The following is a 144,179-nucleotide window of genomic DNA, read 5'->3' on the forward strand; positions in this document are numbered from 1 at the left end:
CAGGCTCTCTGTGAGTGAGTTCCCTGGGCTTTCCCACACTCTCTCCATTCAGCGGCAGAAGTGTGTCTGCGGCAACATCCATTCATCACGGAGTCACTGCAGCAGTTAGCGGCTCCTCAATGCAACATTCCTGCCTCCTCCGGGCTGAAGGGACTCGTCCTGCAGGAATGCAGACGCGCCGAGGATTAATGGAAGACATGGAGACATTTTTCAACCACATCTCCATTCCTGACGCTCCAGTGGGAAGAATGGATGACAGTCCAGGGGAGTTATATATAGAATTAAATTATAGAATTATTTTATAGAATTATATATAGAATTATATATAGAATTATATTATAGAATTATTTTATAGAATTATATATAGAATTATTTTATAGAACTCTATATAGAATTAAATTATAAAATTATTTTATAGAATTATATATAGAATTAAATTATAGAATTATTTTATAGAATTAAATTATAGAGTCATATATACAATTATATTATAGAATTATTTTATAGAATTATTTTATAGAATTATATATATAATTAAATTATAGAATCATATATACAATTATATATAGAATTGAATTATAGAGTCATATATAGAATTATATATAGAATTAAATTATAGAGTCATATATAGAATTATATTATAGAATTATATATAGAATTATATTATAGATTTATGTATAGAATTAAATATAGAATTATATCATATTATTATATATATAATTAAATATAGAATTATATATAGAATTATATTATAGAATTATATATAGCATTATATTATAGAATTATATTATAGAATTATATATAGCATTATATTAAAGAATTATTTTATCAAATTATATATAATTAGGTCATTCTCAAAAGGTTGAAACTTATTTTCTTTACACATTTTTAAAGTACATTTCTATAAATATTTTTTATTTTGAATATGTTTTTAGTTTCTCAAATATATGCGTCATTGAGATGATTGTGAAAAGTTTAAATGAAACAAAAAAATACACTTAACTACATACATTTATTTATGATTTTAAGTATAAACTGAGTTTTAGATCTGAAAGAAAATCTATATATCAATATCAATATAAATATTCAACCAGTAAATATATATATATATATATATATAAATATATTTATTTATAATATATTTATAATTATGTTAATTATAATTCGTTCATTCATATTTGATTTTATCAACAGCTGAAAATGTGAACAAAATACCACAATATTTAACTTTGATATTTTGACTGGACATTTGTTTTACTTTGAGATTATTGTATTGTATAGTCTTGGTTGCTAAATGTTGTGTTGTTAACCAGTTAAATATATATATGAAGCCAATAAAGATGCTCAAAACACATTAATTGTGAAGAAAAACAAAACAAAAACAGACGTGAGCACAACAGTTCAGTTATTCATGTGTTGATATCTTATCTTTCAGAGTCTGATATTAATGTTGATGCCGTTCTCGTTACTGCGTGTGATGGGACGATGATTGTGTGTCAAAGTCATTGATCTGAGCTTGATCTCTCCAGGGTCACCACTTTCCCACATCCTCACACACTCCCTTCATGGCGGGGTGTGTTTAGGGGGAGTCGTCCACCTGCTCCCCTGAGATTTGACTATTGTCCCTGAAGGCAATAACCTCATTGAGCCGGTTACATCCTCTTTTGTGTGAGCCTGCGCTCTGATTGGTGGAGAGTGTGAGAACCTTCATCCAGAGCTGGACTCACACATTGACATGGAGATGTGGGACTATAAAAGGAGGATGAAGCCAGCAGAGATGAGCTTCTCTCTACAGAGACCTCTACAGCTCACACATCCAGACATGGCACCTACAAGCACTGCAGCAAGCAGCAGTTCTCAGGAGCACCTGACTCTGAGCCACAAGGTAAATAGAAGAATCTCTCACACTTGATCTTTCAGCAGAAACCATCCAAGATGGAGCTAATATGAGCCTCCAGAACAAGTGTATTCATGACTGTCTTGTTCTTCCTCCAGCTCAGAAAGCCTCTGGTGGAGAAGTTACGCAGAGAGAGAATCAACAGCAGCATCGAGCAGCTCAAGTCTCTCCTGGGTCCAGAGTTCCTCAAACAGCAGCCAGACTCCAAGCTGGAGAAAGCGGACATCCTGGAGATGACCGTCGGCTTCCTGCGCCGCCTGCGACCGCTCGTGGACTCCAAAGATCAGGGGTTCTCCAGGTGTGTCGCCGAGGCAGCCAACTTCCTGTCCAACAGAGAGAAGATGGAGTCGGAGCGACGGCTGCTGAAGCACTTCCAGCATCTTCAGGCGTCCGAGAAGAAGCTGTGTCAGACGGACTTCTCTCCTCTGAGCTCCACGAAGAAGAGTCCAGAGGTCAGCAGCGTGTGGAGGCCGTGGTAGAAGCTCAGGAACTGAACCGCTTCAAACCAGACTGTGTTGCTTTCGACCTTCTATGAAGGTTTGTGTCGCTGTGATGTTCACAGGATCTCGTGTCTCTGAAGAACGTTTGATCTTCTGCTGGTGAAGCGACGCGTTTCCTCGTAGGAAAACCAAGTTACTTCCATCATCTCCCTCCATGTTGGAGGAACATCTTGATGTGATGTTCACATGTGTGTGTGTCTGTGTTTGAACAGACTTGTGTTAACAAATGTGTTGCTTCTTATGACTCTGTGAGTCACGACACGGAATCTTCTGTGAAGAGAATTGTGTTTGAAAAACTCTTTCAAAAGTGAATGTATTTCTGCAAAAGCCAAGTGAGTCGCAATAAAACAATCAGAAAAACAACAATACAACTGGATCTTGGTTGGGTTTTTTTTTATCAACATGTTCTTTTTCTATCAAACTATTTGATAAATATAAATAATATATGTTAAAAAAACATTTGTTAAAAAGGTTTAAAGGTTTTAAATGTAAAATGTTACAAGAAAACAAAGACAAAAGTTATTTTATTCATCAAACATTCCTTCATTCATTTCTATTCCAGGAATTTTCCGGAAACAAACATTAAATTGATTGAATAATAATCAACAGACAGAACATTAGACTAAACATAAAGTACACACATTAAACAAAAATAACAAAAGCACAAGCTGAATAGATTATAAGAAATGTATTGAGCTTAAAAACATCAACATCATCATATATTATTATTTATATTTACTACATTATAATAACCGTCTACATGTGAAATAATTAAGTTAGTAAGTAATTTAAATTTAAAAATTGCTAGACCAGGGTCACAAAGCGCTTAAACAATAAAACAATAACCAATAAAATATATAATTTAAAGGTCAAGATAACACCAAGACAAACACAAGAGTCTCAGAGAATCAAGTAAAATCCTGCTTGAATAATAACGTCTTCAGATGTTTCTTGAAGGAGTCAGTAGATCATCAAACACAGAGATGGTTCCAAAGCTTAGGAGCAACAGTCTGGAAGGATTTCTCTCCTCTGGTCCTGAAGTTCAGGAACCATCAGTAGATTCTGGTCCACAGACCTCAGAGCCCGAGCTGGGGTGTAAGTCTGGATCAGATCACTGATGGAAGGTCTGACCATGAATAGATCTGAAAGTAAGAACCAGAATTTTAAAATGATCCTTAAAGAAACTGTCAGCCAGTGAAGAGTTTGAAGGAGAAATGTGAGTTCTTCTACTAGAGCGGCTCAGAATTCTGGCTTAGTTTTGTATCAACTGCAGGCGAGACACATCCTTCTTGTTATGACAACAAAATAAACTGTTACAATAGTCCAGACGAGAAGATAAAAATGCATGGAATATAAGATCCAGATCGTGTTGTGACAAAATTTTCCTAAGTTTTGAGATTTTTCTCAATTTAAACAGTTTTCTACAGTGTTGAACTAGAGACATGTCTTTATCAAATACAACACCCAGGTTTCTCATACATCATAGTAGTTGATTTGTATCCTGCAACTTTCATATAATGTTGTATAAGTTTGCACCATGTTGTACTTCATTATTAGTACTTGTATTATAGATAGAGGAATAATAATAATAATTATTATTATTATTATATCACTATTATCCTAGTATTGTTATTATAATAATAATAATAATAATAATAATAATAATAATAATAATAATAATTATTATTATTATTATTATTATTAATATGTCACTATTATTCTTGTATTGTTATTATTATTATAATACTACTACTAATAACAATCATACTAATTGTAATAATAATAATAATAATAATAATAATAATAATAATAATAATTATTATTATTATTATATCACTATTATCCTAGTATTGTTATTATAATAATAATAATAATAATAATAATAATTATTATTATTATTATATCACTATTATCCTAGTATTGTTATTATAATAATAATAATAATAATAATAATAATAATAATAATTATTATTATTATTATTATTAATATGTCACTATTATTCTTGTATTGTTATTATTATTATAATACTACTACTAATAACAATCATACTAATTGTAGTAATAATAATAATAATAATAATAATAATAATAATAATAATAATAATAACAATATAATTATAATAATAGTTCACTATTATTATTATAATACTACTACTACTACTACTAATCATAACATTATAATAATAGTAGTGATAATACAAAAAAATGATTCTAAAATGACAAATAATTGTAATAATTGCAGGAATAAAAAAGATGAAACACAAAATTAAGAATCTCAATAACATTTATTTTCTTTCTTTTCCAAAACCGTCCGACAACATCGTCCATGTCGTCGACAACACATTTCAAAATAAAAGCACATGCATACACAGCATACATTAAATAATATCAAATGGCCTCGCGAGAATCAAGGAACGTAACAAAAACGACAGTAAACCTTCAAATAAGGCAGTAGAAGGAGACGAAGTATATCGACCTGCACTTTCACAGGACGTGTGAGTTTGGCTTCAGATCGAAGCAGATTCAAAACTACTGACGTACGTCAGTCTAACAAGGCAACGCGGCGAGAGCAGAGAGCAGCACATCATGTTTAACACCGACCCAGTCAGTCTTTCATGTTCTTTTCACCTGAAAAGAAGTCAACAAGCACAAAATGCAAACAAAGCATTTCTTTAAATTCTCTTCACATCACAGATGCTTCGGCGTCAGAGGTCAAAGTTCGTCTCCTCAGCAGCACAGAGGGGCCACGTCGTCCTCGGCGTCGGGGAAGAGCCGCAGAATGTCTCTGGAGTACTTGGAGTAGCCGTTGTGCGTCATCAGGGCTTTCCTCAGCGTCAGGAAGGACTTGGTTCTGTCCAGCAGGTCCGCGACCGGGAGCCCGTTCTGCAGGTGATCCTCCACCAGACCCCGCAGCTTCTCCAGGCCCGAGGTGAGCTTCCTCTCCAGCATCTGGAGCTTGTGTCTGAGGAGCAGGAGCATCAGGATGAGATGTTGATCTCCAGCAGCGACGGACGGACGATAAAAGTTCAACTCACCGGAAGAGCTGCTCCTTCATGCTGTCCTGCAGCTCCAGGTCTGAGTAGAGAGACATGATGTTCTTCTGTGGGTTCTGGTGAAGGTTTGACTCAAAACACCTCGTCCTGGCTCCGTATTTATGGGGCCCCGGACCAGGAGCCGTCGTCCAATCAGGAGTCCCCGAGACCCAGACAATGGTGTGAATTTAATGGCTGTCACGAAGAACAGGTGGAAGGTTTCTCTGGGGTCAGCAGAGGTCAGTGGGAAAATGTTCCTCCACGAGTGGACACGACCCGGCGCCGCTGGTCGGACATTGAGATGGAAAATTATAGAAACAGCTTTTTTAAATAAGATATTTAAATTCAAGTTTTTTCTTTAAAGAAGATATTAAACGAAAGAACTATTTTGTATTTAAACCTTTATAAAATATACTAAACATACCTTTTTAAAATTCAATGTTTATTTCAGTTTTTAATTAAAGTATTTAATAAAATACATTTTAAACTTACATTTCTACCTTGTTTTAAAAATCTCTCCATTGATATATTTATGAATATAATAAATAATAATCGTTAATAAAATCATAATATAATTTAAATAAATATTAATTCATGTCAAAGTTTTTGTTGTCTTTATATATTCTAATGATAGTAAAAATTATTTCCATTTAATTTATTTTATTTTCTTTTTTCATTAATTATCATATAGTATTTTTTTTATTTTTTTTTTATTGTAACATTTTTTACTTTGTTTCATTTTATTTCATTTATATTATTTCATTATTTTATCCTGCAATGTCACCACAAACAAATGTGAGTATAACATTCACTTCTGTAATAAAATGCTATTATTCTGTAATAAACATTTTATTACAGAATTATTGTTTATCTTAATAGTCGTTTATAATATATATTTTGATGCGTTTGGATACATTTTAAAATAGAATGAATGAAATAAAAATAATAAATTAAATGAAACAAAACCAGTGTATAATAATAAGATTGTAATAATAATTAGTAATAATTAGAATTATATTAAAACAAATCTTAATTAATTAAAGTGTAGAATGATTACGTTGTTATTGTCAAAAGTACTGATGCAATGAAAGTAAAAGTATTATCAATAATCAGAGTTTTAATGTAGATAATGACACATTAAATGATATATACTTTATATAAATCTGCTCTTAAATGTGATCGACGTTCTCAGCCTCTCCGTGTGAATCCAGTGCGAGCAGATGGCGGCGGAGCAGGCGGACCTTCTGTCCGGGTCGGTCCTGAGAACCGTCCCCGGGCTCAGTGACACAGACACACTTCTATTGTGCGTCTGCATACACAAGTGTGGGAAGCTGTGTGTCGCTGTGGCTCCCAGCCTCGCAGCAGCAGTGGGGGCTTCAGAAGTGTGGGAGCCTGAGGGGAGGAGACCAGGGGCGAACCCGAGCCGCCACACGACAGACAGCAGTCAGAGATGGAGGGAGATAAGCTGTTTGGAATTAAACTGTAAGCTGACACTCAGATGAGAGTAGATGATAATTATTGTCACAGAAGTGAGTCTCACACACGAGAATATGTCAAATAATGAACTTTGTTTCAGATTCTGCAACATTAACATTACTTTGTCATTGATGCTTTTACTTAAAGAACAATTATGGCTCACCTGTATAGCTTTGCAATTGTTTAACGTAATATTTGAATTACAGTAAACAAAAAGTATATATAGTCATATGGTATATATGGTGTGTATATGTTGTATATATATGGTATATATTAGAGTAGATATGGTGTATATATGGTATATATTATGGTATATATATGGTGTATATATGTTGTATATATATATATATATATATATGTATATATATTATGGTATATATGGTGTTTATATATGGTATATAGGGTGTATATATGGCATATAGGGTATATATGATGTATATATGGTGTATATATAGGGTATATATTATGGTATATATATATGGTGTATATATAGGGTATATATTATGGTATATATATGGTGTATATATAGGGTATATATTGTGGTATATATATGGTGTATATACAGGGTATATATGGTGTATATATAGGGTATATATGGTGTATATATAGGGTATATATATGGTGTATATATAGGGTATATATTATGGTATATATATGGTGTATATATAGGGTATATATTATGGTATATATGGTGTATAGCATGACGCACCATCAAACCAAGGAGTATCATGTTCAGAACTTCAAAATAAAAGCTCTGATACAGTTTAACACCATTTAACACATTCTTGAAGGAAATACTAGTTGTTTTCTGTATTTATGAATTATCATTAAAATAAACGGCTCTTAAGAAAAGTTGGTGTCAAAAATAATCAAGTTTTATTCAATGTATTTCCCAAAAAAAGTGGTATATTTTACTTCTTTAAATAAAGTTGTTGAGGAACCCGAAGTCCACGTGAAAACAGCTCTAGGGCGACACATTCTCCAGGCTCAACATAAACCAATAATGAAAAAAAGGTTTTTAAAGAGAGAAATCAAAATAAAGTTAGTATTTTTTGGCAGGAAATAGACAATTTGGTTTGTTAACACACAAGGATGAAGAAACGATCAATTACTTCCTATGACTTTTATACAAGAAATGTTTATCATGTTTCAAAAATACATGCAAACAGTTTGTACGTGCTGCTGTGAGATAAACACATTTAAAATGTTTTTTACATGAAGACGAGAATTTCAATCAAGTGTTGTCACAAATATTGTGGATTCAAACAGACCTCAGGTCTGTTGAACTGACTCTGGATTTGCGTGTAAATGTTTTCTCACAGTTAAAAATGTTATTAAACATCTGTCATGGAGTAGCTTTTTATTTGGAGCTTTTTTATTTAATTAATTTGATCTGTTTTTTATTTTTTTTAATTTGATTTAGAATAAACATGTGCTGTAGAGAATCTGCCAATAATACATGCTAAAAAATAAATGATCTATATGAAAATTAACCTTGATGTTGCTCTGTTAGCTTGTTAGCTATGTTAGCATTTGTTGTTGCGAGCATGCTAACTTTCTGAAACTTCTGAGAATATATATGTAATTCAATAGAGGTATTGAATCATAAAACATCATGTTCATTTAGAACTATTTCTTTAAATTGTAAAATCACTTTTCTTTAGCTTGTTAGCTGTAGTAGCACTTGTGACTGTTACTGTACATGCTAACCATCTGAGAATTATCTCCAGTGGAGGAGACAGTGTTAGTTTAGTTGAAGTTTATAGTTGTTTTTAACTAAACAATTATTATTTAAAGCATATAAAGGCATGTGTTTCTTCAAAAATGTTGTCTGATTTACATTAATATCAGTGTTTTACTAAATGTTTATATATTTCTAATGAAAATAGAGTCGAGAGAAGAAAGATTGTGATTGAAATATTTATTTGTGGATCAAAGGAACCATGAGAAGATGGAACCATGAAGAAGAGCGATGATGCATCACAACAACAACTTGTAGATTTCTACAAGACACACTGTACTCAGAGAGAGTGAAGGTTCAGTCGTCTTTATCAAAGACAAACCACTGACAGTATTTGAGGATCAACTCACTGTCAACATCTTTACACATTTGATCCAAATGTAGAAAAGCTCAGAACATTGATCTTAAAACAGATCACATTGTTGTCTATAAAACACTCATTTTGTAAACAATCCATCATCAGTGTAGAACTGACACATGATTCAAATCTTTTGTCAACAAAAGAATAAGAAGTGATCTTAAAACAGATCATCATGAAGTGAAGTCCACGTCTAGAAAAAGACCATCAATACTTGTGATTAGTGTCAATCAAAGTTCAATATTTCACTGCATTTGATCACATCAGTGACATGTAGAGACTCACAAAGTGTGTCACTGACAAATAGTCACACTGTGATATTCAATCCACTCTTTAGAAATCCAAAAAAACATTGTGATCTTAAAACAGATCACGTTCACATCCATTGATGAAAAATCAATCACAACAGTCGTCAATTCAAAGCACACATTTGTGATCAGAGCGATCAACAACAAACTTCCAATACAGGAAGAACAAGGATCAATAATCACTGGAGAAGTGAGTTGAGATTCATGCAACATGCACGATGACATGTTTCCATCTTCACTGGAAGAGATCAGTGATGTCACTTCCTTCACAAACATCATCTTCATCCAAACAAGTTGAACAAGTGAACACAGAAGAACAAGTGAAGATTTCCCAGAGTTCAGTGCGTCATCTGTGAGCTCCAGTCTCTGTGTGCGTCTACCACGGCCTCCAGGGGGCGCTGTCGAGCGCACTCTTCTTCTCTGTGGTGACGCTGGTCTGGACTGTGGAGCTCAGAGGAGAGAAGTCCGTCTCTGTCAGCTTCTCCTCAGAGGAGGACTGAAGCTTGTGGAAGAGCTTCAGCAGTCGTCCTTGTTGTTGGCTCTTCTGCTGCAGCTGGCTCAGGAAGCAGACGCTCATCTCCAGGATGTCTGCTTTCTCCAGCTTGGAGTCTGGCTGCTGTTTGAGGAACTCTGGACCCAGGAGAGACTTGAGCTGCTCGATGCTGCAGTTGATTCTCTCTCTGCGTAACTTCTCCACCAGAGGCTTTCTGAGCTGGAGGAAGAACAAGACAGTCATGAATACACTTGTTCTGGAGGCTCATATTAGCTCCATCTTGGATGGTTTCTGCTGAAAGATCAAGTGTGAGAGATTCTTCTATTTACCTTGTGGCTCAGAGTCAGGTGCTCCTGAGAACTGCTGCTTGCTGCAGTGCTTGTAGGTGCCATGTCTGGATGTGTGAGCTGTAGAGGTCTCTGTAGAGAGAAGCTCATCTCTGCTGGCTTCATCCTCCTTTTATAGTCCCACATCTCCATGTCAATGTGTGAGTCCAGCTCTGGATGAAGGTTCTCACACTCTCCACCAATCAGAGAGCAGGCTCACACAAAAGAGGGCGTCACAGGCTCAATGAGGTTATTGCCTTCAGGGACAATAGTTAGATCTCAGGGCAGCAGATGTTCCACAAACACACGCCACTGATGAAGAAAGTGTGTGAGGATGTGGGAAAGTGTTGACCCTGTTGATCAGATCTGATGTTGGATCAATAACTTTGACCATCACTTGTCATTTTGTCTCATAATTCTTTGAATATAAAAGTTTGAGATGTTAGAGAAACAAATATTTACTGAAAAAACATAAAATAAACAGTAGAATTGTGACTGAAACTTTTAAAATATTTAACTTTAATTCATCTTAAAAGGTTTGAAAGCTAAAATAATAAAATATACAGGATTTAAAAATCAACAGATGTTGTAAAAGTGCAGAAACCGGAGAGTAAGACATGAGTCCAGGTGCAGCAGAGTTTTGTGTCTCAGTGAGTAGAAGCTCGATGTCACTTTCCCACACTGATGGTTCAGACATCTGCTCCATGAAGTGTGTCTATTCCCTGTTGGGAATTAAGTGATTAGTGGTCGACTGATCTCAGGACTTTGCCCAACTGGGGCAGGGAGGGTTGGCAACTCGAACAGCTATTTCAGAGAGGAGGAAGGCAACGGAGAAACGGTTTTGACTGTCATTTGCAGATGCAGGAAAATCTGCAAAAATAGCCAACGCCTCAAAGTCCACCAGGTCAAGATGAAGGGTCTGGAGATAGTTGTGATACCACAGTTCACAGAAATTGCATCTGATGAGACGCAGGAGGAGTTGGGGTCAAGAACAACCCCAGAGAGCCCAGGACCTCCATGAGGCACAACAAGCTCTCCCCAACCTCCCCCTGCCAAAGGTGTGCATTAAGTGGTCACAGGCCTGAAAGACCACATCATGGGAACAGTTTCACGAGGACCTTGACAGGTTACTTGAAGCTTCTGCTAAAGGCCTTGTGGATCAGAGGCTTCACACAATAACTATCATCGTTGGTCTGCCCCAGGAGAGGTTTGGTGCTGAGGAGAAGAAAGCTGGCAGGACACCTTGAAATGTGAACCAAAGAGCAGTTTAGATCCTTAGAACCGACAGGAGCTGAAGTCTCTCAAGGAGCAGTGCAAGGAGCAACTGCCCATCTTGACAGAGTAGAATTTCATCTTGAGGAAGCGACTGATGACTCTGCTTAGAGCAGAGTTGCACAGGAGGCAGTGGAAAGAAGGAACTAAGGAGCATGTTTCTTCTTTAACATTCAAAACACATATGGTGACCCCAACTGGCAGGCACAGAAGGGCCAACGTGACATCCTGGTAGACGCCCCCAAGTCTTCAAATCCAGGAAAGCACTGTTGAAGGACGTGGAGGAGATTGTAAAAAAGGCAAGATCCAGCTCTGACCCAGGACCAAGTGGCATCCCATACAAGGTCTGTAAGTTCTGTGAATTGCTACTGAAGCAACTCTGGAAGATCCAAAAAGTCATTTGGGGGAGAAAAGAGGTGCCTTAGCAGTGGAGATGTCTCTAAGGAGTCTTGATTCCTAAAGAGGATTTGACCAAATTAGGAAAATTTCCTTCCTGAGCACAGAAGGAAAGGTCTTCTTCTGTATCCTGGCAAGGCATCTGTCTGACTTCCTTGACGATAAAAACGGTGACCTCACAGTACTGTGGTTAGGCCTAGTCGGTTAGCTGAGCCAAAGTCTCAGGACACCGGCACCCACTCACGGCTCCGCCAACCACTGATCAGGGACTTTATGGATGACCTGAGAGTCACCACGGATTCGGTGCTAGGGTCGATATGGATTCTGGGAAGGCTGGAAAAGCTTATCCAGGGGCCTCGGATGAGGATCAAACCAACCAAGTCCAGAGCACTCGTGGTAAAGAAAGGCAAGGCCACGACAGGTTCCACATCAACATTAAGGGAAAGAAAATACCAACCACTACTGGAAAGCCAAATAAACGCTTGTGCATTCTTCGTTGATGCAGTCCACCTGCCATGACCTGGATAGCTGGTTAATAACAGTTGACACACCTGGCCTTCCAGACAAGTTTAAAGCATGTATACACCAACATAGTATTCTGACAAAGATGGTATGCCCGCTTCTGGATTATGATGTCCCCATGTCCATCGTAGAGACCTTGGAGAGGAAGGTCGGCAGCTGCCTCAGAAGATGGTTTTTGTTGCCCAGAAGCCTCAGCAGCATCACCCTCCATAGATACAGCACCAAATTAGTGTGTCCCCTGAAATCTTTGGAAGAAGAGTTCAAGGTCACATGGACATCAGACGTGCTGAGAAACTTAAGAGACCCATAGATGGCCTAGGCTAGAGTAGTAGGGGAAGACAGGGAGGAAGTGGAGCCTCAAGGTGTTCTATATGCAGAGTCGAGGCCGTGGAAAAAATATTTAGTAGGCGTGTTAGCTCATGGCAGGGCAGGCTTGGAGCTGGTTTCAACATGGCTGCACAGGGAGTGTAAGGGGAAGGGGAGGCAAGGCTGATTCAGGAGGCGGTGAATGCTGCTGGGAAGAGGAAAGAAGTGCAAGGCCGTCAGTCTGAAAGAACAAGGTCAAGTACTAGGTGGGAGCAGATGCTGGAGCGTGAAGTCAGATCTTTGGACAGACCTCTAGCAGGCACGATAACATCGCATCACCTTCCTGATTCGGGTAGTTTACGTCTTGCCTAGCCCGACCAATCCCTTCATCTTGGGTAAAGTTGTGACCCCAAAGCGACCACTCTGTGGTCAACAGTTCTATAATATTCACAAACATGTATTTAAAATATTTTATTATGATAATCAGAACTTTGTTTATGGAAAGAAACATTGTTTTTGTTCTGTTAGCCTGTTAGCATTTGTGACCGTTAGCATGCTAACTAGCTGAAATATGTTGGAATTTACTCGAAAAGAAGAAACAATGTTTTCTTATACAAATGGATGGAAAAGCTGTACGTTTTAAACCTCAGGCTGTTTAAATAACATGTTATTCTTGGATAATGTTTAAATGTTAATCATATTTGATTCTGTTTAGATATTTGTACTGAAAAAACACTCAAGACTAGACAGATTGTGATTGAAATATTTATTTGTGAATAAAAGGAACCATGAGAAGATGGAACCATGAAGAAGAGCGATGATGCATCACAACAACAACTTGTAGATTTCTACAAGACACACTGTACTCAGAGAGAGTGAAGGTTCAGTCGTCTTTATCAAAGACAAACCACTGACAGTATTTGAGGATCAACTCACTGTCAACATCTTTACACATTTGATCCAAATGTAGAAAAGCTCAGAACATTGATCTTAAAACAGATCACATTGTTGTCTATAAAACACTCATTTTGTAAACACAAACAATCCATCATCAGTGTAGAACTGACACATGATTCAAATCTTTTGTCAACAAAAGAATAAGAAGTGATCTTAAAACAGATCATCATGAAGTGAAGTCCACGTCTAGAAAAAGACCATCAATACTTGTGATTAGTGTCAATCAAAGTTCAATATTTCACTGCATTTGATCACATCAGTGACATGTAGAGACTCACAAAGTGTGTCACTGACAAATAGTCACACTGTGATATTCAATCCACTCTTTAGAAATCCAAAGAAACATTGTGATCTTAAAACAGATCACGTTCACATCCATTGATGAAAAATCAATCACAACAGTCGTCAATTCAAAGCACACATTTGTGATCAGAGCGATCAATAACAAACTTCCAATACAGGAAGAACAAGGATCAATAATCACTAGAGAAGTGAGTTGAGATTCATGCAACATGTACGATGACATGTTTCCATCTTCACTGGAAGAGATCAGTGATGTCACTTCCTTCACAAACATCATCTTCATCCAAACAAGTTGTTGTGAACACAGAAGAACAAGTGAAGAACATTTCCCAGAGTTCAGTGCGTCATCTCTGAGCTCCAGTCTCTGTGTGCGTCTACCACGGCCTCCAGGGGGCGCTGTCGAGCGCACTCTTCTTCTCTGTGGTGACGCTGGTCTGGACTGTGGAGCTCAGAGGAGAGAAGTCCGTCTCTGTCAGCTTCTCCTCAGAGGAGGACTGAAGCTTGTGGAAGAGCTTCAGCAGTCGTCCTTGTTGTTGGCTCTTCTGCTGCAGCTGGCTCAGGAAGCAGACGCTCATCTCCAGGATGTCTGCTTTCTCCAGCTTGGAGTCTGGCTGCTGTTTGAGGAACTCTGGACCCAGGAGAGACTTGAGCTGCTCGATGCTGCTGTTGATTCTCTCTCTGCGTAACTTCTCCACCAGAGGCTTTCTGAGCTGGAGGAAGAACAAGACAGTCATGAATACACTTGTTCTGGAGGCTCATATTAGCTCCATCTTGGATGGTTTCTGCTGAAAGATCAAGTGTGAGAGATTCTTCTATTTACCTTGTGGCTCAGAGTCAGGTGCTCCTGAGAACTGCTGCTTGCTGCAGTGCTTGTAGGTGCCATGTCTGGATGTGTGAGCTGTAGAGGTCTCTGTAGAGAGAAGCTCATCTCTGCTGGCTTCATCCTCCTTTTATAGTCCCACATCTCCATGTCAATGTGTGAGTCCAGCTCTGGATGAAGGTTCTCACACTCTCCACCAATCAGAGAGCAGGCTCACACAAAAGAGCTCTGATGCTTCAGGAGGTTATTGAGGGACAATAGTTAGATCTCAGGGGAGCAGATGTTCCACCAACACACGCCACTGATGGAGAGAGTGTGTGAGGATGTGGGAAAATGTTGACACACTTTCATCATTAAGAGAAGATTCATGAGCTCAACATGTGAAGAAGTTAAATGAGAAGATGCTGAAAGTAAGAATTAGGACAACATTTGTTTATTTGTTTATTACGTCAAACATGAAGCTCAAGAAAACATTGTTTGATTCGATCATCATTGAAAAATATAAAACTTTATAAAAATTTACTTTTGAATTCTTGAAACTTTCATTGAGGAACCAAAATTATATTTTAATGTTTTTAAATCAAACGATCACTAAGATCTTTATTTTGTGTTAAATTTCACTGAAACTTGTTAACAAATGATTTGAAGCATTTTATTCAGCGTGTTTCTTCAGGTCAAAGGTCAGGCTCTATTGTGTGTCTGGGCTGTGAGTGAGGGTTTAGTGGTTTCCCACACTCTGTCCTTTCACCTCCTCACACAAGTGTGTCTCAGTGTGTAGCTCACTACACACTAGTGTGTCGAGTACAAGTTACAACTTGAAAGATGAGTTAAATTTCTCTTCAGTCGAATGTTTTAATGTTTCTTCTCCTTTGAGTTCGAAACATTTGTTCCTTGGTTCATAGAAAATATTTAAAAGATGTATATTTACATTCATTAACATCATTCTTATATATTTTAAAACATTTTAAACAAAATATAAAACATTTAAAAATAAGTTTTGCTACAATTTAATGAAATTGTTCTTTTGTTTGAGTTTGTAAATTTGTTTTGTACTTCTGGGCCACCGTAGAAAACAATGTTTCTGGGTAATTAAAGATGAATTAATAATTAATTATATGTATTTATATTGAAGAATAAGGATCAATAATCATAAACAATTTAAACAGATATATTAACATATATGATTATTTGTATGATTTAATAGTAAATCAAAGCAACAATATTTAGGATTTAAGAGGAAAAATCATGTTAAAAAGTTTGAAAAGTTTCCCTCCAAATTCCTTTGCAACTTATGTCAAAGGTCAAGGTCAAGAATCTTTTGTGGTGACTCTGAGTGAAGCTCCTGCATCTGACATCATCGACATCTGGAGCGAACGTTGTTGTCATTGATGAATATTCAGGAGTTTTTCTTCACATTTCTACGTCGTCAAAGTTTGAGAAAATGATTTTTGTAACTTTTGTTTAGAGTTGAAGGAACATCAAGAAGCAGACGATGAATTGACCTGGTTAGAAGATACTAGTTATTTGGTAATTACACGTCATAGTGAAGCAACATCCTGGTTCTAGAGTGAGAAGCCAGTCGACCTCTGACCCCTGAAGGGAATCGACACACTTCACTGCTCGAACCTCTTCAGCGTCAACATTTCAAACCTCCTGAACCAGCCAATGGTGAGCTTTCCCTCCAGATGGTTGGTCTCCATGACGACCCACAGCAGCATCTGTCACTCAAGCCTCTTCACTGTGAGTCAGTGTGGGAAAGTGACATCGAGCTTCGACTCACACTGAGACACGCGCCCCCAAAATCGGACACACAATGGAGCCTGACCTTTGACCTGAAGACTTTAGAGCTTCACAAAAACTTTGCTGACCACGTCTGGACACGTTTTTATCTTCTGATCATATTAACTTTATTTCTTCACAAAACTACTTCATTTAACATGAAATATTTTTAATGAATTTTGCTTAATTATTTTGAATTTCTGCAAATAATTCAACGATCATTGATGAGTTTTTGTGGTCGAACAATGTCTGGTAATGATGATGTCATCAAAAGAAGACATTACAATATTTTATCTTAATGTTTTCAAAACATATGCAACTAAAACTATTTTTTATTGACTTTTGGTTGTAATTGAAAATGTTTGTCAATAAAGTTTCGACTTTAAAGTCCTGGTGTGTGTGATTGTTGTGACGTGTGTGATGAACGTGTGTCAAAGTCACTGATGTGATCATCAGGCAGCAGATCTACAGGGTCACCATGTTCCCACATCCTCACACACTCTCTTCATCTCCCCCAGTCCACCAGCTGTCCCCCTGAGACCTCACTATTGTCCCCGGAGCAATGAACATGTGACGCCCTCTTTTGTGTGAGCCTGCTCTCTGATTGGTGGAGAGTGTGAGAACCTTCATCCAGAGCTGGACTCACACATTGACATGGAGATGTGGGACTATAAAAGGAGGATGAAGCCAGCAGAGATGAGCTTCTCTCTACAGAGACCTCTACACAGCTCACACATCCAGACATGGCACCTACAAGCACTGCAGCAAGCAGCAGTTCTCAGGAGCACCTGACTCTGAGCCACAAGGTAAATAGAAGAATCTCTCACACTTGATCTTTCAGCAGAAACCATCCAAGATGGAGCTAATATGAGCCTCCAGAACAAGTGTATTCATGACTGTCTTGTTCTTCCTCCAGCTCAGAAAGCCTCTGGTGGAGAAGTTACGCAGAGAGAGAATCAACAGCAGCATCGAGCAGCTCAAGTCTCTCCTGGGTCCAGAGTTCCTCAAACAGCAGCCAGACTCCAAGCTGGAGAAAGCAGACATCCTGGAGATGAGCGTCTGCTTCCTGAGCCAGCTGCAGCAGAAGAGCCAACAACAAGGACGACTGCTGAAGCTCTTCCACAAGCTTCAGTCCTCCTCTGAGGAGAAGCTGACAGAGACGGACTTCTCTCCTCTGAGCTCCACAGTCCAGACCAGCGTCACCACAGAGAAGAAGAGTGCGCTCGACAGCGCCCCCTGGAGGCCGTGGTAGACGCACACAGAGACTGGAGCTCAGAGATGACGCACTGAACTCTGGGAAATGTTCTTCACTTGTTCTTCTGTGTTCACAACAACTTGTTTGGATGAAGATGATGTTTGTGAAGGAAGTGACATCACTGATCTCTTCCAGTGAAGATGGAAACATGTCATCGTGCATGTTGCATGAATCTCAACTCACTTCTCTAGTGATTATTGATCCTTGTTCTTCCTGTATTGGAAGTTTGTTATTGATCGCTCTGATCACAAATGTGTGCTTTGAATTGACGACTGTTGTGATTGATTTTTCATCAATGGATGTGAACGTGATCTGTTTTAAGATCACAATGTTTCTTTGGATTTCTAAAGAGTGGATTGAATATCACAGTGTGACTATTTGTCAGTGACACACTTTGTGAGTCTCTACATGTCACTGATGTGATCAAATGCAGTGAAATATTGAACTTTGATTGACACTAATCACAAGTATTGATGGTCTTTTTCTAGACGTGGACTTCACTTCATGATGATCTGTTTTAAGATCACTTCTTATTCTTTTGTTGACAAAAGATTTGAATCATGTGTCAGTTCTACACTGATGATGGATTGTTTGTGTTTACAAAATGAGTGTTTTATAGACAACAATGTGATCTGTTTTAAGATCAATGTTCTGAGCTTTTCTACATTTGGATCAAATGTGTAAAGATGTTGACAGTGAGTTGATCCTCAAATACTGTCAGTGGTTTGTCTTTGATAAAGACGACTGAACCTTCACTCTCTCTGAGTACAGTGTGTCTTGTAGAAATCTACAAGTTGTTGTTGTGATGCATCATCGCTCTTCTTCATGGTTCCATCTTCTCATGGTTCCTTTGATCCACAAATAAATATTTCAATCACAATCTTTCTTCTCTCGACTCTATTTTCAGTAGAAATATCGAAACAGAATCAAAAAATGATTAACATTTAAACATTATCCAAGAATAACATGTTATTTAAACAGCCTGAGGTTTAAAACTAACAGCTTTTCCATCCATTTGTGTAAGAAAACATTGTTTCTTCTTTTTGAGTAAATTCCAACATATTTCAGCCAGTTAGCATGCTAACGGTCACAAACGCTAACAGGCTAACAGAACAAAAACAACGTGTCCTTCCATAAACAAAGTTCTGATTATCATAATAAAATATTTTAAATACATGTTTGTGAATAATATAGAACTGTTGACCACAGAGTGTTAAGTGTTCTTGTTAAGACATGAAAATAAACTGTTACAATAGTCCAGACGAGAAGAAACAAACGCATGGATTACAAGCTCCAGATCATGTTCCGACAACATTTTCCTAAGTTTAGAGATTTTTCTCAGTTGAAGGAAATAGTTTCTGGTCAGTTTTCTACAGTGTTGAACAAGAGACATGACTTTATCAAATACAACACCCAGGTTTCTCAGGCTCAGTTTGACAGACTGACCTAAGTCACCCAAGTACTGACTCAACCTTGGAACCTTATCATCAGGAGCAATCACCAGTGTTTCAGTTTTGTCCACATTTAGCTGCAGAGTGTTTTCACTTATTGTTTGATTTCTAGTAAACAATTGACTAAGCTGTTCAGCCTCTGGGGCTCAGTTGGATCAAAAGAGCAGTAGAGCTGGATGTCATCAGCAAAAATTTGATAAGAAACATCAGGAAATCTCTGAATGATTTTACCGAGGGGAATCAAGTACAGCAAAAACAATAAAGGACCCAGAACAGAACCTTGCGGGACTCCACACATCAGATCTGCCGATTCAGACCTCATTTGATTGGCAGATACACTAAAACTGCACCCAGAAAGGTAAGATGAGAACCATTCTAACACAGACCCAGACAGTCTTCATCCCTCAGTCTTTTCAGCAGGATCTGGTGATCAACTGTGTCAAAGGCTGAGGACAGATCCAAAAGAACCAGAACAGTGAATTTACCCGAGTCAGCCGACATCATGATGTCACTGGACACCTTCAGTAAAGCTGTCTCCGTAGAGTGATGTTTACGGAAGCCAGACTGAAACTTCTAATGGATGTCGCTCTGATCCAGGAACAAAGACAGCTGCTCAGACACCAACTTCTCCAAGATCTTGGACAAGAAAGGGAGCTTAGAAATGGGCCTGAAATGACTGAGGTCAGTCGGGTCTAAGCCTGGCTTTTTGAGCAGAGGCTCCACAATGGCATGTTTAAATGCATTGGGAAAAACCCCTGTGGAAAGGGAGAGGTTCACCATATTGGTAACCCAGGGGCCAATTACATCAAATACTTTGATAAAAAGCCTACAAGGAAGGACGTCATCTGAGCAAGAGGAGGGTTTCATCTTGTTCACTAGTGCCGAAATATCACCCAAAGATACAGCAGTGAAGGAAGACCAAGAGGAGGAGAGGGGCTCAGAGACAGTAGGGGTTCCAAACAAAGGGGGAGAGATTTTCTCTTTGATCAATTTAATTTTGTCAATGAAAAATCTCAACAATGCATTGCTGTCAGCTTCACAGAAGACAGGCGTGATTTGAGGAGCAGGAGACACGAGAGAATTAATCGTGTCAAACAACACTTTGGGGTTTTTCTTATTTGCTGCTGCCAGTTTTCGGATGTAATCAGATCTAGCAGTTTCTACCATCTCATTGTAAGAAGACATCAGATCCCTGAGGTGAAGTCTATGCACCTCAAGTTTAGTGGACTTACAGAGACGCTCAGTCTTTCGACAAAGTCTCTTCAGACTCAGGAGATCTTAATTCGTCTAAGGGCACCGTTTTTTCTGAATTTTCAAGTTCGATTCAACAGGTGCCACTTGATTCAGTATTTCAACAAAATGAGAAGTTAAACAGTGAAACAGTGGGCTCTCTGGGGTTCTTCTTGACCCCAACTCCTCCTGCGTCTCATCAGATTCAATTTCTGTGAACTGTGGTATCACAACTATCTCCAGACCCTTCACCTTAACCGTGGACTTTGAGGCTTTGGCTATTTTTGCAGATTTTCCTGCATCTGCAAATGACAGTCAAAACCGTTTCTCCGTTGCCTTCCTCCTCTCTGAAATAGCTGTTCGAGTTGCCAACCCTCCCTGCCCCAGTTGGGCAAAGTCCTGAGATCAGTCGACCACTAATCACTTAATTCCCAACAGGGAATAGACACACTTCATGGAGCAGATGTCTGAACCATCAGTGTGGGAAAGTGACATCGAGCTTCTACTCACACTGAGACACAAAACTCTGCTGCACCTGGACTCATGTCTCACTCTCTGGTTTCTGCACTTTTACAACATCTGTTGATTTTTAAATCCTGTATTTTTATTTTATTTTAGCTTTCAAACCTTTAAAGATGAATTAAAGTTTAATATTTTAAAAGTTTCAGTCACAATTCCACTGTTTATTTTATGTTTTTTCATTAAATATCTGTTTCTCTAACATCTCAAATTCCAACTTTTATATTAAAATAATTATAAGACAAAATGACAAGTGATGGTCAAAGTTATTGATCCAACATCAGATCTGATCAACAGGGTCAACACTTTCCCACATCCTCACACACTTTCTTCATCAGTGGCGTGTGTTGGTGGAACATCTGTTGCCCTGAGATCTAACTATTGTCCCTGAAGGCAATAACCTCATTGAGCCTGTGACGCCCTCTTTTGTGTGAGCCTGCTCTCTGATTGGTGGAGAGTGTGAGAACCTTCATCCAGAGCTGGACTCACACATTGACATGGAGATGTGGGACTATAAAAGGAGGATGAAGCCAGCAGAGATGAGCTTCTCTCTACAGAGACCTCTACAGCTCACACATCCAGACATGGCACCTACAAGCACTGCAGCAAGCAGCAGTTCTCAGGAGCACCTGACTCTGAGCCACAAGGTAAATAGAAGAATCTCTCACACTTGATCTTTCAGCAGAAACCATCCAAGATGGAGCTAATATGAGCCTCCAGAACAAGTGTATTCATGACTGTCTTGTTCTTCCTCCAGCTCAGAAAGCCTCTGGTGGAGAAGTTACGCAGAGAGAGAATCAACAGCAGCATCGAGCAGCTCAAGTCTCTCCTGGGTCCAGAGTTCCTCAAACAGCAGCCAGACTCCAAGCTGGAGAAAGCAGACATCCTGGAGATGAGCGTCTGCTTCCTGAGCCAGCTGCAGCAGAAGAGCCAACAACAAGGACGACTGCTGAAGCTCTTCCACAAGCTTCAGTCCTCCTCTGAGGAGAAGCTGACAGAGACGGACTTCTCTCCTCTGAGCTCCACAGTCCAGACCAGCGTCACCACAGAGAAGAAGAGTGCGCTCGACAGCGCCCCCTGGAGGCCGTGGTAGACGCACACAGAGACTGGAGCGCTGAGATGACGCACTGAACTCTGGGAAATGTTCTTCACTTGTTCTTCTGTGTTCACAACAACTTGTTTGGATGAAGATGATGTTTGTGAAGGAAGTGACATCACTGATCTCTTCCAGTGAAGATGGAAACATGTCATCGTGCATGTTGCATGAATCTCAACTCACTTCTCCAGTGATTATTGATCCTTGTTCTTCCTGTATTGGAAGTTTGTTATTGATCGCTCTGATCACAAATGTGTGCTTTGAATTGACGACTGTTGTGATTGATTTTTCATCAATGGATGTGAACGTGATCTGTTTTAAGATCACAATGTTTCTTTGGATTTCTAAAGAGTGGATTGAATATCACAGTGTGACTATTTGTCAGTGACACACTTTGTGAGTCTCTACATGTCACTGATGTGATCAAATGCAGTGAAATATTGAACTTTGATTGACACTAATCACAAGTATTGATGGTCTTTTTCTAGACGTGGACTTCACTTCATGATGATCTGTTTTAAGATCACTTCTTATTCTTTTGTTGACAAAAGATTTGAATCATGTGTCAGTTCTACACTGATGATGGATTGTTTGTGTTTAAAAAATGAGTGTTTTATAGACAACAATGTGATCTGTTTTAAGATCAATGTTCTGAGCTTTTCTACATTTGGATCAAATGTGTAAAGATGTTGACAGTGAGTTGATCCTCAAATACTGTCAGTGGTTTGTCTTTGATAAAGACGACTGAACCTTCACTCTCTCTGAGTACAGTGTGTCTTGTAGAAATCTACAAGTTGTTGTTGTGATGCATCATCGCTCTTCTTCATGGTTCCATCTTCTCATGGTTCCTTTGATCCACAAATAAATATTTCAATCACAATCTTTCTTCTCTCGACTCTATTTTCAGTAGAAATCATTGTCTCTTCTTTTGGAGCAAATTTTAAGATATTTATAACGGTCAAAAATGCTAACAAGCTAACAGAACAAAAAATATTTTTCCTTCCATAAACAATTATCATAATACAATATTTCAAATACACTTAGTGAATATTCTATAACAAACACTTTAGTCTATTTTCAGTAGAAATATCAAAATAAAGTAATTGAAAATAATTAAAACTGTAACATTGATGTCAATATGACAATATCTTTCAAGAAGCACATTTTATGATTTCTATAGTGTTCATGAAGTAGAAAACAACTTATTGTACAGAAACAGTGTATTTTCTCTCAGAGGTTATCTTAGATGTTTCAGATAGTTATCATGCTAACAGCCACACATGCTAAAACAGCTAACAAGCTAATAGAGCAACACTTAGGTTTATTAATGTTACAACTTGGTTCCAAAATGTAACAACATCAGGACATTCCTATTACATTACATTATATACAAATGTGTACAATGGTCAAAGCTGGGACAGTAAGTTTCATGAAGTTATGTGTAAGATGCATTCTATGGACACGTTTCTGTTGGATCAGTTGATGATTCTTGGAGGTCTTCTCTATATTGTTCCACACAATAGTCCAGCAGATCCCTGTAGCTCAAAGATCCACTTCTGGACCAAGTGGTTTTTACAGGCAAGAGTTTTTTAGAGTCTTAGAGTTTTAGCTGAAATCATAAGATCAAGTTTTGATTCTATTCCTCTCTTAAAGTTTGAAGCACTTATAAGTTTATGGATGAGTTGGGAGAGTAGAATTCCATTTTTGATAGTTGCTGATCTTAGTTGTATATACAGGTCAATTATATTTGCTTTTTAATTCACTGAAAGAAATTAAACCTCTTGCATCGAAAACAACTTTAAACACGTTTAGTCCCTTAGACTTCCACTCACCCGATGAAAATCAGAATTAGAAACTTTTATTGCCAGTGTTGGAAACATTACATTTTTGTGGTGTAAGTACAGAATAAAATAATAAAACAAGGTGACACAGAAAGAAAGCAACAGACAAACAGCACCAAGTTTCAGTTTTTCTAGTTTTAGTTTTGTGTCAGAGGTTGAGAGTAATTTCCATATACTTTTTAATTTAATTGTTTTAACTTCAGGAATATATGGTAATGCAATGCATAATGCCAGGAGTTTAAATACATTAACATAGACTTTGTCGGATGATTTTTTTATCCAGATATTGAATGAAATGTTTTAAATTTTGATAAAAGGTGTGATATTGTGGAGGGATCGTTTAAATAAAAAAGAATATCATCTGCATTTAACATTATATATTAATATAATTAATAGTGTTCTATGTTACAGAAACTAACCAGTTTTATTAATGAATATTTATAAGTTTGAGGTTCAAATGAAAGTGCAAAGACTAGTGAAGACAGGAGGCTGAACTGTCAGGACATTATTCATGTAGTGAACTGTGTGAAACAAATGTTTCCAGTAAAAACCATTACAGAGGGTTTGGTGTGTAAAACTTTAATTGTGTTAATAAACTTTTCCTAAAACCAAATATGTCCAAAGTATCCCAAAGAAAATCTTAATCAAACCTATCAAAAGCTTCTAACGTGTTCTCTATTTTTGGTGTGAATTCTAAGATATTATATTCCAGGTAGTTAGCATGCTAACAGATGCTAACAGATGCTAACATGCTAACAGAACAAAAACAATGATTCTTTCCACAACTAAAGTTATAATTTCACTAATAGAATGTTTTAAATACATGTTTGTGAATATTTTATAATTGGTGAAGTTATTTATCTCAACTCAAGTCTATGATCGAATCATATTAGTGAGATTTATTGATAAATATTTCACCTTTATATATTTTTTTTAACTGTTGACTTATGAGATCAGACGACACACTTCAATTGTTCTTTAGACACACACACACACACACACACACACACACACACACACACACACACACACACACACACACACACACACACACACACACACACACACACACACACACACACACACACACACACAGACACACACACACACACACACACACACACCAGACACACACGCACACACACACACACACAAACACACACACACACCAGACACACGCACACACACACACACACTCATCGTATATGTGGAGTGTGGGAAAAGTCCTGAGATCAGTCGACCTCTTATCACTTAATTCCCAACAGGGAATAGACACACTTCATGGAGCAGATGTCTGAACCATCAGTGTGGGAAAGTGACATCGAGCTTCTACTCACTGAGACACGCGTCTGAAACATCTGTTCATTTCTAAATGTAGTTTTTATTTTTGCTTTTACATCTTTTCTTTTAAGATGAATTGCTTTAATCCCTCAAGAATGATGAGACACAATCATAGGTGACGGTCAAAGTTATTGATCCGACATCAGATCTGATCTTCAGGGTCAACACTTTCCCACATCCTCACACACTTTCTTCATCAGTGTGTTGGTGGAACATCTGCTCCCCTGAGATCTAACTATTGTCCCTCAATAACCTCCTGAAGCTGCTGCAGAGCTCTTTAAAATTATACACTTATAGTATAAATATTGATCTGTGATCGATTCATCTTGTCTGAGCAACTAAAAAACATCTTGTATCTAATGATGACACTTAAGTCTAATAATCGTCACAGTGTGGACGTTACAGTGTGTAGTACCTCACACTTACACCATCTTAGATATAAATCCACGTTTTAAAATCCACTTCTAAAGCTTTTCTTAACAGGATCAACACATCTTTCCTCAATCGTCCCCAAAATATCGGAGAATATTCTAAAAAAAGGCTGCAAATATTGGTAAAGCAAACACACCCTCATTTGAAACTCAAATTAAAAATACAAATAACTGTGATCAGATTAAATAAAGAACTTAATGAATAATAATGAATAAATAATATGTGCTGTAAGTGAACTGTGTAGATGAAGCTGATTAAACATAAGAACTAATATTTGACTGAAAAACGAATTAAAAAGAAACATTTTACACATATAGACATATAAAAAACTTGAACAAATATTTACATGAATTTAAATTCAAATGTTTGTCTCGTAAAAGCTTCAACAGCAGGATCTGTTGACATGTGAGTAGAAAGTTCACACATTTTCCCTCCAAATTCCTTCACTGCTGTTGTCAAAAGAGCACAAAGAGACACTGAAAGAATCTTTTCAGTATCCAAAGGAAGGAAATGCTTGATTTTTTAAATGTTACGAAGGTTAAAGTCCGTTAGATTTGTTTTATGTGTGAGTTAAATGATAAAAACTTCACTGTATATCAAACACAAACTTGAACAAACTTAGTTCAAACCACAATAAACTTTTCATCATCATGTCTAAAGTATTCATATCATGATAATCAAGCAACATATTTACCTAAATACACGTGAAATGGAGAGATTATAGTGACAAAATAACATCACATGAGAAAAACACAACTAACAGTAAAGAAACCTAACTATGACCTGATTAAATGATTAAAACAAAACAATATCTCTTCATTAGAAGTCCAATGAATTTGTTTATTCGGTTTGATACTGTAATAAAATGAAATGAGTCATTATTATTAAAATTATTGAACGAATAATTATCAACTGAAGAACAAATGAAAGTTCATGATGTTTGTAAAATAACTTATATGAGTTTGAATTCAAATGTTTGTAAAAATATTTACATGAGTTTAAATTCAAATGTTTGTTTAAATATTTACATGAGTTTAAATTCAAATGTTTGTCTCGTAAAAGCTTCAACATCAGGATCTGTTGACATGTGAGTAGAAAGTTCACACATTTTCCCTCCAAATTCCTTCACTGCTGTTGTCAAAAGAGCACAAAGAGACACTGAAAGAATCTTTTCAGCTCATTCTGAGTGAAGTTCCTCCAACATCTGCCATCTGGAGGAAGAAACATCACTGGCTTGTTCTTGAGAGTTTTGAGAAACATTGTTGTTTTAGACAAAAACATAACATTAGTAAACAATGAAAAAAACACAAATGTATCTTTGGCGGGAGAAGAGAAGCTCAGGTGTTCTTTCAAGGAGCTAACATATGCTAACATGCTAACTAACAAGCTAAGCTAACGTACATGTTTATCAATTATCCAGTGATAACATTCAAGCGGCTTCACTTCTGTATTTAACGTTGTTGACAAACCAACAGAAAGTCGTCCGTCAACGTCTCCGTCACAACACTTGTGTCGACCTCCTTCACTCTCTTAATGGAGGCTCTTTTCAAGAAGAATTAGCATTTAACAAGGCACATGTCTATTGTTGCTTGAATGGAGCGAGTGTGGGAAAAGCAGCGAGAGCAGAGTCTCAGTTCACCGCCATTAACATCCTCAAGCCCAGCAGCACCTGACGGAACCTCGGGGGAGTTGACACGCTTATCACAGGACAATGATGTTTGAGTCTGACGCCATTTCTTCAGCTTCAAAATCTAAAATGAATTGAACACAACAAATATCTTTACTACTGTTGAATCATAAAAATAAAATATCTACAAAGTGAGTAAACAATCATTTTATCTTCTAATCAAGATAATTCAAAGCTATAGTTAGCATGCTAACAACCTCAAATGCTAAAACCGCTAACAAGCTAACAGAGAAAAACAACAGCTGCCAAGAGTCACAATTTGACTCTTTCTCTGAACAAACTAAACATTTCTTGCTCTTATATTTAGTTATTGTAAAAGTTCATGAGAGTTTTGAGCGTCTGTTGTTGTCGATCATTTTCATGAACGAACTACATCTGAGTCACTGAAACTTCTACATATGGTGAGAATCGTCTTGAAATGTCCGACATTTTTAAAGTCGTCGATAAGTTTTAAGACTTTCTACGAGCAGATGAAGTTTTTCTGACTGTTCTCTGGACAAACTGAGACTTTTGGTGTCTTTGAGGTCAAACCTCCAGATCAGCCAATAGCAAAGCTTCCCTCCAGACGCTCAGTGACCTGATGCTCGCTGGAGTGAAAACTGCTGACATCAGTCGACCACTGATCACGTTTCATCCCTGAAGGGAATCGACACACTTCAGGAAGCAGCTGCTCGAACCTCTTCACCGTCAACATTTCAAACCTCCTGAACCAGCCAATGGTGAGCTTTCCCTCCAGATGGTTGGTCTCCATGACGACCCACAGCAGCATCTGTCACTCAAGCCTCTTCACTGTGAGTCAGTGTGGGAAAGTGACATCGAGCTTCGACTCACACTGAGACACGCGCCCCCAAAATCGGACACACAATGGAGCCTGACCTTTGACCTGAAGACTTTAGAGCTTCACAAAAACTTTGCTGACCACGTCTGGACACGTTTTTATCTTCTGATCATCTGAACTTTATTTCTTCACAAAACTACTTTATTTAACATGAGAAATATTTTTTAATAAATGTTGCTAAATTATTTTGAATTTCTACAAATAATTCAATGATCATTGATTAATTTTTGTGGTCAAACAATGGCTGGTAATGATGATGTCATCAAAAGAAGACATTACAATATTTTATCTACATGTTTTTAAAAACTTCTGGAGCTAAAACCATTTTTTTTATTGACTTTTGGTTGTAATTGAAGTGAAAATGTTTGTCAATAAAGTTTTGACTTTAAAGTCCTGGTGTGTGAAGATCAATTCTTATTGAAATGTTTGTTATTATATGATTTTATTTTGATTGTTTTATTTCTAAAATGTTTTAAAGTTCATCCTCTCGTCAAATTCCTGAGTAAGTGCTAGTATCTAGTGTGCAGACGAATGAGACACACTTGTGTTGTTGCTGCAGCAGCAGTTAAAAGAATGTGAAACCTCTGCACCTTCAATGGAGCCTGACCTTTGACCTGAAGACTTTAGAGCTTCACAAAAACTTTGCTGACCACGTCTGGACAATATTTGATCTAATGTTTTTAAAAACTTCATATTTTTTATTGACTTTTGGTTGTAAGTGAAAATGTTTGTCAATAAAGTTTCGCCTTTAAGGTCCTGGTGTGTGTGATTGTTGTGACGTGTGCGATGAACGTGTGTCAAAGTCACTGATGTGATCATCAGGCAGCAGATCTACAGGGTCACCATGTTCCCACATCCTCACACACTCTCTTCATCTCCCCCAGTCCACCAGCTGTCCCCCTGAGACCTCACTATTGTCCCCGGAGCAATGAACATGTGACGCCCTCTTTTGTGTGAGCCTGCTCTCTGATTGGTGGAGAGTGTGAGAACCTTCATCCAGAGCTGGACTCACACATTGACATGGAGATGTGGGACTATAAAAGGAGGATGAAGCCAGCAGAGATGAGCTTCTCTCTACAGAGACCTCTACAGCTCACACATCCAGACATGGCACCTACAAGCACTGCAGCAAGCAGCAGTTCTCAGGAGCACCTGACTCTGAGCCACAAGGTAAATAGAAGAATCTCTCACACTTGATCTTTCAGCAGAAACCATCCAAGATGGAGCTAATATGAGCCTCCAGAACAAGTGTATTCATGACTGTCTTGTTCTTCCTCCAGCTCAGAAAGCCTCTGGTGGAGAAGTTACGCAGAGAGAGAATCAACAGCAGCATCGAGCAGCTCAAGTCTCTCCTGGGTCCAGAGTTCCTCAAACAGCAGCCAGACTCCAAGCTGGAGAAAGCAGACATCCTGGAGATGAGCGTCTGCTTCCTGAGCCAGCTGCAGCAGAAGAGCCAACAACAAGGACGACTGCTGAAGCTCTTCCACAAGCTTCAGTCCTCCTCTGAGGAGAAGCTGACAGAGACGGACTTCTCTCCTCTGAGCTCCACAGTCCAGACCAGCGTCACCACAGAGAAGAAGAGTGCGCTCGACAGCGCCCCCTGGAGGCCGTGGTAGACGCACACAGAGACTGGAGCTCACAGATGACGCACTGAACTCTGGGAAATGTTCTTCACTTGTTCTTCTGTGTTCACAACAACTTGTTTGGATGAAGATGATGTTTGTGAAGGAAGTGACATCACTGATCTCTTCCAGTGAAGATGGAAACATGTCATCGTGCATGTTGCATGAATCTCACTCACTTCTCGAGTGATTATTGATCCTTGTTCTTCCTGTATTGGAAGTTTGTTATTGATCGCTCTGATCACAAATGTGTGCTTTGAATTGACGACTGTTGTGATTGATTTTTCATCAATGGATGTGAACGTGATCTGTTTTAAGATCACAATGTTTCTTTGGATTTCTAAAGAGTGGATTGAATATCACAGTGTGACTATTTGTCAGTGACACACTTTGTGAGTCTCTACATGTCACTGATGTGATCAAATGCAGTGACATATTGAACTTTGATTGACACTAATCACAAGTATTGATGGTCTTTTTCTAGACGTGGACTTCACTTCATGATGATCTGTTTTAAGATCACTTGTTATTCTTTTGTTGACAAAAGATTTGAATCATGTGTCAGTTCTACACTGATGATGGATTGTTTGTGTTTACAAAATGAGTGTTTTATAGACAACAATGTGATCTGTTTTAAGATCAATGTTCTGAGCTTTTCTACATTTGGATCAAATGTGTAAAGATGTTGACAGTGAGTTGATCCTCAAATACTGTCAGTGGTTTGTCTTTGATAAAGACGACTGAACCTTCACTCTCTCTGAGTACAGTGTGTCTTGTAGAAATCTACAAGTTGTTGTTGTGATGCATCATCGCTCTTCTTCATGGTTCCATCTTCTCATGGTTCCTTTGATCCACAAATAAATATTTCAATCACAATCTTTCTTCTCTCGACTCTATTTTCAGTAGAAATATCTAAACAGAATCAAAAAATGATTAACATTTAAACATTATCCAAGAATAACATGTTATTTAAACAGCCTGAGGTTTAAAACTAACAGCTTTTCCATCCATTTGTATGAGCAAACATTGTTTCTTCTTTTCGAGTAAATTCCAACATATTTCAGCTAGTTAGCATGCTAACGGGCACAAACGCTAACAGGCTAACAGAACAAAAACAATGTTTCCTTCCATAAACAAAGTTCTGATTACCATAATAAAATATTTTAAATACATGTTTGTGAATAATATAGAACTGTTGACCACAGAGTGTTAAGTGTTCTTGTTAAGACATGAAAACAAACTGTTACAATAGTCCAGACGAGAAGAAACAAACGCATGGATTATAAGATCCAGATCATGTTCCGACAACATTTTCCTAAGTTTAGAGATTTTCTCAGTTGAAGGAAACAGTTTCTTGTCAGTTTTCTACAGTGTTGAAGAAGAGACATGTCTTTATCAAATACAACACCCAGGTTTCTCAGGCTCAGTTTGACAGACTGACCTAAGTCACCCAAGTACTGACTCAACCCTGGAACCTTATCATCAGGAGCAATCACCAGAGTTTCAGTTTTGTCCACATTTAGCTGCAAAGAGTTTTCACTCAGCCATTGTTTGATTTCTAGCAAACAATTGACTAAGTTCGGCCTCTGGGGCTCAGTTGGATCAAAAGAGCAGTAGAGCTGGATGTCATCAGCAAAAATTTGATAAGAAATATCAGGAAATCTCTGAATGATTTTACCGAGGGGAATCAAGTACAGCAAAAACAATAAAGGACCCAGAACAGAACCTTGAGGGACTCCACACATCAGATCTGCCGATTCAGACCTCATTTGATTGGCAGATACACTAAAACTGCACCCAGAAAGGTAAGATGAGAACCATTCTAACACAGACCCAGACAGTCTTCATCCCTCAGTCTTCTCAGCAGGATCTGGTGATCAACTGTGTCAAAGGCTGAGGACAGATCCAAGAGAACCAGAACAGTGAATTTACCCGAGTCAGCCGACATCATGATGTCACTGGACACCTTCAGTAAAGCTGTCTCCGTAGAATGATGTTTATGGAAGCCAGACTGAAACTTCTAATGGATGTCGCTCTGATCCAGGAACAAAGACAGCTGCTCAGACACCACCTTCTCTAAGATCTTGGACAAGAAAGGAAGCTTAGAAATAGGCCTGAAATTACTGAGGTCAGTTGGGTCTAAGCCTGGCTTTTTGAGCAGAGGCTCCACAATGGCATGTTTAAATGCATTGGGAAAAACCCCTGTGGAAAGGGAGAGGTTCACCATGTTGGTAACCCAGGGGCCAATTACATCAAATACTTTGATAAAAGGCCTACAAGGAAGGACGTCATCTGAGCAAGAGGAGGGTTTCATCTTGTTCACTAGTGCCGAAATATCACCCAAAGATACAGCAGTGAAGGAAGACCAAGAGGAGGAGAGGGGCTCAGAGACAGTAGGGGTTCCAAACAAAGGGGGAGATATTTTCTCTTTGATCAATTTAATTTTGTCAATGAAAAATCTCAACAATGCATTGCTGTCAGCTTCACAGAAGACCGGCGTGATTTGAGGAGCAGGAGACACCAGAGAATTAATCGTGTCAAACAACACTTTGGGGTTTTTCTTATTTGCTGCTACCAGTTTTCTGATGTAATCAGATCTAGCAGTTTCTACCATCTCATTGTAAGAAGTCATCAGATCCCTGAGGTGAAGTCTATGCACCTCAAGTTTAGTGGACTTACAGAGACGCTCAGTCTTTCGACAAAGTCTCTTCAGACTCAGGAGATCTTAATTCGTCTAAGGGCACCGTTTTTTCTGAATTTTCAAGTTCGATTCAACAGGTGCCACTTGATTCAGTATTTCAACAAAATGAGTAGTGAAACAGTGAAACAGTGGGCTCTCTGGGGTTCTCCTTGACCCCAACTCCTCCTGCGTCTCATCAGATTCAATTTCTGTGAACTGTGGTATCACAACTATCTCCAGACCCTTCACCTTAACCTGGTGGACTTTGAGGCTTTGGCTATTTTTGCAGATTTTCCTGCATCTGCAAATGACAGTCAAAACCGATTCTCCGTTGCCTTCCTCCTCTCTAAAATAGCTGTTCGAGTTGCCAACCCTCCCTGCCCCAGTTGGGCAAAGTCCTGAGATCAGTCGACCACTAATCACTTAATTCCCAACAGGGAATAGACACACTTCATGGAGCAGATGTCTGAACCATCAGTGTGGGAAAGTGACATCGAGCTTCTACTCACACTGAGACACATAACTCTGCTGCACCTGGACTCATGTCTCACTCTCTGGTTTCTGCACTTTTACAACATCTGTATATTTTATTATTTTAGCTTTCAAACCTTTAAAGATGAATTAAAGTTAAATATTTTTAAAGTTTCACTGACAATTCTACTGTTTATTTTATGTTTTTTCGGTAAATATATGTTTCTCTAACATCTCAAATTCCAACTTTTATATTCAAAGAATTATGAGCAAAATTAAAAGTGATGGTCAAAGTTATTGATCCAACATCAGATCTGATCAACAGGGTCAACACTTTCCCACATCCTCACACACTTTCTTCATCAGTGGCGTGTGTTGGTGGAACATCTGTTGCCCTGAGATCTAACTATTGTCCCTGAAGGCAATAACCTCATTGAGCCTGTGACGCCCTCTTTTGTGTGAGCCTGCTCTCTGATTGGTGGAGAGTGTGAGAACCTTCATCCAGAGCTGGACTCACACATTGACATGGAGATGTGGGACTATAAAAGGAGGATGAAGCCAGCAGAGATGAGCTTCTCTCTACAGAGACCTCTACAGCTCACACATCCAGACATGGCACCTACAAGCACTGCAGCAAGCAGCAGTTCTCAGGAGCACCTGACTCTGAGCCACAAGGTAAATAGAAGAATCTCTCACACTTGATCTTTCAGCAGAAACCATCCAAGATGGAGCTAATATGAGCCTCCAGAACAAGTGTATTCATGACTGTCTTGTTCTTCCTCCAGCTCAGAAAGCCTCTGGTGGAGAAGTTACGCAGAGAGAGAATCAACAGCAGCATCGAGCAGCTCAAGTCTCTCCTGGGTCCAGAGTTCCTCAAACAGCAGCCAGACTCCAAGCTGGAGAAAGCAGACATCCTGGAGATGAGCGTCTGCTTCCTGAGCCAGCTGCAGCAGAAGAGCCAACAACAAGGACGACTGCTGAAGCTCTTCCACAAGCTTCAGTCCTCCTCTGAGGAGAAGCTGACAGAGACGGACTTCTCTCCTCTGAACTCCACAGTCCAGATCAGCGTCACCACAGAGAAGAAGAGTGCGCTCGACAGCGCCCCCTGGAGGCCGTGGTAGACGCACACAGAGACTGGAGCTCAGAGATGACGCACTGAACTCTGGGAAATGTTCTTCACTTGTTCTTCTGTGTTCACAACAACTTGTTTGGATGAAGATGATGTTTGTGAAGGAAGTGACATCACTGATCTCTTCCAGTGAAGATGGAAACATGTCATCGTGCATGTTGCATGAATCTCAACTCACTTCTCGAGTGATTATTGATCCTTGTTCTTCCTGTATTGGAAGTTTGTTATTGATCGCTCTGATCACAAATGTGTGCTTTGAATTGACGACTGTTGTGATTGATTTTTCATCAATGGATGTGAACGTGATCTGTTTTAAGATCACAATGTTTCTTTGGATTTCTAAAGAGTGGATTGAATATCACAGTGTGCCTATTTGTCAGTGACACACTTTGTGAGTCTCTACATGTCACTGATGTGATCAAATGCAGTGACATATTGAACTTTGATTGACACTGATCACAAGTATTGATGGTCTTTTTCTAGACGTGGACTTCACTTCATGATGATCTGTTTTAAGATCACTTGTTATTCTTTTGTTGACAAAAGATTTGAATCATGTGTCAGTTCTACACTGATGATGGATTGTTTGTGTTTACAAAATGAGTGTTTTATAGACAACAATGTGATGTGTTTTAAGATCAATGTTCTGAGCTTTTCTACATTTGGATCAAATGTGTAAAGATGTTGACAGTGAGTTGATCCTCAAATACTGTCAGTGGTTTGTCTTTGATAAAGACGACTGAACCTTCACTCTCTCTGAGTACAGTGTGTCTTGTAGAAATCTACAAGTTGTTGTTGTGATGCATCATCGCTCTTCTTCATGGTTCCATCTTCTCATGGTTCCTTTGATCCACAAATAAATATTTCAATCACAATCTTTCTTCTCTCGAGTCTATTTTCAGTAGAAAACATTGTCTCTTCTTTTGGAGCAAATTTTAAGATATTTATAACGGTCAAAAATGCTAACAAGCTAACAGAACAAAAACAATGTTTCTTTCCATAAACAATTATCATAATAGAATATTTCAAATACACTTAGTGAATTATCTATAATAAACCCTTTAGTCTTTTTTCAGTAGAAATATCTAAACAAAGTCATTGAAAATAATTAAAACTGTAACATTGATGTCAATATGACAATATTTTTCGAGAAGCACAATTAATGATTTCTATAGTGTTTATAGAGTAGAAAACAACTTATTGTACAGAAACATTGTATTTTCCCTCAGAGGTCATTCTCAGATGTTTCAGATAGTTAGCATGCTAACACCTAACAAGCTAATAGAGCAACACTTGGGTTTCTTTTCACACGAAAACATAGGTTTAATAAATATCTTTGTTCTCCTAAGTTCATTTTGAGTATCTATATACAGATTTAAAGACGGTCATGACAACAATTAAAACATTCCTATTATATAAAATGTGTACAATGGTCAAAGCTGGGACAGTAAGTTTCATGACGTTATGTGTAAGATGCATTCTATGGACACGTTTATGTTGGATCAGTTGATGATTCTTGGAGGTCTTCTCTATATTGTTCCACACAATAGTCCAGCAGATCCCTGTTGCTCAAAGATCCACTTCTGGACCAAGTGGTTTTTACAGGCAAGAGTTTTTTAGAGTCAGAAATAATAAGATCACGTTTTGATTCTATTCCTCTCTTAAGGTTTGAAGCACTTATAAGTTTTTGGATGAGTTGGGAGAGTAGAATTCCATTGTCGAAAGATGATGATCTTAGTTGTATATACAGGTCAATTATATGAACTTTTTAATTCACTGAAAGAAATTAAACCTCTTTCATCGAAAACAACTTTACACACGTTTACTCCCTTAGACTTCCACTCACCTGATGAGAATCAGAATTAGAAACTTTTATTGCCAGTGTTGTAAAAATAACATTTTTGTGGTGTATGTACAGAATAAAATAATAAAACAAGGTGACACAGAAAGTAAGCAACAGACAAACAGCACCAAGTTTCAGTTCTTATAGTTTTAGTTTTGTGTGAGAGGTTGAGAGTAATTTCCATATACTTTTTAATTTATTTTTTTTAACTTCAGGAATATATGGTAATGCAATGCATAATGCCGGGAGTTTAAATACATTTACATAGACTTTGTCGGATGATTTTTTTATCCAAATATTGAATGAAATGTTTTAAATTTTGATAAAAGGTGTGATATTGTGGAGGGATCGTTTAAATAAAGAAGAATATCATCTGCATTTAACAATATATATTAATATAATTAATAGTGTTCTATGTTACAGAAACTAACCAGTTTTATTAATGAATATTTATAAGTTTGAAAGAGCAAAAGACTAGTGAAGACAGGAGGCTGAGCTGTCAGGACATTATTCATGTAGTGAACTGTGTGAAACAAATGTTTCCAGTAAAAACCATTACAGTGGGTTTGGTGTGTAAAACTTTATTTGTATTAATAAACTTCTACCCAAAACCAAATATGTCCAAAGTATCCCAAAGAAAATCTTAATCAAACCTATGAAAAGCTTCTAACGTGTTCTCTATTTTTGGTGTGAATTCTAAGATATTATATTCCAGGTAGTTAGCATGCTAACAGATGCTAACAGATGCTAACATGCTAACAGAACAAAAACAATGATTCTTTCCACAACTAAAGTTATAATTTCACTAATAGAATGTTTTAAATACATGTTTGTGAATATTATATAATTGGTGAAGTTATTTATCTCAACTCAAGTCTATGATCGACTCATATTAGTGAGATTTATTGATAAATATTTCACTTTTATATATTTTTGACATCAGACGACACACTTCTATTGTTCTTTAGACACACACACACACACACACACACACACACCCCCCCCCCCCCCCCCACACACACACACACACACACACGCACACACACCCCCACACACACAAACACACACACACACACACACCAGACACACGCAAACACACACACACACTCACCGTATATGTGGAGTGTGGGAAAAGTCCTGAGATCAGTCGACCTCTTATCACTTAATTCCCAACAGGGAATAGACACACTTCATGGAGCAGATGTCTGAACCATCAGTGTGGGAAAGTGACATCGAGCTTCTACTCGCACTGAGACACGCGTCTGAAACATATGTTCATTTCTAGATATAGTTTTTATTTTTGCTTTTACATCTTTTCTCTTAAGATGAATTGCTTTAATCCCTCAAGAATGATGAGACACAATCATAGGTGACGGTCAAAGTTATTGATCCGACATCAGATCTGATCTTCAGGGTCAACACTTTCCCACATCCTCACACACTTTCTTCATCAGTGTGTTGGTGGAACATCTGCTCCCCTGAGATCTAACTATTGTCCCTCAATAACCTCCTGAAGCGGCTGCACAGCTCTTTAAAATTATACACTTATAGTATAAATATTGATCTGTGATCGATTTATCTTGTCTGAGCAACTAAAAAACATCTTGTATCTAATAATGACACTTAAGTCTAATTATCGTCACAGTGTGGACGTTACAGTGTGTAGTACCTCACACTTACACCATCTTAGATATAAATCCACGTTTTAAAATCCACTTCTAAAGCTTTTCTTAACAGGATCAACACATCTTTCCTCAATCGCCCCCAAAATATCGGAGAAATTCAAAAAAAAAAAAAAGGCTGCAAATATTGGTAAAGCAAACACACCCTCATTTGAAACTCAAATTAAAAATACAAATAACTGTGATCAGATTAAATAAAGAACTTAATGAATAATAATGAAGAAATAATATGTGCTGTAAGTGAACTGTGTAGATGAAGCTGATTAAACATAAGAACTAATATTTGACTGAAAAACGAATTAAAAAGAAACATTTTACACATATAGAAATATAAAAAACTTGAACAAATATTTACATGAATTTAAATTCAAATGTTTGTCTCGTAAAAGCTTGTGAGTAGAAAGTTCACACATTTTCCCTCCAAATTCCTTCACTGCTGTTGTCAAAAGAGCACAAAGAGACACTGAAAGAATCTTTTCAGCATCCAAAGGAAGGAAATGCTTGATTTTTTAAATGTTACGAAGGTTAAAGTCTGTTAGATTTGTTTTATGTGTGAGTTAAATGATAAAAACTTCACTGTATATCAAACACAATCTTGAACAAACTTAGTTCAAACCACAATAAACTTTTCATCATCATGTCTGAAGCATTAATATTATGATAATCAAGCAACATATTTACCTAAATACATGTTAAATGGAGAGATTATGGTGACAAAATAACATCACATGAGAAAAACACAACTAACAGTAAAGAAACCTAACTATGACCTGATTAAATGATTAAAACAAAACAATATCTCTTCATTAGAAGTCCAATGAATTTGTTTATTCGGTTTGATACTGTAATAAAATGAAATGAGTCATTATTATTAAAATGATTGAACGAATAATTATCAACTGAAGAACAAATGAAAGTTCATGATGTTTGTAAAATAACTTATATGAGTTTCAATTCAAATGTTTGTTTAAATATTTACATGAGTTTAAATTCAAATGTTTGTCTCGTAAAAGCTTCAACAGCAGGATCTGTTGACATGTGAGTAGAAAGTTCACACATTTTCCCTCCAAATTCCTTCACTGCTGTTGTCAAAAGAGCACAAAGAGACACTGAAAGAATCTTTTCAGCTCATTCTGAGTGAAGTTCCTCCAACATCTGCCATCTGGAGGAAGAAACATCACTGGCTTGTTCTTGAGAGTTTTGAGAAACCTTGTTGTTTTAGACAAAGACATAACATTCGTAAACAATAAAAAAACAAACAAATGAATCTTTGGCGGGAGAAGAGAAGCACAGGTGTTCTTTCAAGGAGCTAACGTATGCTAACATGCTAACTAACAAGTTAAGCTAACGTACATGTTTATCAATTGTGATGCATCATCGCTCTTCTTCATGGTTCCATCTTCTCAAGGTTCCTTTGATCCACAATAAATATTTCAATCACAATCTTTCTTCTCTCAAGTCTATTTTCAGTTGAAATATCTGAACAAAGTCAAGAAACAATTCAACCCAAAACATTATCCAATAAAAACATCACATATTTACACTAAACTAACATCTCTAGAATTTGTTTAAAATATCAGTGAATCTGAAGCTGATTCTAAGAAATTTCTGATAGTTAGCATGCTAACAAACATAAATGCTAAATGTGTTAACAAGCTAACATAGAGCTGCTCAGTGAAATGTCCTTGAATGTTGATAAGTTTGGTTTAGAACTTTAATGTATGTTGGTGCTAGAACATGTAAAGCTTTATAGGTTAAAGAAGGATTTTAACTTGTATTTTAAATTCTACTGACACCAATGTAAAGAAGAAAACAAAGAAATGTGTTTGTGCCTCTTAGTCTTATTCAGCACACAAGCTGCAGATTCTGAAAGAGCTGAAGATTCTGAGAAACTTTTAAGAACATCCTGACAAGAGAGAATTACAATAGTCCAGCCTGGAGGTTACAAAAACATGGATTAGTTTCTCAGCAGAAATCCAAAGGAAGAAAGTTCCTGTTTTTTTAAATGTTATGAAGGTTAAAGTAGGCAGTATGTGAGATTTGTTTTATGTGTGAGTTAAATGATAAGTCATGAGCAAAGCAAACAAGATTCTTCACAGTGGTTCTAGCCGCAGGAGAAAGTCCATTTTGAAAAGCTAGACCATTAGTTAGGGATTGTCTGAGATGTTGTGGATCAACTAGTTAGAACCCCAGTTTTGTCTGAGTTCAGTAAAAGTAAGTTGTGGGTCATCCAGTACTTGATATGTGTAATACACGACTGTATTTTTTTTTATTTCATCTGCTTCATTGACAAGTACAGTTGAGTGTCATCAGCATAAAAGTGTAAGTTTATAGAGTCTTGTAATCAAGTCCCCTAGTGGAAGAACATATATCGACATTTCTTGCATTATTGTTTTTTATTCGTGAAGAAGACACAAACAGCCAGAAAATATTTCCATCAATATTATTTATATATAATTGATCAATAAAGCTGTTTCTGCTTCTGATTTTCTAATTTATTATGAAACTTACAGTTTTCAACAGTAAAGAAACCTAACTATGATCTGATTCAATGATTAAAACGAAACAATATCTCTTCATTAAAAGTCCAATGAATTTGTTAATTCGGTTTTGATATTGTAATAAAGTGAAATGAGTCATTATTATTTGACAAAATACAATGTTTAATAATAAAAGTTTTAAATTATTGAACGAATAATTATCAACTGAAGAACAAATAAAAGTTCATGATGTTTGTAAAAATATTTACGTGAGTTTAAATTCAAATGTTTGTCTCGTAAAAGCTTCAACAGCAGGATCTGTTGACATGTGAGTAGAAAGTTCACACATTTTCCCTCCAAATTCCTTCACTGCTGTTGTCAAAAGAGCACAAAGAGACACTGAAAGAATCTTTTCAGCTCATTCTGAGTGAAGTTCCTCCAACATCTGCCATCTGGAGGAAGAAACATCACTGGCTTGTTCTTGAGAGTTTTGAGAAACCTTGTTGTTTTAGACAAAGACAAAACATTCATAACATACAATAAAAAATGTATCTTTGGCGGGAGAAGAGAAGCACAGGTGTTCTTTCAAGGAGCTAACATATGCTAACAGGCTAACTAACAAGCTAAGCTAACATACATGTTTATCAATTATCCAGTGATAACATTCAAGCGGCTTCACTTCTGTATTTAACGTTGTTGACAAACCAACAGAAAGTCGTCCGTCAACGTCTCCGTCACAACACTTGTGTCGACCTCCTTCACTCTCTTAATGGAGGCTCTTTTCAAGAAGAATTAGCATTTAACAAGGCACATGTCTATTGTTGCTTGAATGGAGCGAGTGTGGGAAAAGCAGCGAGAGCAGAGTCTCAGTTCACCGCCATTAACATCCTCAAGCCCAGCAGCACCTGACGGACCCTCGGGGGAGTTGACACGCTTATCACAGGACAATGATGTTTGAGTCTGACGCCATTTCTTCAGCTTCAAAATCTAAAATCAATTGAACACAACAAATATCTTTACTACTGTTGAATCATAAAAATAAAAGATCTACAAAGTGAGTAAACAATCATTTTATCTTCTAATCAAGATAATTCAAAGCTATAGTTAGCATGCTAACAACCTCAAATGCTAAAACCGCTAACAAGCTAACTTCTTGCTTCTATATTTAGTCATTGTAAAAGTTCATGAGAGTTTTGAGCGTCTGTTGTTGTCGATCATTTTCATGAACGAACTACATCTACTACATTCACTGAAACTTCTACATATGGTGAGAATCGTCTTGAAATGTCCGACATTTTTAAAGTCGTCGATAAGTTTTAAGACTTTCTACGAGCAGATGAAGTTTTTCTGACTGTTCTCTGGACAAACTGAGACTTTTGGTGTCTTTGAGGTCAAACCTCCAGATCAGCCAATAGCAAAGCTTCCCTCCAGACGCTCAGTGACCTGATGCTCGCTGGAGTGAAAACTGCTGACATCAGTCGACCACTGATCACGTTTCATCCCTGAAGGGAATCGACACACTTCAGGAAGCAGCTGCTCGAACCTCTTCAGCGTCAACATTTCAAACCTCCTGAACCAGCCAATGGTGAGCTTTCCCTCCAGATGGTTGGTCTCCATGACGACCCACAGCATCTGTCACTCAAGCCTCTTCACTGTGAGTCAGTGTGGGAAAGTGACATCGAGCTTCGACTCACACTGAGACACGCGCCCCCAAAATCGGACACACAATGGAGCCTGACCTTTGACCTGAAGACTTTAGAGCTTCACAAAAACTTTGCTGACCACGTCTGGACACGTTTTTATCTTCTGATCATCTGAACTTTATTTCTTCACAAAACTACTTTATTTAACATGAAAAATATTTTTTAATAAATGTTGCTAAATTATTTTGAATTTCTACAAATAATTCAATGATCATTGATTAATTTTTGTGGTCAAACAATGCCTGGTAATGATGATGTCATCAAAAGAAGACATTACAATATTTTATCTTAATGTTTTTAAAAACTTCTGGAGCTAAAACCATTTTTTTTATTGACTTTTGGTTGTAATTGAAGTGAAAATGTTTGTCAATAAAGTTTTGACTTTAAAGTCCTGGTGTGTGAAGATCAATTCTTATTGAAATGTTTGTTATTATATGATTTTATTTTGATTGTTTTATTTCTAAAATGTTTTAAAGTTTATCCTCTCGTCAAATTCCTGAGTAAGTGCTAGTATCTAGTGTGCAGACGAATGAGACACACTTGTGTTGTTGCTGCAGCAGCAGTTAAAAGAGTGTGAAACCTCTGCACCTTCAATGGAGCCTGACCTTTGACCTGAAGACTTTAGAGCTTCACAAAAACTTTGCTGACCACGTCTGGACAATATTTTATCTAATGTTTTCAAAAACTTCATATTTTTTATTGACTTTTGGTTGTAAGTAAAAATGTTTGTCAATAAAGTTTCGCCTTTAAGGTCCTGGTGTGTGTGATTGTTGTGACGTGTGTGATGAACGTGTGTCAAAGTCACTGATGTGATCATCAGGCAGCAGATCTACAGGGTCACCATGTTCCCACATCCTCACACACTCTCTTCATCTCCCCCAGTCCACCAGCTGTCCCCCTGAGACCTCACTATTGTCCCCGGAGCAATGAACATGTGACGCCCTCTTTTGTGTGAGCCTGCTCTCTGATTGGTGGAGAGTGTGAGAACCTTCATCCAGAGCTGGACTCACACATTGACATGGAGATGTGGGACTATAAAAGGAGGATGAAGCCAGCAGAGATGAGCTTCTCTCTACAGAGACCTCTACAGCTCACACATCCAGACATGGCACCTACAAGCACTGCAGCAAGCAGCAGTTCTCAGGAGCACCTGACTCTGAGCCACAAGGTAAATAGAAGAATCTCTCACACTTGATCTTTCAGCAGAAACCATCCAAGATGGAGCTAATATGAGCCTCCAGAACAAGTGTATTCATGACTGTCTTGTTCTTCCTCCAGCTCAGAAAGCCTCTGGTGGAGAAGTTACGCAGAGAGAGAATCAACAGCAGCATCGAGCAGCTCAAGTCTCTCCTGGGTCCAGAGTTCCTCAAACAGCAGCCAGACTCCAAGCTGGAGAAAGCAGACATCCTGGAGATGAGCGTCTGCTTCCTGAGCCAGCTGCAGCAGAAGAGCCAACAACAAGGACAACTGCTGAAGCTCTTCCACAAGCTTCAGTCCTCCTCTGAGGAGAAGCTGACAGAGACGGACTTCTCTCCTCTGAGCTCCACAGTCCAGACCAGCGTCACCACAGAGCAGAAGAGTGCGCTCGACAGCGCCCCCTGGAGGCCGTGGTAGACGCACACAGAGACTGGAGCTCAGAGATGACGCACTGAACTCTGGGAAATGTTCTTCACTTGTTCTTCTGTGTTCACAACAACTTGTTTGGATGAAGATGATGTTTGTGAAGGAAGTGACATCACTGATCTCTTCCAGTGAAGATGGAAACATGTCATCGTGCATGTTGCATGAATCTCAACTCACTTCTCGAGTGATTATTGATCCTTGTTCTTCCTGTATTGGAAGTTTGTTATTGATCGCTCTGATCACAAATGTGTGCTTTGAATTGACGACTGTTGTGATTGATTTTTCATCAATGGATGTGAACGTGATCTGTTTTAAGATCACAATGTTTCTTTGGATTTCTAAAGAGTGGATTGAATATCACAGTGTGACTATTTGTCAGTGACACACTTTGTGAGTCTCTACATGTCACTGATGTGATCAAATGCAGTGAAATATTGAACTTTGATTGACACTAATCACAAGTATTGATGGTCTTTTTCTAGACGTGGACTTCACTTCATGATGATCTGTTTTAAGATCACTTCTTATTCTTTTGTTGACAAAAGATTTGAATCATGTGTCAGTTCTACACTGATGATGGATTGTTTGTGTTTACAAAATGAGTGTTTTATAGACAACAATGTGATCTGTTTTAAGATCAATGTTCTGAGCTTTTCTACATTTGGATCAAATGTGTAAAGATGTTGACAGTGAGTTGATCCTCAAATACTGTCAGTGGTTTGTCTTTGATAAAGACGACTGAACCTTCACTCTCTCTGAGTACAGTGTGTCTTGTAGAAATCTACAAGTTGTTGTTGTGATGCATCATCGCTCTTCTTCATGGTTCCATCTTCTCATGGTTCCTTTGATCCACAAATAAATATTTCAATCACAATCTTTCTTCTCTCGACTCTATTTTCAGTAGAAATATCTGAACAAAGTCATGAAACACTTAAAGTGAATACATTATCCAAGAAACACATCTTTTTACAGTATGTTTAGGCAGAAAACAAACAACTTTAGACTTTCTTTACACAAACAGTGTCATTTCTTTTTGAGCCAATTCTGTGATGGTTCTGATAATTAACACGATAACGGCTATATACGTCTATAAAAACCACCTCTTGCAAAAATAGTTAATGAATGTTGTCGGATCATTTGAGGTTTGAAAAGTGCAAAGTACAGAGTACTTACTACTTCTGAGTGCAGAGTAGTGAAGACAGGGGGCAGCACTGTCAGGCCCCTCTTGAGCTAGTAAACCACGTGGAATAAATGTTTCTGGTATAAACCATTGCAGTATTTCGTATTTATTTTCCTTTAAAGTTTGTTGAGCTTTTTAATCAGCGTTTTTTAGTTTTATTAGGGAAAATGAGCAGAAATTGGTGTCAGCATTTTGAGACTCTCAAAAAAATTCATAAATCCTAAGACGTGTACATCCCTAATTATTTTATTTAATGTATTGTTCTTAGCTTCTTTTCTAAAGTGTTTACTGACAGCATCCAACCTTACACTGGTCGATTTGCCTTTATCCCTCTCCCACAAAAAAAGTTTAATTTGGAAAAAAGTAACTACATTAAAAAAAATGTTTTAAAGTTAGAAAAGGGTGGTTTTAATTCATTTTATTCTGTTAATTCTTTCCAAATAATTGCAATAGTTTATTTAAGTGTAAAAATAATATTACAATTACATCTGAATTAATTCCATTACACTCAACTAACCTATTACAATTATTTGCAAAAAGTACCACAATAATAGGAGTTAAACCCAACTTTCTCCAAACGTTTATTTTTTCTAGTGTAGTATGAAAAAAAAAAGGATCATGGTCACGTGTTTATGCTGCTTTCTGTTGACGACACGGGTCAAAAAAAAAGTCAGTGATAAATGATGAAAATAATAGTACATGTATTTCTTTCATGACGAGAATTAATTTTAGTTATATAGAGATTTTAGAAGAAAAAAATTAAATAAAAGATATTTCAGACACACCTTCTTCGCGCTTCCTCTGACTGGTTCGTGGCGCAAGCGTGACGTCATCACGTCGGCGACCATGGCGGAATGTCGCTCGGTTGACAGCAGCAGTACTTGTAGTAGTACTTGTAGTATTAGTAGTGATCCCACCATGGACAAGAGCATCACGCTTCCTCCGGACGAAATATTCCGCAATTTGGAAAACGCAAAGCGCTTCGCCATAGACATCGGTAACGTTTTAGCCCTTTTTCCTCCTGCTCTGGACTCTTGTTACTGTTAGCATCACAGCAGCTTGAGAATAACAACACATGTTGAAGGAAGTCAACAACAAGATTCTATAGTTTTTTTTATCTGTAAACCAGTTCAAACAAGTCGCCGACCAGCTAACTTGTATTCCTCTGATATATTTACAACATGTCATGTTTTTTACAAGAGAACATCTGTTTATATAGTTGGTAAAACTGCTAGTTGACGAGTTGTTGTTGAGCTAAACCTTCACTCAATGAAGTCTAATTTAAAAGTTCTCTCATGCATATCAAATTTGTGTTTTTTTGTTGCTATTTTGAACACGTGTTTGTTGCTCTTTCATCAGGAGGATCACTCACTAAACTCGCCTACTACTCGACAGTGCAGCACAAAGTGGCCAAAGTGCGATCATTCGATCATTCTGCGAAGGTAAACGCTGACATACAAACTGTTAACTATGTTTAACTATGTTTAACTCACTGATAACGTCTTTCACTGGAACCACACTTTCTCGCAAAATGGTTCATGTGTCCAACTTCATGGTTTTTGATGCAGTTTTATCTTTCTCTAGTTATCGGATCAAGGTTCTGTCGGTTTATCTTTTTAAAAATGTATATTTTTGGTCAATTCAGTTCTGTTTTTTACCATCATAACTAGGGATGTCATAAGATATTTGAGAGGACTATATAAATAAGCAAGTAAGTAATTGTTATTGTATAGCACTTTTCCAGACCAGGGTCACAAAGCGCTTAAACAATCAAAACAATATTCAATAAAGTATATACTTTAAAGGTCAAGATAATACTGAGAACACAACAGGAGTTCCAGAAAATCAAGGAAAAGTCTGAACAAATAAAATGTCTTAAGATGTTTCTTAAAGGAGTCAGTAGATCCATCAAGCGCAAATATACTATTGTACTATACTACAGGGTACTATAGGACTATATATAAATATGTCGTTTTTTAAAAGGTTTAGAGTTCAATAAAGTGTATTTAAAAACAAAAAAACAATAGAAAGGTAGTTGTGACTAACACAGTTTTTTGCAATTTTGTTTACTTTGCCCTAAAGTTAGTGTGGTTCGATACTGACTAATAAATACACACTTTAAGCACATATTTGCAGGAGTTGTTTGTTTTCAAGTATTTGCAGTTTACAAGGCTTCAAGTTCTACATTGTTTTTTTTACAACTGTATTTAAAGTAAATAAATAAATCTTCACTTTATTTCAATCTGTGTTAATTTGCTTTTCTCTTCACAATAGTCCCGTCACTTTATTTATGCAACCACAAGGAAATGCATTTGTTTAAATATGAATTAATTATTGTGTTACCGTAAAAAGGTACACATCTAGTCGGACTTGTTTTACTCGGAAGTTGTGATCTTGAGTGTGAGTCAGTGTTTTTTATGTTTTGTCTAAAGTTAATACAAGCAAAGATGATAAAATAACCAATTCTAATGGATTATATAACTTAGCTTATGATTTTATATATATATAAAAAAACACATTTTTTATATGCACAAGAAACGTGAACTTAATATTGTTTTAATAAATGTAATTTAATTGTTTTATTATTAATTATTCATTATGCATTTTATGGCAATTTATTAATTTTTTTTCAATTTATCATTTTATTTCTCTCTTTTTATTTTGAATTACATTATTTCTGTATTTTTCTCTGTAACGCCGACATGGTTTGCAGTGAAAGTTACGGATTAAAGGAACTGAATTGTTATTAATGTTGTATTTGGATAGTTGTGAAGATGGACTCGTAAAACAGATATATTTCACTTTATGGATGGATGGATGGAGAGTTGGATGGAATGATAATTGGACAGTTGGATGGATAGTTGGATGTATGTAAGGATAGTTGGACGGATGGATGGATGGATGGATGGATGAAACATAAAAAAATGTTCTGATATAATTTACAATCTTATTAAAAGGAAATGATCTTCTCCTGATCTTCTCCTGATGTTCTCCTCATCTTCTTTTGATCTTCTCTTGATCTTCTCTTGATCTTCTCCATCTTCTCCTCATATTCTCCTCATCTTCTCCTGATCTCCTGATCCTCCTGTGTTCCAGGAGGCCACCAGCGACAAACTCTATGAGATATCCGTCCAAGAGGAAGTGACCGCTCGTTTGCACTTCATCAAGTTTGAAAATGCTTACATCGAGACGTGTCTGGACTTCATCAGAGACCATCTGGTCAACACGGACACCAAAGTCATCAAGGCCACGGGCGGAGGAGCTCACAAGTTCAAAGAGCTCATCGAGAAGAAGCTGGGACTGGAGTGAGTATCGTCACGGCAACAGTGTTTGTGGTGTGACGGGAAGATGAGAGTGTGGTTCTTACAGTGTGGACAAGGAGGACGAGATGACCTGCCTCATCAAAGGATGTAACTTTGTGCTCAAGAACATTCCTCACGAGGCTTTTGTTTACTCCAAACACGCCGACACAGAATTCAGATTTCAGACGACGAATCCAGACATTTTCCCGTATCTGCTCGTCAACATCGGCTCTGGAGTGTCTATAGTCAAGGTACAGCTGTCGTCTATTGGTTTCTACCTCTATTCTACTAATGCTACTATTACAATTACTACTACCGTATTACAATTACTACTACTACTATCACGCTAGTGCTACTATTACAATAACTACTACATTATTACAATTTCTACTACTGCTTCTACTATCACACTACTACTACTATTAAAATAACTACTACCTTATTACAATCACTACTACTGTCTATCACGCTGCTACTACTACTATTACAATAACTAGTACCTTTTTACAATCACTTCTATCACGCGGCTACTACTACTATTACAATTACTACTACCAAATACTACTACTGCTTCTACTATCACGCTACTACTACTATTACAATAACTAGTACCTTATTACAATCACTAATACTACTATCACACTGCTACTACTACAATTACAATAACTACTACCTTATTACAATAACTACTACCTTATTACAATAACTTCTACCTTATTACAATAACTACTACCTTATTACAATAACTACTACTACTACTATCACGCTACTAGTTCTATTACAATTACTACTACCTTATTACAATTACTACTACTACTACTACTATCACGCTACCACTACTAATACAATTAGTACTACCTTATTACAATTACTGCTACTACTACTATCACGCTACTACTGCTATTACAATAACTACTACCTTATCACAATTACTACTACTACTATCACGCTAGTGCTACTATTACAATTACTACTACCTTATTACAATTACTACTACTGCTTCTACTATCATGCTACTACTACTACCTTATTACAATTACTTCTACTACTACTACTATCATGCTACTACTACTATTACAATTACTACTACCTTATTACAATTACTACTACTGCTTCTACTATCACGCTACTACTACTACCTTATTACAATTACTTCTACTACTACTACTATCATGCTACTACTGCTATTACAATAACTTCTACATTATTACAATTACTACTATTACTACTACTAGCACAAATTCAACGTTACAATAATGTGACTTTCTTTAAGGTCCTCTCGACCATAACATTATGACCACCTGCCCAGTATTGTCTCACCTTTTTTTTCGACCTTCTATATAATTCATTCTTACCAAAAACATCTCCGTCCACAGGTGGAGTCGGAGGACAAATTTGAAAGAATCGGTGGAAGCTCTATAGGTGGAGGGACCTTCTGGGGCCTCGGAGCTTTACTCACCAAAACCAAGGTTTTAATCAAACGCATGTTTTCGTTTGGATCGGTTTTCACCAAGGAGTTCATACGTTCGACTGCAGAGATTTGACGAGCTGCTACAGCTGGCCTCCAAAGGACAACACACCAATGTGGACATGTTGGTCAAGGACATCTACGGGGGGTCGTATAGCTCCCTGGGGTTGACCGGGGATCTCATCGCCAGCAGTTTTGGGAAGTCTGCGACCGTTGACAGAGGTGAGAGTCTGGATTTTAAACTGATGTAAGACTCGACTCTCCTGACTCGCATGTAGTAAATGTTTATCTCTTCAAGATGCAGTAAGTTCTTCATCATGACCATGTTTTCAACTTATTACTTTATAAAGTTGCTCTGAAATCTGGGCGAACGAGAGGTTACGAGAGTCCATTATGACATAATAATGGCTTCACTCCGCCTCCAGCTGTTATCACGCCCCACTTTGTTTATACAATGAGTCCCTTGGAGGTGGGGACTTTCGGGATTGATGACGCACGGTGACAAACCTCCATGTTTTACCAATGTTTTCAGTGGGCGGAGCTTAAGATCATTTTCTTATTTCAATGAAAAGAAAGTTTTGTACAAACAGACACTAATGATCACAACAACGCACACTTAAATTAACACATTAGTTAATCTATCGTACTCCTGCCACTATTACTCTCACTACTACTACTGATACTTGTACTCCTGCCACTATTACTCTCACTACTACTACTGCTACTGCTGCTACTACTTACGCTAATACTCTTTATACTTCTACTAGTTTATACCACTACTACTAGCACGACTAACACTACCACAACTACAAATACTAGTAATACTGCTACTACTACTACTACTATGTACTATGAATATTACCAGAACTTCTACTTTTTACCACCAGTACTAATACTTATAGTTTCTACCACTACTAAATCTTACTACTAATTATTCTACTGATACTTACCACCGTTACTATGGCTAATAATAGTAAAACTTTAACCAATACTATTAATACTTGCGACTAAAATATTTACAAAGACACGTTAGACTCTCTTTACTTCTCTCAAAACTCCTTCATACATGAAGTTCTTGCTGCTGAGCTTGTAGTTTCTAGACGAGGATGAGTCGGCACTCTTGTGTTTCCACGACTGATGATCGATGCGCTTTAACAAGATATTGATGTTTTATGAGAAGATTCCTGGCATTGGTCCACGATAGGATTGTGTGGTGAAAGTGAAATGAACAGAAAAGAAGGACAAACGGTGAAATGACATTGTTTGTATCGACTCCCCCTTCACAGACTTCTCGAAGGAGGACATGGCCAAGAGTTTGCTGCACATGATCAGCAACGACATCGGTCAGCTGGCCTGTCTCTACGCCAAACTTCACAAGCTGCCCCGGGTTTACTTCGGAGGGTTCTTCATCAGAGGACACCCGGTCACCATGCGCACCATCACCTACAGTATTAACTTCTTCACCAAGGCACGAACCTTCGCCTTCACACGTCCGCACGTCGTAGACAACCCTGACGCTTATCTGTCTTCTTATCTCCAGGGTGAAGTTCAGGCCTTGTTCCTGAGACACGAAGGATACCTCGGCGCGATAGGAGCATTTCTTAAAGGAGCAGAAGAAGACAGTGAGAGAACGTCTTGGGGCAATAACGTGAAGCTCGTCATATGTATTCGTACGGTGGTCCCTAGGGGTACAAACAGAACATCAGATCAACACAACCAAAGATGTAGTTGGAGGCACTTATTATTTAAACAGTGAACTCCCATGATGCCTTTCTACACACGACTCCATTTAGTGACGGCTGATTGGTCGCTAAGTCATTGTCAAATTGACAAAACTGTGTTTAAAGTCGACATCTAATGTGCCTCGTGGAACCTGTTCAGGTCACCGTTCCTGAGAGGGTTGTCGAGAGAGATGGCAACTCGTTTGTAATGTAGAGTTTGCAAATAAATCCGGTTAATTTTAACGTGGAAAAAGTTGAAGAATTATATTGTATATTAAAATTATATATACAGTATTATACACGTTACAGTTTGGACACACCCTCTCATTCAATTTGCTCTCTAAATTTATATTAGATTTAGATTATGACTGAAGACATCAAAACTATGAATGAACAGACGTGGAATTATGTACTCGACAAACAAATGTGAAATACCTGAAAACCTGTCTCGTAGTCTAGTCTTGAAGTTGTTTTTTTTTTTTTTAGACTTTTAGCATTTTCTAGATGAATTCAACAAGTTTTCCTCCCGACATGCTCTTCACTTCAAAGGTGTGTCTTGTCTGGAATTTCTGGACTATTTAATGGAGTTGGTCCGTCGGTTTTGTTGTGCAGAAAGTCATGTTGAAACTTACTGGACGACTGTTAGAATTCATATTATGATGAGAACTACTCGCTAAATTAAGAGAAACCAGTCACCATCGTTACTTTAAGAACCTATGTTCAGTCCGACCAGAGAAATGCAAAAACGATATATATATATTTTTTATATAAAGCTGATACAAGTTCCTCTGAATCCGTCTCTAGATCCGAACCAGTACAGCTGGGGAGAGAACTTCGCGGGGAGCTCCGGCCTGATGAGCATTTCTCCAGACATGAATCCGATGCAGCGAACCCGCAGTGGAACGGTGCGTCTCATATCTCAACCCAAAAAAAAACAAACCCGTCACCAATTCTCTTGATCCCACATATACTGGTCATAGTTCATCTGCTTTCTGATGTTGTTTTTCATTTCCTCCCCAAACTTTCTGTCTCCTTCATCCTTCAGTTCACTGTGAGTATTTTCCATCTGCTCGTCTTGAGTGTGAGGTTTGATGCTGCACCACCGTTGCTGTGTGTCGACGCTCACTCGGGATGCTCCTTGTTCGGCTCTCGCTTCACAAACTTCACTAACATTCTACACATTTGTCAAGAAAAACAGAAAACCTTCAATTTTTTCTCCTTCCCGTTAGAACAAATGTTGTAGTTGTTTTGCGTTTGCAGTGTTGAGTGACTTGAGAACTGTCTATCCTAGGAGTCTTGTTACTGACTGAAAGGTTTTTATTTTGAAAGAAAGTGTTTTATTTTGAAAAGAAGGCCTGATTTTCTATGACATTACAGGAGACTGAGACTCAAAAGAGTCAAAATCCTTGTTGAAGTCAATTTTACTCCAAAAAAAACATGTTAACAAGTAAAAACGAGTCAAATTCCAAGTTTAAGAAACAAAATATCTGTTTCAAAGTCATCATTTCAATCAAATAACAAATAATGCTGAAAACACAAACGCACTCGCACAGTTTTCTGAGGTCTCAAAGTTTCTAAATGCTGTGAGACTCACAAATGCAGAACCAAATCGTCGACATACAATCAAATATACATTGATGCAAATACACGACCATCTTTAGTCCAGAGCTCTTGCTGAGTCAGCGTTATGGTGGGACGTGTTTTTAAGGAACTCTATTTTAAGTTTTTTGTCAGTCATGACTTTCTTTCTCTTCGGTCGGTTCATGGAAAAGATGCCGACGTTTCTTTATTCTTATACAACTTTTTGAGCGGCCTTTTCAAAAGGGCCGGATGATGAAATGTCAATCAAACTCAACTACCATTAATATCACGTAACCCACTGTTGGAGTGATTTAAATGTAATATTTACTTTAACCAAAAGTTCAATTTCTTTTAATTAAACTATCTCAACGATGAAAAAGTCAATATCTCTCCGTCTATATTTATTTAACTTTTCTTAATTTAGGAAGGCAAGACTTATTAATATTTAAAACATGATACACTCCATCTTAGAAAGTAAAGTATTCATTTAGAGTTTTATTGAAACACTTTTTAACAGCCGTCTGTCTGGTTGAAGTGCCTCAGAATTCAGCAGCGACCGAAGCTCTTTGTTCATCTTCTCTACCGTCATTTACAGTTCGACATGTTGGAGATGGATCGACTGGAAAGGCAGCTGGTCAACCTGCCTCTCCTGCTGGACCCGTCCTCGTACATCCCCGACACCGTGGACCTCACCAGGGACGCCCCGGCGCGGGAATACTGGCTCTTCTGCTTCCAGGAAGCCCTGGATGGGGTACGGCTTTCATCTTGGGTCACTGTTAGGAATTTAAAACCTATCATATGTTGATTTTTAACTGCATAGAATCAGTTTAAATCCAAAACTTTGCCTGCGATGCATCTTGTACATCTCACTTTATCTCTTTTATATTTATTTAATTCGTATTTTCTGATTCGTGGGAGCAGGTGGTCAAGAGGGCCGTGGCGAGTCAGCCGGACATGCCCGAGGCGACGGAGCGAGCCGAGAAGTTCCGTCAGAAGTACAGACACAAGCTGGAGGCCTTCCGACACCAGCCCTGGTAAAAAGAACCAAAAACCTGCCAATGATTGTTTGCCTCAGTAGAGTAAACCTTCTTTCCTTCTCTGCATTAGTTCATGTTTTCATGCCTCTGCTAACCACCATGAAGCTTCTGGATTTAAAAGAAATAATAACACATTTAAAGTCGGTTATTTCTTACGCTGAGTCAACAGTCAACAAGGAGAAAATAAACATGCTTAGATTTTACATTGGCTTATAACCGGGGTCCCCAACCTTTCGTACCACAGATCGATTTTAATGTCAGCACGAACCGATGGATATAAACGAGATCTTTGTGTCTCCTAGCGTTTGGAGACTTTGTGCTAACGTGTGAGCTAGTTTGAGTTTAAGCATTATTTGCGTGGAATGAGGCTCTAAAACATACATTTTGTTTCTAATTAAATATGTTTCACTCATTTTTTACTTATTAGCAGGTGTATATTTTCTTTATTTAACACGACCCTGAGTTGACTTGTCAAGAGCTACAGGCTCATGTTATTTCTAAGAAAAACTTGGGCCTCATGTTCAAAGAAGTTCGTGGATCTTCTACTAAATACGGTCGGACACTAAAATCCAGAAAATGGGTCACGTACAAAAATGCTTTATCAAAAGAGACGATGACAAACGTCTTAAAAGGGAGTTTAACAAGAAAAAACTGTAAATCGTTAACTTGAAGAACTGAGTAGTGATTATGATGAAGATCGTCTGAGCTTCTTATGAATGTGTGGCACAGCCTCGCAACACACGAACATTCTTATTACATTTATAAAATAAAAGAGTTTTCTTTACAAATTAGAAATGAACAAATCATGTGACGATGTATTTATATAACTGAGTTTTTCCAGGAGATCACTCCGATCTCGTGGAAACTTTAGCTGCAGCTTCACTTTGATCAAACGTGATGTTTGTTCACAAGAACGTCTGTGACTCTCGTAGACTTGAAGCATCAGACGCTGATCCTTGTGTTCATTATATTATAAACAAGCTCATAATTCCTTTACATTTGTTTCTGAATAGCGTGAAATAGTGGATTAAAATATTCAGCATTAAACGATCAATGTTGTCTTGATAAAAACAGATTACCCGTTTAGTCATTGAGAACATATTTATTTGTTTGTGCATAATTTAATATCCACTCGTGTTACTACAAACACTTGTGTGTGTGTTAATTTTTAACATTTTAATGTAACTCTCAACATATGTAGTGAGGCTGACATGCACTACAAACGTGTCAGGAAGTCCAACCTTTTTTAACACTCTTTTAATTATTGATACATATGGACTTTGACGTGCAAAAGAATGTCCTTGGTTTTTTACGCGTACGACCCCTTAGTACAATGAGGCCCCTGGTCTTCTTTCAGACAGTAATACTCAATAGAGCAGGAACTATACAATACAGTAACAAATGGAGCGGGGGGTTGGGGGCCACTGGTTTATAGCCTCCATGTTGATTCTCCAATGATCCGGACGACATGAATCTCTCGGCCTTGGTTGTGTCTGTCAGTGTTTGTGTGTGTTTGTGTGTGTTTGTGTGTTTCTCTCTGGCTAACGTAGAATGCTTCTCTTCTCACCCAGCGTTTACGGATCCCTCACTGTCAGAAGTCTCTTAGACACCAGGGAACACTGTTTAAACGAGTTCAACTTCCCCGATCCATACTCCAAGGTCTGAGTCAATTCCATCAACAACCTTTTTTTTTTTTTTGAAAAGCATGTGTGGTGCAACCTGTATGGCGTTCATTATGGGATGTAGTTCCCTGAAACTCTCCTTGGCTGGTGTCGCGTCTCATCTGACGCGACAGATTGTGCTTCGGCTCGAGGATCAATAATCATTAAAGACGCGCAAGAGTCGATCCACACATCAGAGTGACTTTCATAGTCCTCTGGCAGTTTTGCAAGTTGAGTTCTTACAGCTTCTCTGCAGCAAGTGGGCGGGGCTTAGGTCTGACATTCTCTCCTGCAGTGGAGAAGATTATTTTTTTCTGATACACTTAAATATTTCCACATTTATTTTCACAATACTGTATCTTTCTTTCAATATTAATAATTACAATTAGAAATTGACAATTAAAATGCCTATGTTCAGAATTCAACTTTTTTTCTCGGTCATTATTTTTCCCGCCGCTAGATGGCAGCAGTCATCACCTCTTCTGCATCTAGCAATGAAATCCTGCGAGATCCCGTAGATGACTGAGGACGAGAGGATACAGTGACTCCAGAAGCTCTTAAAGCTGATATTTGGACATATTTTGGTTTCAAAACGAATTAAAGCAGTTACGACTTCGTCAAGAGTCATGTGGTCCAGAATCAAGTACTAGGAAAATACTACAACTATATCGTTGTACTTAAAGTTTCCCCTGTATCGTGATGTGTATCGTATCAAAAGATTATTAAAAATACACATAGTTTTAGTGGATGCGTTACAAGATGTAGCAGCTGTGATTATGATGAAATGGATCAGTAAAGTTCACCAAGTCCAGGCTGTATCCACCTTATGACACAAACCTTTGAGTAAACATCGATTAAAAGCTTCAGTTTGCACTGTAGCCATGAGCCTTATTGTGTCTTCTATTCCAAAGCTGTTGTTCCAAGTCTGTCTGTTTGCAGATCAAACAGAGAGAGAACGACATGGCTCTGAAGTACTACCAGAGGGTCCTGGACTCCCTGGAGAAGCTGAGTTGGGAGGAGCGACAGTTTGCTCTCGCCCGGGGGGTTCTGGCCGGGAACGTGTTCGACTGGGGAGCCAAGGCCGTGTCGGAGTAAGAGGATCTTCAGACACGAACATAGATACCAGTTAGAGACGCAACAAACGCAGTTGGTTGATGCAACAAAACACAAGGACAACCAGAATCTGCAGCACAATATTGATACTTGATGATGAGCCTCAGACTGTCTCAGAACTTTGTGTTTGTCAACAATTCTGTTTTTACTTTTATCAATTTAAGATATCCACTTCCCAGATTTTAAAGATGATTAATCACTTTTTTTACACTTGTTTTTCATTTTCCTATTTACTGTAGAGAATTTAATTAAAACTAACTCAGATCCCCAAAATCTGAACGATAAACTGAAGCAAACACAGTTAATATACACGTTAAAACTATTAGAAAAAACAGAAAAGGTAAATATATGAAGAAGAATCTAAACTATTTTACTTTTCTAAAATATAGTGTAGGTTTGTTTGAATCTACATCACACAACAGTGCAAGGAAAAACTCTCCGTAAACATTTTAGATTTTATTTAAAAAAGGGAAAAGGCTTTCATTTAAATGTCAGCGCGGGGACTAACTGAGCTCAATAACAATCAACTTTCCATTCAAAACCTTTTCATGAATTGATATACAGGGTGTCCCAAAAAATGTATACAATTTTTGAATCGTTATAACTTATTAAATGTATGTATTTTGACTTGTAAATGAGATACGAGGGAAAGAATGCACATTTTAAAGAATTTGAGAGTCAAATATACATATTTTAATCCAGATGGTTCACATCACGGTGAAAGTGAGGAGGTGCAGCGTCTTGCTGGATGTAGAACTCAACATCTCCAAACTGTTCTCGGAGGCGCGTCGCAACAAAGTCTTGTATCATGTGGAGATAGTGTAGCTTTCAAAGGAGAACTGTTACGATAAGCTCTCTGGCTGATGGATAGTAAGTAATCGTTATTTGTAAAGCGCCTTTCTAGACCAGGGTCACAAACGCTTTAACAATCAAAAACAATACACAGTGAAATATATCATTTAAAAGATCAAGACACATAAGACAAACACAGAAATTCAGGGAAAAGCACAAAGAAGAATGTGTTAAGATGTTTCTTGAAGGAGTCAGTAGATCATCAAACACAGAGATGGTTCCAAAGCTTAGGAGCAACAGTCTGGAAGGATTTCTCTCCTCTGGTCCTGAACCGTGTTCAGGAACCATCAGTAGATTCTGATCCACAGACCTCAGAGCCCGAGCTGGGGTGTAAGTCTGGATCAGATCACTGATGGAAGGTCTGACCATGAATAGATCTGAAAGTAAGAACCAGAATTTTAAAATGATCCTGAAAGAAACTGGCAGCTAGTCAAGAGTTTTAATGATCGGGGAAATGTGAGTTCTTCTACTAGAGCGGTTCAGAATTCTGGCTGCAGAGTTTTGTGTTAACTGCAGACGAAAAGCTCCGTCTTATTATAACTTATTATTAACTGTTAATATTTAAAGAGTGTATACATTATGTTGGGACTCCCTTTATATATTATGTTGTATATAAGGTTACATTACACATGTTTTTTCTCCATATTTGTCGTCTCTCAACAGTTGCTAAACATTACTATAGAAGATGATTCCGTAAACTATGACATTTGATTCTCCGTCTGTAAATGACAATTTATTTTTATGTTTCAGCGTCCTCGAGTCCGATTCCGAGTTTGGGTTTGAAGAAGCAAAAAAACAGTTGGAAGGTACCAGTGCTGCTTTTAAAATGTATTAAACATGAGATGTATGAGACCCTTATATCGTCCGGCCTGTGTCGACGAGACGGCTGTTGTCAGTATGTTTTTATGAGTCAAGATCCAAACTCACTTGTGACCCTGTATGTTGATGAGACTCTTGTTAGCGGCTGATTTCACGCATGTCTGTGTTATTAGACATGTGGTCATCATGTCTCTTCTGTCCCGTCAGAGCGACCGTGGCTCGTGGATTCTTACAACAGGTGGCTTCAGAGGCTGAAGGTGAGACTCCTCTAAGGACCGTGAGGATTCAAGCTCACGGTGGGTCTCTTGCAGGGCCCCCCCCACAAGTGTGCCTTGTTCTTCGTGGACAACAGCGGCATGGACATCATTCTCGGGGTGATGCCGTTCGTCAGGGAGCTGCTCTCTCGAGGAACGGAGGCAAGAGAACCGTGTTTGTATACTTTTAACGACGGGTTGCTGGAGTGATGTTCTCTCACTGTTGTTCAGGTGGTGTTAGCCAGCAACTCTGCTCCGGCGCTCAACGACGTGACCAACGGTGAACTGCAGATACTGACGGAGAAGATAGCTGCCATGGATCCGGTCATCCAGTGAGTTTTGGTTATAATTTAGTTGAAAACTTCATTTATAAGACAAGATAACTTGATCCTGGAAGAAACTGGCAGCCAGTGAAGAGTTTTAAGGATCGGAGAAATGTGAGTTCTTCTACTAGAGCGGCTCAGAATATCTGGCTGCAGAGTTTTGTATGAACTGCAGGCGAGACACATCCTTCTTGTTTAGACATGAAATAAACTGTTACAGACCATAGTCCACACCATAAAGAGATTCCAGGTAAATTCAAGTGATGTTCCACTGCAACATGAGGATTTTCCGGTGCCCAGTAAATGTATTGAGACATTCAATTTAAACCTCCAGATGATTTTATGAGGGAATTCATTATCATCCAGCCAGGGTACCAGTGCCTTTGGTTGGTTATATTTAGTTGAAAACTTAATTTATACAACAAGATAGTCATTTACTTGTCCCACAGTGAGGACGTTTTTGTTGTCACAGCAGCAAGATTAGAATAAATAAATAGAATAAATGTAAAGTACACACGTGTACTGGTGAGGACCAAAAGAAAATGAAAACTTGTCAATAAGAAGGAAATGTTTATTCATCTGATTTTCTCAGACTCTTGGGTTGTTTTCGGTGTTTTCTAGACCGTTTAAGTTTTTATTTTATTGGCTATTGTTTTGATTGTTTAAGCGCTTTGTGACCCTGGTCTGGAAAAGCGCTGTACAAATATAAATGACTTACTTACGTTTTTGTTTATGGTTGCAATGCCATTTCCAAACGCTAGGTGACACTAAACACCTACAGAGATCAGCAGCACTTCAGGATCAGACACTTATCAGCAGGATAACAACACAGGATTCTTGTAAAATAATGAAAATAATGAAATGTGAACTAAAGCAGTATAATGAAATAAAAACAAAAAAATCAATAGAAAAAAAACAGGGCAGTCATTCTGCAGAGCCTTATGTCAGTTTGAATAAAGTTTAAAACACTTTTCATGACCCTTGTCCTTCAGGTCTGGATTGCAGGAGGACCGCCTGACGCTGATCCAAAGTGGTTCCAGTTCTCCCTGTTTGGATCTGAGGTTTGTGTCTTTTTTTTCTTCTACTTTGACCGTGATGTTGTTTGGTTTACACTGCTGCAATTACACCGTCCGAACACTGGGGGGAGCCAGTAACAACTATGTCGTATGGTTCTTGACTGCAGTTTGATATAAACCGCGATAAAAGATTATTATGAATAAATAAATGTATTTCAGAATCAGAAAACTTGTATTGCCAGTGTTGTAAACACAACACAAGATTCTGTTGTAGCAGTAGAGAATATAAAAATAAAATAATACGAATGAATTCTATTGTATTTATTTTATTTATACTTTATAAATTAAATTAATGAAATAAAATAAATCAAAATTAAATTAATATACATATTAACATAAAACTGCATGTAAAGACATTATTAATTATTAGAAATAATGATTGATTACTTAAAATAAAATACATAAAATTACATTTAATTATACAATATTAATGTACGGTAAACATAATTAAATGTATGAATAAAAAAAACAACAACAGTTGATTCAAATAAAAGACCAAAAGTAGAAAAACGTACATGAATAAATCATAAATAATTAAATGTACAAATAAATAAATGTATATTTACAGGTAAATAGCACCGTACTTCAACAAAGTCACTTGTTTATTTCGACCTTTTTATACTCGTACATTCTTTTATTTATACCTTTATAACCGTCATTTATCGCCGTAGGACGCCAGAGTTTACGCTTAAACCATTGTTGTCTTTTCTCTCAGCCGTCTGGACAAGGTTCTGGCCATGGTGGTGCGGGAGCGTAAGACGGACCTGGTCATCATCGAGGGAATGGGTCGAGCCATCCACACCAACTACTTCGCCAAGCTGTCCTGCGAGAGCCTCAAGATGGCCGTCATCAAGAACTCCTGGCTGGCCGACCGGCTGGGGGGGAAGCTGTTCAGCGTGGTCTTCAAGTACGAGGTGCCCGAGGAGAAGCCCGTCCCCGGGTCCGTGGCGCTGACCCTCTTGTGAAGGGGGGCCCCGGCCCCGGCCCCGGCCCCGGCCCCGGCCCCGGCCCCGGCCCCGAGCAGAAGAAGCCAAAGAAGAGATTAGCTGCGGCTCTGAATGTACGTGGAGATGATTGTGTGTCATGGACCTGCTGAGAGAGACTCGTGGACTTCGCCTCTTATCAAAAGTGTACTTAAGGTAATCGACCATAACATTATGACCACCGGCTGTGAACAGCCACATGGTCGGTTGTTGTATCGAAGGTGCTTCAATCGACGCTAACGACGTTTTACTGTCAATATTAATGCAACATAAAGTTCTTAATCTGAATCTGATGACTTCCACTGACTGCTCTGGTTCCCTGCCGTCTGCCCGTCCGCCCTCGCCATCTTGACCTCGCCATCTTGACCCTCGCCATCTTGACCCTCGCCATCTTGACCCGGGTCAACTTGACCCACGTCACGGAACCCTGAGCCCGAGACCGTCGCGCTTCATGATCGATCCTCGCTAGAAGTGTTAGTGGTCATAATGTTATTGCAGATTCACGTCAATCATTGAAAGTGTATCGAACGCTGCCTCAACTTGACCACAGGGTGTCGCTGTAACACAGCTATTAAAGCGTCCAAATCAAAGGTAAAGTCGAACAATAATCGCATCTGGAGGCGGAAAAAAAAAACGAGGTGAGATTTTTTCAAATCTTTGATTGGAGTTTGTAAGATGTACATAGAAGACTCAGTGTATTTATGATCATTTTCACCAACATTCTGACAATCATTTCTTTTATTTATTTAAATAAAGTTCTCCATTTCAGCGTGTGTGTGAGAGGAGGAGCATGAAAGAGAAGAAGCCTCTGGCTGCAGGAGACCAGACACCCTGGTTCGTGCTGCTGGTTCCATCCCTGCTGTGGAGCCTCTGAGCTGATAATGTATGTGGAGCCCCAGCAGGGGGTCCCTCTGCTTTTCATCTCCACACTGCCGCACACACACACACTCACACACACACACTCAGATGCTCGAGTGGATTTAGTGACATTATATGATCTTTTCTCATCCCTCACTCCCTCAGTTTAGGCTTCACTCGTGGTGTTGACTTCCTCTCAGCTCAGGGACCTTCATCAAAGAAGCTGAGCCGAGGGCCAGAAATCTGAGGTTTTCACACCAGTTCAACGTCCTTTGATACTTTTTTTTTATTATTACTTCTAAACTTATAACTGGAGCTTCATTTGTAAACATGACAGACGCTTTCTGAAGGTCTGGAGTCTAATGACTGACAGCGATTCTGAGGAATGTGTGGATCTGTCCATGAATGATGATGAGGCAGGAAGGCTTGTTTTTATTAGTATTTAATAGATGCAACCGCTTCCTGTTTTAGTTTTACTATATATTTTTAAATGTATTATTAACTTCTTTATTTTTTTATTAGTTTATGTTTATTTTTATTAGTCGTGCAGTATTTGTTAAAGTACATTCTTTGTAGGATCTGCTGCAGTATTAGTGATAATTAAAATAATGTTTTTTAGTTGTTCAGTAGTAGTACAGTGGTATTGTAAATATTGACACGATACTTCTGAGTATTAGTTTATTCTTAGCATGATTCTTGTAGTAATTATTGCAGTATTAATTACACTAGTAAAATGATAGTAGTAGTAGTAGTTGTACTGTTTGTGTAGTAGTTTCACAAGTAAGTTTCTCAGAAGTTTTTGTACGTATCGATAGTAAATACAACATTAGTAGTACTTGGACTATCGTAAGTAAACGTTACAATAGTTGTAGTATTTCAGTAGTTCTACATTTTAACATTAGTTATCGTCAGTTGTCAATACTACACAAGTAGAAGTATCAGTAGTAAATACTAAATAAGTAGCAGTATCAGTAGTAAATACTAAATAAGTAGTAGTATCAGTAGTAAATACTAAAGAAGTAGTAGTATCAGTAGTAAATACTAAAGAAGTAGTAGTATCAGTACTTAATACTAAAGAAGTAGTAGAATCAGTAGTAAATACTAAATAAGAAGTAGTCTAAGTAGAAAATACTAAATAAGTAGTAGTATCAGTAGTAAATACTAAATAAGTAGCAGTATCTGTAGTAAATACTAAAGAAGTAGTAGAATCCGTAGTAAATACTAAATAAGAAGTAGTCTTAGTAGTAAATACTAAATAAGTAGTAGTATCAGAAGTAAATAATACATAAATAGTAGTATCAGTAGTAAATACTAAATAAGTAGTAGTATCTGTAGTAAATACTAAAGAAGTAGTAGAATCAGTAGTAAATACTAAATAAGAAGTAGCCTTAGTAGTAAATACTAAATAAGTAGTAGTGTCTGTAGTAAATATTAAAGAAGTAGTAGTATCAGTAGTTAATACTAAATAAGAAGTAGTCTTAGTAGTAAATACTAAATAAGTAGTAGTATCAGTAGTAAATGCCAATGAAGTAGTATGAGTTATAAATGCATAGCAGTAGTATTAATGGCATTATTAATAGCAAATGCAACAGAAGTAGTATAAGAAGTATCAGTAGTGAATATTGCAGTACTTGTACTATTTGAATTTTTAGCAATGGCAAATACTACAGAAATTGTAGTGTTATATAAGTATCAGAAGTAAATACTACCTCTAAATACTACCTTTATTTTAAATACTAGAATAGTAATATTAGTTGTAGTATCAGTAATAAATAACACCGACATAGTGTTGGTAGTAGTATCAGTGAATACTATCAAATAAGTAGTATAAGTAAGTTTGGATGTTTTCATTTCAGCTCATATTCTTTTAATAAAATATTGTGAAAATATTAATATATTATTATTATGAACTTATTAATTTTTTTATTATTTAAGTTTGTTAACATTTATATTTATATAGTTATAGTTGTGTGTAGTTACTTTAATTTGCTTCTCAAATATTATCTTATTGATGTTTTTCTTTCATCTGAAATTCTATTGTTGTCTTTACTGTCTTTAGTTTTCACATGTTGTTGTTGTTTTACATTCAGTTGTTTTTAATCTCATTATTGTTTAACTGTATTTGCTGAAGCTTCTCAAAGTTGTTTACGGTTTAATTTGGTCAAAAATCCATTGAAAAAAGAACATTTATTATTGAGAAAGTCTTGGTGGATCTTCTGCTGACTCTGCTGGTGTTTCTTCTCCAGACCTTCTTCTGACTGAGGCTCCTGAACCTGCTGCAGCCTGACCTGTAAATAATGGATCCAGGTTCTCGCAGCTGAAGGAGGAAACGCAGCAGAATCCTCGTGTTTCTAACTTCTGGTGTTTAAACGCCGGAGACACACAGAGCGGCGAGTGTTTGTTCAACACCAATTACTGTCTGCAAACACACACTTGAATTGAGAGACCGACACATGAACTCTGCAGGAATTCACACCAACACAACAACACAACAACACAACAGTCACACGTCTGTTTCCTACACACTCCACCGACCACTTCCTCTCTCGACCAGTGACACCCTCTCTCTCTCTTTTATTGTTTCTTTTATGTACAGTTCTTACGCTTCCAGTGACTATTGTACATGTTTTCTTAGAGGTAACGGAATGAATGCAGTACAAGTTGAGCTAGAATATGTTACTTTTAATTTATTTATTAAGATTTTAATTAGAATTTACTTGTACATTCAGACAAAATACATGTATTAATGTTATCATTTGTGAACGTCCGTGGTATTACGCTGGTATTAGTAGTAGTTAAACAATACTTCTTAGTAGGGATGTATTCCGTAGCCATAGTAGAATTTATAGTAGCAATAAATGCAGTTGAGCTAGTAATTCATTTTTTATTACCATCTTATTTAATAACATTTGAATTAGAAATTACTTTTACATTTCAAGAAATAAATGTGTTAAAATAGTTATTTGTAGTAGCAGCTGTAGTATTAGAGACAATTAAATAAAATAATATCATATTTGTGTCGTAGTACAGTTGTATTAGTAGCAGTTAAACAATACTTCTTAGTAGGGATGTATTCTGTAGCCATAGTAGAATTTATAGTAGCAATAAATGCAGTATTAGTTGAGCTAGTAATTCATTATTTATTACCATTTCATCTTATTTAATAACTTTTTAATTAGAAATTACTTTTACATTTCAAGAAATAAATGTGTTAAAATAGTTCTTTGTAGTTGCAGCTGTAGTATTAGAGACAATTAAAGTGTAATAATATCGTATTTGTGTCGTAGTACAGTTGTATTAGTAGTAGTTAAACAATACTTATTAGTAGGGATGTATTCTTAGCAGAATTTCTAGTAGTAATAAATGCTGTATTAGTTGAGCTAGTAATTAATTTTTATTACCATTTCATCTTATTTAATAACATTTGAAGTAGAATTTACTTTTTATATTTTAAGAAAATGAATGTATTAAAGGTATTCTTTGTTGTAGCAGATGTAGTATTAGAGACAATTAAAGTATTATTTAGATTTCCATAGTTGTTTCATCTTATTAATTAACATTTGAATTAGAATTTACTTTTGTATTTTAAGAAAATACATGTATTTATGTTTTTCTTTGTAGACGATTAAAGTCATATTCTTATTTGTGTACTTGTTCAGTAGTAGTACTGTGGTATTAGTAGTAGTTAAACAATACTTCTGAGTATGAATGTATTCTTAGCCATAGAATAATTTATAACAGTAATAATTGCAGTATTAGTTGCTATTATATGTTATTTTTTACCACCATTTCATCTTATTTATCAACATTTAAGTATAATTTACTTTTTATATTTCAAGAAAATAAATGTATTTACGTTTAAAAAAAATACTTAAAATAATTAAATAACCTTGAGAATGATGTTGAATAAAGATAAACTAAAATATTCATGGTTTATAAAATAAACCAAAAAGGTACTTTAATTGGATTTAAAAAGTTTACTCGTATACATTACTCTTTATTTATATCTAATTAAGATTATTTGTTGTTTTGAATAGTTTATTTTAAGTGTTATTAACTAGTATTCAAATTTGACGTCGTAATAAAAATTAACACTCACACACACTCACACACACTCACACACACTCACACACACTCACACACACACACACACACACACGCACACAAGCGCACACTCACACACTCGCACACACTCGCACACTCGCACACACTCGCACACTCACTCTCACACGCTCACACGCTCACACTCACACACGCTCACACTCACTCACTCTCACACACTCGCACACTCACTCACTCTCACACACTCGCACACTCACACACACTCACACTCACTCACTCTCACACACTCGCACACTCACACACTCACACACGCTCACACGCTCACACTCACACACGCTCACACTCACTCACTCTCACACACTCGCACACTCACTCACTCTCACACACTCGCACACTCACACACACTCACACTCACTCACTCTCACACACTCGCACACTCACACACACTCACACACTCGCACACTCACACACACTCACACACTCGCACACTCACACACACTCACACACTCACACACGCTCACACTCACTCACTCTCACACACTCGCACACTCACACACACTCACACTCACTCACTCTCACACACTCGCACACTCACACACACTCACACACTCGCACACTCACACACACTCACACACTCGCACACTCACACACACTCACACACACTCACACACTCACACACGCTCACACTCACTCACTCTCACACACTCGCACACTCACACACACTCACACACACTCACACACTCGCACACTCACACACACTCACTCTCACACACTCTCACACTCTCACACTCGCACACTCACACACACTCACACACACTCACTCTCACACACTCTCACACTCTCACACTCTCACACTCTCACACTCGCACACTGAAGCGCGTGAGTGTGTGAGTGAACAAAAGCAACATGTTTACAAACGATAACAACATGAGCTCCTCTCTCTTTCACAGTCGTCAGCAGCAGATTCTCTCTCAGCTCTAAGTATGTGTGAGTCTGAGCTCCAACAACAGTATAAATGTCAAGTGACTCCCTGCAGAGAGTCGGCCTCAAATCTTCACTGAGGCTCTGCATGAAAGATGCACGAGATCCTCGGATCACCAGTCTGTTCTGATGCTGTTGGTACTCCTTTGTTTGGTTCAAAACACCTGATGATGTTTCCATGACGACGACAGGTGTCACCTGTTAGAGACTCGGAGCAGAGCTTTAGCAGTAGTATTTGTTTAAGTACCAAAAGTATTTGTATCGTAGCTGAAGTCATAGTAACAAGTGATATTTGCAGTATTTATTGAAGTATATTTGTAGTATCGTCTGCGGTATTAGTGATAATTAAAGTTATATTCTACTATTTTTTTGTTGTTCAATAGTAGTACAGTGGTATTGGTAATATTTACACAATACTTCTGAGTAGTCCTTTATTTTTAGCAGTAGATTCTTCGTAGTAATTATTGCAGTATTAATTTCACTAGTAAAGTTATAGTAGTAGTTGTACTGTACGTGTAGTAGTTTCTCAGTGTTTGTACATGTTCATAGTAGTATCGATAGTATATGCTACATTAGTAGTACTTGGAGTATCAGTAGTAAATGTTACAATAGTTTTATAGTAGTATTTCAGCAGTACTAAAATTCAGTAGTTAATGCCAACAAAGTAGTGTTAGTAATAAACGCATAGCAGTAGTATCAATGACATAATCAGTATTAAATACAAAATAAGTAGTATAAGACGTGTCAGCAGTGGATATTGCAGTATTAGTACTATTAGTATTAGAAGCAATTGTAAATACTACAGAAATGACAGAACTGGCAATGGTATCAAAAGTATCAGAGGTAAATACTAAAATAGTAATATTAGTTGTAGTATCAGTCGTAAATAATACAGACATAGTGTTGGTAGTAGTATCAGTAATAAATACTTAAAATAAGTAATATAAGTATTGGTTTAAGTAGTAAATTCTACAATAGTTTTAGTATTTCAGTAGTACTCATTGTACATTAGTAATAGTATCAGTAGTTAATAATAAGTAGTAGTATCAGTAGGAAATGCAACATAAGTGGTATAGCAGTATTAGTATCAGTAGTAGTCTAATTGGCAAATACTACAGAAATAGTATTATTATTGGGAAATACTACAGTAGCACTATAAGTATCTGTAGCAATTGTAAATAGTACAGAAATAAAATTATTATAAAAGTATCAGTGGTAAATACTAAAATAGAAATAATAGTTGTAGTATCAGTAATAAATACTACAGTCGTAATAATATATTTAGTGAATGCTACGGAACTGTATTGATATCATTGGTGAATATTACAGAAGTAGTTTTAGTAGTAATGGCAGAAGTACATAAGTGATACTGCTGTAGTCGCAGTGCTATTCGTCGTAGTACTACTGTGTAGTATGGGCAGATACAGATCGATCCGCTGCTGGTGACGTCATCAATACCTGCATCGATCGATCGAGGCTCAGTTGGTCTCCCCCTCCTTCCGACCACCTGCTCCCCCTCCCCCTCCTGAGACATCCCCCAATTATCCGCGGCGTGCACGCGCCGTCGGGGGCGCGCCGCCGGAGTCTCTCCTCCAGCAGCGGCGTCAGTGCTGGATGCTGCCGCTCCAGAGTGCACGGAGAGCGGACTCTGCTGCTGCCGCCTGTCGCTCCTCTGACGCCCAGACTCGACCCGCAGGTGAGACTCTTTCAAAGCCTGGTTTCTCTCACTAGTCACTAACTTAACTCGTCAATCTAGAATCTACTCATGTTGACATGTGTTGCGCTTTACGTGTGTTTTTACATCAATTTAAAATCCGACTTGCAGAAGAAAACACGTTTATATTTCAATATTATTGAGGCAGAAACACTGTTTTCCGTATTTTCAATATGCACCTGAAATTGTAAAATGTTTTTAATAGTATAGAGATTTATCTGGAGCAAATATACATATTTATATTTTACATTTTTTAAAACAAAAATGTTAAAACTCGGGTTGTGATTAGACTAGAAATTCTAAAATCGAATATAATAATTTTAGAAATTCAAGAAATGTCTTAATTATTTTGCCATTTTTAAGGAGGATTAGTTTCTTCTCAGAGATTATAAATTCATGTTGGCTTGTGTCTGACGCAGGTGAGAGTGTGTACTATATATATATATATAATGTCTGAAACAAAGAATACAAATGAGATATTTTTGGTTATTTTTCTTCCACATTTTGTCGTTCCAGTTATTTTTGTTCGTCACTCGTTGTAAACGAAACCCTTAAAAATCAGACCCTGGTTTTGACTGTTTAAACTAAAGGTTCAGTCTTTGGGGACCGAAAATACAGGCAGCCAGAAGTTCTTTTCTAATCATAAAATAAATGACTAGTCCTCTCTCTGGATAGTTTGGCCCTTTTTTTCACTGCCGCTGCGACCCGACCTCGGGTGAGTTGAAGACGACGATGAATAAATGATGGGAAATCTATAAATATAATAAATCAACTTTATAAAAAATAATCTTCAAACTTTTTGAAGCTGTTTATCTGCAGGAGATGCTAGACTTGTCTTTGTCCTTGACCTGTGTGTAGTTGTCTTGTCTCGCTGTAGAAAACATTCACTGTGTTACTTGGAAAAGAGTAAAGTTAGAGAGACTCAAACCGAGCTTGATGGACGACCATCAAGCTCTGGAACATTCGAAATTTAAACTATAACAAAATAAAGCCGACAAATGCACTCGTTGGCCAAGTTGTTCTGTAGCTTTTTCCATGTCCAGATAAAAAACTTTCCATTACTATCCTGACTATAAAACCAACAAAAAAGATGAAATCGGGATTTACAACAAAAAAAAAATGGACAAAAAACAACCTTGAATGTTCAGGGCAGAAGGTTAGAAAGCAAGATGGACGCCAAACACCATTTTTGACTTTCTAATATGGCGGTATTTCCTCAAGAATGACGCTAATAAAAATGGATTTTTGTCTTGTGTCCGTAAGATTGTTTTCTCAGAGTGAACTCGCTTCGCTCTGGACTTGAGAAAGAAAACGGTGAAACTGAAAGCTTTATTGTGCCATTAAGACTTTTCAAAGGGAAAACTAGCTCCGCCCCCTGGTGTGCGACATGGATCCCTGAGCCTCCTCACTTGTGTTTTCTTTAAGGTCGTCCAGATACAGAGTTCCAGCTTCACTCGACTCGACTTCCACCAGCGCCTCCACCTTCTTACGGTGGGAGGCCATCGTGACTTAGAGCCACGGAAATTCTAAAGGCAATGACGTTCTTACCAAACTCAAAAAGACTCTGTTGTGTCCCAAATTGAACACTTCTCCAAGTGCACTAGTTTACAGTACACTTTAAAACAGTGCACGTATTTGCCCAGTGCGCAAATTTCGACAGGGTAGTACTGTCTCAAATCAAACACTACACACTTACAGGAAAAATGACTCGACAGCTTCTTCTTCTACTACTTTTTAACGCTGATCGCAACCAGTCGTTGACTTGACAGCACTTTTCACAAATTCATTTTCGACGAATAAGTCATTAAGTTGTGTTTCATTGTGTTACCATTGTTGTTGTGTTGTTTTGTGGTAAAATGTGTGTTTTCTCGAGACGTTTACGTCGGTATCTGCTCCGAAGACACGTCGTCAGTGACGTAGCTTCAGTTTAGCTTCATCTACGTCACTAAGATGGAGCTGTTAAGGGTGGAAAGTGTCCACACTCAATCTTCTGGTCAGTTGAGATCTCATTGTGCACTACATTTACACACACTGCTCATCGGGACGCACTCAAAATATTAAGTCTAAGCACAAGACCTTGTCCGAGGTCCATGGAAAAACTTTTCGGGCTACATAACGGTATCTTTTTGGCTGTTTTTTAAAAGTGGCGTTTAAAGTGTTGGTAGTTGCGCTGATGACTCTCTGACCAATCAGTGGCTGGCATTCTATCGTCGTCAATTATTTTCAGCGCCGGCTCACCTGGAACCGAGCAGGTACTAAAAAATAGGATCTTCTTTGACCTACGATGGTGGAAACACAACACGTACCCGGTATAGAGTCAAGTACACCAGGGCTAAGACAGGCTAGTGAAACCGTGGCATTAATGAAACATTATTTCATTATTACATTATTAACACTTGTGACCTTGTAAGGAAAGTAAAGTATTGTTATCAGGTACGTAAAGATAAGTTTCCTGGCTGACGATGTTAAAATTGGGTTGTGAGCGTTCTGTTGTGGTTTCAAAGCTCGTGTTGAAGCTGAAAGTGTAACAGTAAGAAACTTAATTTCCTGTTTGATTTTTTTTTAATCCTTGTAAACCTGCACAGTTGTCCAAACCCACCCCCACCCCCCCTTCCCTCCTACGTGATTTCCTTCATCTTCAGTTTGATATTTGCCCAAAAACTCAGAAGCTCGGCTGCCAAACTGTTCTCGCCGTAACGTGTGAAATCGGCCTCGGACGCCGCGTTTGATGGCGACTCTTTCGACGCTGGCAGGAGCTCAGGCGTGTTCCTGCGTCTCAGAGCGAGGAGGACGTTTGGGTTTCGTTCGGAGCCGGATTCACACCAACGTCTTCTGGGCCGCGAGGGTTCGACCAGTTCCCGGGATACGGACCCGGGGGTGTTCCTTCAGTTTAGGTGCCAGACTTTGTTGTCGGGGAGGATTCAGCTGTTCCTCTGAACGACCGCTCTAATGAAGACAAGATGAATCTCCTCCCTTCGGTTCACTTTCCCTCTTCTCTCTCCAAATTACATCTTATTCTCTTCATCCCGCCCCTTCTCGCCCTCCTTTTGTCTCCCTCTCTCCGCCTGCTCTCTGTGGGACGCCCTCGCTGAGCTTCTGGTGCCGTTTGAGCATTTTTTTCATCCCGTCTCCATGTCTGGAGGAGGTTCCCCCCCCCGCCGCGAGAGGCAAATGGAAGACGAGGGCCGCGGCGCCGATGCATCACAATGTTCTGGCCCCGGCATCTGTCGTACCTGCGTCCAAATCACGGGCCCCGGCGACAGATGGCCCCTCCTTATGGCCCCGGTGTTTGTTTTAATCACCCTCCATTACCTCGACGACAAAACTCCCGATCGATCCGCGAGCCTCGTCGGTCGCAGCCGGCGAAGAACCCGACAGCGCGTTCATATTCTGCAGGTACATATTGGCCCTTCAGGAAATCAAGTTCACCGCAGCCTGAAGCTCATTCTTATGCAAAGTCATCAAGTGATTGAGCTTTGATTTGATAAACGTTCGCTCCCTCGACACGAGATATTAGAGCTGGAAATATATCTGCAATATACATGGAGATAAAATACTGAGCTGATCTTTTTATTTGAAGGATCTTTGTAATAACCTTTTTTCATCTGTGACGCTCTTGAAAACAACACTAAGTGCTGCAGGAAAGTAAAAAAAACAACATACTTTAGGAGAACAATAATGAAAACGATAAGAGAACAAGGATTAAACTATGAGACGAGACTTTCTTTTATCTACGGTTAAACAATATTTTATAAGACTTTAAATGTCAACGATGGCTAGATTAATGGATGGAGGGATGGATGCAATAGATGCGATTTATGTATATTAATATACACTAGATATACATATATATACGATAGCAACAATATGATGGATTGATAAATGGATGGAGAGCTAGGTGGTCTGATAGAAGAATGGATGGAGGGATGGAGAGATAGATACATAATAGATCGATGGATGGACATATAAATGGATGGATGGATGGATGGAGAGATAGATACATAATAGATCGATGGATGGACATATAAATGGATGGATGGACATACAAATGGATGGATGGATGGATAGATGGAGTGATAGATGGATGGATGGATGGATAGATGGAAAGATAAATGGATGATAAATGAATGGAAAGATAAATGGATGGATAAATGAATGGATGGATAGATGAAAAGATAAATGGATGGATAAATGAATGGATGGATAGATGGAAAGATAAATGGATGGATAAATGAATGGATGGATAGATGGAAAGATAAATGGATGGATAAATTAATGGATAAATTTATGGATAGATGAGTGATAAATGGATGGATATATGGAGAGATGGATGATGGATGGATAGATAAATAGATACATAGATGAGAGATGGATAGATGGAGAGATAAATAGATGCATATATAGAGAGATAGATGTAAGGATAGATAAATAGATGCATATATAGAGAGATAGATGTAAGGATAGATAAATAGATGCATATATAGAGAGATAGATGTAAGGATAGATGGATACATAGATGGAGAGATGGATGATGAATGGATAGATGGATATATGGGGATTGGAAAGAGTCATCTGGGAAATTAGAAAGTCACTTTAAAATATGATATGATCTTAGCATGTTCATCACATCATGATATGATTCTATTGTGTTCTCTCTAAAAACATGGTATTTAAGAAGTTTGTGTTGTGATCCTCAAAGCTGCGTGTAAAGGTCATGTGACTTTGATAAGAAGACAAACGTATCATCAAGTTTCAGATGCACTTCCTGTTTCTATCTCATTGACGCTGTCGAAGCTAAACATGTTGATTCTCTGCGACGGTTCATTTCCAGAGTTTAATAAATGCAGCTCAGACCTGATGAATCGCTGCCTGATGACTCACTGGATCCTCGTGTGATGATGTCGACGCTCGTGTGTCTGGAAACATAATCCTCTTCAGGAACTTGTTTCTGACAAGAGTCGCATCTTTTTGGCTCTTAACGCCCCTGCTGGTGACGTGAGGAATAAAACCGCGTAAAGTATTGTGTATTGACTAGAATCTGTTGATACGATATCATGATACTGTAGTAACGAGGATATATGTGCAGTATTTGACTCTGACCTAAATATTTCCAAACATCAGTTTTAAAAGTTGCTGGAGTCACTGTATCCTCTCGTCCTCAGTCATCGCCGGTATCTTGCGGGATTTCATTGTTCCTTTAGCTGCAGAGGACGTAATGACTGCTGCCATTTAGCGACCAGAAGTTTAATTGCGACATTAAAAATGTTAATGTTTCCGTTTTAATTTTATTAAAAAAAAATATATATATTTAAACTTTATTTAGCTCTAAACGATCAAAGAGCTATGAAAAAAAAGATTAGAAGCCAAAAAGAAACGTACAGTGCTGTCAAATATTATATGTCAAGTATCAGAGAATAGAGATATGGCAATATATTGTATATTTGTTTTTCCCAACAGCCCTAGTATCCTCTTGTCCTCAGTCATCGTAGGCATCTCGAGGGATTTCATTGTTTCTTTAGCTGCCATCTAGCGACCAGAAGTATAGTTGCAACACAAAAATGAACAAATGCTGTGAATATTTGTATTTTAATTGTAAATTAAAAATTGGAATTTGTTTTTAGTTTTATTCATAATGTATTGAAATATTAACCTCTAAAAAAACTACGTGAAAATAAAATATGATTTGAAAGCAAAAACAAAAAAAACGATAAAAGTGCCTTTGAATAATGAAAGGTTATTGTGATGTTTACACACACACACACACACACACACACACACACACACACACACACACACACACACACACACACACACACACACACACACACACACACACACACACACCAAACAACGTAGGCACTTCCTGCTCACCCTCCACACCTGAGTCCCACTCAAGGGTCCGGCTCAGTGATCACACACAGGAGAGGGTCTCGGATCTCATCAGCACTTCATCATCCAGCCCTCCAGCCGCGTCCCCTTTGCAATTTCTTGCAAGATTACATATCACTTCATACTTATCTTTCTCTTGTCCGGAGCCTCCCAGGTGACTCTCTCTCTCTCGCTCTCTCGCTCTCTCTCTCACCTGCGACTCTCTCTCTCTCTCTCTCTCTCTCTCTCTCTCTCTCTCTCTCTCTCTCTCTCTCTCTCTCGCTCTCTCGCTCTCTCTCTCACCTGCGACTCTCTCTCTCTCTCTCTCTCTCGCTCAAATGATGTGTTTAATAACAGCTGACGTTCTGAACCTGGAGCGTCTTTGTTATTCTACCTCCTGGTGGCACGTGCGCAGACCTCCCCCAAGCTGCTCTTTAACACACTTTCTGATTGTTTCTCATCGCAAATGTTGCTCCTGAATGTATTTTATTATTATCATCATCCAACACCTTTTTAAGCATTTGAGCATCAGCTTTAAAAGATGCTGGAGTCAATGTATCCTCTCGTCCTCAGTCATTACCAGGATCTCACTGGATTCCATTTGAACCTTATCTGCAGAGAACATAATGTCCGCTGCCATCTAGCGTCAACAAGAGTAATTGCATTTTATGACTTTCAAAACAAACGGAGGAGGAATCTTGTCAGTTTTAAATCTCTGTGATCGTTCCAATAGTTCCGTTTCATCGTGTGCTCGACTGTCACTAATCCATTTTAAAGTGATCAACAGAATTCACTACTTTATATGTAGACGTTCACAAATGTACCCTGAAGCAGCTGATAAATGTGAGGAGTTTGAAATCCATGTTCTTTCTTTGTTCAAAATGATACTCATGCTGGTCTGGCTGCTTTAACTGTGTGGCTGTGTCTCAAATCGCATACTACTCTTAGTATACTAGAAGTTAGTATGCATCAGTTTAGTGTACATACTAACTAGTACGCAAATTCTCCACAGATAGTATGTCTCAAATCAAACTCTGCTGCTACACACTAACAGGAGATCACATGACAGCTTCTTCTTCTACTACTATTTAACGATGATTTCAACCACCTGTTTGAACGCTATCGCCACCTGCTGGCAGCATGTATTGCAAGTTTTGAAAAAGAAATAAAGAAAAAATATGAGAATCTAAATAATCGAGAGATATTTACACTGGTATCAGCAGCGAAGACGTGTTTATCCTTCTACTGCTGCGGAAAATACACCTGTAAGTATATGAATATATATGTATTTATATATGACGTAACTTCTGTTTAAAACGTCACTAAGATGGAGCTGTTTAGTTTGTTTAGTGTCCATCGAACCATACTCAGTTTTGTGGGCGTGTTAGTGACAATTTAGTGTGCATGGCGCACTCAATTTCGCATACTAAGAATTGAGACGCACTAACGCACTAAAAATACTAACTTTTAGTACGCTAGTATGCGATTTGAGACGCAACATGTGACTTCTGTTTTGGGGAAAACAATTCAGCCAGGCCCACTTATAGCAGTTTTTGGAACCTCTCAGAAGACATGAGTCTGAGCTCTTCCCAGAAAACGATTGTGAAATTCACCTGCTGTCGCTTTTGAAATCTCCGAAGCCACTGACAACCTCAACGTGGCTGAGAGACGTCATATCTTCTCTCAAGCTTGAAATAATTAAGTTACAATGAGAGGCTCGACACAGAAATTCACAGTTACTTGGGAACCTTTTTTGTCATATTTTAAAGCTTTGCAAGTTCTGCCCGACAGAGAGTAGTTAGAAGTACTACTCATTATTCTAACTTACCTAGAGGTGACGTTACCAATGCCAGGATACGGGGAGGGTGAGCTGTTTGATTTCTTGTATAGTCCTTTTGTTTTCATTTTTTATTATTATTATTATTGATTTGTTTTTTTATTTCGGTTTTTGTCTTCTATGTATATAAAAAAAAAGGAAAAAGTTAAAGAAAGTTTTGTGATGTTTACTATTATCTAATTTGTCCTTTTCCAATAAAAAATATTGAAACAAAAAAAAGAAAAGGTTAATATTTGCATGTTAATTGTTTAAAAAAAATAAAGTTATTTTATTTTAAAATCTTTATTTAACTGTAAACGATCAAAAAACTATCAAAAAATGATTGGAAGCCAAAAAGAAAATGTACAGTGATGTCGAATATTAATACAGTATCGGCAAAAAGAAATATCCGATATATATATTGCTGTACGTGTATTTTCTAACACCCCTAGTATCCTCTCGTCCTCAGTCATCGTCGGCATCTCGAGGGATTTCATCGTTCCTTTAGCTGCAGGCACCAGAAGTATAGTTGCAACACAAAAATAAACAAATTCTGTGAATATTTGTATTTTAATTGTAAATTAAATATTGGAATTTGTTTGATTTTATACATAATGTATTGAAATATTAACCTCTAAAGAACTACGATCAAAATAAGAAAAAATACAATACGATAAAATAGCTGCCGGGGACTCAGTGACTGGAAGTTTAATTGCGACACAAAAATGAACAAATGCTGTCGGTCAGTGAGCTGAAGAGACCTGGAGGAAGAACAGAGAAGATACTGTTGAACAGACTGAAGTTCTTCAACACGTTGGATGATCTTCTGGTTCATAATCAAGCGAACCATCTCCAGCACAGACCAGATGAAAGACTGGAACCAAAAGTTCCTCCAGCAGACCCGCGTCCGTCTCTGGGACGATAAATCCGAGTGTTTGTCCTCGCGGCGTCTCCGCGGCGACGGACGCCGCCTGCTGCTTCCTGTGAACACACACACCCGTAGAACGACGCCTCTGGTGTGTTGTTGACACACAAGAGCTTCTGTGAGCCTCAAGACCACCAACAGGCCTTTCTTCAGGGACCACCTGTTACGAGAGAGTCCTCGGACCAGAACTAACGTCTCTGTTGAAGCAGCCGCTAGAAAGTACTCATCGCCGTATGTACTTCCATGACACTGTATCAATCCTCGACAGAACTGTAGCCATTTGTTGTGTTTTTTTATTTAAAGAAAAAAAAAGGAATTTTTTGGGACTGGATTACATTTTTTTTACAATTATCAAGAAGATATTTGTTCATTTTTATGTTTCAATTAAACGTCCGGCCACAAGATGGCAGCAGTCATTACGTCGCCCGCAGTTCAAGGAACTACGAAATCCCATGGGATTCCAGCGATGACTGAGCATTAGAGGATACTTAGGGGTGTTAGTAAATATCAATACGGCAATATGTCGCAGTATTTATTTGTTTACTATTACTGTATTGATATTCTATAGCATAGCATCGTTTTATTTTTCTTGGCTTCAAATCATATTTTTTTTTGATTATTTATCAGTTTATATTTCAATAAAGTATTTAAAATAAAACAACTGGATTTGTAATTTACAATTAACATAAATATGTTCAAGGGATTTGTTCATTTTTTGTATTACAATAAAACTTTCACCCACTAGATGGCATCAGTCATCTGATCACAATATTTACTTGCATGATACTCTATGAATACTCAACAGTGCTATATTGATTTGTTTTTTTTATCTAAAGACAAAAATACATTTTTTGTGACGGGATTTAAAAAATTACAATTATCAAGAAAATATTCACAGTGTTTGTTAATTTTTAAGTTTCAATTAAATTTCACCCACAAGATGGCAGCAGTCATTAAGTTGTACGCAGCTGAAGGAACTATGAAATCCTACGAGGACGAGAGGATACTAAGGCTTCTACAGATACAGCATTATATCGGATATGTGTTTTTCCTGATAATGTATCAATATTTGACAGCACTGTACATTTTATTTTTGGCTTCTAAAAAAACTATGAAATAATGCGAGATCCCACGATGACTGAGGACAAGAGGATACAGTGGGTACAGCAGCTTTTAAAGCTGATGTTTGGACATATTTTGGTTTGAAGTCATGTGGTCTGTAAATACTACAACACCAGAGTCAAGTACCGGACAATACTACACATAAATACTTGTTACTACACTATCACAACACCAGAGTCAAGTACCGGACAATACTACACATATATACTTGTTACTACACTATCACAACACCAGAGTCAAGTACCAGACAATACTAGACATATATACTTGTTACTACACTATCACAACACCAGAGTCAAGTACTGGACAATACTACACATATATACTTGTTACTACACTATCATAACACCAGAGTCAAGTACTCCACAATACTACACATATATACTTGCTACTACACTATCACAACACCAGAGTCAAGTACTCCACAATACTACACATATATACTTGCTACTACACTATCATAACACCAGAGTCAAGTACTCCACAATACTACAGATATATACTTGTTACTACATTATCACAACACCAGAGTCAAGTACTCCACAATACTCCACATATATACTTGTTACTACACTATCACAACACCAGAGTCAAGTACTGGACAATACTACACATATATACTTGTTACTACACTATCACAACACCATAGTCAAGTACTCCACAATACTACACATATATACTTGTTACTACACTATCACAACACCAGAGTCAAGTACTCCACAATACTACACATATATACTTGTTACTACACTATCACAACACCAGAGTCAAGTACTCCACAACACTACACATATATACTTGTTACTACACTATCACAACACCAGAGTCAAGTACAGTTTTTTGTTTTCTGTGACGACGTTGAGACTTTTATTAGCTTCGGTGATAAAAGTCCGAACATGACGTTCAGGTTCATGAATCTCAGGCTGAAGTTGTTCGACTGAAGCAGCAACAAATCAACTCGATGGTCGAACCAGCAGCAGATTGTTGGAGGCTGACGAGGAAATAAGTAACATTGTGATAATGTGGGGGCGTCTGGATAAGAACACAATTCTTGTCAAGTTTTCCAAACAGTGTTTGTTCTGCCAGACTTTAAACATAGATTTAAAATAATATTCTCTGCTTCAGCTTCTGTGTCCAAGATTCAAATCTTTTTGATTGAAGTTTAAATGTTACTATAATAGAACATTTTATATACAGTTTTAAAGACTATGACTTAAAAACTATATTGAATTTAAATTATTGTAATAGAATATGTGTAAAGAAAAACTAATTTAACTTTTCAACAATACGATATATAGTGATACTGTAGTAACAAGTATATATTATATGTGTAGTATTGTCGAGTACTTGACTCTGGTGTTGTGATAGTGTAGTAACAAGTATATATTATATGTGTGGTATTGTCGAGTACTTGACTCTGGTGTTGTGATAGTGTAGTAACAAGTATATATTATATGTGTAGTATTGTCGAGTACTTGACTCTGGTGTTGTGATAGTGTAGTAACAAGTATATATTATATGTGTGGTATTGTCGAGTACTTGACTCTGGTGTTGTGATAGTGTAGTAACAAGGATATATCTGTAGTATTGTCGAGTACTTGACTCTGGTGTTGTGATACTGTAGTAACAAGTATATATTATATGTGTGGTATTGTCGAGTACTTGACTCTGGTGTTGTGATACTGTAGTAACAAGTATATATTATATGTGTAGTATTGTCGAGTACTTGACTCTGGTGTTGTGATAGTGTAGTAACAAGTATATATTATATGTGTGGTATTGTCGAGTACTTGACTCTGGTGTTGTGATAGTGTAGTAACAAGTATATATTATATGTGTGGTATTGTCGAGTACTTGACTCTGGTGTTGTGATACTGTAGTAACAAGTATATATTATATGTGTAGTATTGTCGAGTACTTGACTCTGGTGTTGTGATACTGTAGTAACAAGTATATATTATATGTGTAGTATTGTCGAGTACTTGACTCTGGTGTTGTGATAGTGTAGTAACAAGTATATATTATATGTGTAATATTGCCGAGTACTTGACTCTGGTGTTGTGATACTGTAGTAACAAGTATATATGTGTAGTATTGTCCAGTACTTGACTCTGGTGTTGTGATAGTGTAGTAACAAGTATATATGTGTAGTATTGTCCAGTACTTGACTCTGGTGTTGTGATAGTGTAGTAACAAGTATATATGTGTAGTATTGTCCAGTACTTGACTCTGGTGTTGTAGTATTTACAGACCAGATGACTCTTGACGAAGTCGTAACTGCTTTCATTTGTTTTCAAACCAAAGTCATTATGGGATCTCGCAGGATTTCATCGATACTTTAGCTGCGGAGGATGTAACGACTGCTGCCATCTAGTGGCTGAAAGTTTAATTGCAACACAAATAGGAACAAACGTCGTAAATATTTACTTGTAAACCATTAAAGATGGTTATTATAAAAAAATGTTTTAGTTTTTTTCAATATATCACTGATATTAAACCATAATTGAACGTTTAAAGATGGTTCTGTGTTTTTGTTTTTGCCGTCCCAGCAGGTGGCGCCGCGCCTGACAGACGATGTCGCTCCCCCGGAGTCTGTTCCTGGGGGTCCTCTGTGCCTCCCTGACACTCTCCCTGGGTTCTGAGCCGCACGGCAAGAGACGAGCGTCGTCGTCCCCCCGGGGCGCCAACAGCCTGCAGGAGCCCCCCGGGGCCCCGCAGGGCCTCGCCAAGGAGCGCCGGGGCCACAGGGGCCAGGGGCCGCGCGGCACCCCGGGGCGAGCCGGCCTGCTCTCCCACAGGGCCCTGCACCCGCTGGCCCGCCCGGATGACGAGGGGACGGGTCTGGAGAGTCTGGGCCCCGTGAGGCTGGAGACCGGGAACGAGCGAGGCCGAGGTCGCGGGAAGGCCCCGGAGAACCAGCTTATGGGGTCACGCAAGGGTCGCGGACACTTTGACCACAAGAGACACGGAGGTCGTCGTGACAAGGGTCGTCATAGTAAAGGTGTGTGATTAAAAGTTAATCTTTTTTAACAACAACCCCTTTATTTATTTACATTTAATTGAGTTTCTTTTATACCCTGGTCCAAAAAAAGCGCTCTACAAATATTACTTACTTACTTACTTACTTACTTACTTACTTACTTAACTTAAAGAGTTAAAGTACTTTTGTTAGTACAGGTTGTTCTTGTGTTTCCAACGAAGAAACACAACTTTTTTTTGTAACAAATTCTAATATTTTGAAGTGCAGACTGAGAAAGTTCTCCAAGCTATCGTGTATATTGTGTTTATCGAATTATATCGAAGTATATTGCGTATATCGAAATATATCGAAGTATATCGAAGTATGTCTTAGTATATCAAAGTATATCGTGTATATCGGAGTATACTGGAGTATATCGAAGTATATCGTGTATATCGGAGTATATCGAAGTATATCGGAGTATATCGGAGTATATCGGAGTATATGGAAGTATATCGTGTACACAAAGTATATCAAAGTACATCGTGTGTATGGGAGTATATAGGAATATATCGGAGTATATAGAAGTATATTGTGTACACGAAGTATAGCGAAGTGTATCGTTTATATCCGAGTATATAGAAGTATATCGTGTACACGAAGTATATCGTGTATATCGGAGTATATCGGAGATATCGGAGTATATAGACGTACATCGGAGGATATCGAAGTATATCGAAGTATAACGTGTATATCGAAGTATATCGTGTATATCGGAGTATATTGAAGTATATTGTGTATATCGGATTATATCGCGTACATCGAAGTATATTGAAGTAAATTGTGTATATCGAAATTATATCGTGTATATCGAAGTATATCGTGTATATCGAAGTGAATCATGTATATTGAAGTAAATCGTGTATATCGAAGTATATCGAAGTATATCAGTGTCATGACAAGATTGAATTTAAATTGAATTTAACATTTTAAATGTAGAAACTTTAATAGTTTTTATTCATATGTATTTTGTTTTCAATAATTTATATTTTAAAAGGTTTAATTAGTTTTTATTATTTTTGTTGTTGAATAATTTCATTCAATAATCTGTTTATTCAAAGGTTTAATTATTTTATTATATTCTGATTCAAATTATCAAAATAATAATTTAATAAATTCAGTATTTTTTAATTGTTACTCTTTTAAATTCAACATCGATACGTTTTTATTACAACAAAGTGAATAAATAAATAATCTTTGGACTTAGAATATCAACGTGTCAACAAATAAATATTTAGTCTGTAAAATATTTGATTAAACTACGAAAATCAAATGTAACCGTTCAACATAAAACTTGTTCAACTTTAAATAAAATACTTAAATGTTAAATATGTGCATCTTGCCCCCCAGTGTTCCTCGCTGACCCTCATGTGTTTGAAGAATCCTCCCCCGTCTCCCCCTCCTTCATGGACGCCCCACCCGGCGACGCCCCCTCCCCCAACGGCGGGGTCTTCGGCTCCGGCTTCTCCATGGTTGCCACGGTGATGAACGAGCATCCCCCAACCATGGCTCCGTCCTTCACCAAACCCCAGGTGACCCCACCGCATCTGTCGCTTCCCAGTGTGAGTCCGGTGTGGAGGGATGAGGGCGGGGGACGCCCAGAACCTCATCGCTCTTCTGGGTCACTGCGTGGACCCGATGTGGCGGCGAAACATGAACCCTTCATTTCATGAGCTCTCGGTAGTTTAGAAACGTCCTTCAAAGTTTTAACACTTGTGTTCTCTCTGGGTCAGGGTGACCCGGAGGCCCGGATACAAATGTGTTTGTGGAATCCCTTGTGTTGTTTCTGGTTCATCGTGAACGACTTCCACCCCTTCATGTATTTATGGAAGCCAGGGAGGTCATTCACCTTGACCCTGAGACAACACAAGGTATACCACAAACACATTTGTTTTCAGACTTCCGGGTCACGAGAAAACACAAGGGATACCACATACAAGTTTCTTTTAGACTTTCGGTTTATCTTGACTCACAGACAACACAAGGGATACCACAAAAACATTTGTTTTCAGACTATCGGGTCACCTTGACCCAGATAAAACACAAGGGATACCACGTACAAGTTTCTTTTAGACTTTCGGGTCAACTTGACCCAGAGACAACAAAAGGGATAACACAAACACATTTGTTTTCAGACTTTCGGGTCATCTTGACCCAGAGACAACAAAAGGGATAACACAAACACATTTGTTTTCAGACTTTCAGGTCATCTTGACCCACAGACAACACAAGGGTTAAAGTATCATCAGGTTTAAAACAAAAATTTGTTAAGAAAGGTATAAAAATGGTTTTAGACTAAATGTAGGAAATTAAAAGTGCTACAAATTTTAGCTGAGACATGAAGATAAAAAAAACAACTTTTTGTGAGGCTCCCCTAGTGTTAGAACTGTGTAGTTAAAGTGTTTGGAAACTAACGCCGTACCTCGGTTTACGAAGAATTATCCTAATTTTATCTTCCTGGAAGCTTCACTAAACTATATCGGTACTTCAGCCGTTATGGAAATGAACGCAAACGCCGTCACTGAAACCCTCAAGTAAGCAGTTTGAACAATTTTACGATCAAACTGAAACAAGTCGTCACACAAAAAAACTAAATGTTACGTAGTACTGCTTTGTAAAGTACAATGTTATGTAAGTGGGAAAATATATGTTTTAATGTTTCTTTAATAATATAAAGTAGCCTTAACATTATGACCACTTAAGTTTGAGTTTTCTGCGTCTGCAACTTAAGAATAGATTTATATCCACAATACAATATATTGCAATGTATCTTGAGTATTGTCCAGTACTTGACTCTGGTGTTGTGATAGTGTAGTAACGAGTATATATGTGTAGTATTGTGGAGTACTTGACTCTGGTGTTGTGATAATGTAGTAACAAGGATATATATGTAGTATTGTCCAGTACTTGAATCTGGTGTTGTGATAGTGTAGTAACAAGGATATAAAAGTAGTATTTTGGAATACTTGACTCTGGTGTTGTGATAGTGTAGTAACGAGTATATACGTGAAGTATTGTCGAGTACTTGACTATGGTGTTGTGATAATGTAGTAACAAGTATATATGTGTAGTATTGTGGAGTACTTGACTCTGGTGTTGTAGTATTTACAGACCACATGACTCTTGACGAAGTCGTAAATGTTTTAATTTGTTTTCAAACCAAAATATGTCCAAACATCAGCTTTAAAAGCTGCTGGAGTCACTGTATCCTCTCGTCCTCAGTGATCACCAGTTTTTCATTTTCCCTTTAGCTGCGGAGTCTATTATGACTGCTGCCATCAATTGACGGGAATTTTAATTAGCAACACAAAAATGAACAAACGATCTGAATATTTACATATTAGTTATAAACATTTAATGATTTTATTTCGTACAAACTTTATTGATATGTAAACCATAACAACTATGATAAATAAAAATGATGTAACTAAGTGTATGGATAGTTTCCAGCTCCCTAGTGGTGGTTTCACGTCATTACCTTAACACGGTGACGCCTGATCAACTGAAATCAAAGCTGCGACACGCTGAGTCTTCTCCGGCCTCGAGGCGTCCGTGTGGCGAGCGTGGACTCCGGCCCGGTCCGACCAGCGGGAGCGACTCGCCACCTGTCACAGTGACCAGCAGGAGGCGCCGCTCGACACAAACAATATCTTCATCTTTGAACGATTGATGTCAGTTATTGATCGAGAGCCAACGTCCTTCAAAGACTCCACAGATTGAGGCTTTTTATTCTTTAGTGGAGCTGTTTATTGATCCTCTCTTCATCCATTCATCTCTAAGTCATTCATTCATTCACTCGTTTGTTCACTTCATCACTTCATCACTTCATCACTTCATCACTTCATCACTTCATTACTTCATCACTTCATTACTTATTTTTATTCGTTAGTGGGAACACCTGTGTTTATTGATCCTGAAGCTCTCTTCATCCATGTATTCATCTCTAAGTCATTCATTCATTCACTTGTTTGTTCACTTCATCACTTCATCATGTGTACTGATGAAGTGATGAAGTGATGAACAGATGAAGTGATGAAGATGAAGTGATGAAGTGATTAACAGCAGGATCTGCTCTCCATCATGACAGAAGTCTGCAGCAGGTCAAGGACAGGAAGTAATGAAGTGATGAAGTGATGAAGTGATAAAGATGAAGTGATGAACAGATGAAGTGATAAAGATGAAGTGATGAAGTGATAAAGATGAAGTGATAAAGATGAAGTGATGAACAGATGAAGTGATAAAGATGAAGTGATAAAGATGAAGTGATGAACAGATGAAGTGATAAAGATGAAGTGATAAAGATGAAGTGATGAACAGATGAAGTGATGAAGATGAATTGATGAAGTGATGAACAGCAGGATCTTCTCTCCATCATGACAGAAGTCTGCAGCAGGTCAAGGACAGGAAGTGATGAAGTGATAAAGATGAAGTGATGAAGATGAAGTGATAAAGATGAAGTGATGAAGTGATAAAGATGAAGTGATGAACAGATGAAGTGATGAAGTGATGAACAGCAGGATCTTCTCTCCATCATGACAGAAGTCTGCAGCAGGTCGAGGACAGGAAGTGATGAAGTGATAAAGATGAAGTGATGAAGATGAAGTGATGAAGTGATGAACAGCAGGATCTTCTCTCCATCATGACAGAAGTCTGCAGCAGGTCGAGGACAGGAAGTGATGAAGTGATGAACAGATGAAGTGATAAAGATGAAGTGATGAAGTGATGAACAGATGAAGTGATAAAGATGAAGTGATGAAGTGATGAACAGATGAAGTGATAAAGATGAAGTGATGAAGTGATAAAGATGAAGTGATGAAGATGAAGTGATGAAGTGATGAACAGCAGGATCTTCTCTCCATCATGACAGAAGTCTGCAGCAGGTCGAGGACAGGAAGTGATGCCGACTCTGGACATGAATCTCTTCGACTGGACCGACTATGAAGACATGAAGCCAGTGAATGTGTGGCCGACAATCAGGAAGAAAGGTCAGTTGACCCTGTGACCCCAACACTTTCTTCTTCTTTCTCTTCTTTCTCTTCTTTATTTCTTTATTATTTGTCTTTGTTTCTTCTTCATCTTCATTTAATTTCTATTTGTTTTCTTCCCATGGTTTTTCCTCTTCTTTTTTCTTACTCTTCTTCTTATTTCTCTTCTTCTTCTTTTAATTCTTTTTCATCTTTCCTTATTTGTCTTTGTTTTCTTCTTCGTATTCGTCTCCCTCTTTCTCTTCTTTTTTATTTTGTTTCCTTCCTATTCTTTTTTTCCCTTCTTCTTCTCCTTTTCCTCTTTCCTTCATTGTCCTCTTCCTCTTCTTCTATCTCTTCCTCTTTTTCCTCTTTCTTTTATTCTTTTGCTCCCTCTTCTTCCTTTTTCTATTTCCTCTTCTCCTTTTTCTTTTTCTTCCTCTTCTTATTCCTTTTCTTCTTTTACATCTTTCCTGCTTTATCTACTTTTCTTCCTCTTCTTCTTCTTCATCTTATTTCTTCGTCTTCTTCGTCTACTTTGTCCTTTTCTCCTCCTTCTTTTCATCCTTCTTTTCCTCTTCGTTCTTTTTCTTCTTCCTCATCCTTCTTCTTCTTCTTCTTCCTGTTCTTCACCTCTGGTGTTCCTGCTGCAGACAAGAGACGCAGCAAGAACATGAGCAGCAGCAACGTGACGACAGAACCTGATGTCATCGAACCATGTGACCATCACCTGGACTGTCTACCTGGTGAGTCGACATGAAAGACTTGTGTTGCTTTGTGTTGTTGTTGTTGTTGTTGTTGTTGTTGTTGTTGACGTTTGTTCCACCTGTGAAGGTTCCTGTTGTGACCTGAGGCAGCACGAGTGCAGAACTCACAACCGAGGACTGAACAACAAGTGCTATGACGACTGCATGTGCGAGGAAGGTCAGGACGCCATCTTGGATTTGTACTTTGTTCCCTTGTCTTTGTTGTTCTATCAAGAAGAAGTTGCTTCATTTAAAAAAATGTTGAAAATACATTCATTCTATAATTTAACTTTAGTTTCCTATGATATAAACACAAACATGACTTAAATAAAAGTTTCAATTCTAATTTAGTTCAATTTAAGCAACTTTTTATTTATTTATAGAAATAGAGGGTTTTTTGTTTAATGCTTAAAGTTAAAGTTAAAGTTTTGTCTTTATTAAAAATAAGTTTTATATATTTGTGTAACTTTTGTTTTATTAAAGCGATTGAAGTATTTTTATTAAATCTTTCTTTTTTCTTGATGCTATTTTCTCTGAAATACATCTTTATAGATTTTTTTTAATGTTTTTATTGTTTTTATTTTTTAAACTACATTTTTTATTTTATTTTTACTGAAAATATATTTTTTAATTGATCTTATTTTTGATTAAATCAACTTTTTTCTTCTTTTTAATCTTTTTCTTCTTTTTCTCCCTTTTCATCTTTCCTTCTTTGTCTTCTTTTTGTTCTTCCCATTCCTCTTCTCATTTCCCTTTCATTTATTCTCCTTCTTCCTCCTTCTCCTTTTTCCTATTCTTCCTCTTCGTCTTCTTCCTGTTTTTTTTCTTCTTCTTCCTCTTCTTAATTTTCTTCCTTTCCATCTTTCCTTCTGTGTCTTCGTCCTATTCCTCTTCCTTTCATTCTTCTTCTCCCTCTCACTCTTTTTTCTTGCTCCTCTTCCTTTTTCCTCTTCTTCTTCTTCCTCTTCTTGACTTTCCTTCCTTGTCTTGTATTTCTTCTTTTATTCATTTGTATTTAATCTCTATTAATTTTTTTAAACTGTTTTTTTTAACTTCTGTTTTTACTGAAAATATATATTATTATATATTCTGTATATATTTTTTAATTGAATTTAATTTTTTATTAAATCAACTTTTTTAAATTACATTTTAATTTCGCTTTAATCAACTTTTATTAATGGAGCAACTTTTGTTTAAATTGACACAGAAATAAATGAAACTTGAATTAATTCTATACATTTTATTTTAATATATAGAAAAACTTGACAAACAATTAACATTTTCTTGCAAATACTTTTCTATGAAAACTTTAAAAAAAAGAGGCTTTAATGAACTAAACGATCATTTATTGAATTTCATTTCGTTCTTTCGTCTTATGTCGATATAAAAAAAAACGGTGAATAATTTTGACTCTTTTCTTTTCTGCGCAGGTTTCCGTTGCTACGCTAAATTCCACCGTAAGCGACGAGTGACTCGACGAAGAGGCCGATGTGTCGTACCTGAGTCTGTGAGCAGCGACCAGGGAGGATTCATCACCATCTGAGGGGAGCCATGGGGGCCAAGAAGAGTCACATGACAGGAAGAGAAGGAGTCACATGACAGGAAGAGAAGGAGTCACATGACAGGAAGAGAAGAAGTCACCTGACAGGAAGAGAAGAAGTCACATGACAGGAAGAGAAGGAGTCACCTGACAGGAAGAGAAGAAGTCACATGACAGGAAGAGAAGGAGTCACATGACAGGAAGAGAAGGAGTCACATGACAGGAAGAGAAGGAGTCACATGACAGGAAGAGAAGGAGTCACATGACTTGGCGTCACTTCCTTCTTCGCTTTTGACGCTTTTTTCCGTCTCGGACTTTAACCGACGGTTCTGATGCCACGTTCAGGAGGAAAAAAACTCTTAGATAATAAAAAGTTTTAATGACAATTAATCGTCTTGTTTCGAAAGAAAATTATAAGTAAAAGTTTAATTAATTTAATTATTGAACAAAACATGACATTTTTGTCATGTTTGTCAATTGTAAACTAATTTAAGTCACGATATTATTCATAAGAACGTTTTAAAAATAAATGTTTCATTCAATATAATGGAGTTAATGTTGGTTAATAATGTAAAAAAAAAAGGTTAATTAAATTAATTTAGACTTGATGTCTTAATGAAGTTATTATTTTTGATCTTCTAATTAAATAACAAATAAATAAACGGGTCATGTTTGACTTATTTTATTTAGTTAGGTTAAACTTGTACTTTTACTTTTTATGTTCTTACACAATTTATTGAATTTAATTAAGTTTCTTTGTCTTATTAAACAATTTTGACTTAATATTATTATTTTTAATCTTTTAATTAAATAACAAACAAATGAACGTGTTGAAGTTAAATTTGTACTTTTTTCTTCTTTTATATAGAGTTGATTATTATTAAGTTCCTTTGTCTTATTATTATTATTTTTAATTAAATTAGACTCAGTTTTATTATATTTAATCGCGTAATTAAATATCAAATATTTTTTTTAACAAGTTAAACTTTTGACATATTTGAAAGTAACTTGAATGTATATATAAAGGTTTAACGTGTATTAAAGGCACCAGAATGATTAATGATCATCTTTTCAAGCTCTATTAAAGAAGATCAATCAAATAAACGGATCAATAAAACAGGATTAAATACATTTTAAACGAGAGTTTCATCAAAAACCGGATCAGTTTTCCTCCTGGACGTGGCCTCGTGTTCACTTCCTGTCTCACGGCTCAATTAAACTCATGTGATGAGATTAGATTTAAAGTTTTCTCCCGTCATGTGATTCTCAATCAACAAAACAAAAACTTCTGTTTCTCATCGTCTGCGGTTCTGACCCGAACTTCTCCTCCGTCTTTATTTATCTCATGTTCTGCCGGTTCTTCTTGTTTGTGGATTAAAGACACGTTTGGTTGTTATTTTGTCGAAGTTGTTTCCTCGGACACAAACAACACAGTCGTAACCTGGTGTCGTTTCAGGGTCAAGGTGACCCGGAGGCCCAAGAACAAATGTATTTGTGGTATCCCTTGTGTCGTCTCTGGGTCAAGGTGACATGGAGGCCCGAGAACAAATGTGTGTGTGGTATCCCATGTGTTGAACCAGAGTTAAAACGTTTTATTTTTTGGCCTTCGGGTCACCTTGACCCTGAGATAACACAATGGATAACACAAACACATTTGTTCGGGGGCCTTTCGGGTCACCTTGACCCTGAGAAAAGACTGGGGATACCACAAAACATTTGTTCTCTGGCCTTTTTTAGTCAGCTTTACCCTTAGATGACACAAGGGATAACACAAAGACATTTGTTCTCTGGCCTTTCGGGTCACCTTGACCCTGATATAACACAAGGGATAACACAAAGACATTTGTTCTCGGGCCTTTCGGGTCACCTTAACCCTGAGATAACACGAGGGATAACACAAAGACATTTGTTCTCAGGCCTTTCGGGTCACCTTGACCCTGAGATAACACAAGGGATAACACAAAGACATTTGTTCCCGGGCCTTTCGGGTCACCTTGACACTGAGATAGCACAAGGGATAACACAAAGACATTTGTTCTCAGGCCTTTCGGGTCACCTTGACCCTGAGATAACACAAGGGATAACACAAAGACATTTGTTCTCGGGCCTTTCGGGTCACCTTGACCCTGAGATAACACAAGGGATAACACAAAGACATTTGTTCTCGGGCCTTTCGGGTCACCTTGACCCTGATATAACACAAGGGATAACACAAAGACATTTGTTCTCGGGCCTTTCGGGTCACCTTGACCCTGAGATAACATACGGGATAACACAAAGACATTTGTTCTCAGGCCTTTCGGGTCACCTTGACCCTGAGATAACACAAGGGATAACACAAAGACATTTGTTCCCGGGCCTTTCGGGTCACCTTGACCCTGAGATAACACAAGGGATAACGTAAAGACATTTGTTCTCAGGCCTTTCGGGTCACCTTGACTCTGAGATAACACAAGGTATAACACAAAGACATTTGTTCTCGGGCCTTTCGGGTCACCTTGACTCTGAGATAACACAAGGGATAACACAAAGACATTTGTTCTCGGGCCTTTCGGGTCACCTTGACTCTGAGATAACACAAGGGATAACACAAAGACATTTGTTCTCGGGCCTTTCGTGTCACCTTGACTCTGAGATAACACAAGGGATAAAACATTTTAATAAAAAAAATATGCTTTAATTGAAAAACAAAAACACTTTCAACAAAAAGTTATTTAAATTAATAAAAACTAAATAAAACCATAATAACCGTTTTATTTTTGTGGGATTTTCGTGAAGTACTTTTAAAATGGTTCTTTAAGATTGAAGTGACAATTAATTCTAAATGTTATTTTTGTATTAATATAGTTGAATTATGAATATTTTAATGTGATATTACAGAAACCAAAAGGTTGTCGTTCAAATAGAGAAAAACAGTCGATTCTACTGATATTTACCATAAAACGATCTTTTGTTCAAACGTCCTCTGAGGATCTTCTTCATCACGGAGCAGCTGAAGCTGATTCACCAACAAGATCTGATTCACTGAGGCTCGTCTGCAGCAGAGATGGATGAGACCCGTCCAGGTCCAGACAGAACCGCTTCATCAACACCTCGTCAAGCTTCTGCAGGAATGTTGCATCATTTCTTAATAAAACGTGAAAAAAAGATGAAAACTGGAACAGAAAAGGAAAAGATGAAGTTAAACCTGGTCAGAACTCTGAGTGACTCGAACCTGCTGAGCGAAGGGGCCGAGGACAGGTCCTTGAGGCATCCCTGAGGGAATGAAAAACTTTTTTTATGTGAACATTTCATAGATTGATTAGTACTGTCTGAAGGGTGTTTTTATTTATTAAAAAAAAGAAGAAAAGGAAGAAGAAAGAGAGCAGGAAGAAAAAGAAGAGGAAGAAGAAGAATAAAAGGAAAAGGAAGAGTAACAAGATGAAGAGGGAGAAGAGGTAGAAAAGAAGAGGAAGAAAAGGAAGAAGAGGAATAAAAAGTAGAAGAAGAGCAGGAAAAAAAAGAGGAAGGAAAAGAAAAGGATGAAAAAGAAGAGGAGGAAAAGAAGAAGAAAAGGATGAAAAAGAAGAGGGAGGGAAAGAAGAAAAGTCAGAAGAAGAAAAGGATGAAAAAGAAGAGGGAGGAAAAGAAGAAGAAAAGGATGAAAAAGAAGAGGAAGGAAGAGAAGAAGAAAAGTAAGAAGAAGAAAAGGATGAAGAAGAAGAGGAAGGAAGAAAAGAAGAAAAGTAAGAAGAAGAAAAGGATGAAGAAGAAGAGGAAGGAAGAAAAGAAGAAAAGTAAGAAGAAGAAAAGGATGAAAAAGAAGAGGAAGGAAGAGAAGAAGAAAAGTAAGAAGAAGAAAAGGATGAAGAAGAAGAGGAAGGAAGAAAAGAAGAAAGGTAAGAGGAAGAAAAGGATGAAGAAGAAGAGGAAGGAAGAAAAGAAGAAAAGTAAGAAGAAGAAAAGGATGAAAAAGAAGAGGAAGGAAGAGAAGAAGAAAAGTAAGAAGAAGAAAATAATGAAGAAGAGGAGGAAGGAAGAGAAGAAGAAAAGTAAGAAGAAGAAAATGATGAAGAAGAAGAGGAAGGAAGAGAAGAAGAAAAGTAAGAATAAGAAAAGGATGAAGAAGAAGAGGAAGGAAGAGAAGAAGAAAAGTAAGAAGAAGAAAAGGATGAAGAAGAAGAGGAAGGAAGAGAAGAAGAAAATTAAGACGAAGAAAAGGATGAAGAAGAAGAGGAAGGAAGAGAAGAAGAAAAGTAAGAAGAAGAAAATGATGAAGAAGAAGAGGAAGGAAGAGAAGAAGAAAAGTAAGAAGAAGAAAAGGATGAAGAAGAAGAGGAAGGAAGAGAAGAAGAAAAGTAAGAAGAAGAAAATGATGAAGAAGAAGAGGAAGGAAGAAAAGAAGAAAAGTAAGAAGAAGAAAAGGATGAATAAGATGAGGGAGGAAAAGAAGAAAAGAAAGAAGAAGAAAAGGATGAAGAAGAAGAGGAAGGAAGAGAAGAAGAAAATTAAGACGAAGAAAAGGATGAAGAAGAAGAGGAAGGAAGAGAAGAAGAAAAGTAAGAAGAAGAAAATGATGAAGAAGAAGAGGAAGGAAGAGAAGAAGAAAAGTAAGAAGAAGAAAAGGATGAAGAAGAAGAGGAAGGAAGAGAAGAAGAAAAGTAAGAAGAAGAAAATGATGAAGAAGAAGAGGAAGGAAGAAAAGAAGAAAAGTAAGAAGAAGAAAAGGATGAATAAGATGAGGGAGGAAAAGAAGAAAAGAAAGAAGAGATGATAATATGACTCTTGACACGTCGAGAAAATAGTTTCAGTGAAGTTTAGTCAAATAATAAAAACTCATGAAAATTAGTCAAACTAAAACTCCAAACTCATGGCCTGGGGACCAAATCCAAGCCGCCAAGCTAATTAATGTGGTCCGTCTGATGGTTTGATTAAAATCAGTTTATATTTGGTGAACATTTCATAACTTCCTGTCCAAGATATTCTGGTCACAGGTCAATGTTTCCGTGACCTTGAAGTGTTTTTTTTTGTTCTGTTATTTTTTGCTGTTTTCTAAAGATGTTTGTAAGTATTTGTGTTTGTTAAAAACAGGAGCAAAGTCGTCGACAAGAGACCTGGAGTAGAAGGTCTTTGTTACAAGTGACTTCAAAGCACAGAATGATTGACATAAATGAGGGAAAAAACAAGTTTCGTGACAAAAGTTTTGTGTGGAAAAGAAAGAAGAAGAAAGTGTTGCAGATGAAAGTCAGGATCTCAGATGAAAGGAACATGTGAGAGAAACAGGATCAGAGACGTCGTTCTTCAGAAAGTGATTCACGAAAATATTCCCGAAAACCTACTTCCTCGTTTGGTCACGTGACCCCGTGTGGTCGACCAATGCGGTCGCTCGTTTCATGAGCGACCGGCCAATGAAAGGAAGACGCAGCGTGACCCCTGAACACAAGTGACCCCACAAACAAAAGACACAAATATCTCACGTTTAAGTTTAAAATATACTTTTAAAATCAAGTTATTCTTTTTATTGATATATTTGATGAGATTATTGTTTTCAAAGTTAATATTCGAACCAAACTTCTGAGAAGTTCTTGTGGTTTTTCCTCCATGTTTGAGGGGAAGTTAAGGGGAAGTTAAGGGGAAGTTAAGGGGGGGTGAAGGAGGTGGGAGGGGCCAGTCACATGACCAGGATCAGGGTTGTGTCACATGGTTTGTGTTTGAGCCACAGAGAGCTACACAAAAGTGTGTGAAACCAGGAAACTTGTGTCACTTCCATGTTGTGTCTCTGAAGCATCGAAGCTGGAGCGACTCGCACACGTTTGGAGCAGAAGGACTAATATGGAGATTCCTGCCATTAATCTGAAGGTGTGTGTGTGTGTGTGTGTGTGTGTGTGTGTGTGTGTGTGTGTGTGTGTGTGTGTGTGTGTGTATGTGTCTGTTTGTGTGTGTGTCTGTGTATGTTTGTGTGTCTGTGTGTGTGTGTGTGTGTGTGTGTCTGTGTGTGTCTGTGTGTGTGTGTGTGTGTGTGTGTGTGTGTGTCTGTGTGTGTGTGTGTGTGTGTCTGTGTTTGTGTGTATGTGTATGTGTATGTGTCTGTGTGTGTGTGTATGTGTGACTGTATGTGTGTGTGTGTGTCTGTGTGTGTGTGTGTGTGTGTCTGTGTTTGTGTGTATGTGTATGTGTATGTGTCTGTGTGTGTGTGTATGTGTGACTGTATGTGTGTGGGGGTGTATGTGTCTGTGTGTGTGTGTCTGTGTTTGTGTGTGTGTGTGTGTGTGTGTGTGTGTCTGTGTCTGTGTATGTGTCTGTGTGTGTGTCTGTGTGTGTGTGTGTGTGTGTGTGTGTGTGTGTTTGTGTGTATATGTCTGTTTGCGTGTGGGGGTGTGTATGTGTCTGTGTGTGTGTGTGTCTTTGTGTGTGTGTGTCTGTCTGTGTGTGTGTATCTTTGTGTGTGTGTGTGTCTGTGTCTGTGTCTGTGTGTGTAGTTTTGATTAAGTCTTTTCAAAGTAATTCTGAAAATATTAGTTAGTGTTGGATCGACGTTGAATGTGTGTTTGTCTGCATAGTAAGTTTATTGTGTTTAATTATTTATGTGTTTGGATGGAAAATATAATATAATTTGAGGCTAAATATGTTGTGTCTTCAGTGTGAGTCCTTATCAATGAAAGGTTAAGTTTTGAATTAGGAATAAACATGCGTGAAATGTGACAAAAACAGGGTAATATTGAACATAACTAGGTTCTAGTGTGAGGCCCTGATGGTTCTGGGCATAACATGAGGAATAAATAAACGAATATTAAACATGCAAAGAGAGTATTTATGTGAGAGTAGAAGAATAAAAAGTGGTGTAAAAACATTGAACAGAATAAACAGATGAACGTTTACAAAAAAATGAATTAAATTAACTATATTCTCACTATTTCTGCATCATAATTAACATAATAATTGGTTTAAGGGGATTAAAATCCATCCCATAATAGTTATTATTCAACAAATAAACATATTTACAAAACAGAACAAAAGAGCCACGAACGTGAAAATCCTTTGTGTCGTCAGGAACGACAAACGTTGACAATAAGTCGAATTATTTCTGATATTTAACGTTTGTTTCTCATGGTTTCAGGCGATCGTCTTGGTTCACTGGCTGCTCACAGTGTGGTGAGTGTTGACGCTGCTGTTTCTGCACAAACCTGAGGAATTTCTCTCCTCTTGTGTTGTCGTCGTATGACACGGTGTGTGTGTGTGTGTCTTTGTGTGTGTGTGTGTGTCTTTGTGTGTGTCAGGGGCTGCATGGCGTGGCCGCCCTGGTCCTACGCTTGGGGGAACTTCAGCGTCATGGCCGTCGGGGTCTGGGCCATCGCTCAGAGAGACTCCATCGACGCCGTGGTCATGGTGGGTTTTTACTTTTGTACGACCAAAGCACATTTAGAGCAGATTATACACTTGGATACTAACATAAAATAATAATAAAATCACATAAATACGACTATTTTATACACTGAACGCCAGTTGAATATGGATAGCATGTTAGCTCAGTTAGCAAAACGTTTATTAATTACTTTAATAAAATACAATCAGCAAACTAAGTTAACGCGTCTACAACATGTGAATAACCGTCACAATATTCAGAGTTTTTTTTAGCATTTTTATCGACTACAACAGAGCTAATCGTGTTGTAGCGTAACTAGCTTGTCAAGAAACAACTTGATAAATAAAATATTCTTCAGTCAAATGGATAACATTAATACTAGTGAGATTTTAGTACTAAACATTACTGTATTATTGTAATTAACCTATTTTTTTTTTTTAGCTTTATTCATTTAGCTTTGTTAGACCTTATACTAACATTTGCTAAAAGCTAAGCTAATGCTAATTGGACTAATCAAGATGGACTACAAGTAAAAATGTTTGTTTTTTTTAATAACGTGTTTTATTTAGTTATCTCTACTACTACAACTTTTAAAAAGTGTTGTTATATGTATATGTATATGTTATATATCTGTTTATTAATTAATTAATTATTATTGTAATTGACCTATTTTTTGCTATATTCACTTTGCCTTGTTCGCTCTTAAGCTAAAGTTTGCTAAAAGCTATTTGGACTGAACAAGTACATCTTTTTACATGTTTTATTTAATTTTCACTACCTTTAAAATGTTTTGGAACTATTTATATATCTGTTTATTAATTTATTTTTTATTATTGTAATTAAACCATTTTTTTGCTATATTCATTTTGCCTTGTTAGCTCTTAAGCTAACGTTTGCTAAAAGCTAATTGGAATGATCAAGATGGACCACAAATACCTTTTTTATGTGTTTTATTTAGTTTTCACTACTATTAGAACTTTCTAAAAGTTTAGTTATTATTTATATATCTGTTCTTTAATTTATGTATTATTATTATTGTAATTAACCTATTTTTTTAAGCTAACGTTTTCTAAAAGCTAAACTAAGGCTAATTGGACTGATCAAGATGGACAGGTAAACATTTTTTTGATGTGTTTTATTAAATTTTCACTACTTTGAGAGCTATTAGAAAGTGTTGTTATCGTTTATATATCTGTTTATTAATTAATGTATTATTATTGTTCTTCACAGAAACCATGTACTAATGTGTGGACTGAGTTACTTCTAAGCTCTACTTGTGTCGTGTACTTGTGCAGTTTCTCGCCGGCTTGACCATCACGATACTGACGGACATCATTCACTTCGGAGTTTTCTACCCTCTGAACGACGTGTCCATCGACAACCACAGGGACGTGATTCGCTTCAGCGTCGGGATGGCGATCCTCAACCTGCTGCTCAAACCCGCCTCCTGCTTCTTCGTGTACCAGATGTACCGCGAGCGCGGCGGCGATTACAACGTCAACTTCGGTGAGCGTTACGGCTTCGGATCGAGCGTGAAATCGAGCGTGAAAGAGTTCGCGGCGCGACGAATGTACCTTTACGAGTGTTTCTCACATGACAGGGTCTGCTGAGCGAGCCTGACCTGCATGTGATGAAATAATATGTTGTATCTGACCTTCAATTATTGAGGAAAACATAGCTTTTTAATTGATTTTACTACAATGTCGACTTTGTTTTCTAAAGTTCTATCATGTTCTATTATTTAAAAATCTTTGTCATAGCATTAATAATTTCCACCTCTTTTTTGTCATTTGTCAATTCCTGTCAGATGTTGCTACAGTATCTGCTACGTACACCGGAGAATCTGGTGCTAGCATTGAAGTATTAAGATGTATTTTAGTTGTATTATTTGATGCTAGCCTAGAAATGTTTGCTATTGTTACCGGAGTATCTTGTGCTAGCATTGGATAATTATTCACTACTATAAGAGTACTCTATGTTAGCTTTAGAGTATTTTAATCTTTTGCTAGCATTGAAATATTTTCTACTATTACTAGAGTATCTGTTGCGAGTGTTAAAGTATTTGGTACTTTTTCAAGAGTTTCTGTTGCTAGCATAGAAGTATTATCTTCTATTTAGAAAGTATGTTGTGCTTGCTTTAGAGTGTTTGGTGCGGTTACCAGAGTATTTGTTGCTAGTATTGACATATTTTCTACTATTATAAGAGTATCTGTTGCCAGCATTTAAGTATTTGTAACTATTACGAGAGTATCTGTTGCTAGCATTGAAGCATTCACTAATATAACGAGTGCAAGAATAGAAGTTGTGGCTACTATTACCGGATTATCAGTTGCTAGCATTGAAGTATCTGCTATTATTCCCGGATTATCAGATGCTAGCACTGAAGTATTTGCTTCCTTTACCGAATTATCAATCGCTAGCATTGAAACATTCACTAATACAACAAGTATCTTGCTGGAATAGATGTTATTACCTCGATTATGAGAGTATTAATTGCTAGCATTGAAGTATCTGCTACTATTACCGGATTATCAGTTGCTAGCGTTGAAGTATTTGCTACTATTACGTGACTATGTTGTGCTAGAATTGAAATATTTGCTACTATTACGTAAGTATGTTATGCTATTAGGATAAGTCTATTCCAAACGAATCAATAAATCGACGCAGGAACTAAAGAACTTCATTTAATCCCAGATCTATCCAGTTCATATTTTCCGGGAATCTTTCCAAACTTCTTTTCTACACGTTTCTGAAGTTTCTCTCGCGATCTGAGCCGAAGTCAGAAGTGACAAACCTGGAGTAAGAGTTCCAGCGTGAAGTGAGTTTATTTTGGCGTTCAGTTGAAGTCTCGGCACAAACTGGGTCGACTGTGAAAACGCTGATAAATATTTCCCGTGTTGAAGGAATTTATCACTGTCACAAGACTTTAAACGCTTCGGTCCAGAAAATCCTTTCTTCCCGGGTTCGTCGTGACATTCCTGCTGCGTCTCTGATCCCGACGACACATCACGCCGTCGTCGTCCTCCATCTTGGATTAGATCAGTACATTTTAAAGTTGTTAACGAGGAGATTCAAGTCTGTGTTTAATTGATCTTAAGCTCTGCCAACTGAAAACACTTTGTTTTTCTGGAGATGAAATCTTGTTGACCACACCCACTCTGCTGTGATTAGTCAAGCATGGAGGTTTGTCAATGCGCGTCATCAATCCCGGAAGTCTCCAAGGGATCCGTTGTATAAACAAAGCGGGCGTGATTACAGCTGGCTGGAAGAAAGAAGCCATTATTACGTCATAATGTACTCTCGTAACCTCTCGTTCGCCCAGATTTCAGATGAGGAATAACTCAATGTGAGTCAGAAGAGTTAGTTTTTCACATAAGTTGACCTTTAAGGAATATAAAACTCGTCTTTTTTCAATTCTTCGTTAATTAAAAGTGTCACAATCTCTTTCTACACATATATTCCTTATGATTTATTATCTATATAAAATATTGTGCTTCTAAAATTGCATTTCTATTTTAGATCATTTGAAATTTAAACGTATTAAAACCACTTTAGTGAGCAAATGGCATGTTTTTGTCAGCCCTTGATACTCGTACGATCTTAAAAATACTACAAGTTTTACACAAACAGCAGGTGGAGCTTGATTTATGGACGAGCGTGTTTATAAAACGTCTCATTTTATTGAACTGATTGTTAAAGTGTTGCTCCTGCTGTTCCCTGCAATCATGACTTTCAAACATCAGGATGGATTTACATTTTCTTCCATCAACAAACGCTTTTGTTAAATAAATGCATTTAAATATAAAGTGTTTTTACTGCATATTTTTATGGTTGAAATACATTGTTTTTGTTGCTTTTTATTTATTTTAAAACGTTTGTTTTAGGAACTGATATCGGATAAAATACTTGTGTCTCGATGTAACAAGGATTAAATTTGCCACAAAAACATGATCATACTAATGGCTACATTCAAGGATGAAACCATGTTTATTGTTAAAAATGACTTTAAATGTATTAAATATAAGAAGTTAGAAGTTACTATTTATTATTATATATTTTTTCCCGTTTTTTTTTACTTCCTGTTGCGACAAACTTACTGTAAGTGTCATCTGTCATTTTCCATTATTGCATTTGTCAATCTTTCACCACCAAAAGTTTTCATCCCAATGTTTTTAATTTCCCTTGACTTTCTTCTGACGTCTGCTCTTGTCTTCCTCTCCTCCTCCTCCTCCTCTTCCTCTCCTCCTCCTCTTCCTCTCCTCCTCTCCTCCGGCCTCTCAGACTTTGAGACGTCCGTGGACAGTCGTTGTACGACGGACAGTGCTGACAGTGCATTTATTGGCCGACACTATTGACTCCTCGCCTCTTCCTCCTTCTCACCCCTTGGCCGCCCTCCCCCGTCCTCCTCCCCCCCCCTCACCCCGACACACAGGAAGTAAGGCCGTCAATCAAACCAAAGAACACTATAGGCTTCTTTGTCGTCTGACATTATTAGAGTTAATTTCTATCTCCTTCGTGTGTGATTTGTATTCAACTGTATGCATGTTTAATTCATTTTTAAATCCCATGATGCATTGTTGTTGTTTTTTTCTACACAAAGTTAAAGCTTCTTTTTTTAGCCAGTTTAATCAGCACGACCCATTTTTTAAGGTTCCGCATGAGACTGCGGAGTTTGTATCTGAGACATAGGTGGTCATAATGTTCTGGCCTGATATTTATCTTTAATTTAATTAAAATGAAAGTTTAAACGAAATATCAATAGTATTTAGCATCTAAAGATGTTTTCACGACTTGTTTCTGGACATTTTTTCAGACGTTTTCTTCTTGGAAACTCCCCAGAATAGCCGTGTTACCCGTGAGGATCAGCTCCTCCTCTGCGGCCTCTTCAAAATAACCTGTTTTTCACTCGGTGCCGGAGCCTCTGGGTCCGAGCCAGCGTGAGGGTGATAAAGTAGACTCAGCAGCCCCTCCGAGAGCCACAGAAAAAAGGGAGTTTGAATTTCTAATATGAGGGTTTTTTTCCCTCCTCAGTCCAGCAGCTCTTCCTCTTCAGCCCGACATCAGTGAATCCAGTTTCCCTCAGCGGGTCTATATATATATAAATATAAATATATATATATATAACCGCGGGAGGTGTCGGACCAGATACAACTGGGTCACAAATATGTGTTCGCAGAAGAAGTTTCTTTTGTTCGTCGCCACTAAGAATAGACGAGGATTTGAATCGTAGGTTCGTCTTCATCTGCGACGACGAACTCGTGGATTAATTCAGACGGTGTCGTGTTTGTATCGTCTAATCAGCCGCGACTTGTGATAGAATCTGGATTAAAAACTGGGTTTGACTCAATGTCATGAAGATTATAGTCGTATTACTGTCTTACAAAATGGTACTTAGAAATATTGTGGCAACAAAGTGACGCATAATAAAATGTACAATCTTTTAATAAAAACTATTGAATATATCATTTAAAATTAAACAAAAAATAGGTTGATGACAATAAAAATAAAAGTCAAAAGATGGATGGAAGGACGGACAGGCTTACGGACGGATGGATGGATAAAGCAGACGACAGTTTTATTAAAAACAAGAACAACGTGCAAATATTAAGGTGTAAAAAGTACACTTTTAAATTGGTACTTAAAAATGATGTGGCAACAAAGTGACTAATAATAAAATTATTTACTTTTTAATATAAAGTATTGAATACATTGTGAAACTCGAACAAAAAATATGGATCGACAGACGGACAGTTGGATGGATGGATAGATGGATAATAGTGCAACGATAGTTTCATAAAAACAAGAACAAAGTGCAAATATTAAGGTGTAAAAAGTACACTTTAAAATTGGTACTTAAAAATGATGTGGCAACAAAGTGACTAATAATAAAATTATTTACTTATTGTATTGAATACATTGTGAAACTCGAACAAAAAATATGGATCGACAGACAGACGGATGGATGGATGGATGGATGGATGGATGGATGGATGGATGGATGGATGGATGGATGGATGGATGGATAATAGTGCAACGATAGTTTCATAAAAACAAGAACAAAGTGCAAATAAAGGGCAAGGGATGACAAAGAGCAAATATAATGGCTTTGGATTCCGCAATAAAACACCAAATTAAGATTTATATCTTGAAATGAATATTAATGAATTAATACATCTTAAAATTAAGTTGAAAAACTTTGATACATTTTGTTTAAAAATTGTTTACCAGATTTATAATTTGACTAACCCTGACTATATTATTGGCGAGGGGCCCTCAATCATTTTCCAAGCCCTGGTTACATCTTCAACCAGTAAACAACAACAACAACAAATAGAGACACAACATCAATGAAAAAAACAATGTTTTTATTGACTCACAATATGTTGTTTGGCGTCTATTTGACATTCTTTGGTTGAATTATGTAGTTTATAAAGGAGGGTGAGGGGCCGCGTGGAATCTGCTCGAGGGCCACCATAACATGTAGCGTAGCTTAGCATTTAAAACAAACCTTAAAAAATTGTGTTTTGAAACTTTTTTTTCGTAACTCTTATAACTCAGGTTAGAAATAGTTACCTATGTGATGCTAATGTTGCTAACGCTAACAGTTTAACATGTGATGATAAAACCACTAAAAAAATAATCTAAAAGTATTTTTCCACAAAGTAATTTGTTTCTTTTATTGTGTTTTTTTTTTTTTTTTAAACAATCTGATTTCTTGCGTAGGTTTTCCAACCGTGACGCGCAACAACAGAGACGCCTACCAGTCGATCGACCAGCAGGAGGAGTCGCCCCCCCCACCCCCGGCGAACCCCTTCAACCAGGCCCAGGACAGTAAACAGCCGCGAGTCTACTGAGAGACCTGGACGTGATGGAAGTACCTCTGCAGGGAAACAAACGCTGACCCACCCGATCCAATGCTGTTGCTACTGTCGTGAAGTTTTTTAATGTACAGAGACATTTGTGGTACGATGTAACCGTCTCGCCTGAAGCGGTTGAAAAGAAAAAACTGCCAAAATAAAATAATGAATGTGAAGATCGTTGAAGATCAATTCATCTCTCGATGCACAATCATCATCACAAACTGTGTTGAAACCAACCAGTATGTCGTCAATATAACGCTTTCATTTGCCAAGTGTTTAATGTTCTTAAGGGTCTTATTTAGTTTCGCTGATCGGAAATACAATGAAAAGACAAAGTTTGAGGCACAGGTTTTCAGCTCAAACTACGTCTCATCTCCATTGCTTTTCTAATAAAGCTTTTCTATTCTATTCTATTCTATTGAGGCGGAGAATCTTTTACAACTAAAGAAAATAAGGTTTCACAACAAAGTAATGGAGGTTTTGTGAAACGTCAGGATGAATTTACATTTTCTTCCATCACGAAAAGCTTTTGTTAAATAAATTAGTTTAAATATAAAGTGTTTTTACTGCATATTTTTTATTGTTGAAATACATTGTTTAATGGAGGACTTTATTTGTTCAGGCTTTTCCTTGATTTTCTGGAACTCCTGTTGTGTTATCAGTTTTATCTTGATCTTTAAAGTATATACTTTATTGAGTATTGTTTTGATTGTTTAAGCGCTTTGTGACCCTGGTCTGGAAAAGCGCTATACAAATAAGAATTACTTACTTACTTACTTACTTACTTTATTTACAGATACATTTAAGACCAGAAATAGTTATAATTTAAATCGTATAAAAATGGAGATAAGAAGAAGAAAAATACAATAGAATATTTGAAAAACTTTCACCATAATAAACATTGTTTTTGGTTTTGCGTAAATCTAGCCAATCACGGAAGGCCTGACGCAATATTAACCAATCAGAAGCAACAAAAGGCGGGTCTAGCTGTCATTACAGCATCACTCGTCTAACGCCGTCACTCTTGAGCCAAACTTAAATCTGGAGAATTCTCGCTGAACTTTACGGTAAATTCCCCAAACGCCATTTAATAGGAGGAAATGAACACTCGGCTTTCAAATTAAGAGCATTGAATCAGTTGCGTCTTCCTTGTAATCCTTTACTATCACTGTCATACTATTTAAATCCAGGTTTGCTAATCCTTTTTTAATTATTTATCAGTTCATTCATCAATTTTTTATATCTATTGATTGTTCAGACCGAATTTAGATTTTCAGCTAATTGAAAGTTGATTCTAATCGACCGCAATAAAAACTCTAATCAGGACAGATGATGAACTTTTGTGTATGTTTCACGACTAAACCTTCGTATCTGAGTCAAGACGGATCAAGAATCTGAACCAAGGAGACAAATCACATACAAATCAAATCATATTTTCTGAATCTTCATCTACAAAAACAACGTCATGCTGCAACACAGAAGTACCTGTTCTGTAGGAGAGTGACCCTGTATTTTGATATTTCATCAAAACCTATAGTGGGATTTTTTGTGGAGGTCTAGGACAGTATTATTCTCTAAAGATGTTTTAAGTTGAAAGAAGAAAAAAAAAGGATTTTCTCCAAAGTCATATTAGCCTGTGACTTTTGACATGTCAAGGTAACATTTAGGTCAAGTTATCTCAATGAAAAGCAGTGAAAAAGGTGAAACAAACTCTAAAGCTTGTTGTAGAGAAACCAGGCTGGGCTTTTGCCGACTCGTATATGTCAAGATGTATTTTCAATAAGTTTTTGCAGGCCGTGGCTTTTTATTTTGTATTATCAGTAGGCCGTGAAAATAATGCAGACACTAAACTGGTCCGCGGTGCAACAAAGGTTGGGGGACCCCTGAGGGTCTCTTTGTGGCTGCCTTTAAAAAAAGAAGTTCCAGGTTGAGTTTATGTTCTTGGGTCGAGATCCTGTCACGTGACCTGGAAAGATAACACAGATTCAACTCACTATACCTGGTTCACAAGTATTATTTGACAATACTCTCTGAACTTTAGTAGGTTTGTAACCGTTCTACCTCAAAGCCTGGATCACAACAGGAAGTTCGTAACTAGAACTATATTAATACAATTAGTTCAGTATTAATGTCAGGAAATACTACGTACCTCGATACCTGGGTTCACTAAGCTACATTTACAAAATACGTAGTACACAATGAAAATGTACCTTATTACACTAATCATGAAGGAGGACAATCTTTGAGACCTTAAACCAACTTGACTTCCTTTTATTGACTTTATGAAGCTGCTCTGAAATCTGGGCAAACGAAAGGTTACGAGAGTCCATTATGACGTAACAATGGCTTCACTCCTCCTCCAGCCAGCTGCAATCACACCCGCTTTGTTTATACAACAAGTCCATTGGAGGTGGAGACTTCAGCGATTGATGAAGCGCGACGACAAACCTCCATGTTTGACCAATCACAGCAGAGTGGGTGTGGTTATGATAAACAAGATTTAATCTCCAGAAAAACAAAGTTTTTTCAGTGGGGGGAGCTTCCGATAATTTTATAATGTCAATATTTCAATGAAAAGAGAGTTTTGTAGAAATGTAGTATTTTTTCATATACGTCATCCCAAATGGTCTTAGGGTCCCCATTGCCGGGTAAGGTAGAAGGTATTTTAGTACCCCAGGGTAGATTTGAAACTTTTATTGTAGTTCTTTATGGTTTACATTTTGATATAGTGAGTTTAAAATATTTTATTTAAAATTGACAAGCAAATACTGTATCAATAATCAAGATCACTGTATCTATTTTAAAAATATATTAATAACATTTTAAGTTGATAGTTCTTTAATTGTTTATATTCTAACAAAGTGTCTATAGATCGCAGCAGTCATTACGACCTCGCAGCTAAAGGAACAATGAAAAAAGAATCAATAAAATCCTGTGAGATCCAGGCGATGACTGGGGACGAGAGGATACAGTGACTCCAGCAGCATTTAAAGCTGATATTTTGACATATTTTGGTTTGAAAACAAACACTACATGTATATACTTGTTACTACACTATCACAACACCAGAGTCAAGTACTCAACAATACTACACATATATACTTGTTACTACACTATCACAACACCAGAGTCAAGTACTCAACAATACTACACATATATACTTGTTACTACCCTATCACAACACCAGAGTCAAGTACTGGACAATACTACACATATATACTTGTTACTACACTATCACAACACCAGAGTCAAGTACTCAACAATACTACACGTATATACTTGTTACTACACTATCAAAACACCAGAGTCAAGTACTCAACAATACTACACATATATACTTGTTACTACACTATCACAACACCAGAGTCAAGTACTCAACAATACTACACATATATACTTGTTACTACACTATCACAACACCAGAGTCAAGTACTCAACAATACTACAGTTATATACTTGTTACTACACTATCACAACACCAGAGTCAAGTACTGGACAATACTACACATATATACTTGTTACTACACTATCACAACACCAGAGTCAAGTACTGGACAATACTACACATATATCCTTGTTACTACACTATCACAACACCAGAGTCAAGTACTGGACAATACTACACATATATACTTGTTACTACACTATCATAACACCAGAGTCAAGTACTGGACAATACTACACATATATACTTGTTACTACACTATCACAACACCAGAGTCAAGTACTGGACAATACTACACATATATCCTTGTTACTACACTATCACAACACCAGAGTCAAGTACTGGACAATACTACACATATATACTTGTTACTACACTATCATAACACCAGAGTCAAGTACTGGACAATACTACACATATATACTTGTTACTACACTATCATAACACCAGAGTCAAGTACTGGACAATACTACACATATATACTTGTTACTACACTATCACAACACCAGAGTCAAGTACTGGACAATACTACACATATATACTTGTTACTACACTATCACAACACCAGAGTCAAGTACTGGACAATACTACACATATATACTTGTTACTACACTATCATAACACCAGAGTCAAGTACTGGACAATACTACACATGTATACTTGTTACTACACTATCACAACACCAGAGTCAAGTACTGGACAATACTACACATGTATACTTGTTACTACACTATTACAACACTAGAGTCAAGTACTGGACAATACTATACATATATACTTGTTACTACACTATCACAACACCAGAGTCAAGTACTGGACAATACTACACATATATACTTGTTACTACACTATCATAACACCAGAGTCACGTACTGGACAATACTACACATATATACTTGTTACTACACTATCATAACACCAGAGTCAAGTACTGGACAATACTACACATATATACTTGTTACTACACTATCATAACACCAGAGTCAAGTACTGGACAATACTACACATATATACTTGTTACTACACTATCACAACACAAGAGTCAAGTACTGGACAATACTACACATATATCCTTGTTACTACACTATCACAACACCAGAGTCAAGTACTGGACAATACTACACATATATACTTGTAACTACACTATCATAACACCAGAGTCAAGTACTGGACAATACTACACATATATACTTGTTACTACACTATCATAACACCAGAGTCAAGTACTGGACAATACTACACATATATACTTGTTACTACACTATCACAACACCAGAGTCAAGTACTGGACAATACTACACATATATCCTTGTTACTACACTATCACAACACCAGAGTCAAGTACTGGACAATACTACACATATATACTTGTTACTACACTATCATAACACCAGAGTCAAGTACTGGACAATACTACACATATATACTTGCTACTACACTATCATAACACCAGAGTCAAGTACTGGACAATACTACACATATATACTTGTTACTACACCATCACAACACCAGAGTCAAGTACTGGACAATACTACACATATATCCTTGTTACTACACTATCACAACACCAGAGTCAAGTACTGGACAATACTACACATATATACTTGTTACTACACTATCATAACACCAGAGTCAAGTACTGGACAATACTACACATATATCCTTGTTACTACACTATCACAACACCAGAGTCAAGTACTGGACAATACTACACATATATACTTGTTACTACACTATCATAACACCAGAGTCAAGTACTGGACAATACTACACATATATACTTGTTACTACACTATCATAACACCAGAGTCAAGTACTGGACAATACTACACATATATACTTGTTACTACACTATCACAACACCAGAGTCAAGTACTGGACAATACTACACATATATCCTTGTTACTACACTATCACAACACCAGAGTCAAGTACTGGACAATACTACACATATATACTTGTTACTACACTATCATAACACCAGAGTCAAGTACTGGACAATACTACACATGTATACTTGTTACTACACTATCACAACACCAGAGTCAAGTACTGGACAATACTACACATGTATACTTGTTACTACACTATTACAACACTAGAGTCAAGTACTGGACAATACTATACATATATACTTGTTACTACACTATCACAACACCAGAGTCAAGTACTGGACAATACTACACATATATACTTGTTACTACACTATCATAACACCAGAGTCACGTACTGGACAATACTACACATATATACTTGTTACTACACTATCATAACACCAGAGTCAAGTACTGGACAATACTACACATATATACTTGTTACTACACTATCATAACACCAGAGTCAAGTACTGGACAATACTACACATATATACTTGTTACTACACTATCACAACACCAGAGTCAAGTACTGGACAATACTACACATATATCCTTGTTACTACACTATCACAACACCAGAGTCAAGTACTGGACAATACTACACATATATACTTGTAACTACACTATCATAACACCAGAGTCAAGTACTGGACAATACTACACATATATACTTGTTACTACACTATCATAACACCAGAGTCAAGTACTGGACAATACTACACATATATACTTGTTACTACACTATCACAACACCAGAGTCAAGTACTGGACAATACTACACATATATCCTTGTTACTACACTATCACAACACCAGAGTCAAGTACTGGACAATACTACACATATATACTTGTTACTACACTATCATAACACCAGAGTCAAGTACTGGACAATACTACACATATATACTTGCTACTACACTATCATAACACCAGAGTCAAGTACTGGACAATACTACACATATATACTTGTTACTACACCATCACAACCCCAGAGTCAAGTACTGGACAATACTACACATATATCCTTGTTACTACACTATCACAACACCAGAGTCAAGTACTGGACAATACTACACATATATACTATCACAACACCAGAGTCAAGTACTGGACAATACTACAGAGTCAAGTACTGGACAATACTACACATATATACTATCACAACACCAGAGTCAAGTACTGGACAATACTACACATATATACTTGTTACTACACTATCATAACACCAGAGTCAAGTACTGGACAATACTACACATATATCCTTGTTACTACACTATCACAACACCAGAGTCAAGTACTGGACAATACTACACATATATACTTGTTACTACACTATCACAACACCAGAGTCAAGTACTGGACAATACTACACATATATACTTGTTACTACACTATCACAACACCAGAGTCAAGTACTGGACAATACTACACATATATACTTGTTACTACACTATCACAACACCAGAGTCAAGTACTGGACAATACTACACATATATACTTGTTACTACACTATCACAACACCAGAGTCAAGTACTGGACAATACTACACATATATACTTGTTACTACACTATCACAACACCAGAGTCAAGTACTGGACAATACTACACATATATACTTGTTACTACACTATCACAACACCAGAGTCAAGTACTGGACAATACTACACATATATACTTGTTACTACACTATCACAACACCAGAGTCAAGTACTGGACAATACTACACATATATACTTGTTACTACACTATCACAACACCAGAGTCAAGTACTGGACAATACTACACATATCTACTTGTTACTACACTATCACAACACCAGAGTCAAGTACTGGACAATACTACACATATATACTTGTTACTACACTATCACAACACCGAAGTCAAGTACTCAACAATACTACACATATATACTTGTTACTACACTATCACAACACCAGAGTCAAGTACTGGACAATACTGACTATAGTGAATATATCGTGATACGTGTCGTATCGCCAGTTCTTGCCAATACACACTTCTAGTAAATAAACAAATTTAAATTTCTAATTTTAAACTTGTTTTGTTCATTCAGACCGAAACAGTTTCTATAACCTCATGTTTCCTTTTATTTACAACATCTTCTTCTTCTTCTTCTTATCCTTCAATTTCTCTGTTAGAGTTTAATGACCTACTTGTTAATATTTCATTTGCATTGAACGCTCAGATAAGGCAAACTAGCTGTTGATGACAGAGATGAGGGTCGTCACTCACACACACACACACACACACACACACACACACACACACACACACACACACACACACACACACACACACACACACACACACACACACACACACACACACACACACACACACACACACACAGTCAAGGACGTGCACGCTCTCAGCTGCGGTTGTTTCTGGATGCAATAAAAGAAAGTCAATTTGTCCGCTGTGTTATTGCGTTAGCCTCAATCTCCGGAGACATCCTGCAAGAATGAAAACAGCCGCCGCTGTTCTTCCAACATAATAAGAAGGAAAAACACGTGGCATTGAGGAGGTCGACGTTCCTGGAATTCAATTCACTAAATGATGTTTTTCATGCAGTTTTTCTGCCCACAATGGCATCCGTGTCATTTTTTGTAGCCGCGTGTTTATCTGGGATCAATACCTGCGAACATAAAACATGATGACGCCACGTGTTTGTGAGCTTTAGTTGTAAATAAAGCCGTAAAAAGAATCATTTGTGAGCGAAAGTAGATGATGACACGAAACACATTCGAACTGAAAGCATCACAGGATCATCTCACGCTTCGTATAAAATAAAAGACAATTTATTTTGGGTTTGTTTCCACAGAAACTGAAATCCTAGGTGTTCAATATTCACGGCGTCAGGTCCGGTCCTCGGGGGGGCAGGACGGGGCAGGAAGGCACATCTGGACTCCAGGTGATGGACGCACAACAAACGGTTGCCATGGCGACCGTGATGTATCACCAGAGTTCGGACGCGGAGGATTATCTCGTCAGTAACCGTCGTCGACACGTGTCGCCGAGCTCGACAAACATTCTTGGACGATTTGTGAAAGTGTGTTAACTTGCTGTGTAGCGACAATGTGAAAGTTGTGCGACTGACGAAGTTACATCAGGATCCGGCGTTCGCAAAGAATTTTCTGCCAAAATGACAAGAATATAATGTGTTCCAAGATCTGGGTGTTGAACTTCGGTTCTTTGTGGCACTGATCGAAATACTTCAGTAGCAAAAGTATCAAAACATAAAATGTGGACAAAACTGAAACACTGGTGATTGCTCCTGATGATAAGATTCCAGGGTTGAGTCAGTACTTGGGTGACTTAGGTCAGTCTGTCAAATTGAGCCTGAGAAACCTGGGTGTTGTATTTGATAAAGACATATCTCTTGTTCAACACTGTAGAAAACTGACCACAAACTGTTTCCTTCAACTGAGAAAAATCTCTAAACTTAGGAAAATGTTGTCGGAACATGATCTGGATCTTATAATCCATGCGTTTGTTTCTTCTCGTCTGGACTATTGTAACAGTTTGTTTTCATGTCTTAACAAGAAAGATCTGTCTCGTCTGCAGTTGATTCAGAACTCTGCAGCGAGAATTCTGAGCCGCTCTAGTAGAAGAACTCACATTTCTCCGATCCTTAAAACTCTTCACTGGCTTCCAGTTTCTTTCAGGATCAACTTTAAAATTCTGGTTCTTACTTTCAGATCTATTCATGGTCAGGCTCCTCCTTACATCACTGATCTGATCCAGCCTTACACCCCAGCTCGGGCTCTGAGGTCTGTGGATCAGAATCGACTTATGGTTCCACGCACACGGCTCAGGACCAGAGGAGAAAAATCCTTCCAGACTGTTGCTCCTAAGCTTTGGAACGATCTTCTCTCTCTTTGCTCTTGATGATCTACTGACTCCTTTAAGAAACATCTTAAGACTATTTGTTCAGGCTTTTCCTTGAATTTCTCGAACTCCTGTGTTGTTCTCAGTATTATCTTGATCTTTAAAGTATGTACTTTTTTGAGTATTGTTTTGATTGTTTAAGCGCTTTGTGACCCTGGTCTCGAAAAGCGCTATATAAATAAATATTACTTACTTACTTACTTAATGTTGGGATTTTTTTGAAGAAAAACTGACGTAGTGAGTATCACATTCATTTGCTACTTGTTAAGATGTGTTCTTTTGAACTATGAATTATATGTTATGTTTTATTTTTCATTAAAAAAACTGCTTCGAGTGGAAATCTACTCGAGCAGTAAATTCAAATAAAGATTTTCTCAGTCCAGGGCTAAAGTCAGGACTCAGACGCAATCACTGAACTGCTGAGCATGAAACAGAGAAACCAAACTCAAAACAGACCGAGGCAAAAAACAACGACAAAACGAACAGAAGTTTCGCTCACTACGGAGGGGGAATAAAATCAAAGAAACTTCTCAGGCAGTCTGGTAATGAAAAAAGTTAAACAACAAAACAAAAAAGCTTGAACGAGGAGGGAAAACAATCTATAAGCAAAACTACTCTATAAAAAAAATGTACAAACTAAAAGTCACTCACTTACGAAGATCGAGAAAACAGAAATTCAAACTTGGTCATCTGGCATAGTTGTGAAGGGACAAGGGCTGGAGGTGCAGGAGGAACACAAATGCTGTGTCTCAAATCACATACTTCTCTTAGTATACTAGAAGTTAGTATCATCAGGATAGTGTACGTACTAACTAGTAACTAATTCTCCACAGATAGTATGTTTCAAATCAAACTCTGCTGCTACACACTAACAGGAAGGGACGCGACAGCATCTTCTTCTACTACTATTTAATGATGATTTCAACCAGATGTAGAAACACTATCGCCACCTGCTGGCAGCACGTTTGGTTTGGATCAAGAAATATGAGAAATATTGACGAAATATTTATGCCGGTATCAGCAGCGAAGACGTGTCATCCTTCTACTGCTGCTGAAAATGCACTTGTAAATATATGAGCATGCAAATACATATGGATATATGGATATATATATATATATATATATGATGTAACTTTCGTTTACAACGTCAACGTCACTAAGATGGAGCCGTTTAGGGTAGAAAGTGTCCATCGATCCATACTCAGTTTTGTGGGCGTTTGAGTACGACAAGTATGCATGGAGCACTACATTTTTACAAACAATTTCCCGAAGGAGACCTCCTGAGTGATCAATAAAGTTTTACCTTACCTTACCTTACATTTCACATACTAAGAGTTGAGACGCACTTGCGCACTAAAAATAATAAGTACACAAGTATGCGATTTAAGACGCAGCTATGATGTGTCTCAGATTGCGCACTAAGTGCACTGCTTTACAGTACACTGTAAGACTTACTTACTTACTAAATGCTAAATTTCGACAGGGTAGTACTGTCTCAAATCAAACAGTACACACTTACCAGAAATGACTCGACAACTTCTTCTTCTACTACTTTTTAACGCTGATTGTAACCGGACGTTGAAACACTTTTCTCCAATTGAAACAAGTGATTAAGTTGTGTTTCATTGTCTTATTGCTTTTCTACTTACGCAACTATTATTCTTTCATTCATTTCTTTACCCTTTAATCCCTAATGGGGGTCACGAAGGGGCTTGAGCTTATCCCAGTTTCAGGGCAGGAGGCGGGGGACACCCTGGACAGGATGCCAGTCTGTTCAGGGTGTACACTCATAGACACACAACCCTTCAAACACTCATACCTAGGGTCACTGTACGTCCTTCTCCAGGATCTAAATATGTTATATAACATATTTTGTGCGTGTTCTTGTCTGGAGTCAGCCTCAAGTGGACACTTGATGAACTGCGTTTGGCGACACTTTTATCAACAGAATGTCGCAGCTCATTGAACAAACTTACATGAGGTCACAGATATCAAGCCACGTGACGAAAGCACTGTTTAAGGAATAAACAGCTTGATTTAAATTGTGCACTATAAAGAGTGTTTTGGCTGCTAATTTAAATCTAATTGGATCTTGTGACGATGAATCAAAGGGTGAGAGGTCAAATTCAAATGAAGGAAGTGCCGGTAAATGTATTGTTGTCATAAGGAAATGTCTGAATCTCTGCTGAACCAAATGATGAATCTCTTCTTTTGTTTCTAAAAAAAATGCAGGAAAACAAACACCTCAGAGAATGAAATTGATTCTGCTCTGACATTTTTATGATTCCGACCTTTCGCTGTCTCTAAGGTCTGCCCTTTCGACCCTTGACCTTTCCTCGCACCGGCCTGGCACGTCTGCGCCGGACGATAACGACCAGAGGCATTGATTGTAATTACGGTCGAGGCAGAGACGTGAGTCCACGAGTCCTGCCTTCAGATCGATGTTTATTTGACGAGGGAAGGTGTAGCTCAGCGTGACATATTAAAAAGAAGTAGCTCCAGTGTGGCTGTCGGGAAAAAGAAGTATCTTTTAAGTGTTTTTCTCTTTTCTTTCTTTGAATTCACTCCTGAGGGAGACTTTGCTTAAGACGGCGAAACAAGCAAAGATCTAAGAGCTGCTGGGATCCAGATAGTGTTAGGACTATATAAGTCATAATCTTTATAATGCAGATCATTTATTGTATTCCCTGAACATGACTATGGGTGTTTGAAGATGAAAAGCAGAACAGAATAGATTTGAGTATAACTTGTGTTGACAGACTAACCATGGATTTAAACTAAATCCAGAAGAGACTCATATAATAAAGGATGCTGTGAACGAGGGTGAGACGCATTTAAAGGAAACACAAAAATGTTAATTCAAAAGTCAAACACAAACAAACAAATATGTTGTTTTTTTCCCGGGACAGTTAACCCTAGTTACCTGCTCCTCGTCCATGTTGTCACTTGAACAATGAAGCAAAAGTATCTTCTATGAAGTGATGAATTAGTGAAGGTAAGTTTCATTCTTTGAAAGAGTGAAAACACTTTTCTAATGTGGACAAAACTGAAACTCTGGTTATTACTCCTGATGATAAAGTTCCAGGGTTGAGTCAGTACTTGGGTGACTTAGGTCAGTCTGTAAAACTGAGCCTGAGAAACCTGGGTGTTGTATTTTATAAAGACATGTCTCTAGTTCAACAGAAAACTGACCAGAAACTGAGAAAAATCTCTAAACTTGAAAATGATGTCACAACATGATCTGTATCTTAGAATCCATGTGTTTGTGTCTTCTCACCTGGACTATTTCAACAGTTTGTTTTCATGTCCAAACAAGAAGGATCTGTCTCGCCTGCAGTTAATACAAAACTCTGCAGCGAGAATTCTGAGCCGCTCTAGTAGAAGAACTCACATTTCTCCGATCCTTAAAACTCTTCACTGGCTTCCATTTTCTTTCAGGATCAACTTTAAAATTCTGGTTCTTACTTTCAGATCTATTCATGGTCAGACCTTCCATCAGTGATCTGATCCAGCCTTACACCCCAGCTCGGGCTCTGAGGTCTGTGGATCAGAATCTACTGATGGTTCCTGAACTTCAGGACCAGAGGAGAGAAATCCTTCCAGACTGTTGCTCCTAAGCTTTGGAACCATCTCTGTGTTTGATGATCTACTGACTCCTTCAAGAAACATCTTAAGACACTTATTTGTGCTTTTTCTTAATTATCATGGGCTGCTGTGTTTGTCTCTATGTTGTCTTGACTTTTAAAGTTTATAAATGTGCATGTAAAGAATATTAAAGATACATTATCGTAAAGGTTTTTAGTTGATTTGCTGCAGTTGATTTTGCGGCCAAGACTGGGGCGACACCAGAGACCAAGACAAGACAAACACAAGTCTAATGAAAACATTGTGCTAGAGTTAAATAGTTGTTGGTCTGTGACTGTGAGGTTGTCGGTTCAATCCAGATGTATTTGTTGGATTGGGTCCCTCATAAGTCTTAAAGTCTAGAAGCTGCTGTCGACTCTGTTCAATGTTACACCGGGAGTGGAAGTTAAAATGACTTAAGAGGGATAATTAACAGTCAGACAAATGAAAGTTTAATAAGCTATGGCGGGAAACTGGGTCACGGAGGAAATAAAAGACAAATTCATTTATAATGAGTCAATCAAATGAAATGGTTTGCACATGATTTATAGTGAGAACAGTTGGATGAATTCCTCACGGCATCATCTGTGTGATCCTGAGGCCCCTAAACACTGACTTCTCCTAAATTGATGGCTATGGGTGTGTATTGGCAAAAATCTCATGATACGATATGTATAAGGATACAGAGACAACAATACAATATATTTTGATACTGTAGTAACAAGAATATACTGTATGTGTAGTATTGTACAGTACTTGACTCTGGTGTTGTGATAGTGTAGTAACAAGTATATATGTGTAGTATTGTCCAGTACTTGACTCTGGTGTTGTGATAGTGTAGTAACAAGTATATATGTGTAGCATTGTCGAGTACTTGACTCTGGTGTTGTGTTACTTACTGTAGGAACAAGGATATATGTGTAGTATTGTACAGTACTTGACTCTGGTGTTGTGATAGTGTAGTAACAAGTATATATGTGTAGCATTGTCCAGTACTTGACTCTGGTGTTGTGATAGTGTAGGAACAAGGATATATGTGTAGTATTGTACAGTACTTGACTCTGGTGTTGTGTTACTGTAGGAACAAGGATATATGTGTAGTATTGTCCAGTACTTGACTCTGGTGTTGTGTTACTGTAGGAACAAGGATATATGTGTAGTATTGTCCAGTACTTGACTCTGGTATTGTGATAGTGTAGTAACAAGGATATATTTGTAGTACTGTCCAGTACTTGACTCTGGTGTTGTGATGGTGTAGTAACAAGTATATATGTGTAGTATTGTCCAGTACTTGACTCTGGTGTTGTGATAGTGTAGTAACAAGTATATATGTGTAGTATTGTCCAGTACTTGACTCTGGTGTTGTGATAGTGTAGTAACAAGTATATATGTGTAGCATTGTCCAGTACTTGACTCTGGTGTTGTGTTACTTACTGTAGGAACAAGGATATATGTGTAGTATTGTACAGTACTTGACTCTGGTGTTGTGATAGTGTAGTAACAAGTATATATGTGTAGCATTGTCCAGTACTTGACTCTGGTGTTGTGATAGTGTAGGAACAAGGATATATGTGTAGTATTGTACAGTACTTGACTCTGATGTTGTGATAGTGTAGTAACAAGTATATATGTGTAGCATTGTCCAGTACTTGACTCTGGTGTTGTGTTACTGTAGGAACAAGGATATATGTGTAGTATTGTCCAGTACTTGACTCTGGTATTGTGATAGTGTAGTAACAAGGATATATTTGTAGTACTGTCCAGTACTTGACTCTGGTGTTGTGATAGTGTAGTAACAAGTATATATGTGTAGTATTGTCCAGTACTTGACTCTGGTGTTGTGATAGTGTAGTAACAAGTATATATGTGTAGTATTGTCCAGTACTTGACTCTGGTGTCGTGATAGTGTAGTAACAAGTATATATGTGTAGTATTGTCCAGTACTTGACTCTGGTATTGTGATAGTGTAGTAACAAGGATATATTTGTAGTACTGTCCAGTACTTGACTCTGGTGTTGTGATAGTGTAGTAACAAGTATATATTTGTAGTATTGTCCAGTACTTGACTCTGGTGTTGTAATAGTAAAGTCACAAGTATATATGTGTAGTATTGTCGAGAACTTGACTCTGGTGTTGTGATAGTGTAGTAACAAGTATATATATGTAGTATTGTCCAGTACTTGACTCTGGTCTTGTGATAGTGTAGTAACAAGGATATATGTGTAGTATTGTCGAGAACTTGACTCTGGTGTTGTGATAGTGTAGTAACAAGTATATATGTGTTGTATTGTCCAGTACTTGACTCTGGTGTTGTGATAGTGTAGTAACAAGTATATATGTGTAGTATTGTCCTGAACTTGACTCTGGTGTTGTGATACTGTAGTAACAAGGATATATGTGTAGTATTGTTGAGTACTTGACTCTGGTGTTGTAGTATTTACAGACCACATGACGCTTGACGAATAAACTTCTTTTATTTGTTTTCAAAACAAAATATGTCCAAATATCAGCTTCAAAAGCTGCTGGAGTCACTGTATCCTCTCGTCCTCAGTCATCGCCTGGATCTTACAGGATTTTATTGTGATGACTGCTGCCATCTAGTGGCCGGAGGTTTGATTGCAACACAAAAATGAACAAAGGCTGTGAATATCAACATGTTTATTGTGAATTATATATATTTTTTATTTTCAAATAAAATGTAAACATTTGTTTTTTAAATATTAACCAAAAGAACCAAAAGAAAAGTGATTAAATTGAAATTTGATTTGATATAATAAAAAAGATAAAAACTGATACAGCTCTGTATTTCGGTCATGAAGGCACTTTATATGTTTCCTGCAATTTATAAATAGTTTCAAGGACAGATAAAAACTTTACCAAACAGAAAAACATCTACGAGGCGTGAAGCAGTTTATTGAAGGTGGATCAAACTACAGCGAATGGAAAGACCCCCTTTAAAAAGATGCCGGTACGCCCCGGGTATCCCTCTGCAGGGTTCCACCAGCAGCACGTTCCTCACGATACACATTATTACAGCAATAACCTCTGAAGGTTTTATACGTTTACTGCTGATACCAGTACTACGTTCAGAGGCTATGGCGGGTTCTCACGTCGTCCCGGGAATACTTTTCCCGCATCAAACCTGCTGCATACGACGCAGGAAAACAAGCAAAGTGTATTGTCCAGTACTTGACTCTGGTGTTGTGATTGTGTAGTAACAAGTATATATGTGTAGTATTGTCCAGTACTTGACTCTGGTCTTGTGATTGTGTAGTAACAAGTATATATGTGTAGTATTGTCCAGTACTTGACTCTGGTCTTGTGATAGTGTAGTAACAAGGATATATGTGTAGTATTGTCGAGAACTTGACTCTGGTGTTGTGATAGTGTAGTAACAAGTATATATGTGTAGTATTGTCCAGTACTTGACTCTGGTGTTGTGATACTGTAGTAACAAGGATATATGTGTAGTAGTGTCCAGTACTTGACTCTGGTGTTGTAGTATTTACAGACCACATGACTCTTGACGAATAAACTGCTTTTATTTGTTTTCAAAACAAAATATGTCCAAATATCAGCTTCAAAAGCTGCTGGAGTCACTGTATCCTCTCGTCCTCAGACATCGCCTGGATCTCACAGGATTTTATTGTGATGACTGCTGCCATCTAGTGGCCGGAGGTTTGATTGCAACACAAAAATGAACAAAGGCTGTGAATATCAACATGTTTATCGTGAATTATATATATTTTTTATTTTCAAATAAAATGTACACATTTGTTTTTTAAATATTAACCAAAAGAACCAAAAAAACAGTGATTAAATTGAAATTTGATTTGATATAATAAAAAAGATAAAAACTGATACAGCTCTGTATTTCGGTCATGAAGGCACTTTATATGTTTCCTGCAATTTATAAATAGTTTCAAGGACAGATTAAAAACTTTACCAAACAGAAAAACATCTACGAGGGGTGAAGCAGTTTATTGAAGGTGGATCAAACTACAGCGAATGGAAAGACCCCCTTTAAAAAGATGCCGGTACGCCCCGGGTATCCCTCTGCAGGGTTCCACCAGCAGCACGTTCCTCACGATACACATTATTACAGCAATAACCTCTGAAGGTTTTATACGTTTACTGCTGATACCAGTACTACGTTTAGAGGCTATGGCGGGTTCTCACATCGTCCCGGGAATACTTTTCCCGCATCAAACCTGCTGCATACGACGCAGGAAAACAAGCAAAGCTACTTTTTTTTCCTTTGGAATTCTTCTCGGAACGATAGAGAGAGTAATGACCGGCTCGATGCGAGCCGATGATAAACGACCGCGGGGATGTAGTACAGAACCGGCGCCGCCTCCATTTGTTACCCTCGCTGTCACAAATGTATTTTTAATGAATCTGCACCTCCGCAGCGCGACACTTCTGCTCCCGGCCGCCGTGACCCGGATATTTCCGGAACAAACCCAAGTTAAGGCGCCTGATCGGAATGCGGGTCGTTTGTCTGAAGGGTCGTCATCCGAGCGCTGTGGCCCGAGCGTCGTGGGTTTTAACTTTTACCTCGAAAAACCGAGAAGAAAAATGTGCAGGTTAAAACACTTTCTTTAATCAGTTCTACACGGAGAAACCGTTCACTTTTGTTTACCGACTGAATAAAGGATCATAATCAGGTTCAAGCTGAGAAAACGCAGCAATAAAATAAACATAAGAGCTTCCTGCTGATTACTTTCTCTTTAGAAACTGTGTGAGGGAGTTTCAGGGCAGATTTCATGGAGCTGAAGTATTGCATGGTTGAGATACTGACAGTACACACTAAGTATTCATAAGGTTTTTATGGAGGATTTGATCACATATATCCGGGGAATATTCCAGCCGTGCCCAAAAGTAAATTGACGGATTATTGGTTTCTGAAGAGGACGACTTACTTTCAAAGGAAGACTTTTGTGTTGGTTTAGGCGTTTTCACTTTTGTGTATCTTGGGAACTATCTTTTTTTCAGACGAGATCTCGTCACTCCGTCCCTTAAAGCAGCACTACGTAACATTTTGATGTCATTTTCAACAGTGAAGATTCGCCCTGTTGACCTTTAGAGAGATGTATGTACTATTCTTGGACAGGACGACCCAAGTGACCTCCAAACTGGTTCACGGTGTAAGTACCATTTCAGTCCGCTCGACTACTTCAGTCCTTTTTATAAAAGTTTTATATGAGTAAACAGCATTTAAGTTTTAATTGTCCAAGCATCAGTCATGACGACACACTTGACTTTCGTCCCAACAAAATGTGTCCGGCCTACATGTGACGATGCCACCGATTGGCTGAACCGTGTTTTACTAGAACAACACTCTCGAAACTGTACAACGCAATACAAACATTAAAGTAACTAACAGGGATTACCGTATGAATTGCTGTTCTTATAATTCAACGAAAACTATTTTTTAAGTTTAAAAATTGTCACGGGACACGGTTCAGCCAATCAGTGGCCAGGACTCATTGATAACATGTGTCTTTCTGACAATACAAATGTTTCATTTGTTTTAGGTCATAAAAAACCTTTTGAAAAAATATGTTAGTGTTTGCGGCGTGTGGCGTCTTCACGTAGGAATTAGCCGGGACCGAAATAGTAGGCCGGAACAAAATTGTACTTACGACCACAGTGTGTTGGAGACGGTGTTTGAATTCATTTCCAAAATGGCTGCAGGACTGATACCATTGGAAGGAAGATAAGATATAAGACGAAATAAAAAATAATTGGTACTAGTGGTTTTTCCACCACACTGAGATGTCCTGGTTCTTGTTTTTTTTCTTCTGACACCTTGATCGAATGCTGTCGCACAGTTTTTGTTCAGAGCTACAGAACTTAATGTGGGCGGAGCTATGGGATGGTTTGAAAAGAGCGTTAAAAGAAATTGGAAGACTGCAACGAAAGTGACATTTTGTTTTTACCTGAAAATACTTTGTTAAATGTCTAATAATAGCGGGAGTTTAAATAAAATATTGCTAAATATTTGCTGAACATTCCCTCCAGCGGGAGAACAGGTTTATGCGAGCTGGTAGTTAAGGTCGACCCGAGGGTGGAACCATTTACTTTCAGCAAAGACGAGTTTTAAACTGGTACAAACAGTGTTTGATACACACAATAGTACATCAGGTGACACTCAGCAAAAAAAAAAACAAAAAAAACTGCTGACATCATCTCCAAACAGAGGCTGATTTTCAAGATGCACGACACACATCCACGCGACCTCCACTGACCTCCACATCGACATACACATCATTATATGAGCTGTCGCGCCGGTTCAACGGTCCTCTGAGAGTCGACGCCTCAGGTATTGATGCAGAAAAATACTGCTGCTACGAAGCTAGCGATGCAATGCATTTGCTAAAAATAACGTTTAGCGGTTAAAATTGACAAATGACTTCATTGACGGTAAAAGAAGACACACTTAACTTTCAGTCACACACACCAAACTAATCGTACTAAACACAGTAATGAAGTGTAGAAACGGAAATTGTACTGCATAAAACATAAAATACAATAGGTTTCTAAATAAGCCTGTTAGCTTGAAATAATAATATTTTGCTACACAAAGCATCAGTTTAGTCCTGTAAAGTACAGCATTTTAACAATAACAGTGCAAATAACTTAGCTCTTATATTATCTTATCTTATATTAATACAAAATATTAATAGTTATTCTTGCTAGTGTAAGCTTTTGTTGTAAAATCTTACAACAAGATTTCTATAAGTAGCAGCGTAGCAGAAAATAGCATGGCTAATGATAACGGTTTCGTGTAAATATGTTTCTTAATTCTATTTAATGAAAGGATTTTTGCATTATTTATAAACAAAACACGTTTGTTGCTATTTAATAGCGACTTCGATATTATTAGCTTATTGCTGTATTCAGATTACAAACATTAGCATGTAGAAAAGCTAAGCTAAGCTAAAAAAAAAAGCACATGGTTTGTTTTAGTAGGAATATTAGCTTGTCGGGACTGATGTCAGCATCAAATAATGTCGACTAAAAACCACAGTACCAGGGAAACACAGTATGCTAACAGCTTTAGCACTACATGAAGCTCACTGGTGAAGTAACTTGACCAGCAAGTCATAGACATTTTAGCTATTTCGTTGTCTCTGATTTAATCATGTTTAACCTGAAATACTCCACGAAACGACATCATGAATTGAAAATCAAAGTTGAACTGTCACTAAAAGGAGTTCTTCTCGGTTCAGTAGCGGCCAGTTCTTTCCGTCAAACCCGAAGCTGCGACATCTTCGGCCGCCGAGACGACGTCTGGTGTGTTCCGAGCGAACAGGGAGTCGGACGCCACCTTGTTAGCATCAAACCGTGGTCGCGGCTCCGAGACAGGAAACATGGTGATAGGTCGTTTTTTTTTGTTTTTTTTATGACGCCGACGCGTTCAGGCCGGACGACGTCTCCGCCGGGCTCCGGTGCCGGCCCGGTCGATTGGTCTTGACAGGAGTCTCCGAGGACTCCAGAATCAGCGGATGGTTCTCCTGGTCTCCGGCGTGGCTGGTGGCCCCACTTTGCTTGTCACTTTTGAGAGAAAATTAAATTAGCTGTCGCGCTGTTAGGTCGACACTCGCTACACGTATCGCTGCGAGTCTGCTCACCTCGGTGGTCGCTTTCTCCGACTCATTAATCATCCAGACAACCTGAAGAAAGGTTGCCTTGTAATGAATCTAAACATAGTCCTCATGGCAAATGTGTATTTTCCTTAAGTTGGTAATGGCAGTGAAGCATGTACGACGGTTATGACTTTATGAAAGTATCTCCTTTGAAGAATGATTTGTACCTTATAAGGTATTTATTTAAATTCAAATATTGAAGTATTTTTCTCCAAGATACAGTAAGTCCCTCATCATGACCCTGTTTGCATCTTATTACTTTATAAAGTTGCTCTGAAATCTGGGCGAACGAGAGGTTACGAGAGTCCATTATGACTTAATAATGGCTTCGCTCCTCCTCCAGCCGGCTGTTATCAGTCCCCGCTTTGTTTATACAATGAGTCCCTTGGAGGCAGTACTTCTGGGATTGATGTTTGACCAATCATGGCAGAGTGGGTGTGGTTATGGTCAACAAGATTTCATCTCCAGAAAAACAAAGTGTTTAAGTGGCCGGGGCTTAAGATCCACACAAAAAAATATAATATGATATGATATTTTTTATGAAAAAGCGTTGACGCTTAGCATTGCTTTATCAGAATCAGAATCGGAAACTTGTATCACCAGTAAACACAAGGTAGGATTGTTTGTGATGGTACAGAATAAAATAATTAAATTAGATTTCTGTTCCTATTTGACTTGTCTGTGAATTAATGCATTTTTTACACACATATAGTTTGATATTCTAAATCCAAGAATTCAAAAATACATTTTCTAGATTCAATATTTTTTCATTTGTAGCCTTTTAAAGTCAATATATAAAAAAGAAAATCGACTATAACATCGTTCCTGCTGAAATACTTTAACATCAGAAACCACAGATTTAAACAAATTTAAAAATACCTTAAATTGACCTTAAAGTGTCCTATTGGCTGGATGTGAAAGATGATCTGTACTATTTTGTTTTTGTCTCGTTATATCTGCATTTATATTTAATTTAAAAGGCTTCAAATTTTTGATATTGAATTTAAAAAGCTTCGATTTAGAAAAATTGGATTCCAGAAGAATTATTTTTGAATTATTTGAATTAGAATATTGAACTCTGTGTAAAACAAAAATCATTTATTCATTTTTTCTTTTAAATTTTTTAAAACAAAGTTATTCATAACAAACTAAATGATTCAAAAAAGATGAATTTAACATTTCAAATTGGCAAATGATTAAATACAATTTTTTTTTTTTTTTAAAAGGGAAACATGTGTTGGTGAAGCTTCATGAAACAGTGTCATGTTGTTTAAGGGTCAGTTGGTGGCGCCATCAGTTTAGAAATTATTTTTCATTAGAACAGTTGTTCAAAACAAGGCAAACAAATGCAGAGACGCCATCTAGTGGACTCTGAAGATAATGACACTGTTTCTTGAAGCTTCATCGACACATCTCTACCATCTAGTGGACTCTGAACATAATGACACTGTTTCTTGAAGCATCATCGACACATCTCTACCATCTAGTGGACTCTGAACATAATGACACTGTTTCATGAAGCTTCATCGACACATCTCTACCATCTAGTGGACTCTGAAGATAATGACACTGTTTCATGAAGCTTCATCAACACATCACTACCATCTAGTGGACTCTGAAGATAATGACACTGTCTCATTAAGCTTCATCGACACATCACTAACATCTAGTGGACTCTGAAGATAATGACACTGTTTCTTGAAGCTTCATCAACACATCACTACTATCTAGTGGACTCTGAAGATAATGACACTGTTTCATGAAGCTTCATCAACACATCACTACCATCTAGTGGACTCTGAAGATAATAACACTGTTTCATAAAGCTTCATCAACACATCACTACCATATAGTGGACTCTGAAGATAATGACACTGTTTCATGAAGCTTCATCGACACATCACTACCATCTACTGGACTCTGAAGATAATGACACTGTTTCATGAAGCTTCATCAACACATCACTACGATTTACTTCGACAAACCAGATTCTAAGATCAGAATTAACTGATTGTATTTGAAGAGACTTGTGATGAAGACAGAAGAAGAAGAAGAATCACTCACGTGTCTCGACTGTCCTCGTATATCTTCAGCATCGTCTCCGTACGATCGTCGTGAAGCTCCTTCGGCTCCTGAAACCTGGAAAACCATCATCTTCACAAACTCAACTCCACTGTTTTACGCATCAGAGATAAATGTTTTTGTGTTTAAGGAGAAAAAACAGACCTTGGCTCCAGTCGCTGTTTGACTTTAGCGATGGACAGGATGTAGGGGCTGATCTGCCGCGCGATGGTGGTCAAGTACGAGTTCTCCTGCTTCAGCTGCAGCAGATCCTGGAGCTGAGCTGTCGACGACCAACAACACAAACTTAAAATTAGGGCGATATCGGAAATATGTGCGATATTTTTTATATTGGTTTCTTGAAGTGCGATATCGATAAAATGTAGCTGTGAGTACTGTAGTGCAGGTCCGGGGGTTTAAATACGGAAAACGATGCGATATTTACCTTTTCGTTTATTTCCGCACTTCGGTGCCGACATTATTATAGAAAAGTATCACTTATAACGCTCAGTTTCACAGGAATTGCATCGGTTTCCCGAGAAAATGAGTGACATCAGAGAGGAGCCGCCGGCGCGTCGCGATATCATCAAATCGATAATAAATCAACCGCCTTGTACACGCACACATAACACTTTATAAATGACGCTAACAACTTAGCTCGTTAGCATACGGCGAAGACGGACAGGTTTACACTTGTTTGGAAGTTCACGATCTTATAAAAACGCTTAAAAAGACTTAGACGAGATGAAAAGAACTTACAATATGTTGCTTTCGCAAAGGAGGTTGAAAGAGACGAGTGACTGGATCACTAGTGTTTGAGTAGATCTAAGTTAGTATTACTTCCGTGTATATACTGAGCCGCGCTAAGACGCGTCGCCATAGCAACCAAGTCTACGAACCGCCCCGCACAGTTCACAGACGGACGGAGACGTAAACAACAACGAGACATAGAAGTACAAACTTTACAGAACGTGACACTGATTGGTCGAAGTGTGCATTTAAGAAATTCTTGATTTATACAATAAAAAATGATAAATTATCTCATATTTTCGGTACGCATATCGCACGTGAAAATATCGCGATATTTTTCCGATATATCGTGAAGCCGTACTTAAAACCCATTGTAACCTGCTGCGGCCGTGAGAACCAACCTTCGTAGATCTCCTGCTCGTTGGTGACTCGTTGAAAGGTCTCGTCCCACATCTGTGAGGAACATGATCAACAGTCACAGAGTGTGTGTCAGTGAGTCCAGTGTTTGTCCTGTGAAGTGGTCACGGCTCAGTGGCTGAAGGTCAGAACGGGGGTCACACCTCTTCAAACATGACTCTCATAGTTTCCACGGTGGAGTGCTGCGCCGCGATCCGGCCGTCGATGGTCAGCGAACGCTCCAGGATCTCCGCCATGGTGTCCGTGTTGATGACGGAGTGGTGCTTGGTCAGGTCCCGGTGCAGCTCCTGGACCTGGTCCTTCAGGGCCTGGATCTCCGTCTGGAGCGTCTGCCAACAAACGGGAGGGACGAGGAGGAGGGGATGGGATCAGGGATTTGAGGGGAGTCGAAGGTGAAGAGCGTGACGAGGTCGAGGGGATTTCACGTCGTCTCCGGTTAAAATGATCAGAGACGAGTCCTGCATCTTCTGGACCAGTTTATATTCAGATGAACTTCAAATGAGACGTGTCATGAATATAAACATGAACAATGATAGCATATACTAAGAGATATGAATATCTGCTTAGTATATGTATGTATATTATGTTGTATTATGTTACATTTATATCTATAAAGAGCACATGGTTCTACACGAGTGCTACAGAAATCTTTGTGGACTCAAAATGGCCGCCATGACCAGATCGTACACTAACTACTCCCTTACTATGAGAGTCACTTGGTTTCATTCCGAGGAAGGTTTTAAACTAACCTAGAGATCTATAGTTCAAATGTAAAGTTGTGTTACAAGGAGCATTTTTGTACTTTTTTTTAGCCAATTTTAGCCAAAATTTTTTTAAACAATTTCCCGAAGGAGACCTCCTGAGGGATCAATAAAGTTCTACCTAACCTAGCCCTTACAAGCCATAGCATCATTTTTTTAGCGTCAAGATTTTATTGATGTGTTGATGAAGCTTCATGAAACAGTGTCATGTTGTTCAGAGGTCAGTAGGTGGCGCCATCAGTTTAAAAATGTTGTTTCATTAGAACAGTTGTTCAAAACAAGGGAAAATAGCGCAGAGGCGCCATCTAGTGGACTCTGAAGATAATGACACTGTTTCATGAAGCTTCATCAACACATCACTAGTAGATTTGTTTCTTTACTATACCATCAAAACAAAGTTACTTCAATTAAACATTTTTTTTCAATAAAAAGATTTACTACAAACAAAAAAATGTTTTCAAAAAAAGAAGTTGCTTTAATTAAAAATATGTTGTCAATAAATAAAGTTACTTCAATCCAAAAATATGTAGTCAATAAATAAAGTTACTTCAAACTGATCATACGTGAATGAAAAGAAGTTACTTCGATCAAAAAAGTATGTTTTCAATAAAAACAAGTTACTATAATTTAAAAAATGTTGAATAAAATTAAGTTATTTCAATCTAAAAATATATATATTTAATAAAAATAAGTCACTTCAATCAAAAAATATATATTTTTTATAAAAAATAAGTTACTTCAATCAAAAATATATATTTTTAATAAAAATAAGTTACTTCAATCAAAAGATATGTTTTCAATCAAAAAAGGTTAGTTTAATAAAAAAATAAACCACAAACCTACAAACCATTATATGGTTTAAAAAGATAATTATATATATATTTATTTTTTTAACTTCTTTCTACTTATTATTCCTACTGTGCCAGTTTTACTTGATTTACTTTCATTTATGTTGAAATAGTTGCATATTTTATACAAAAAAAATAAAAAAAATAAAACTCATTCATTTATTCTGCTACAAATATCCATCCATGGACATGAAGTCGATGTAAGTGATGAACATTCCTGTGGTTTAAACTCATGTATTGATCCTGATGTTTGACCCACTGACCCTGAACGTGTTCTCGTAGTCGTGACAGTGTTCCGTGAACGGCGTCTCCTTGCCCTCGGCCAGCAGCACTTTGGTGCAGATGTTGCGATGAGACGTGGATCGGCGTCCGAAGGCCGAGCCGGACGGCATCTCGCTGAAGGACGGCGAGCGACACGACATGGAGAGCGGCGACGGAAGCCTGGAGGAGGAACAGGAAGTGACCTCGCGTGAGTTTACAACACTTTAGTCAGCAAAGATGGAGCGTTTCTGTCCATAGAATCCACGAAACAAACTAGTTAGAAACACTTTGTACACAACGTTCAAATTTAAAATAATACTTTAGCTTTATTTAGCAGGTTGTTTATAATAATGCTAACAGCTAAGAGCTAATTGTTAGCATACAAAGCTAAGTTGAAACAAGCAAGTGATGGAGTTTATAATTTACATTTTTATTTAATATTTCTTATTATTATTAAGTATTAACTCTAAATGATGGTGGTGCTCAATTTAATTCTTAGTTTATCATTAAAAAAAGAATCCTCAAATATCAGTTTATACTGTATATAATAATGTTAACAGTTATAATATGTTTTTAAAATAAGTATTACCGTTGCTTCCTGACAAACCCTGACTATTAAAGTTATGCATGTGACAAATAGATCACAGTTCAGACTAGATTGTGGAAAAATAACAATTTTAAAATGAGAAATTATACAATATGCAGTATTTTAAACCCTCAATTAAATGTTTAAGCCAGTAAAGGACAATCATTATTGTAAATAAAAGTTGTGTGAAGTCATTTGAATATAATTTTAAATTAAATGTTTTAAGAACATTGTAAAAAAAAAAAAGATAATGTCAATGTTCAATTCCATATAGGATTAAATATGAAGATTTATTGTGATAAAAAAGAAGATATTATTGTGGAAGAAAATCATATAAAAACAAATTGTCTAAAATCACAAGAACAAAAGAGGAATTATTAGGTATTAGTTACTACATGACAAGGTATAAGTTACTACAACATGACAAAAACATCGACATGATTTGTTTGACAGCTTAATATTGACCGTAGAGTCATAAATGAAAGCAGAAGTACTTGTACACACTTGAAAGTGTCGTTTACTATTAGATGTGCATCAGAAAACAGGTGAAAATGTGTGTTTTGAGGATCCTCTGGTCTCAATAACAACTCAAGGATGAGGTATAGTTGACGCAAAGACTTCTCAAGTAATATTTTCTCGTGGAAGCCTCCTACACAAAAGCAGCAACAACAACATTATACTGTAAAACATTATAAACTGCATTGTTTCAGCAGCAGCACTTTGGCTTAACAAACAAATTACCTTCCATCATCACCATAGCGACGAACCACATGTTCAAGAAAATACGTTTTCTTTCATAACCAATGAAAATAAATACATTTTCAATACTAATACAATAATTAACATTAATAGATTCGTGTTGGCCTGGAATTGTACTGGACATAAATCTGCCTTTAAAATATATGTTCACTAAAAATTATGTTTTTTTAAATTAAATAAATAAATAGAAAGATACTTTTATTTATCTCAGTGAGGAAAAATCACAAGTCTAGCAGCAACGGTTACAGATAAACACGTTTTAAAATAACAAGATTCAAGAATACAAATTCTTGGGAATGTACAGGAAAAATACAATAACGAATAAAAATGAAAAGACTGAAAGATTTACCAATATTAAGATGTGTAATATATATAATAAGCAATATGCAAAATATAAAATTACAGAAGGCAATAAAATAAAAACTGAGACATAAAAACTGAGCTACTAAGTCTTCTAGGTCATAGTTTTGTGTTAAATACATTTAAAAGTAATCTAAAAAGTATTATTTAAAGTTCATTATTATAGAAATATAGGTTATACACAAGAGAAAATGTGATTTTATGCTGGTTTAGTGATGGCTGCAGGATTAAGGCCTCGAATGAATTGACTTCTCAAGATGATAAAAATAAATAAATAAATGTAAAGTTGTGTCTATAAGTCTGAGCTACAACATGAGTCAAAAAAATGTGTCATGAAATACAAGAATATAGAGGTGAAAATGTACCTGGAGTCTGGTTCCCTCCTCGCCTACAAACACACGAGATCTGCTCTAGAGCCGCTCCACGTCTGCCAGACTAGTGTCAGTGTCTAGACCTGGACCTCCCCCTCGTGACGCACATATCACACTCACTTTGCTCTGACATCAGCGGCGGATCAAAGCGGCCGCACACTGCCAGCCAACTTCAGCAAGAATCCCCGAGACTTCTGTGAAATCAGGGTAAAAATAGTGCGACAGTCGCTGCAGAAAGATAAACCCGAGTGTGGCCGGACTGCAGATGCGTCCGCGTCGACCTTGTCAAGAGAGCTCTACCGTCCAACGAGTGATAATCCAATAAGAATAAAACATGATTCTTATTTTCACCTCTTCATTCCTACGAGCTCCTCGCGGTGAGACGCCACACATGCCCCCCCGCTGTCATCTGAGGAGACAAAGATCTCGGTTTTTAGGTTTAGCTTGTGTTCTTTTACTGAAGATTCCAGGAGAAGAAGCAGTTTTGTTTTCCATAGTGTGGCTGTTGTGAGATAATGTAGGTCACAGCAGATAAAAAAAAACACGATCATTAAATAATAACTTGCCAAAGAAAGTAAGAAGACTTGCATTGAAAAATAATTCAAGTCCAAGTCGCATCTGAACAAATGTTATATTTACCTAAGAGGACAAACTTCATAATATAATGGTTACCAGACCATGAAGCTATTCAGATCTGCAAGGCTCTGTAGTATTACTCTGTGAGGCTCCATAGTATTACCCTGTGAGGCTCTGTAATATTACCCTGTGAGGCTCCGTAGTATTACCCTGTGAGGCTCCGTAGTATTACCCTGTGAGGCTCCGTAGTATTACCCTGTGAGGCTCCGTAGTATTACCCTGTGAGGCTCCGTAGTATTACCCTGTGAGGCTCCTTAGTATTACTCTGTGAGCCTCCATAGTATTACCCTGTGAGGCTCCATAGTATTTCTCTGTGAGGCTCCGTAGTATTACCCTGTGAGGCTCCGTAATATTACCCTGTGAGGCTCCATAGTATTACCCTAAGAGGCTCCGTAGTATTACCTTGTAATGCTCTGTAGTATTACCCTGTGAGGCTCCGTAGTATTACCCTGTGAGGCTACATAGTATTACTCCGCGAGGCTCTGTAGTATTACCCTATGAGGCTCCGTAGTATTACCCTTTGAGGCTCCATAGTATTACTCCGCGAGGCTCTGTAGTATTAACCTTTGAGGCACCGTAGTATTACCCTGTGAGGCTACATAGTATTACTCCGCGAGGCTCTGTAGTATTACCCTGTGAGGCTCCGTAGTATTACCCTTTGAGGATCCATAGTATTACTCAGCGAGGCTCTGTAGTATTACCCTTTGAGGCTCCATAGTATTACTCCGCGAGGCTCTGTAGTATTACTCCGCGAGGCTCTGTAGTAGTACTCCCGCTAGGGCTCGTAGTATTACTCTGCGACGCTCTGTATATTACTCTGCAAGGCTGCATAGTATTACCCCATGAGCCTCAGTATTATTACTCCGTGAGGCTTTGTAATATTACTCCCCAAGGCTCTGTAATATTACTCCACAAGGCTATGTAGTATTACTCCGCGAGTCTCTATAGTATTACTCCGCGAGGCTCTGTAGTATTACTCCTCGAGACTCCATAGTAATACTCCGCAGGGCTCTGTAGTATTACTCCGCGAGGCTCTGTAGTATTACTTCGCAAGGCACCGTAGTATTACTCCGCAAGGCTCTGTAGTTTACCCTTATGATTATCTCTATTAACTGGTAATAAAAGCATTTTTTTGTTACCAGTATATGTTTTTGTTCTTTTAAAATGTCATGTTATTAGTTAGTTAGTTAGTATAGTAAGTATTTTATATAAAATATTTTTCAATGTACTTGGACCCTCAATTCCCTAAAGTAAAAACCTTAGAATCATAAAATAAAGTATGTTTTTGGATTTGTAAGACTACATATATTATATATTATATTAATGTATATTTGTCATTGATCATGCATTTCCTTTCGGCCCAATTTCTTGATTTAAGCTCAATATTATTATTTTAAATGAGATTTCTGATGGAAATAAGATTCCATTAGAATTCAATGATTCTTCTTCACTTCACTGGTTCTTTCTCCTGGAGGATCTTGTTAAACAAACACTTCCGAGCGTCTCTGGCCTGTGAGTTCCGAGAGAGTCAAGGTGAGTTATGTAAACACATCATGGACACAGATTACACTCATGAATATCTATCATAGCCGGACTCAACGCGGCGCCTGCTCGCCTGCGACCGTCCAGCGTCTGCACACGCTAGCGCTCTGGCATTTGGAATTAAGATGCTTCACATACACAGATTTTCTGCTCCGGGAAAAGATCCGCAAAAGCAGGGAACACATTTAAAGTCGTTGATGGAAGCGAGTAGAACCACAGTGACACGTTGTTAGTTTTAACATGCAGGAGAATGAACAGAAATCCCACTTAGTCACCAAGATGTGACCCAGAACTTTGCTGGTACCATCTTACCGGGCGGCGATGCTTGACCCGGCGACTGAGGGAACGTAGCGCTGGCCGATCTGCAGCAACGGCTCCAGACAACGAGCGAATTCTGTCCTGTAATCTGTGTTGATCTGAAAGATACATGTTGAGGAGGTTCTGTGAATAAAAGTGTCATCTTGTCTACGAGGAAATTAATATTTTCCTGTTGCTTATTTCCTTGATAGGCCTGTATGGTTGTTAACACAAATACATTCATAAGATAAATTAATGTTTTTTTCTTTTTTAAAAGATAGTAATATAGATAGTATTACTCCCGAGGCTCTGTATTACATGTTCGTGGGCCTCTGTAGTATTAGTCCATTAAGAGCATAGTATTACCCCGAATGTCTCTGCAGTATTACCCTGTGAGACTAGGTAGTATTACTGTACGAGGCTCCGTAGTATTACTATGTGAGGCTCCATAGTATTACTGTGTGAGGCTTTGTAGTATTACTCCATGAGGCTTTGAAGTATAACCATATGAAGCGCTGTATTATTACACTGTCAGGCTTCGTAGTATTACCCCCTAAAGCTCCGTAGTATTACCCCACAAGGCCTTGTAGTATAACTATACGAAGCTCCGTAGTATTAACCTGCAAGGCTTCATAGTATTACTCCGCTAGGCTCCGTAGTATGACCCTGTGAGCCTACATAGTATTACTGTAGAAGGCTCTGCAGTATAACCCTGTGAGGCTCTGTAGCATTACTCCGCGATGCTTTGTAGTATTACTCTTTAAGGCTTCCTAGTATTACTCCCCAAGCCTCTGTAGTATTACTTCCCAAGAGTCCGTAGTATTTCTCCACGAGGCTTCATAGTATTACTCCACAAGGCTCCGTAGTATTACTCCTAGAGGTTTTGTAGTATTACTCCCCAAGACTCTGTGGTATTACTCAGCGAGGCTTTGTAGTATTACCCCGGGAGGCTTTGTAATATTACTCCCGATAACTGCATCGTGGTTAACATGCCTTATTATCCCATCCTTATTTTCTAACCTCCACCTCAAAAATGACCTTAATATTTGTCCGATCATTTCCTCATCCTTCTTCTGACACCATTTGTAACAGTGACAGGAAAATGCTTAGAAATTGAGTTGCATGCAAACTGTTGGTTGTGAGTGTGTGAACGGATGTGTGTGAGTTCCATTGTGGAGCAGCAGCAGAAAAGAAAGGAGATGAAGGCTCAGAGAGTATTCACTGATCAAGACTCATGACTAAAATATCTGCTACCAGGGGTTTCCTTTGATGAGAGGAAACAGAAACTTCTGGACTCACTTTGCTGCTCTGCACGGGTCGCAGTCTGTGCGGCAACTTGACGATGCTCTTCATCCTCTCCATCAGTTGCTGCGGAGACACCGGGTCACGCCCAGGGGTCACAGTTGTTGTGGATCATCAAACGTTGTGTTACAGTTGACGGTGTGTGTTTCCACTGGTGTGCGACCTACTTATGTTTCTCTGGCTGATACTGAAGTTACTTCTGTACTTCACTGCAGGACACGCTTCACTCTCTGTTGTTGTGAGACTCGATTCTACTGATGATGTTTTCTCTTCATTAACATTCAAAATAAGCAACAAAATATTTCCTCTGCCCTCGGGTCATAAACACTCTTTGACTTTCAAAGACTCACTTCGTCCTCAGACTTGTTTCCTTCACTTCTCCTTGACTTTAAATCTCCCAGGATGGATTGTTTGGCCTCAAACCTTCTCAACGCCTCGAGGCAGCAGGACTGATGACGTCTGTCCAGTACACTGTCCGAACCAGGCTCAGTAGTATTACTCTGTGAAGCTGTGTAGTATTACCCTGTGAGGCTCTGTAGTATTACTCTGTGAAGCTGTGTAGTATTACCCTGTGAGGCTCTGTAGTATTACCCTGTGAGGCTCTGTAGTATTACTCTGTGAAGCTGTGTAGTATTACCCTGTGAGGCTCTGTAGTATTACTCTGTGAAGCTGTGTAGTATTACCCTGTGAGGCTCTGTAGTATTACTCTGTGAAGCTGTGTAGTATTACCCTGTGAGGCTCTGTAGTATTACCCTGTGAGGCTCTGTAGTATTACTCTGTGAAGCTGTGTAGTATTACCCTGTGAGGCTCTGTAGTATTACCCTGTGAGGCTCCATAGTATTACCCTGTGAGGCTCTGTAGTATTACCCTGTGAGGCTCCATAGTATTACCCTGTGAGGCTCTGTAGTATTACCCTGTGAGGCTCCATAGTATTACCCTGTGAGGCTCTGTAGTATTACCCTGTGAGGCTCCATAGTATTACCCTGTGAGGCTCTGTAGTATTACCCTGTGAGACTCTGTAGTACTGCCCTGTGAGGCTCCATAGTATTACCCTGTGAGGCTCTGTAGTATTACCCTGTGAGGCTCCATAGTATTACCCTGTGAGGCTCTGTAGTATTACCCTGTGAGGCTCTGTAGTATTACTCTGTGAAGCTGTGTAGTATTACCCTGTGAGGCTCTGTAGTATTACCCTGTGAGGCCCTGTAGTATTACTCTGTGAAGCTGTGTAGTATTACCCTGTGAGGCTCTGTAGTATTACTTTGTGAAGCTGTGTAGTATTACCCCTGTGAGGCTATGTAGTATTACCCTGTGAGGCTCCATAGTATTACCCTGTAAGGCTCTGTAGTATTACTCTGTGAAGCTGTGTAGTATTACCCTGTAAGGCTCCATAGTACTACCCCGTGAGGCTCCATAGTATTACCCCGTAAGGCTTTGTAGTATTACCCTGTGAGGCTCTGTTGTATTACCCTGTGAGGCTTTGTAGTATTACCCTGTGAGGCTCTGTAGTATTACTCTGTGAGGCTCTGTAGTATTACCCTGTGAGGCCCTGTAGTATTACTCTGTGAGGCTCTGTAGTATTACCCTGTGAGGCTCTGTAGTATTACCCTGTGAGGCTCTGTAGTATCACCCTGTGAGGCTCTGTAGTATTACTCTGTGAGGCTCTGTAGTATTACTCTGTGAGGCTCTGTAGTATCACCCTGTGAGGCTCCGTATGTCCAAACATCAGCTTTAAAAGCTGCTGGACTCACTGTATCCTCTCGCCCTCAGTCATCGCCAGGACCTCGCAGGATTTCATTGTACATTTAACTATGGGGGGACGTATTGACTGCTGCCATCTAGGAACCGGTAATGCAACACAAACATGAACAAACGCCTTGAATACGTGCATGTAGTCCCAGGTGTTGACTCCGGGTCAAGGTGAACGAACTCTCCATGGCTTCTTTAAACACATATGCAGTGGTTGAGGTCGTGAATAAAAGAAATGAATGAGTTTAGGATCAAAAGATGCATCACAGAAGTCGTCAAACGAGTCATTAGCAAACCAGTTTTCTCAGCAGTCATTTAGCCACAGACGCTAACTGTGAAGCTTTTCTCACATGATTGTCATGATGTTCGGTAGTTCTACACAATGACATCATTGAAGGTTGTGTCACGGCTGCCATCCTTCCTTGAAGTGTGTCAAAGAAACAATGAAGGTCCCAGAAGCGTGATCCCAGTCCTATGACTGAGGACGAGAGGATACCAGGGGTGTTAGAAAATATCGATATGGTCGATTCTTTTGTTTTTCAGGAAACTGTATCGATATATTCAATAGTTAAATGTAGAATGAACTCTAGCAAGATCCTGGTGATGACTGAGGACGAGAGGATACCAGGGGTGTTGGAAAATACCAATATGGTCAATATATTGTGATTTTTTTTTCTAGGAAACTGTATTAATATTGAACAGTTAAATGTACAATGAAAACTCCTGTGAGATCCCGGCGACGACTGAGGATGAGAGGATACAGTGAGTCCAGTATCTTTCAAAGCTGATGTTTGGACATATTTTGGTTTGAAAACAAATGAAAGCAGTTACGGCTTCGTCAAGAGTCATGTGGTCTGTAAATACTACAACACCAGAGTCAAGTACTGGACAATACTACATATATATACTTGTTACTACACTATCACAACATCAGAGTCAAGTACTGGACAAAACTACACATATATACTTGTTACTACACTATCACAACACCAGAGTCAAGTACTTCACAATACTACACATATATACTTGTTACTACAGTATCACAACACCAGAGTCAAGTACTGGACAATACTACACATATATACTTGTTACTACACTATCACAACATCAGAGTCAAGTACTGGACAATACTACACATATATCCTTGTTACTACAGTATCATAACACCAGAGTCAAGTACTGGACAATACTACACATATATCCTTGTTACTACACTATCACAACATCAGAGTCAAGTACTGGACAATACTACACATATATCCTTGTTACTACAGTATCACAACACCAGAGTCAAGTACTGGACAATACTACACATATATACTTGTTACTACACTATCACAACATCAGAGTCAAGTACTGGACAATACTACACATATATACTTGTTTCTACAGTATCACTACATATCGTATGGTTGACCCTGTATTGTGATAAGTATGGCTAGAATAGGATGGTTTCAGTGATGTCATCAGTGAGCGCCCAAACTCACGTAACCCATGTCCAGGAACTCAAACATGTTGGCGGAGCCGAGGAAGGCGGAGCACGTGACCAGATGGACCTGCAGACACAGGAGGTTCAGGAGGTTCCTGGGATCAGGACACAGGTGTTGAGGTGTTACCTGCAGGGTGGGCAGGAGAGCACTCAGGTGAGACAGCTGGTCCTTCAGCGCTCGCTCCTTCTCCTCGTGTTGACTGGGAAGCAAGAAGAACAACGTTACGACTCAAGAGGACACAAAGACACTCGTCCCCGAAATCTCATTAGAGTTTCCTGAAGACACACTTGATAGTCCAGACACTCCTTCACAGAAGATCACCAATTACTTCTGTGTGAGTCTTTATCGATCCTGATCGATTGAATCATTGATCAGCATCTCTGGTCATGATGTTCTCCGACTTTTCACCTTGATTCACTTCAGTCTTTAATGCAACTAGTGTGTGTGTTTGTGTGTGTGTGTGTGTGTGTGTGTGTGTGTGTGTGTTGTTGTGATGATGGACTCTATTGTAACGTCAGTATATGTGTGTGTTAGTACACAACTTTCAGGACGGGATCGAGAAACCTGAAGTATTCAAACCTGAAGATAAACTTCCTTTAGGACGGAGTAAGAGACCACCCTAATAGTTCTACCTTTACGGTATCCCTCTAGGTCCTATTCCTGGTCCTTTTTCATTTTCATTTTTTATGATTATTATTAAAAGGCAACTGATGTAAGTATTTGTTGTTGTGATGTGTGACTCTATTGTATCATCAGTGTGTGTTTGTACAAAACTTTTAATTGAAATATTGACATTAATAAAAATGATCTTAAGCTCCGCCCACTGGAAACATTTTGTATTCCTGGAGATGAAATCTTGTTGACCATGACTACGCCCACTCTGCTGTGGTTGGTCAAGCAAGGGGGTTTGTCACCGCGCGTCATCAATCCCGGAAGTCTCCACCTCCAAAGGACTCGTTGTATAAACAAAGCGGGGCGTGATTACAGCTGGAGGAGGAGTGAAGCCATTATTAGGTCATAATGGACTCTCGTAACCTCTCGTTCGTCCAGATTTCAGAGCAACTTTATAAAGAATTAAGTGGAAAACATGGTCATGATGAAGAACTTACTGCATCTTAGAGAGGAAGACATAGTTTCAATACTTTCCTGCAGCTAAAGACTTTCATTAAAACACCTAAATCCTCCCTGGCTTTGTCGTGCAGCCAAACACGTGTTTAGTAAAGAGGGATTATCTGGAGAAAAGTGTTGGGATGAATGAAGGTGTTTCTACCTCTGAGCTGCTCTCAGCAGGATCTTCTTCCTCTCCGCGAGTTTCTCCTGTCAGAGAGAAAAAACACTTTCAGATACAAACGCTGCAGGATCAGCCTTGAGAGCTCAAGAGCTCATGAATTCTATCAGGAACGTTGACGTGAGTTCGCCAGTAAACAGATAAACGGAGCGACAGAGACATCTAGTGGTTTAGTGATGGAACTACAAACAAGTCACAATGTTGGTGCTTTAAATATTTGATTTTATTTGATGTGTGTACATCACACATTTGCTTTAATAACAAAAGTAAATTGTGAATTTTGAGTAAAATCTGTATTTTAAATTGATCAATACATGGGAAAAATAAATTGTTAATAGGATTTTATGTTTTAAAAAAATGTGTCTCACCTTTGTAATATAGCCATAATAGTTTATGATACAAATACATGAATAATCAATGACAGTTTAATACTTTACATCCGTTCATTATTGTTACAGATTCTAAAAACACATTATTTTTCTTTGTAGTAAAACAAATAATAATATACATAATAATTAAACTTTAATGTAATGTGTGTATTTATTTAGCTACATATTTTTTCTCAAAAAAAAGGTTTAAACAATGATGAATTCGGAATCAGAATAATACAAGAAATTAAACACTTTTTAAGTACTTATGTCTTACTCTTAAAATAACAATTAAAAGTTAGATTAAAAAACAAAGATTAAACATTTTAAAAAGTACTTTGGTCTTTCTATAAAAAAAAAAAAAAGTTAGTTATTTCATAAATTGTTGTATTAGATTGTGTTTTGTTTACTTACTAAAGTTGAAATAAATTAACTACTAACTGAATAATTAAAAACACTTTAATGAAGACATTTCAAAACATTTACGCCATTTTATTATTGTGACTGAAAACATGTTCGTTTTTTTCATTTATTAAAAATATATAAATACGTCTCTAAATACAATAATTACATTTTAATTTAGTTTGTTCATTTATATTCATAGTGTAGACAAATTGTTTAATTGTAAGAAATTAACTATTGACTTTTAAGTACTTCTGTCTTTCTATAAAATAAATTAAAAGTAAGATATTTTAGAACTTGTTTTATTTGTGTTTGACTTACAAATGTAATTTACCAAATAATAACTAAATAAATAAAGACAATCTAACAGTTTCTAGTTCATGAAAAATGCAACAAACATGATTATATATTATTACATGTTATATACTTCATTGTGTTTTACTTACAGATACATTTTCTGACCCCTATTTAAAATGTTAACAGCAATAATCTGATAATAGTATTTGGTACATGTCTTTATTAATGTAAAAAGTATTTTATTTGAGTCATAACGAAGTAATGTCAACTCGCCTGCAGACTGTTGAAGAGAAGACAGATGGCGCTCTCCTCCTCCTCCACGTTCAGACAAACTTCTCCGATCATGGACCTCAGGAGATAACTGGCCTCCTGGGTGGACGTCTGCAGATCTTTCACCACCTTTTCACATCAGAGCGTCAAGAAGAAGCTCCTTGGCAGGGGTATGTGCGCGTCAAGTACCAGCACCGCCTGGTCCAGCCGCTCGCAGCCCTGCATGTAGGCCGTCTCGATGTCGATGCAGTGCGTCCGACTCTCCCTGAGTGAACAGCGACACGTTACCTCCACACACTCGACCCACAAACGTGTCACTCACACTTGCATGTCTCGGAAACACTTGATACACAACATGGACTTGTTCTCGGTGGAGAAGAGGATGAAGGGCTCCTGGTGCAGGTCTGAGGACGACAACACACTGCAACACAACAGCGTTGTGCGTCTCAAAGCTGCACTTACTGCACTTCCTGTGTTTGGCTTTGTTGCGTTTGGCCAGAGACACGATCTCGTGGTGTGCGAACATCCTGGCCTTGTGGGTCTGGTCCCTGCAGGAGCTACACAACGGCTGACTGCAGGTGTTACAGTAGAACATGACGGCAGAGTCCTGCACACACACACACACACACACACACACACACACACACACACACACACACACACACACACACACACACACACACACACACACACACACACACACACACACACACACAGTTACACACTGTCAACAAATCAAACAATGTTTTACTTGTTGTGTTTCATTTTATGAGGTACAAACTAACAAAAATCATGTTCACCCTTTAAACTACATTATTTGTCTTTATACTTCATATTTGTGAGTAATATTCTTATTCCTTGTTACCATGTGTGTGTGTCCTCGTGTGTATCCATGTATGTGTGTGAATATACTGTTTCTGTGTGTGTATGCCTCTGTGTATCTTTATGTGTGTGCATGTGTGTGGTTTACTGTGTGTGTGTTTATCTGTGTTTGTGCACGTCTGTGTGCGTGTGTGTGTGTGTATTTGTGTATTTGCGTATCTGTGCATGCTGGTTTGTGTATCTGTGTGTTTTTGTCTGTGTTTATCACTGTGTGTTTCTTTAAGAGTGGATTTGTGAGTGTGTATGTCTATGTGTGTGTTTGTATGTGTGAATTTGTCTCAGTGTATGTGTGTTTGCGCATATGTGTGTGTGTGCTTGTGCATTTGTGTGTTGTTGTGTTTGATTATCTGTGTGTGTGTGTTTGTAAGAATGTATTTGAGTGTTACTGTATGTGTGTGTGCATGTATGTGTGTGTTTGTTTTTATGTACATGTATATGTGTGTTTATGTGTGTGTGTGTATCTGGGTGTGGGTGTGTCTGTTTCTATTTTTGTGTTTGTCTCAGTGTGTTTGTGCATGTTTGTCTCAGTGTGTGTGTATGTGTGTAGGTGTGTGTTTGTCATAGTGTTTAAGTGAGTATCTGTGTGTTTGTCTCAGTGTGTATGTATGTGTGTTTGTTTTAGTGTGTGTATATGTGTGTGTGTTTTTATTGTGTTTGTCATAGTATTTGAGTGAGTATCTGTGTGTTTGTCTGTCTGTGTGTATATGTATTTTGGTTTTAGTGTGTGTGTGTGTATATGTGTGTTTGTTTTAGTGTGTGTGTGCTTTTCTTATTGTGTGTTTGTCTTAGTATTTGAGTGAGTATCTGTGTGTTTGCCTCTCTGTGTGTGTATGCGTGTTGGTTTTAGTGTATGTGTATCTGTGTGTTTGTCACAGTGTGTGTTTGTCTCAATGTGTGTGTGTGTGTGTGTGTGTGTGTGTGTGTGTGTGTGTGTATAAGTGTTTTTGTGTTGGTGTGTGAGTGAGTAAGTGTGTGTTGAGTGTGTTGACCTTCTTGTTGTTCTCCTCGTCACAGTTCGCACACTGAACATTCTCCTCAACATCTGCATTATTGTCGACCAGAAACTTGAGCAGTCGATCCTCGGGTGGAAGAGAAGTGTTGCCCTTGACGACGGACAAGTACCTGTCACACAAAGATAATAAATAGTTGAAACAAACATAACTTAATGGTTTTATATGGTATAGTTGATAATATGAAACAAATCATTGCAGGAAAATAGATAAAATTCGATGTTGAACATGAATATTATCACCAGAAACTGTTTCCTTCAACTGAGGAAAATCTCTAAACTTAGGAAAATGTTGTCACAACATGATCTGGATCTTGTAATCCATGCGTTTGTTTCTTCTCGTCTGGACTATTGTAACAGTTTGTTTTCATGTCTTAACAAGAAGGATCTTCTCGCCTGCAGTTCATACAAAACTCTGCAAGAATTCTGAGCCGCTCTAGTAGAAGAACTCACATTTCTCCGGTCCTTAAAACTCTTCACTGGCTTCCAGTTTCTTTCAGGATCATTTTAAAATTCTGGTTCTTACTTTCAGATCTATTCATGGTCAGACCTTCCATCAGTGATCTGATCCAGACTTACACCCCAGCTCGGGCTCTGAGGTCTGTGGATCAGAATCTACTGATGGTTCCTGAACTTCAGGACCAGAGGAGAGAAATCCTTCCAGGCTGTTGCTCCTAAGCTTTGGAACGATCTTCCTCTCTTTGCGCTTGATGGATCTACTGACTCCTTTAAGAAACATCTGAAGACACTTTTATTTGTTCAGGCTTTTCCTTGATTTTCTGGAACTCCTGTTGTGTTATCAGTTTTATTTTGATCTTTAAAGTATATACTTTATTGAATATTGTTTTGATTGTTCAAGCGCTTTGTGACCCTGGTCTGGAAAAGCGCTATATAAATAAAAATTACTTACTTACTTACTTTGTAAACAAGTAAACCAGTTCAAAACTAACGTAGTACCGCTTTGCACCAGGGGCGGCAGTAGTGATCAAAAAGTCCAGCCGATGCGGCTTTTTGCGGAAGTAGAAGAGCGAGTCTAATGCGGAAGTGTGTGTCGTAGCACGTTTGGTTTTTGACGGCGACAGCTTCAGTGCGCGAGCTGTCTTCTTCTTAAAGGAACAAGAAGGTCAACAACAACAACAACAACAACAAAATGTCGGTGATCCCGCAGGACAACGTTCGCGGGGATTGTTTGTTCAAAGACATCAGCGCCGACGACGAGGACGCGGCGCCGACAGTGATCGAGAGTCTGTGCATGAACTGTCATGATGATGGCGTCACTCGCCTGCTGCTCACCAAGATCCCCTTCTTCAAGGAGATCATCCTCAGCTCCTTCAGCTGCGACCACTGCGGCTACGCCGACACCGAGATCCAGTCCGCCGGGAGGATCCAGGAGCAGGGGATCCGCTACTCCCTGGCGGTCCGGTCCAAAGAGGACCTGGACCGGGAGGTGGTGAAGGCGGACAGCGCCTCCACCAGGATCCCCGAGCTCGACTTCGAGATCCCGCCCTTCACGCAGAAGGGATGCCTGACCACCATCGAGGGGATCCTGGACCGGGCCATCTCCGGACTGGTCCAGGACCAGCCCCTGAGGGAAGCCGCCGACCCGGACGTGGCCGCCAAGGTGGCCCAGTTCGTGGACAGGCTGAGGAAGCTGAAGGACGTGGAGGACGAGTTCACGCTGGTCATCGAGGACTCGTCCGGGAACAGCTTCGTCCAGAACCCGTCGGCCCCCCACAAGGACGAGGCCCTGACGGTGACCCGGTTCAAGCGCACGGTGGAGCAGGAGATCCGGCTGGGGATCCGGGCCGACGACGACGACACGGAGGACAGCAAGGACGATCTGGACATGAGGAACGAGGTGCTGACCTTCAACACCAACTGCCCAGAATGCAACGCTCCCGCGTCCACCAACATGAAGCTGGTCCAGATCCCCCACTTCAAGGAGGTGGTCATCATGGCCACCAACTGCGACAGCTGCGCACACAGGACCAACGAGGTGAAGTCGGGCGGCGCCACCGAGGACCTGGGCACCAAGATCACCCTGCACGTCACGGACCCCTCGGACATGACCCGGGACGTCCTCAAGTCCGAGACCTGCAGCGTCCTCATCCCCGAGCTGGAGTTCGAGCTGGGGATGGCGGCGGTGAGCGGGAAGTTCACCACCCTGGAGGGTCTGCTGACCGACATCAAGACCCTCACCCTCCAGAACCAGTTCGCCATCGGGGACAGCGGGACCTCCTCGTACGCGGACAAGCTGAAGGCCTTCGGGGACAAGCTGGACCGGATCATGGCCGGAGAGATGGACGTCCACGTGGTCCTGGACGACCCGGCGGGGAACAGCTACCTCCAGAACGTCTACGCGCCCGAGGCCGACCC

At 38.1% G+C, this 144,179-nt stretch overlaps 10 protein-coding genes across 12 annotated transcripts in view; 8 read left to right on the plus strand and 2 right to left on the minus strand.

The window, feature by feature from the left end:
- Positions 1-1,523: 1,523 nt before the first annotated feature.
- LOC148070002 (transcription factor HES-5-like) lies at positions 1,524-2,740 on the plus strand. Its single transcript, XM_087800504.1, has 2 exons — positions 1,524-1,885; positions 1,996-2,740. Exons 1-2 carry the CDS (start codon positions 1,736-1,738, stop codon positions 2,374-2,376), a joined length of 531 nt encoding a protein of 176 aa, XP_087656630.1. The 5' UTR covers positions 1,524-1,735; the 3' UTR covers positions 2,377-2,740.
- A 6,914-nt stretch (positions 2,741-9,654) lies between these two features.
- On the minus strand, positions 9,655-10,352 carry LOC148070003 (uncharacterized). The gene is made up of 2 exons (XM_087800834.1): positions 10,135-10,352; positions 9,655-10,024 (listed from the first exon to the last, which is right to left on the minus strand). The coding sequence occupies exons 1-2, from the start codon at positions 10,282-10,284 to the stop codon at positions 9,689-9,691; spliced, it is 486 nt and encodes a 161-aa protein (XP_087656960.1). The 5' UTR covers positions 10,285-10,352; the 3' UTR covers positions 9,655-9,688.
- A 6,838-nt stretch (positions 10,353-17,190) lies between these two features.
- LOC148070004 (transcription factor HES-4-like) lies at positions 17,191-18,613 on the plus strand. The gene is made up of 2 exons (XM_087800563.1): positions 17,191-17,292; positions 17,403-18,613. The coding sequence occupies exons 1-2, from the start codon at positions 17,230-17,232 to the stop codon at positions 17,736-17,738; spliced, it is 399 nt and encodes a 132-aa protein (XP_087656689.1). The 5' UTR covers positions 17,191-17,229; the 3' UTR covers positions 17,739-18,613.
- Positions 18,614-29,117: 10,504 nt separating this feature from the next.
- LOC148070005 (uncharacterized) lies at positions 29,118-30,666 on the plus strand. The gene is made up of 2 exons (XM_087800571.1): positions 29,118-29,346; positions 29,457-30,666. Exons 1-2 carry the CDS (start codon positions 29,197-29,199, stop codon positions 29,790-29,792), a joined length of 486 nt encoding a protein of 161 aa, XP_087656697.1. The 5' UTR covers positions 29,118-29,196; the 3' UTR covers positions 29,793-30,666.
- Positions 30,667-33,406: 2,740 nt separating this feature from the next.
- On the plus strand, positions 33,407-34,422 carry LOC148070006 (uncharacterized). The gene is made up of 2 exons (XM_087800736.1): positions 33,407-33,624; positions 33,735-34,422. Exons 1-2 carry the CDS (start codon positions 33,475-33,477, stop codon positions 34,068-34,070), a joined length of 486 nt encoding a protein of 161 aa, XP_087656862.1. The 5' UTR covers positions 33,407-33,474; the 3' UTR covers positions 34,071-34,422.
- Positions 34,423-45,435: 11,013 nt separating this feature from the next.
- Positions 45,436-61,461, plus strand: pank4 (pantothenate kinase 4 (inactive)). The gene is made up of 19 exons (XM_087800714.1): positions 45,436-45,586; positions 45,949-46,031; positions 47,686-47,894; positions 47,959-48,142; positions 49,268-49,360; positions 49,428-49,581; positions 50,646-50,827; positions 50,900-50,981; positions 51,885-51,985; positions 53,257-53,412; positions 53,583-53,695; positions 55,270-55,357; positions 56,299-56,450; positions 58,075-58,130; positions 58,351-58,400; positions 58,455-58,559; positions 58,629-58,729; positions 59,713-59,781; positions 60,512-61,461. The coding sequence occupies exons 1-19, from the start codon at positions 45,436-45,438 to the stop codon at positions 60,759-60,761; spliced, it is 2,379 nt and encodes a 792-aa protein (XP_087656840.1). The 3' UTR covers positions 60,762-61,461.
- Positions 61,462-68,292: 6,831 nt separating this feature from the next.
- Positions 68,293-89,790, plus strand: draxina (dorsal inhibitory axon guidance protein a). Of its 3 annotated transcripts, none has more exons than XM_087800578.1 (7): positions 68,293-68,376; positions 80,675-81,126; positions 82,495-82,676; positions 86,012-86,129; positions 86,762-86,854; positions 86,943-87,032; positions 88,285-89,790. In XM_087800578.1, exons 2-7 carry the CDS (start codon positions 80,700-80,702, stop codon positions 88,395-88,397), a joined length of 1,023 nt encoding a protein of 340 aa, XP_087656704.1. In that variant the 5' UTR covers positions 68,293-68,376; positions 80,675-80,699; the 3' UTR covers positions 88,398-89,790. The 3 variants fall into 3 exon arrangements, with proteins under 3 accessions (XP_087656704.1, XP_087656706.1, XP_087656705.1); XM_087800580.1 differs by having other exon boundaries at positions 86,015-86,129; XM_087800579.1 differs by having other exon boundaries at positions 80,678-81,126.
- A 4,338-nt stretch (positions 89,791-94,128) lies between these two features.
- On the plus strand, positions 94,129-103,004 carry agtrap (angiotensin II receptor associated protein). Its single transcript, XM_087800077.1, has 5 exons — positions 94,129-94,232; positions 95,491-95,525; positions 95,651-95,759; positions 97,032-97,242; positions 102,460-103,004. Exons 1-5 carry the CDS (start codon positions 94,206-94,208, stop codon positions 102,588-102,590), a joined length of 513 nt encoding a protein of 170 aa, XP_087656203.1. The 5' UTR covers positions 94,129-94,205; the 3' UTR covers positions 102,591-103,004.
- An 18,313-nt stretch (positions 103,005-121,317) lies between these two features.
- On the minus strand, positions 121,318-142,034 carry rnf207a (ring finger protein 207a). The gene is made up of 17 exons (XM_087800984.1): positions 141,994-142,034; positions 141,784-141,916; positions 140,375-140,519; positions 140,235-140,316; positions 140,102-140,177; positions 139,916-140,041; positions 138,558-138,604; positions 137,414-137,486; positions 137,285-137,353; positions 134,049-134,117; positions 132,765-132,868; positions 128,201-128,378; positions 126,472-126,657; positions 126,313-126,364; positions 125,327-125,444; positions 125,165-125,239; positions 121,318-123,008 (listed from the first exon to the last, which is right to left on the minus strand). The coding sequence occupies exons 1-17, from the start codon at positions 142,032-142,034 to the stop codon at positions 122,855-122,857; spliced, it is 1,728 nt and encodes a 575-aa protein (XP_087657110.1). The 3' UTR covers positions 121,318-122,854.
- Positions 142,035-142,846: 812 nt separating this feature from the next.
- Positions 142,847-144,179, plus strand: part of zpr1 (ZPR1 zinc finger) — a 3,229-nt gene continuing 1,896 nt past the window's right edge. The window contains exon 1 of the mRNA XM_087801530.1: positions 142,847-144,179. This exon is cut by the window's right edge and continues 1,896 nt beyond it. Coding sequence (XP_087657656.1) covers positions 142,954-144,179 — 1,226 coding nt within the window. The 5' untranslated portion in view covers positions 142,847-142,953.

Source organism: Callionymus lyra, chromosome 10, assembly GCF_982586985.1.
Source record: "Callionymus lyra chromosome 10, fCalLyr1.hap1.1, whole genome shotgun sequence".
Lineage (NCBI taxonomy): Eukaryota > Metazoa > Chordata > Actinopteri > Syngnathiformes > Callionymidae > Callionymus > Callionymus lyra.

Coding starts and splice junctions, on each gene's coding strand:
- LOC148070002 (XM_087800504.1), top strand. CDS start 1,736: ATGGAGATGTGGGACTATAAAAGGAGGATGAAGCCAGCAGAGATGAGC. Junction 1,886..1,995: donor ACCTGACTCTGAGCCACAAG/GTAAATAGAAGA, acceptor TTCTTCCTCCAG/CTCAGAAAGCCTCTGGTGGA.
- LOC148070003 (XM_087800834.1), bottom strand. CDS start 10,284: ATGGAGATGTGGGACTATAAAAGGAGGATGAAGCCAGCAGAGATGAGC. Junction 10,025..10,134: donor ACCTGACTCTGAGCCACAAG/GTAAATAGAAGA, acceptor TTCTTCCTCCAG/CTCAGAAAGCCTCTGGTGGA.
- LOC148070004 (XM_087800563.1), top strand. CDS start 17,230: ATGGCACCTACAAGCACTGCAGCAAGCAGCAGTTCTCAGGAGCACCTG. Junction 17,293..17,402: donor ACCTGACTCTGAGCCACAAG/GTAAATAGAAGA, acceptor TTCTTCCTCCAG/CTCAGAAAGCCTCTGGTGGA.
- LOC148070005 (XM_087800571.1), top strand. CDS start 29,197: ATGGAGATGTGGGACTATAAAAGGAGGATGAAGCCAGCAGAGATGAGC. Junction 29,347..29,456: donor ACCTGACTCTGAGCCACAAG/GTAAATAGAAGA, acceptor TTCTTCCTCCAG/CTCAGAAAGCCTCTGGTGGA.
- LOC148070006 (XM_087800736.1), top strand. CDS start 33,475: ATGGAGATGTGGGACTATAAAAGGAGGATGAAGCCAGCAGAGATGAGC. Junction 33,625..33,734: donor ACCTGACTCTGAGCCACAAG/GTAAATAGAAGA, acceptor TTCTTCCTCCAG/CTCAGAAAGCCTCTGGTGGA.
- pank4 (XM_087800714.1), top strand. CDS start 45,436: ATGGCGGAATGTCGCTCGGTTGACAGCAGCAGTACTTGTAGTAGTACT. Junction 53,696..55,269: donor GCCTTCCGACACCAGCCCTG/GTAAAAAGAACC, acceptor CTTCTCACCCAG/CGTTTACGGATCCCTCACTG. Junction 58,730..59,712: donor GCCATGGATCCGGTCATCCA/GTGAGTTTTGGT, acceptor CTTGTCCTTCAG/GTCTGGATTGCAGGAGGACC.
- draxina (XM_087800578.1), top strand. CDS start 80,700: ATGTCGCTCCCCCGGAGTCTGTTCCTGGGGGTCCTCTGTGCCTCCCTG. Junction 82,677..86,011: donor CGTCCTTCACCAAACCCCAG/GTGACCCCACCG, acceptor CCATCATGACAG/AAGTCTGCAGCAGGTCGAGG. Junction 87,033..88,284: donor CGACTGCATGTGCGAGGAAG/GTCAGGACGCCA, acceptor TTTTCTGCGCAG/GTTTCCGTTGCTACGCTAAA.
- agtrap (XM_087800077.1), top strand. CDS start 94,206: ATGGAGATTCCTGCCATTAATCTGAAG. Junction 95,526..95,650: donor CACTGGCTGCTCACAGTGTG/GTGAGTGTTGAC, acceptor TGTGTGTGTCAG/GGGCTGCATGGCGTGGCCGC. Junction 95,760..97,031: donor CCATCGACGCCGTGGTCATG/GTGGGTTTTTAC, acceptor GTACTTGTGCAG/TTTCTCGCCGGCTTGACCAT.
- rnf207a (XM_087800984.1), bottom strand. CDS start 142,034: ATGTTCAACATCGAATTTTATCTATTTTCCTGCAATGATTT. Junction 141,917..141,993: donor CTATTTTCCTGCAATGATTT/GTTTCATATTAT, acceptor TTTGTGTGACAG/GTACTTGTCCGTCGTCAAGG. Junction 140,520..141,783: donor ACGAGGAGAACAACAAGAAG/GTCAACACACTC, acceptor GTGTGTGTGCAG/GACTCTGCCGTCATGTTCTA.